The sequence below is a fragment of the Microcaecilia unicolor genome, chromosome 7 (assembly GCF_901765095.1).
Source record: "Microcaecilia unicolor chromosome 7, aMicUni1.1, whole genome shotgun sequence".
NCBI lineage: Eukaryota > Metazoa > Chordata > Amphibia > Gymnophiona > Siphonopidae > Microcaecilia > Microcaecilia unicolor.
The window spans coordinates 224,644,382-224,788,560 of NC_044037.1; the positions used below are offsets into that span (position 1 = coordinate 224,644,382).

Below are 144,179 nucleotides of genomic sequence, written 5' to 3' on the forward strand. Positions count from 1 at the left end.
TCCGCTTGGCTGTGGATTCTTCTGAACTTCTAGGCATCTATTGTCCCAGTCTAGAAGAAATTGGTTTGAGTCTGTTTGTGCTGTCCATTCGTTGTTATAGAATTGTTGCCAGAATGTAGAGGGGTCGATTTGGACTCTCGTGGTGTAGGTTATGCATTGTTGCTTATGGAGTGGGTCTTTTTTCCTCCATTGTAGGGAAAAGTTTAATTTGAAACGGTCAGACCATGGTGTAGCTGTCCATTTAGTGAGTGTTAATCGAAGGTTAAGATCTAGGGAGAATTTGTATGCAATGATGTCTAATGTGTGTCCTTTAATATGGGTTGGTTGCGGATTTGGCCATTGGAGGTCCCATAGTTGGAAGAAATCTTTGCAATCACTCACATTGATTGAATTATGATCTTCAAGGTGAAGATTAATATCCCCTATTATAATAGTGTTGGAGGAAGAAACGCATGTGTTCGATATGAAGTCCATAAAGTGTGTTTGGCATTCCTGCCAGTTGTCTGGTGGTCTGTAAAACAATACTACGTTGAGATGGTCAATCAAATTTATATGGTTGATTCTAACTGAGGCAATTTCAAGTTGGGGAAGTATGGATTCAGCTAACGTTGTAACAATGAAATGGGATTTATGAATAATAGCTATGCCTCCTCCTTTTTTTCCATCCCTTGTCTGGTGGGTAATTTTATATCCTGAGGGGCATAGATCTAAGATTATGGGGTCTTTAAGATCATGAATCCAAGTTTCACTAACGAATAAATTATCGTTAAATGTATCTCAAGATCTCTCAATTGCTTTGCTACTCTTAAATGTATCTCAGGATCTCTCAATTGTTTTTGCCCTAGTGCTTTGCTTTTCAATGTCCCATATGCCTTGCACTATTAATGATTGCCACACCTAATTAATCAATGCTTTAAATGCTAGCACAAACGTATTAATTGCCTTATTACTCTAAACATGTGCTAAAGCCTCCCAAATCACTCTGTCCCTAATGTTCTTAAATGCCTACCTTTTTAAAGTTTTAAAAGTTTTTATAAACGACTGATCAGATATCCAAAATTACCATAAAGAGACACACACTGCGACCTGCTACATAATCTTAAACACATATTACAGACCTCTATACAACAGCAAACATGAATACCAACAAACTAATTATGACAATATACTTCCTCTCCCTAATACTCCACGCATGGACTATTCCCAACACAAACACCAATCTACCCACAATACACGCACCCTACAGACAACTTATGCACAACCCACCAGGAAAAAAGAATAACAATCAACTAACAGGAAAAATAAATATATACGGAAACAACGAACAGAAAGGGAAGAAAGGACACAACAAAATTAGATACCAGGACAACAGGCAACTAATAAAGATCAAGACATCAACACCTCAAGCTGAACCCTACCACACAATCCAAATGGGATACGTAAACACTAGATCAATAGTAAACAAAGCAGAAACCTTAACTGACTGGATTACTGATGACAACCTTGACTTCCTATTTATTACTGAAACCTGGATCCACAACCTCCATGACCCTATAATCTTAGAACTATGCCCACCAGGATACAAAATTACACACTGGACAAGAAACGGAAAAAGAGGAGGAGGAATAGCCATAATATACAAATCTGAGTTCATCATCACAAACATAGCTGAATCCTCATCATAATAGGAGACATTAACCTACACCTGGAAGATCTCACCACTTCAAGCACCCAAGACTGCAAAGATTTCCTACATTTATGGGATCTACAGGGACCAAATACTCAACCAACACACAAACACGGACACACACTGGACATCATAACACACAAATTTGACCACGATGCAAACTTTATACTAATGAACACTAAATGGTCACCTACATTGTGGTCAGACCATTACAAAGCACACATCACCCTCAAATGGAGAATAAAAGACTTACCAAACAAACAAACACGAAAAACTTACATCACAAGAGGAAAAATAGATCCGGTTGAATTCTGGCAACAGATTTACACTGACGAATGGACAATTAAAACAGACACAATCTAATTCCTCTCAATATGGGACAATAGATGTAAATCAATACTAGATACCATCGCCCCGATCCAAACCAGAACCTCGCACAGAAAGAACTCAACACCATGGTTCAACGAAGAACTGAAAACACTCAAAACACAAATTAGGAAACTAGAACGTGCGTGGAACAAAAAGAAAGACGATACCAATCTCAACGCCTGGAAACAACTCCGAAGGAAATATAAATATACCATAAAACAAACCAGAAGACAATACTACAAAACTGAAATCGGACCAAATTATAAGGACACACACAAACTCTTCCAACTCGTGAATAAACTATTAGACACAACCCCAGTCACCAAAAACAGCACAGACACACCAGGAGCCGACGATTTGGCGAAATACTTCAAGGAGAAAATCATACAACTGCGACTCAAAATACCTGTCAGTTCAGCCGATTACACTACACTCCTGGAGTGCCTAGACCTGGACCCTGGAGTCTACCCAGCAGACAGGATCTGGACTGAATTCACTATACTACCGGAAGATCTTATTTCACAAACACTTAAAAGATTCGCCAAATCTCACTGCAAACTAGATATATGCCCAAACAACCTCATGAAGTCGGCCCCCAAACAATTCATAACAGACTTAACAAACCACGTGAACTTCATGCTACAAAATGGACTCTTCCCTAAGGAAAAGGGTAACATTTTACTCACCCCCATACCCAAGGATGCGAAGAAAAATGCTAGCGAACTAACGAATTACAGACCAGTAGCATCTATTCCCTTGTTCACCAAAATAACAGAAGGAATGGTGACCAAACAACTCACGGAGTATCTAAACAAATTCTCAATACTACACGATTCCCAGTCAGGATTCCATTCTAATCACAGTACAGAAACCATACTAGTTACACTCATGACCAGATTCAAACAACTGATAGCAAACGGCAACAAAATACTACTGCTACAATTCGACCTGTCAAGCGCATTTGACATGGTTGACCATGAAATTCTATTACACATCCTCGAATACTTTGGAATCGGAGGCAACGTTCTCAACTGGTTTAGGGGGTTCCTAACTAAACGCTCATATCAAGTGACATCAAATTCGACTACATCAGCTACATGGACACCTGAATGCGGAGTCCCACAGGGATCCCCCCTCTCACCGACCATATTCAACCTAATGATGACACCATTGGCCAAACTACTATCGAATCAGAATCTAAACCCTTACATATATGCGGATGATGTAACGATCTTTATCCCATTCAAACAAAACCTAAGGGAAATCTCTAATGAAATCAACCAAAGCCTACACATCATGAATTCATGGGCAGATGCATTCCAGCTGAAACTAAATGCAGAAAAAACCCAATGCCTAATACTCACCTCGCAATACAATAAGAATAAATTTACCACCATCAACACACCCAAACTAAGTCTACCAGTTACGGATACCCTAAAAATTCTTGGAGTTACCATTGACCGACACCTAACGCTTGAGAATCATGCGAACAACATAACCAAAAAGATGTTCCATTCAATGTGGAAACTAAAAAGAATCAGACCATTTTTTCCAAGGAACACCTTCCGCAACCTGGTACAATCATTGGTACTCAGTCACTTGGACTACTGTAATTCACTCTACGCCGGCTGTAAAGAGCAAATACTCAAAAAACTCCAGACAGCTCAAAACACGGCAGCCAGACTAATATTCGGCAAACCAAAATACGAAAGTGCAAAACCCTTACGAGAAAAACTACACTGGCTCCCACTCAAAGAACGCATCACGTTTAAACTCTGTACTTTAGTCCATAAAATCATCCATGGTGATGCCCCAGCCTACATGTCAGACCTAATAGAACTTCCACCCAGGAACGCAAAAAAATCTTCTCGCACTTTCCTCAACCTTCACCCACCAAATTGCAAAGGCCTGAAATACAAGTTAATGCACGCATCTACCTTCTCCTATATGAGCACGCAGCTCTGGAACGCGTTGCCACGCAACTTGAGAACTGTCTATGAACTGACAAACTTCCGCAAACAACTGAAAACCTATCTCTTCGACAAGATATACAACAAAGAGCAACACATGTAACTGTATAACCTCTGACTATTCAGAAATGTTCTATACTATCTTTTGCTTTATTACTATCATTTAAACCTAAACTCTCTGTTATAACAAATGTATGCTCCCCTCTATTTCCCATATCCACGATGAATTGTAAGCCACATTGAGCCCGCAAAAAGTTGGGATAATGTGGGATACAAATGCAATAAATAAATAAATAAATAAATAAAAGGTCAAGCTTGTCTGTTGTGATCCAGTCTGTTATTGTTGTTGTTTTGTTGACTACCGATCTGGCATTTATGTATCCCATTTGGATTGACTGGTAGGATTCGTTAAGAGTTGAGGTTGTATTAACTTTTGTAAGTTGTCTGTCCTCTTTGAGTCTGGGTTTGTTATTTCCTTTCTTTCTATTATGTTGGTTGTGGCCGAATGTAGTAGGTTTTTCTTTTAGTTGGTTGTTATTCTTATGGTGAGGGGTAATGTTATTGGGTGGTCTGCAGGGTTTATGTAGTGTGGGTATGCTGTTGTCAGTGTGGGGGGTGGTCAGTGCATGATAGATTAGGGATATAGAGTATATTATTAAGAGTAATTTGTTAGTATTCATTTTAGCGTTGGTTTTGAAAGATACAGTAGGAGCTGATGAAATATCGTGGTTTGTTGTGGATAGCAGTAGTGTATGATGGGAGTTTATGGTCAGTAGTGAGTTTGGTATGGTGCAGTGTAGTGCAGTAGGGCAGACGTATTTGGCAGATAAATCTCTCTTATCTGCCCCCTTCTCCTCCACTGCTAATTCCAGGCTCCGTTCCTTTTGTCCCGCTGCACCTCACGCCTGGAATAGACCTCCTGAGCCTGTGCGTCTAGCCCTGTCTTTAGTTGTTTTCAAGTCCAAACTTAAAGCCCACCTCTTTACCACTTTTTTTTTGCCTCCTAACCACTACTCACTTGCCCTGTCCTTTACCTCACCTATTTATTCCCTTACCCTTAATTATTTTGTCTGTGTACCTGTCTTAACTAGATTGTAGGCTCTGTGAGCAGGGACTGTCTTATTTGTGTATGGTGTACAGCGCTGCATATGCCCTGTAGCGCTATAGAAATGATAAATAGCAGTAGTGGTAAATTATGTTAGTGTGTTGAGTAGATGGGAAGGGGGAGTCATTTTGGGATAAGGTTCTGCTTTGGTTTACTCAGTCACTGTTTGGAAGTATTGTCTCGGGCACTGGGAGTCATTAAATCTGAGAACTGTATTGGAGGTTGGTTGGGATCTCCGGTGAGTCGGCTATCGTGCAGGGTAAGAAGATGGTCGAGGCAGGTCGGAGCAGGAGCATCGGCTTCCTTTGGGATGGATGTGGGTCTCTCCCTCCGTGGCTGCCACGTTATCAAAGTCAGTTTGTCGGTTTCGGTTGTCTTTGCCGTTGTAGGCTGCTCTCGTTCGGCGGCGGCGTGGGTGAGACGGGCAATGTCGGCCAGCCACGTGTTTCACTGGGCCTTGCAAAGTCCACCTTGTGCTTCGACGATCAATGCCGGTATCTGCCCATATATTCCTATGGGTGTCTCTAGCATTTAGCGCACACTAAAAACACTGACGCGCCTTTGTAAAATACCCTCAAAGTGATTTACTGGATTAGAAACTGGTTGAGTAGGATGCAGGAGAGATAGTAGTGGTAAATGGTGCTTACTGTGAGTAAAGGCTGACTGAATTTCGGTTTTGGATAAGGCACTGAAATGGGCCCAAAGTCCTTTATCTGCCCAGTTTTGGCTGAAAGGTTGTTTTAATTTTCAGCTATGTTTTCGGTTGTGGCCAAAAAATGACAAGTGTTTTTGGTAGAAGCAGAAAATTTGTGCTTTGTCCTATTTGTCTCCACCCATACCCCCTGAGTGCCTCCTCTGGGCCTATCTTACAATCCCTGGTGGTCCAGAGGTGTAGTTGGGGCAGGGCTCTACTCTCAAAGTTGCTCCTGCCTTGACTACAACACTAGACCACAAGGGATTTTAAGGCAGTCCTGGGGAAGGGGCTACTCTCTATTTTTTTGTACTGCAATTGCAAGTAATGCAGTTATGATCTTGCACAATAGTTCATACGGTGTGAGGGAATCTATAGGATGCAGGCAGCCACTCACTTCCCCATAAGGACACTCCCTGATAGAGTCAGCACCAAGGAGGTTTAATGAGAGGAGATGGCATGATGCAACAAGGCTGAAGCAGGTCGCCACCCACTCCACTGAAGAAAGTTTTCTCACCAATGCAACTGCTGCCATCTTGGTACACCCAAAACAATGAAATTGATAGGGTGACAAGCGCCACCTCCTTGCTTCAGTCAACATAATGGGCCAGATAGGCTCATGCTGTCTCCTGTTTTCAAACCTCCTTGGTCAGCACCACCTTAAAACTCACAGTTCTGCTCACAAGGGAAGTGACATGGGAGAGGTGGAGCCAGGAGGGCATGGTTCAGGAAGTATAAAAGCTCAGTGCACAGCTAGGTTAAGGAGCCCCAGAGGGAAGCAGCAAAGGCCCACTGTGTATGCCTCCACCCTGTGTCTATGAACTGCAACCACAATGGTCAAGTTTAACTTGGATACTTGACAAACAGTATTCTTGACCCAGCCAGGGGAAGGCTGGAGAATATTGTTGATAAGAGACCATAATGTAGGACCACGGGAGGACTTTGCTACATAGAGCTAGTTTATGTTATTTTCTCCCTTGCCTGTGATGCTAACAAGACCCTTCATACCTGGCACTTTTAATAAAATATTTGTTTTCTGTTCCTCTGAACCTGCTATAGGCCTTATTCAATAAAGGTTATGCTCCTAAATTAATACTTCTAAAATGTATGTTAATTTATAAGCATAACTTTTGCTCCTAAATTGTGAGCATAATCTATTTTGGAGCATAGAGTATGCTCATAATTTAACAGCATAAACTTTATAGAATAAGGCCCTATGTGGCTCTGCTTTGTCTGGGCTGTGGGCCTGGCCTCACTCATGTTACTACATATGGTTAATAAGAGTGTTCCAAATAAATGCTCTTTGATATACTATAGATATAAATCAAGGTAAGGTATACACAAAAAGTAGCACATATGAGTTTATCTTGTTGGGCAGACTGGATGGACCGTGCAGGTCTTTCCTGCCGTCATCTACTATGTTACTATGTAAATGCCGGCACCTAAATTAGGCATGGATTGGCTGTATTCTATTAAAAAAAATGCATGTAACTCATAGGAACACTCCCCTCCCTAAAAAAATACATGTTCTAAGATTTACACACAGATTGTTATAGCATACATTCCATGCGTAAATCCCAATTAAGGCCAATCAGCACCAATAATTAATCAATTATTGGCACTGATTGGCTCATTAATCAATTAAGTTGCATGTGCAAATCAGCAATGCACAACTTTAGTCACCATGTATAGAATCCAGGGGTTAGTGTGAACTAATTCCTTTAGCATATGCTAATACCTATCTCCTATTAATCTATCATGTCTATATGTTCCATCTTCGCTTCACCCAAGGCTACTAAGATATATTAATGTGTATTGTGTTGACATTGAGAATACTATGCCATAATATTATTTGCATATGTTTACTGCTGTAATTGTCTATTGCCTACATTCAGCTTATTCTTCCTGTACACAATCTTGGATGAATTTCTTAAGGACACAACAGTATACCCCCCTCACCTTCGTTTCAACGAAACTTAAGAGGGCTGTTGCTCTATAATTTAGAAAAAAATTGGGATTTTAACTATTGGGGGTAGAAAGCAAATAAAAAGTAGGAGCTGAGGGCATACTCTCATCTACTGAAGACTACTACTACTTAACATTTCTAGAGCGCTACTAGGGTTACGCAGCGCTGTACAAATTAATGAATAAGGACGGTCCCTGCTCAGAAGAGCTTACAATCTAAAGGACAAAATGTCAAGTTGGGGTAGTTGAGATTTCCTGAGAAGAGGTGTAGTGATTAGGTGCCGAAGGCGACATTGAAGAGGTGGGCTTTGAGCAATGATTTGAAGATGGGTAGGGAGGGGGCCCGGCGTATGGATTCAGGGAGTTTGTTCCAAGCATGGGGTGAGGTGAAGACACACTACTCAGTTGCCCTCCCCTTGTCCCTTCCTTCCTTCTCACTCATTACTTCCCTGTCTTGTCTGTCTGTATTATTTAAACTGTAAGCTCTTTTGAGCAGGGACTGTCTCTTTGTAGCAGATGTTCAGTGCTGCGTGATTCTGGTAGCGCTATGCTAATAATAATAATAATGAATAGTCCCAAAATAAATGGGAAAGGAGTCAGGAAGATGAGCAAATTAAGTTATTTATTGTAACCTAGGTCAAAAATTGTAAACAATATTTTCTAACGAATTTAATGTTCAACAGCTGCAACAGAACATGGCTTCAACGAGTTCTATATCAGATATATGCAGATATAGCAGTAGTCCTTAAAAATTATTCTGATTTCTAGTTAATGTAAACATTAACATCTGCTCACAGCAGGCTTCCAGAAATCGGATTCATAAATCCAGCAACAGAAGCCCTACTCTTGCTATACTAGAGTGAGCAAGACAGCTATGTTCCAAAGATCATACTGCATTTTCAGGGGTTAGGAATGTAGGCAGGGGGTTAGGGCCACGGTTAACACCACTACCGAAACACTAAGCCAACCATTCTTTTCCCAAAAGAGCGCGAAAATGTTTATTTTGACAAAACTAATTTTGTGCTGCACTCTGCAAGAAACCGTGGGCCGTCCTCGCAACGGGGATTTCCTGTCCGCTCGTGCAACTTCTGCACGTTACTACAACACGGAAGCCCAGTTCTTATATTTTGATCCTTAACAGAGCAGGAAAGAATTTGATCGACCTCTATCAACAAATACGAATCCAACCCAGCCCGCGAAGAGATCCCCGTAGTTAAACCACTGTCACTCAATTCCCGCTCATTGTCTCGCGGACCAGCGGCAGCAGTAGAAAAACACACACAAGGGCCAACAGGAAGTAGTAACCCTTACACCAGAGTGACACATCTCTCTCCTATCAGAAGCCCCAGACTCTGGAGGCCCAACCAATGAAGACACAGAAGAGGGGTAGGCCTTCCTGTTCGTGATGTCAGCCTTCCCCCTTCTGGCTGGAAGCCCCACCTTTTGTGTTTCCCGCACCGTCAATCAAAAATAAGAAAAAAAATCGCCTGCTTTCGCCGTCCGCAGCCCGTTTTTGAATACAAATAATCATGTTAAGCGTCTAAATAACCCGAGGCTTTCCTGATCGTTCCCATACATACTATGACCGGTACGTAAAAAAACAAACAGAAAAAAAAAGAGAAATCAACCCTGGCGTCCTGCGCCCGCTCTAGTCACAGGATCGGCAACGAGCCGCGGGGCCAAGCGCTGCTGAGTCGCGGCTGCTGTTAGAGCGAGGCCGTAGGACGGAGCCTGTCAGCGCTGGATCACCGCAGGGGAGCGGCCAGAGCGGTGGTGGCTCCGCAGGCGTAACCGTCGAAGGGGGAGGGGAGCGAGACTGTACGGGTTCAGCAGCGGCGCTTTTTTTTGCGGCGGTTATTTTGCTACAATGGCGCAGGGGAAGATGGCTTGGTAGCGCTCGTATTTGCTAACCCTCCTTGCCCTGCCGTCTCTCACTCTCTTCTGTCTGCCTCTCGCTTCCCCCCATCTGTCTCTGCAGCTCCTGAGAAGCCTGTGAAACAAGAGGAAATGGCTGCCTTGGACGTGGATAGCAGTCAGAGCGAGTATCTGCAGCACGGCAACGGCGCACAGGTAAGAGCCTGGGGCCTGCCGCCGCTGCCCCCCTGGGAGCCTCTCTCCCGGCCCTCTTTTTAAGGGTGCTTAGAAAATGCATGCTTTTGTGAAAGTTCACACGTTTAAAATTTCATGTTGTGAAAAAAAAAAAGCGAGTCGTACTTCCTGTGTAAGCTCCGGACTAACGGCCACCCACTTTCTCTCTTTGTACCCGCCCATTGTGGGTAGGACACGCAGCCGTCACCGCTCGCTCTGCTGGCAGCGACCTGCAGCAAGATCGGCTCGCCGGTACCGGAGGAGGACGGTGGGGCCGTTACTCCCGGAGCGGTAAGTGCCCATCAACCGCAGCAGGCTGCCGGCGAGCACACAGAAAGCGGGGTCCCGCCTAAACCTGTCCCCCTGCCCCCGATCCCTCAGGGGGGGCTCCCCCCTGGCCTTGCGTGGGATCCGACCAGGTCCTGCCCCCAGGGAGGGAACAACCTTCCCACAACAGTCACTGTGGAAAAATTGAGCGCCAAGGGAGCGAGGATGGCCCTTTAAATACAGTGTGAAGTGAAGCGAGGAGGTGAACCCAGAAACACACGGACCCCCCCCCCCAAAAGTATTTGGCGAGGAACGGATCACAGTGAGGGCTGTGTGTGACGTCATAGAGGACAAAGGGAAGTTTCGGTGAGGCTTAAGGCGCGCGCCGTGGGCCACTGAACTTGGGACCTCTTCTGTGTGCTGGTCAGGCAGGCTTAGAGAGAGAGCACGCTCTTTGCTATGTACTTGTTAATTCCAAAAATAAGACCTGTATCCCTTTTTGTCTCTTTCTTTTACGCATATTTGTTCGTTGCCTTTTCACTGGCATTTTAGTCATAAGTAAGAAGTTAGTCTTGAACTGAACTGCTGGATGTCCAGCATATTGTACTTTGCCACTGCTGTCCTGTGCAAATAATGACATTAATGTGCACCCTTTGTGTTTCTATTGAGGAAGGTGCTGAAGGTTCTTACTTTGCCTTCATTTATCGGTACGGCTTTTCTAAACTACATTTGATCTTTTAAGGCCACCTTCTAAAGTTTGCAAGTCGAGAAATCAAACACAAATGGAGATAATGTATTTCCTACCAAATAAATTATTTTCTTTGAGTGCTGTAGTGGTATAAATGTTATACTGATTATTATTGTTGGAAATAACTATATCCCCTGTTTAGGAAGAAATATGTACCATAGACTTTATTGCTAAAACTTTCATTAAAAGTAGTGTTCTTTCACTGCTGTAAGTTTGTTAGAACTGTATTCATAGTTGAGAAAACTTAATGTGTGTCTTCCAGCTATTCAGTCATATTTCAAGTTGAGACTTGGATAGCAGAATATTAATTCATATTTGACATTTTATGTTTTTTCAGTTACCAATGGCGTTCAGATAGTAATTGATATTCTTGCCCTTTCTGGGATGTGTCCTGAAGTTTATTTTGAAGGGCTGGCCCCTATCAGTTATAATCATGTTTTTCTTCCTTATTGACTTGATATTTTAAATGTTTTCTCTAAGTGTTTTTATCCTTTTTCTTGATTTGGATTGTACAGCTGTTATATTTTGAAGTATTTAGAGGCCTATTTGTAGGTCTTTGAAAATGAGCTCCATAGTAACTCAAGGGTTTTTTTTGGCAAGTCTGTGGCTTAATTGCATACACTTGAATGTAGTTGTATATAACTTTAGAAATTAAAATGAGTGCTTTCAGACTGTGTGCATCTGATTTTTTTTTCATTTTTTTTCTCCTCTGCTTTCTACTACCACCTTTTCACTTTATGAATCATCTCTTTGCCATTATCTGCATTCCTTTTCTCTCCTTCCTCTTAAACTTCTATTCTTTCGCTTGCTCTTCTTGTTTTGTCGCCTTTCAGTTTTTCATGGTGTTACACCCTTTCCTGTCAAATCCCAGCTGGCTGCTAGCACATGCTGTTAACAAAATTGTAAGTTCTGTGTCAAGCTGTACCTGCTGTACACTGCCTTGGGTTTATCTCTTCATAAAGGCTATTAATAAATTCCAGTAAATACATAAATATTTGGCTTCTCTCCCCATCCGAATTGGCTGCTGCCTCTCCACAGTAAGAGTCAGCACCACTTACTACTACTACTGTCAGCTGCTGTTGCTTTTTATGAATTCCAAGGTGCCTGTAGTAGTACCGCTATTCTCATGAGCGTAGAAGTATCACTGGCTTTGCAGACTCACAGAAAGCAGTCATGATCAGCAGCCACAAAACTGCGATAGTAATTTTGATGGTACTAATTTCCCTAAAGAGTGACGACAACAGTAGCAGCAGCAGCAGTTGATTAGGGTGGTGGAAGGGAAGATGTAAGTTGCAGGAGTCAGGGTTGCTATAGTGGGAATGGGTTGGAGAGAACTGAGGTAGCAGGGAAGGGGCTGGAACCTATCAGTGAAGGAAGCAGTAGGAATGATGACCAGCAATGGAAGGCTGGGCAATTAGTTTGCTTCAAACCCATAGCAGTGAAGAAAATCTACCACAGTTGGTCTAGATTTGTATTAAACCAGCAATTTTGGTGTAATGCTGCATTTGTTTTTGTAGTTCTCCTTTGTGCACTCTAGTTATTTTTTTCCTGTCGTGGTGACTAAAAGTATTCTGGACACTCATGATAAATAGGTGGGTGTATAGGATGAATACATAAATGTAATATATAAAATCATGATTTGCCTTGTGGTATTATCAATGTAAACTGTAAAACTGGGACATAACATTTCTGATTACCAGTGATTCCATACTTGTGAATCTGCACTAGAGGTTGCCTGGTTTGGTAGAGAGGAAGTGCTCCTGTTGCCTTGTTCTCTTGCTGATCATCAGCAGGTGTGCTGATAATCTGTGGGCCACAGGAGAATGTAGGAGCAGCAGTGCTGGAGAAAAACTTTTCTGATTGCCCTCTACATTCCAGTGCTTTGCCAAATAGCATGAGAAGGATGGAGTAAGATAAACCTTGTGCAGGATCAAGGACCAGAACGGAGAGCATTGCTTCAGCAATTGAGGGAGAGGGGGGAAGTTTCATGGAAGACACAACAGAAAAGTAGGCCAGATCTAGAAGAAGAGCACACAATGGCATGAAAAGAGAGTGCTAAGGGCCTCTTTTACTAAACCACTTTAGCAATTCTCGGCGTGGCAAATGAGAAGAAGCCCATAGGAATTGAATGGGCTTCCTCTAATTTGCTGCGCAGGAATCACTAGTGCAGTTTTGTTTAAAAAAAAAAAAAAAAGCCATAAGTGAGGAGGAGGAGGGGGAACTGTTCATTTTTGAGAATTTGGGGCAGCAGGGAGGGGCGGAGAGTTTGGGAGTAGGGAATAATAAACTCAGTTTCTGGTATATATGATGGTTCCAGAAATTGTTGTATAGGTACCAACATCCTATATAATAATTCTCACCTCCAACAGGATGTGCTTGGGACCGTGCCTGCCGGAAGTGGTCTGCTAGGCAGGCATGCACTGACCTCAGTGACATCAGTGACAGACAATTTGGCAAAGCAAAACAATCTGAGTGCTGGCCATTAGGACACAGGGTTGATAGGAGAGTTTTAAAAGACTGAAGGAAACGAAAGTGTTAAACTGGAGAAGGGGGGGGGGGGGGGAGTTGTGAATGACTGAAAGACATGCAGATTTTGGACAGGAAAACAATCTCAATGCTTGCCATTAGCACACAGGGTACATAGGAGAGTTTTAAAAGACTGAAGGAACCAAAAGTGTTCAGGGGGGCGGGGCAAGTTCTGAAGGAATGAAAGAAATGAAAATTTACGAGAGGAACACAATCTGAATGCCGGGCATTTGTACACAGGGTAGATAGGACACTTTTTTAAAAAAATGAAGGACGTGAAAGTATTACATCTTGGGGGAGGGGTGAGGAGGAAAGCGGTGGGGTATCCGGATACTGGGCGTTAGGGCCACAGGGGTACATAGACTTTTGAAAGCCTTAAGGAACCCAAAGTGTGGGAAGGAGGAGGAAAAGGAGGGGAGGGAACGGGGTGAGGGGCATTAGGAACAGGGGAGGGGGCCCTGTCACGCACTTTCATTCTCACACACACACACTGTCACACAGACAGTCTCACTCTGTCACACACCTGCACATTCACTATGGCTCTCTCAAACATACACACTCCCAGGAAAGCCTTGCTAGCGCCTGTTTCATTCGTTCCAGAAACGGGCCTTTTTTTTACTAGTAACTTTATAAAAGGTAGGTCTTACCAGCAGAGTACCAAGAAAGAAACAGAAAGATCTACATTGACACTAGTTTCTGAAAGGATGCATATGTCTACCAATAATAGATTACTGGACTTCTACAGTCTGTGGTCCAGAAATGCAGAAAGATCATGATGACGTATTTTATATCACAGTCGTTGGTTTAATCATGAATTGATAAGTATGACTGTTGGGTAGACTGGATGGACCATTCAGGTCTTTATCTTCCGTCATTTACTATGTTACTATCCACCTTATAATTGAAAGAGAAAAACGCCTAGATTTCGACCCAAATCGGGAGATAGACGTTTATCTCACAAAAACGAATAAATCGGTATAATGGAAAGCCGATTTTGGACGTTTTCAACTGCACTCCATCGCGGAAGCGTACAAAGTTGACGGGCGTGTCGGAGGCGTGGCGAAGGTGGAACTGGGGCGTGGTTATCGGCTGAGGAGAGATGGGCGCCTTTCGCCGATAATGGAAAAAAAGTATGCGTTTGTAGCTAGAATTTAGGGCACTTTTCCTGGACCCTGTTTTTTTCACGAATAAGGCCCCAAAAAGTGCCCTAAATGACCAGATTACCCCCAGAGGGAATCGGGGATGACCTCCCCTGACTCCCCCAGTGGTCACTAACCCCCTCCCACCACAAAAAATGATGTTTCACAACTTTTTATTTTCACCCTCAAATGTCATACCCACCTCCCTGGCAGCAGTATGCAGGTCCCTGGAGCAGTTGTTAGGGGGTGCAGTGGACTTCAGGCAGGTGGACCCAGGCCCATCTCCCCCACCTGTTACAATTGTGCTGCTTAATGCTTAGTCGTCCAACCCCCCCCAAACCCACTGTACCCACATGTAGGTGCCCCCCTTCACCCCTTAGGGCTATAGTAATGGTGTAGACTTGAGGGCAGTGGGTTTTGAGGGGGATTTGGGGGGCTCAACACACAAGGGAAGGGTGCTATGCACCTGGGAGCTCTTTTACCTTTTTTTTTGTTTTTGTAAAAGTGCCCCCTAGGGTGCCCGGTTGGTGTCCTGGCATGTGAGGGGGACCAGTGCACTACGACTCCTGGCCCCTCCCAAGAACAAATGCCTTGGATTTATTCGTTTTTGAGCTGGGCGCTTTCATTTTCCATTATCACTGAAAAACAAAAACGCCCTTCTCACAAATTGTCGAATAAAACATGGACGTCTATTTTTTTCAAAAATACGTTTCAGTCCGCCCCTTCACGGACCCGTTCTCGGAGATAAACGCCCATGGAGATAGACGTTTTCGTTCAATTATGCCCCTCCACGTCTTTGTAGTCTTTTTCCTAGCATTTCACATCACAAAATAAACTGATCTGTGGTTTAGGAAGTCCAGCTATTCAAATATTTTTTTTGTCTCATGCACTTAGACTCAAATTTTTATCATACTAAGGTACTCATTTTCAAAGCACATAGATTTAGAAGGTTACATAAAGGTGCATTTTCAAAGCACTTAGATTTACAGAGTTCCATAGTAACCTATGGAACTTTGTAAGCCTATGTGCTTTGAAAATGAGCCTCTTTCGCTACAGTATTTTAGCATGTAGTCATTTGTGTTGAAACTGTTTTATAGATGCATTTTGACATTTATGATTTCATATGGTACAATTTTCAAAGAAGAATCTTAAACTGGATTAAGTGTAGTATAGCTGTCACTAGTAAAGGTAATGTGCACATTTAAAAACACTTATTATACTGAAGGAAATGTGAATTATAAGAGCAAACAGTTTTGATTTGTGGGCTCTGCTGAAGATATAGTGATGTTTTATAATGAAGATGTGAAATTATTCAGTATGGATTCTAAGATCTGTTTTTATTTTCTTAGCGAGCTGATCAACTAATAAAACTGATAGTTGTAGACCTGGAAATGGTTAAGCAGTTTCTGAGGATCTGACAGAGGAATTGTGGAGTTGAGACTGAAAGAGATAGAAGTGTTTCAAGATGATGAGGTTCTTGGTTTTATTGATCAACAGAGGGGGCAATGTTCTGGATTTGTAGTTTATTCAGGATAGGAATAGTTGATTTCCCATAGGGGTTGAAGAGACTAATGTTTTGAAAAATTGCTTTGAAATCTTGTTGGTTGAATTTGGAGATAATGTAAGAAAAGGAAGTAAAATAATGGAATTACGTAAAGAAGATGAAATACTTAGATGTAAGAGAAGAAGAAAGCATTGCAGTATTATGATTTGAATGTGTTTTTGGAAATCTTGAGTTGAACAGTTGAGGTTAAAGGTGGGGAGACAAGTTCATGGGCTTGTAAATTGCTTTATTACATGGAAGGTAAGAAATACAAGGACACAATATTAAATGAAAATAGTAAAGAACTATGGGGTCCTTGCTAAAAAATGACCTTAGCGTGCCCTTATGCTGGTTTTTCCAGTGCGTTAAAGGCCACTTTTACTTCAGCCGGAAAGTGGCTAATTTTCCATTTTCCCTTTTAATAGCTATGTGCTAATATTGCCATTAGTGGTAATGTAGCTGCGCTGATTAGTGCAGAAATACTCACTTTCCACCCTCCCCCCAGACATGTCCCTTCCGAAGAAAAATTAAAAATATTTTTTAGCATGTGGTTTGTCCGTGTAGATTAGGAATTTACCGCAGGATGCCTGAGTGTGACAAACCCTTTTAAGTTATACTAAGCGCACGCCAGCACTTACTGTAGCTTAGTAAAAGGAGCCTATGAGACCTGAAAAGTTATCCCACATGAACAGGCTCTTAAGAGGGAGAGTCATGAGTGAGCTACTGACATAATGGCCAGATCTGTCAGGGGTTATATTGACAGCAGGGTGACAACATTAATTGTGAGTTGTCTTCCAGGAAGAGGCTTTAGATTTGTTTGTGTTGCAGTCTTGATAGATTCACTGAGTAAAGAAAGGTGATTGTGCACTCTGTGAATGACCTGCTGGTTCATGAGTAGTCAGCAATTTCCAGTGCGGTGTTTCCATAGAACTAATATTTGGAAGGGTTCTTTTCCCACTTTTCCTATTCGGTTACGCATCCACTCCTTATGGTTAGAGCAATAGGTAAGAACCAGAAAATGAGACTTTTTAAACTAATGATGTTCATTGAAGTGAGAGCACATTTTAGTAAATGTAGCCTTTAAACTGTAAGCCCTCTGGGAACAGGGAAATAAATGCTGAATGATTGTTCAAATGTTTCAAAGAAGTTCAAACCCTTCAATGAATACCTATGAATTCAAAAAAGCATGAGAAAAACACAGATAATCTTTGAGAGAGGAATTATAGAGCTTAGTAATTTTTTTTAATGGATGGGCAGAGAGGATAGGCCACATGACCTTTAGCCTAGTGGTTAGTGCAGTGGAGTTTGATCCTGGGGAACTGAGTTCAATTCCCACTGCAGCTCCTTGTGTCTCTGGGCAAGTCACTTAACCCTCCAATGCCCCTGGTACAAAATAAGTACCTGAATATATGTAAACCACTTTGAATGTAGTTGCAAAAACCTCAGAAAGGCGGTATATCAAGTCCCATTTCCCTTTCCCCTTTATCTGACAACATTTCCAGTGTCACTATGTTTCTATGAATGCATCTATCAGTGTCAATGAAGAGGCACAAGTTAAATTTAAACAACGTATCAGCTTTAGGGTGTTTCATTGCACTGAGGAGAGGATGTTAGGAATTATTTGTAAAGCAGTGGTGACCCCCATCTTAAAAAAAGATATAGTCAAACCAGAAAAACTAGGCAACCAAACCAACTAAAAGGATAGAATAGTTCTTTTATAAAGAAAAATCAAACAGTTTAGGGTTCTTCAGCTTGGAGGTGATTGAGAGAGGATATAATAAAGTTCTATAAAATCATGAATAGGGTAGAGCAGATAAATGAGGAATAGTTAATTACCTTTTCAATAATATTAAGATACGTTATTTTTTTCCTCTTTATTTCATTTATTTAGATTTTGCTCACACCTTTTTCAGTAGTAGCTCAAGGTCAGTTACATTCGGGTACACTGGATATTTCTCTGTCCCAGGAGGGCTCACAATCTAAGTTTGTACCTGAGGCAATGGAGGGTTAAGTGACTTGTCCAAGATCACAAGGAGCAGCAGTGGGATTTGAATTGGCCACCTCTGGATTGCAAGACTGGTGCTCTAACCACTAGGCCACTCCTCCACTCAATTATGTATAATTGAGCTGAAAGATGTGGTCAAAGCATAGCTGAATTTAAAAGGGTTAAGTTCTGGTGAAAATGTTTATAAACCATCGTTGGCATAGTAGACTTATTGCTGGGAGAGAGCAAAAAGAAAGGATCTGTTTTTTGGTTCTTGCTGGGTACTTGCGACACAGATTTGTCTGCTGGACTTGATGAACCTTTGATTTGATCCAGCATCTTATGTTCCCATAATGCTGTTATTAGGACACCTCATCATGAGATCCAAGACAAGTTACCCCTTTTGCTTCTTCTAATAACCTTCCATAGGCCTGATTTGTCTTCTATGAATATAAATATGAGTCATGAATAATCAGGTGGTTTGGTAGAGAAAACAAAGGCGTATGGATACATACTTGCTGGGCTTTGTGGTTAGTAGAATTTTATCTCTGAGAGGTTGAAGTCTGATCATCAAAGTATTTATACTGAGAAGTTGACCATTTCTTTCTCTGTGATGCCACAAAATATTATGCCATAACAGGGCTTGGCAGATCTCAGGCATCAGGTCACCATGGTGCTGAAAAATTGAACCTTGGAACTTGTGGTTTTATTCTGTCACACGAATAAACAAGTGCTCCATATACATTGACACCCACAGCTTGTACTAAGTTTTAAGCTGTGCAGTGTAGAAATCTCAATTGGCTTATTAACTAAGGGGGCAGTTATCTTTTCATATGGGTGATAATGGGTGTTGGATAACTTTATTTCGTAAACAAATGACAATGGTTTAAAAACTGTGTTGTGTTTTACTCAAGTTCTCTTTGCCTAATATTACATTTAGTTTAAAGATCATAAATCATTCAGTGTGACATATAGACAAACTAGGGGAAATCCAGGATTGGGGCAAAACTTTTTCACATAACTGTACATGTTATTGGCTATTGACTTAAAAGATGATAGTGATTATAAACAAGCGTAAATGATACAAGATGTGATCTGGCTGAAGATACATTTGTTTCATTCATCTTTCATTGAGAAATTTTGAATAGTCTTGACATGGTTTTGCATAACTCACCACTTGGAGTGTTGCATATATAAAGCATTTTCATTTATTTCTTTGTGTGTACTTATTTATTTGTATTTTGTGTGTTTGTGTGTGCCATGTAATGATTCAGAGTTGAAATGTCATCCCCCTTAGCCAAGGAGTATTCATGTCATATTTTGGACTGTTGGTTTCCTGGATGGAACCTCTCCTGCTGAGGATGTTGTACTTACTATAAGTCGTCTTGATCTTCTGGGTTTCTCACTGTATTTTTAATTCCATCTTCTGCCTTGCTCAGCCACTACAGTATTCAGCTATGAAACCTAGCATGTGTGCACTCTGAATACGATATGCGATGTCATGTTGGACATTGGCTTTCTCTTGACCCCTGGCTTGGGAATTGAAACTTGATCTCCTGCATGGCAGCACTGCCTCTAAACTATTATGCCAGCAATTATTTGAGAATTGAAAATTGTAGTAGAAATGCTGTTAGCCGTTAAGTTTAACTACTATGAGATAAAGATATTGTTCCTCGATTGCTCTGAATAGCAGTTAGAACTCTGACTGGAGAAGAGAGAGAACAGGTTTCTGGTTCCTGTTGTTGCCTGACAGACTGGATAGACAATATTGGTCTTTATCTGTATCTTTTGCTATGTCACTCAGCCAGGACAGGTTTTTTTTTTTTTTTTTTTTTTTGTCTTCCTTATTTGTAGTTTACCATTTTAGGTACTGTATTTACTTGAATATAAACTGAGAAAATATCCAAAGTCAGAGGAAAACCATATACCTACCTGGGTTGACTTAATTTGAGTCAGACCATTATTTTTTCTATCTAATAATTTATTTATTTATTTTTTACTCTTTAATAGTTTTGTATAAAATTTATTCGTGTGCATTTTTATAAAAACCTTAGCCCATCCTGCAAAGGTGGATATCCCCAGACCCACCTGCGTATTGGCAGTGGAGGAACCAGGTACATGAGCTGGCCACATGGGAAGCTAGGGAGGCGAAGGGGGCCCCGAAGCGGAAAAAGTGTTTCTTGTTAGTCTGGAGCCAATATATACAGGGGCTCAGTCCACGTGGGCAAAGCCTGCTTCTAAATTTGTTATAAATCTGTCCCGGGAACTAATAAAGTTTTAATGCCTTTTTCCCAGCAATGGTTGGTACATGGGGGGAGGGAGGGTCAGCCTGGAACATTGGAGTTCAAGTTCAGGGGGACCGGAAGGACAAAGGATTATCGAAGGGAGGGAGGGGGGCCTGAGAGGGAAGGGGAGGGGGGGGGAAAGGGAGGAGGGATCAATTGCTAAATGATATGTGGAAGGTGGTAACGTTAGCTATAAGAGTGTGGGGGGAGAGGGGGGGGATAAAAGCTAAAAGATTGATGACAGTACGTTTTATTGTGTAATTGATGAGGACAACCTTTTGTAAATGAATGTTAATGCACCATATCAATGATTGTACGTATTCTGAGTTGCCATTAATAAACATTGTTGAAAGTTAAAACACCTTATCCCTGCTAGACAATTAGGGCCCTGTTTACTAAGGTGTGTTAGTGTTTTTAACACGTGCTAAAAATTAGCATGTGCTAACGTTGAGCAGGAACTGTCTTTCTTCTATGGTTGTGCAGCGCTGCGTACGCCTTGTAGCGCTATAGAAATGCTAAATAGTAGTAGTAGTATATTCTATGGGTGTCTCTAGTGTTACCATGTGCAAATTTTTAGCGTGCGCTAAGAACTCTAGCACACCTTAGTAAACAGGGCCTTATTATGGAATCCATTCTAGTGTGCTATGCCCTCTATTCTTCAGAGAACTGAATACAATTCTCAACATATAAAACTGGAAAACCAGTCTCTGAAGTTGTTAATATTTCCAACCCTTCACTTTGATGGCCAGAACGCATCTCAGATGGCAAATAAAAAGCCCTTGGGACATGAGATTTGGATATTTCCAGATCTGGCAAGAATAACAGGAGAGAAGAACATTATTTCTTGCTATGTTTACTGAGACTCATAGTCTTGGTTTTTCTTTTTCTTAGGTATCCCTGTAAATGTTAAGTATAACAATTATGTCTTGTTTACCTGATCAGCTGAGGAGTTTTCTCAATGTTAAAAAGTCTTTAATTCTAGTTGTTTTCACTGGTGTGAACTCAGCGGGCTGATATTTAGATATGACTTGTACCAGTGATAGGATCATTTCTCTTTGATGTAATGTGCCTTTTTAACTCCCTTTATATCATTACTCTGCCCTTCCAATTATAATGGAGTTATTTCCTTAATTTACTAGGAAGGTTTCTCCTTTCTTTTTTTTTCCCTTGTTTATACATTTTCTTTATTACAGCTCATTCTGCTTATCAAACAAGAGTGTTTATGCTTGTTTATATTATTCTAAATTTTCAATAAAGGAAGTGGAATAAAATCCATTAAAATCTGGATCTCAGACCATACAGTTGGCAGTCTAAACATGGCCATTTCATAAGCATATATACGATTCTAATTCTGCTTTAATATTTCTATTTCAGCATGTGTGAACCAAGGTTTAATGCTAACCACTGCCACTATGCCCCTGCCTGCACTTTGGATATCCCAGGACTTAACATGGTATCCATCATTTTGCCTCTTCTTCCCTCTGTTCCCACCCCCCTGCTCCCTTCCTTGCCTCCATCTCCCAGGTCAGCCACTTTGCAGCATCACAGTTGGCCAGCATGGAGACTTAAGTTTATGCAGATACCCAGGGGCCCATGCCGGCCGACTGCGATGCATCTGGTGTTCTGCAAATTACAATGTTGCTGATTCAGGAGAGGTAGGTAAGGGGGGGGGGGGGGTGGTGGAAAGAGGAAGAAAGATGCTGGAGACCGGTGGGGGATGGGGGAACGGGGCAGGACCGGAAGAGAAATGCTGGACTTCAAGTGGGGGGAGGGGTTTGAGCACCCAAATTTCTATTCTTGGTTTGTATTCGTGTTAACTGCTTCTCCTCTTTTTTTTTTTTTTTTTAAGTGAAAAATGTTATTTCAGTTTATATTCAAGTATATACAGTAGGTGAACATATAGGATTTGCACTGATAAACACTTTTCTTATTTCTAGCCCAACAGTTCCTGAATAATCTAATTAGCCAAAAGTACAAGCATGATTGTTGCTCAGAATTCCAGTTTCTTAGTTTCCCTGCATAACCAGTTGGGCAGGCCCTGTGTTTGATCTAGATCTTATGGTTAGTTCTGTACTTACAGCCTCCAGCTGCTAGTTTTATTCTATTATCACAGTATCACGTAAATAGCTGTCCTTACTAATGAGGTTCCTACCTGATTATGAATGCCTGTGTTTTCAATAAGATGTCTAATTACTTCTGTGTTACAGTTGTCAGACTGATCCAGCTGTTAGGTTGTGATAGTGAAATCAAACTGACAGACTAATCCAGTTGTATAGTTGCCTGCATTTCTGCTAAGAATTTTCATATTCCTCCACCCCACAGACCAGTCAAGACCAACGGATTGAGTCCCCCTACCAGCGGATGGAGGTGAATGAGCTATTCCGTTGACATCAGTGGTATAAGGGCTGCTGCACCCTGGAATTCTCCAGTAGTATTCTACCTCCAGCAGATGGTGTGGGTTTGGGCTAGTTTTAGTAAATCTTGGTAGGCCTCACTCCCCAGAATGCAGTCCATGATCTGCGTTCCTAGTGATTGAGTTTGTGGGCCTGTGCCACTTATGGGGTTCAGACCATGACCCTTACGCTAGTTCTGCTTGTAAGCAGATTGCTCCGCAGCCCCAAGGTTTAGTCTACAGACTTAAGCATGTTGAGGCTTCTGGCTTGAGTTCCTGCTGACCCTTGCTGGGGAAGAGGGGGGTTGTTCCTCTCCCGTTGGTTCCCGTGCAGCATTACCATAAAAAAAGGGCTTGAGGATTTGGCTCTGGCATTTATTCCCCTGTTTGTTAGGGGATTAAAGATGGTTTAAAAAAAAAAAAGGGGGGGGGGGGCAAAAGAGAAGAAGTACAGAGGTCCACACATACTCAACATACCCTGGCTTAGAAGTAAGGCTAATTCCTGTCATATGTGCAAAATTAACCTATTTGGAGAAATTCTCATTGAGATATCCCTATTGTTGGGAGGTGGTGGGTAAGCCAGGGGTGGTAGTTTCTTGAGTGTGGTCGGCCAGTCCAGGATTATGTGTGGGGGAGGGTAGCAGCAGGCCACTTGTAAACATGTCTGCCCGCTGGCTTTGTAATGTATATGGGAGCTGGCAGCACAGTACTTCTTTGGGATCCCTCTGCCTGGTCTCTGATGGCTTGACCATGATGTCAGCAAAGCTTGTCACTGTCATCATCAGGCTCTGGTTGGGAAGGGGCTTTCATCAACCTTTGTGAGCAGGCCCTGTCAGTGCCAGATCCCTGCTTCAAGGGGCCCACTGCTTGGGACCAAAAGGCAGAGGAGCTTGAGTAAGGTGAGGGATCCGGGGCTGTACTATCCACCTGTTGCGTCCCTGTCTGAAGATCACTGGGAGCTGTCCAAGGAAGACAGAGAGGGCTTCCCACTAGCCAAGTGACTCCCAGAGCTGTGGTGTCCATCCTGGTAGAGGAGGACACCTCGGTGGTCCACCTCTTTTGTAAGGAGGAGATCAGTTAGATGGTTGGCACTATGATAGAGGACCTGAGTATTTCGGGCCCATTCTTGAGGTTCTCAGAAGACCTCCCAAGACCTTCCTGCTGCATAGGGTCCTCTTCCAGATGGTACTGTTGCAGTGGGAGGCCCCTGAGTATTTTGTCAGGGGTGCCAGCTCCTGAGTCTGTCCCTTGCCTTGGGAGGATTTGTACAGTTAGATACCCTGATCACGGCGGTGACCAAAAAGACTACAATTGTGGTAAAGGTGGGCTCGTTGCTGAAGGACACCCACGACAGGAAGGTGAAGCAGCTCCTCAAGCATGCCTTTGCTGCCTCAGTTATTGGGGTGCAGGCATCAACGTATGGTAGCTGTGTAATCTGCACCTTGATGTGTTGGGTGCAGCAGCTTCAAGAGTTCTCTGGCGATGTGCTAGCCTCGCCTCCAGTTGGCGGTGGCCTTCCTGTCAGATATCTTTTATAACTTAGTCCATATCTCCTCCTAGTCATGGCCTGGAGGTGGTTGCGGGTGACTACTGATGCAGGTCTCCAAAGATGGGGATCCCACTTGTCATGTGGGGTTAGTTGTCTTGGATGGAGGCTGAATGGCCCATAAATCTCATGGAGGCAAGGGGTATCCACTTGATGCTTCAGGATTTCTCTCTGGTGGAGGAGAAAGTGGTTCATATGATGTCACAGTGCCACTGCTGTGGCGTATGCAACAGGCAAGGAGGGACACAGAGTGCAGTAATAGCCTTGGAGGTAGCTTGCATCTGCAGCTGGGTTTGGACTCACCTGTCAGTGATCTGGATGTGGTCCATATTAACAGGATGGAGAATGTCCGGGTGGATTTTCTCATTCAGAATATACTGAACCCAGGGGAATGGGAGTTGGGCCCAGACACATTTCAGCTCCTGGTGAATCGCCTATTGTGCTTCAAACTAATAGTGATGCGCCAGAATTCCAAATGTTTTTTGCTCTTTAGTCTCAGGAGCGAAAGTGGGTTTGATGTGTTAGTACAGTCCTGGCCTCAGCAGGATCCCCCCCCCCCCCCCCCCGGTGGCCATTAATTTGCAGGGTCCTTTGATAGCTCAAAATCCAATCCTCATCTTCTGGTTGCTGTGGATTGGCCTTCCTGTCCTTGGTACTCATTCCTGGTTCATCTGCTGGTGGCGCCCCCTCTTCCCTTACCACAGGAGCTGGGCAATCCCAATCCCTTCTGGTTCTTCTCAGTGTGCAGTGGCAGGTAAGAAAGCAAATAGAATGTTAGGAATTATTAGGAAAGAAATGGAAAACAAAAACGAGAATGTTATGATGCCTTTGTATTGCTCCATGGTGCAACTGCACCTCGAATACTGTGGGTAATTCTGGTCACCGTATCTCAAAAAAGATATAGTGGAATTAGAAAAGGTACAGAGAAGGGCGACAAAAATGATAAAGGGGATGGGACAACTTTCCCTTGAGGAAAAGCTAAAGCAGCTAGGGCTCTTCAGCTTGGAGAAGAGATAGCTGAGGGGAGATATGATAAAGGTTTATAAAATACTGAGTGGGGTGGAACAGGTAGACATGAATAGCTTGTTTACACTTTCCAAAAACACTAGAACTTGGGAGCATGCAGTGAAGCTACTAAGTAGTAAATTTAAAACAAATCAGAGAAAATATTTTTTCTTCAGCATGTAATTAAACTCTGAGGCGTGCAGGATATCTTTCCGACTTAGCCTGCTCTCTTTTAGTGATTTGTGTATGGTTAGAAGTTGTGATTTCATAATTTAATCTGCAGTGATTTAGAGGGTATTTAAAATAGTGTGTGATACATTGGACGTCCTCCAGGTTTACCGTGAAGTCAGTAAGTTTCTCCGACTCGTCCGCTTGAAATACCATTTCCGACACCGGTATCCCACCCAAATCTTCCTAGGTGAAGACCGAAGCAAAGAATTCATTCAATCTCTCCGCTACGTCTTTATCTTCCTTGATCGCCCCTTTTACCCCTCGGTCATCCAGCGGCCCAACCAATTCTTTTGCCGGCTTCCAAAAATTTTTTGCTGTTTTTTTTTTGCCTCTAATGCTATCTTTTTTTCATAATCCCTCTTGGCCTTCGTTATCTGCGCCTTGCATTTGCTTTGACACTCCTATTCTGCTGCTTCTTGTTATTTTCAGACGGTTCCTTCTTCCATTTTCTGAAGGCGTTTCTTTTAGCCCTAATAGCTTCCTTCACCTCACTTTTCAACCACGCCGGCTGTCTTTTGGACTTCCGTCTGCCTTTTGGACTTATACACACATCTCAATACTTCCAGCTCACAGGAAATATCTTCGATTTTGGCTGGGAATACAGCACTTTCAGTACCGTGTACTGCCTTTTGGCCTGTTGTCTGCACCCATAGTATTTACCAAATGCCTAGCTGTAGTCACAGCATCGCTACACAGACTGGGAGTGCATGTGTTTCCTTATCTTGACAATTGGCTGGTGAAGAGCACCTCGAAGGAGGGTGCTCTGGAGTCCATGCGAATGACTATTCGGGTGCTAGAGTTACTGGGGTTCATCATAAATTATCCTAAGTCCCATCTCACCCCAGTCCAAAAATTGAATTCATTGGAGCCATGTTGAACACTCAGACAGCTCAAGCTTATCTTCCCGAGGCAAGGGCGGACAACCTTGTGTACCTGGTGTTCTTGGTTTGAGCGTCTCAGCAGGTGGCGGCTCGGCAGATGTTGAGACTTCTGGGGCACATGGCCTCCACAGTTCATGTCACGCCCATGGCACGTCTTCATATGAGATCAGCTCAATGGACCCTAGCTTCCCAGTGGTTTCAAGCTGCGGGGGATCTAGAGGATGTAATCCAACTGTCCACTGAATTCTCTTCAGTGGTGGACGATTCGGTCCAATTTGACCATGGGACGACCATTCCAAATTCCTCAACCGCGAAAAGTGCTGACGACGGATGCATCTCTCCTGGGGTGGGGAGTTATGTAAATGGGCTCCACACTCAGGGAGCCTGGTCTTTTCAGGAAAAAGGTCTGCAGATTAACCTCCTGGAATTAAGAGCAATCTGGAATTCTCTAAAGGCTTTCAGAGATCGGCTGTCCAACCAAGTAATCTTAATTCAGACAGACAATCATGTTGCCATGTATTACACCAACAAGTAGGAGGGCACCGGATCTTGCCCTCTGTGTCGGGAAGCAGTCCAGATGTGGCTTTGGGCTCGCCATCACGGCATGTTTCTCCAAGCGACTTATCTGGCAGGTTTAAACAACAGTCTGGCCGACAGGTTGAGCTGGATAATGTAGTCCGCAAGATCTTCCGCGCGTGGGGCACCCCTTTGGTGGATCGTTTTGCCACTCAGATCAATCACAAGGTCCCTCAGTTCTGTTCCAGACTTCAGGCCCACGACAGGCTAGCGTCAGATGCCTTTCTCCTACATTGGGGGACAGGCCTTCTGTATGCGTATCTTCCCATACCTCTACCTTCTGGCCGCGTCAGATTTGGTTTCCTCTTCTTCTGGAGTTGTCCTCCGAAGAACCATGGAGGTTTTCCAACCCTCATCACTCAGAATGAGGGGTCGCTTCTACATCCCAACCTTCAGTCTCTGGATCTCATGGCCTGGATGTTGAGAGCTTAGAATTCGCCTCCTTGGGTGTTTCAGAGGGTGTGTCCTGAGTCTTTCTTGCTTCCAGGAAAGACTCCATGAAGAGGTGTTACTCTTTTAAATGGAGGAGGTTTGCTGTCTGGTGTGACAGCAAGGCCTTAGATCCTCTTTCTTGTCCTACGCAGACCGTGCTTGAATACCTTCTACACTTGTCAGAGTCTTGTCTCAAGACTAACTCCGTAAGGGTTCACCTTAGTGCGATTAGTGCTTATCACCGCTGTGTAGAGGGTAAGCCTCTCTGGACAGCTGTTAGTTCGCTTCATGAGAGGTTTGCTTTTGTCAAAGCCCCCGATCAAACCTCCACCAGTGTCGTGGGATCTCAACGTTGTTCTTACTCAGCTGATGAAAGCTCCTTTTGAGCCACTGAATTCCTGCCATCTGAAGTACTTGACCTGGAAGGTCGTTTTCTTGGTGGCTGTTACTTCAGCTCGTGGAATCAGTGAGCTTCAGGCCTTGGTAGTGCATGCACCTTATATCAAGTTTCATCACAACAGAGTAGTCCTCCGCACTCACCCTAAGTTCCTGCCAAAGGTGGTGTCGGAGTTCCATCTTAACCAGTCAGTTGTCTTGCCAACATTCTTTCCCTGTCCTCATACCCGCCCTGGTGAAAGCAGTTTGCACACTTTGGACTGCAAGAGAGCATTGGCCTTTTACGTGGAGCGGACAAAGCCCTTTAGACAGTCCGCCCAATTGTTTTTCCCAATAGGAGGGGAGATGCCATCGGAAAACGCACAATCTCCAGTTGGCTAGCAGATTGCATTTCCTTCACTTATGCCCAAGCTGGGTTGACTTTGGAGGGCCATGTCACGGCTCACAATGTTAGAGCCATGGCTGCATCAGTGGCTCACTTAAAATCAGCCTCCATTGAGGAGATTTGCAAGGCTGCAACGTGGTCTTCAGTCCACACAGTCACATCTCATTACTACCTTCAGCAGGATACCCGACGCGGCAGTCGGTTTGGGCAGTCGGTGCTGCAGAATCTGTTCGGGGTTTAGAATCCAACTCCACCCCCCTAGACCCATTTTTCTTCTGTTCCAGGCTGCACTCTCAGTTAGTTGTTTATGGTTTCAGGTCAATCTATGTTATGTCCTCTGTTTGCGAGGCCCAATCGACCATTGTTTTGAGTGAGCCTGGTTGCTAGGGGTACCCCACATGTGAGAACAAGCAGCCTGCTTGTCCTCGGAGAAAGCGAAGATATTTACCTGTAGCAGGTATTCTCTGAGGACAGCAGGCTGATTGTTTTCACAAACCTGCCCCCCTCCCCTTTGGAGTTGTTTATTTGCTTTTTGATTAAACTGAGCGGGACCGCTCACACGACGGGTGGTAAGCTGTCCGCGCATGCGCGATGCATGCGGTTTGTGCGCTAGAAGGCTCTGGCAAAACTTTTTTATTTTTGCTCTAAAAAAAATGTGCCATTTCCAGGGCCGACGCAGACGTCAACCCACATGTGAGAACAATCAGCCTGCTTTCCTCAGAGAATACCTGCTACAGGTATGTATCTTCGTTTCATCCACCGTCTTTTCTGTGAAAAAATATTTCCTGAAGTTGCTCCTTGGTGTACCTTCTGGAAGCATCATGTCATAACCCCTTGTTCGAAACCTTTCTTTATCTTGAAACATGTTTGCTTCTAGTGCATTAATATAGCTTCTTCAGATATTTGATTGTCTTTAGGTTTCTTTCTCCCTAGTACAAAAAAAATGCCTTTTGCTTCTTTTCAATAATTTTGGCATTTTACATGGCATTTTAAATCTAGAGGGTAAGCAAAGAGCCTGCAAAAAGTTGGAACAGAGAGGTAAGCTACAAAAACATTGCTGATGTAGTTTAAGATATGTCCAGTTGAGTATCGCCTATAGACTATCTTTAAAAAGAAAAAAAAACAAATAAACCTGGTATTGCAGACTCAGTGCCCTCTCAATATTTAAACACTGTAATCAGTGTTGGACTTAGAGTGGCTATGGCATTTAAATCTGTACCTGAATATTGGTACCGAGTATCTGGGTATGGGCGAACAGTTATCCAGGTACTGGTGCTGAATGTTGGTAGTACCTGGATAATTTATGATGCTGACCTAGGACCACTCTTGCCCTACCCGGATAGTGCTGAGGTAGTTCTTTTAATTTGTACTTAGATATGGGGAGGAGTCAAGATGGCACAGGGCGCTGACACTTTGCTCTGGCTTTCATTTTTGATTTCCCCTCTACCTTATGCTGCATACTAAGAGAAAAGGGGTAGTTAGGACTCTACATTCATCAGGTCCTACCGTGCCCCTGACCCAGTTAAGGATCGACCAGTTTGCTGTTAGGACCCCAAGGGCAGATGTCAGGAGTGTGAGTTCTGTGTTTGGGAAGGTGGAGGAGCGTCTCTCTCCCACAGGAACACAATATCTCTTTCTCCTCCGGTGGCAGGCTCCCTGTGTGCACTGAGTCCCGGAGATGGGTTGGTGGTTTCAGTAGGTAGGGCTGGAATGCTGAGTGTAGAATTGCTGGTTGCAGAGTCAACTGGTGGCTGTTCTGAAGCCCCCACGGCAGTGACTTTGGAATCCATTTGGAGAGCATTACAAACTATGAATTCTAAGACATCGACTGAAGTAACAACTTTGGAAATTTGACTGCTTGAATAAGACGGTGGAAACTTTAAAAATTGACTTTTTGGCTCAAGTTGAGCAAATTCATTCAGAGGTTAAGAGCTTGCAAGTATTTAAGAATGCAGCGATTTTGGATAGACTGGTTGTGCATAGGAGATTGAGTTCTTGGAAAAATAATAGGAGACAATTTGTATGTTTTGAACTTTCCTAAGACTCTGTTAATTCCCCCCTTGGATAGCTTGAAAAAATATCTTGTTGAAGTTTTTAAAGTTTTTCTCCGATGTTTTGCTTCCTGTGAATAAGATTTATCATCATCCTGATTCTTTCATAAATGTCCAAGGAGGTACAGTGGGCTCAGAGCCTGAACCATAGATGGTTCTTAAAAGTATATTGGCTATGTTGGAAGAGTCTCTTACTGAAACAGAAAGAACAACATTATTAGTGTCTATAGTACTTGAGCAAGATGTTAATGCCATAATGAAATAATAATTTAGATACTCTCAAGACCTTTTTTTATGGTCAGAAGGTAAGGATTTATCTGGATGTTGCTAAAGTTGCCGAAGAAAGAAGAAAGACTTTCCTCTCTGAGACAAGAGGTTGAGGAGTGGGGGGGGGGGGGGGGGACCTTTTTGTTAATATCTCCCTTTAAATATAGGGTCAGATATGCTCAATCTAAGTATATGTTTGTACCAGAGCAGCTGCACTCCTTTTTGGATTTGAAGAAGTTACAGGGTTTGTAATAACTACACCTGTGTATTGAATATGACGGCCTTGTGGCTGTACCTGTTAAGCCTTCCGTTAGTATTTTTGTTACGTGTAATTAACTCTCCTAATATTTTATATCTTCTCCCCTCTTCAGAATTTGATTGTATGGTACTTTATTTTCTGTATTATTTGTCTGTATTTCTATGTTCGAGTTACCTTGAAAATATTTTTTATAAATATTTATACCTGATATACTGTTTTATCTGATACACAGGTCAAAGAAGTTTACAATTTTAAATTTTAAGATGAAAGGAATGCCAGCCAAATGATAGGATGAGATTCACACAATGAACCAGAAAGGTATTCAAGAGACTATAAAATGTGAACAGACTCATGAGTGGAGGAGTGGCCTAGTGGTTAGAGTGGTGGACTTTGGTCCTGGGGAACTGGGTTCGATTCCCACTGCAGGCACAGGCAGCTCCTTGTGACTCTGGGCAAGTCACTTAACCCTCCATTGCCCCAGGTACAAATAAGTACCTAAGCCACATTGAGCCTGCCATGAGTGGGAAAGCGTGGGGTTATAAACCTGAATTAGCAGACTCCTGAATTATAGTCCACAGAATGCTAATTAGAGTAGTGAGTCTTTAGATGAGATTTGAGCTTTCTAATAAATAGTTTGGTACAGTGGAAAGGAGGGAGGCCATTCCACAGTTTGGGGGCAAAGAAGAAAATGCTGAATTCCTGGTGGATTTATAATGTGCCTTTTGGGGAGCTAGGAAAACATGGTGATGTGCATTAAGGAATCTAAGTGAGCAGGAGGAGGGGTATATGCCAGGGAGGATACATTTTGTGGAATTCCCAAGTAGTATGCCTTGTGTACAAGACAGAGAACTTTGAACCAAATACGGTTCTGAACAGGTAACCAGTATAGCCTAAGGTGTATCAGGATTATATGATCATATCTATGAATGCCGCGCAGTAGTAGGTGGGCAACAGAGTTTTGTAGTGTTTGGAGACATCTTAGTTGATACTTAGTAATAGCAGCATACCAAGAATTACCAAGAAATGAAGAAGGCAAGGGTAAAAGTGTGCAAGGTAGAGAAATCCAGAAGGTTGAGTAAAGAGCAGATCTTATGCAGACACAAAACCTAATTCCTTGTCATCAAGCAGATGAAGCCATTACGTATGGGTTGTGTCCATCAACCAGCAGGGGGAGATAGAGAGCACTCAACTTTTCACAGTGCCTCATGGCCAGCTAGCGCCACTGCCTCTTCAGTATTCTCTATCTCCCCAAGCAGGGTGGCTGCAGCTTCTTCGAGCTCCATCAAAAATCTGCCTGGGTGTGGCTCCTGGCTTGCCAGTTGTTAGCTGGGGTGTTAGAGGCTATAGCAGCTTCACTTTGAAGGCACATAGGTCAGCCCTTTCCCTGCCTTATCCATGCCCCCGTGGATGTGGACATATTAGCTTGCTTTTCCCTGTCCTTTCCCACTCAGTGGATGCAGGCATATTGGTTCGCCTTTCCCTGCCTTTCCCACTTACCTGAGCCTAGGGAGTGAATTTATTTACCTCTTTTGCCTCTGCTTTCCTCACAGCGTTAAAAAAAAAAAAAAGTAGCGTCGCGCTTTAGCGCAGCGGTCTTGGAAAAGAGGTTTTTCTTGAGATTCTTCTGCAGGACCGGAGCTGTGATACTCGGTCTAGTGAGGTAAGAGTGTTTTCTGACTCCTCCGGGGTGGGCCCGCGATCGGGACGTTTTTGGCGCGAACCGCCATTTTGAATTTTACCGCCAATTTCGGCAATGGCTGCAGAGACTGTAAAGCGCTGTTCTAAATGTGTCAAGCGCAAATCAGCAGCCGGGGCTCTGTAAATCGTGCTGTACAGACGGTAGAGCCGGCCCGAGCATGGCGAGCGGCGATTTTCGCGCTCTGAGCTGGCAGCGGACGCCATTTTGGATTTTCCACATGGCGCGGCCTCCGTTGCGACGGAGAGCCCTGAATCCAGGGGGGGGGGGGGGGTTTCCTCTGAGTGAGGCTTATAATAGAGCTGATAGCCCTGGGCAGGATCCGGGCGGTCATGGAGCGGTTTTCTCCCCTGATTTTGTTTTAATGCTGCATAAGGCATACATGCTTAAAAGAGCTTTTCCACAGGGATCTTCGGAACCTCTGTCTACCCCCCCCCCCCCCCCATGGATCCTGGCCTTTTGGAGTTGGCTTTGCCTGTTTTTTATCCTCTTGATAAACGCAGAAGGGCTAATTCCCCTTCTGAGTGTGGCGCTCCCCCCTTTTCCCTCCCGTGGTTGGGCTATGAGGATTCTGAGGGGTCTGGCAGAGCTTCTTGGTCTGAGGAGCCAGAGTCGGGTGCAGAATTGCAACAGGATCTTGATGATCCGTCTGCGGTGAGGATTTTCCACCGCGAGGAGCTGCCAGCGCTTATTTCAGATGCCTTACAAGCCCTCTCGATTGAAGATCCAGGGAGTGGCACAGCCTCCTCTGTTAATCCAAGGATGGCTAGTACCAGAAAGCCTGCTCGAGCGTTTCCTTTGCATGACTCCATCCAAGAGCTTATTTCGGCTCAATGGGCTGACCCCGAGGGCCTTTGAAGGTTGCCAGGGCTATGGGGCAATTATACCCTCTGAGTGAGGAACATTTGGCTCGCTTTGCAATGCCTAAAGTGGATGCCCTGGTTATGGCTGTGACAAAGAGAACGACCCTCCCTGTTGAAGGAGGTGTTGCCCTGAAGGATATTCAAGACCGCAGGCTTGATTCAGCTCTGAAGCGGTCCTTTGATTTGGCATGTCTCACTGTTCGGATGTCTGCATGCAGTTGTTATGCTGCTAGAGCCTGCCTGGCTTGGTTACAGCAGGCAGTGGAACAGCCCGGTGATGGAGTGGAGACCTTATCAGAAGTGGCTCCGCGGATGGAGTCGGCCTTGTCCTTTTTGGCTGACGCCCTTTATGATATGGTCAGAGCTTCGGCTAAACAAATGGCTGTAGCAGTGGCGGCTCGCCGCACTCTTTGGCTATGACATTGGGCGGCGGACATGGCCTCTAAGCAAAGGTTGGTGAAGTTGCCCTTTCAAGGCCTTCTCCTGTTTGGTGAGGAGCTGGAAAACATTGTTAAAGGCCTGGGGGATTCCAAAACTCAGTGCTTGCCCGAAGATAGGCCGATGCCTTCCTCTAAGGGTCAGGCGGTCCGCTCCTCTTACAGACCTCGCTTCCGTGAAGCTAGAAGGTACCGCCCGGGGCGTGCTGCTGGGTTCACTTCTCGTGCCCGCTTTCAGCAGAGAAACTCCTTTCGCTGGGACAAACGTTCCGCAGCTGCCGGTTCTAGGCCTGGAGTGCAGGGGCGACCCTCTCAATGATGGTGCGCCGGCCACTTCCTCGTTTCCTGTCATCGGTGGAAGACTTTCCCCCTTTTTCGAGGAGTGGGCCAAAATCTCTGCAGATCAGTGGGTCTTGGACCTGATCAGAGACGGATACCGAATAGAATTCGATGCCCCGGTGAGAGACGTGTTTGTGGAGTCCCGATGCGGTTCTGCTGCCAAACGGGCGGCGGTAGAGGAGACTTTGCACAGTCTGTGCCAGATAGGGGCTGTGACCCCGGTGCCTCCCGCCGAACAAGGTCTAGGCCGCTACTCCATTTACTTTGTGGTGCCACGAAAAGGTGGGTCTTTTCGCCCGATCCTGGACTTAAAAGAGCTGAACAAGTCCTTAAGAGTGTGGCATTTTCACATGGAAACCCTGCGCTCCGTCATTGCGGCGGTGCAGCCAGGAGAGTTTCTCACGTCTCTGGACCTGAAAGAAGCTTACTTGCACATACCAGTTTGGCCCCCGCACCAGAAGTTTCTGCGGTTTGCGGTGTTGGGAAAACATTTCCAGTTTCGGGCCTTGCCTTTTGGCCTCGCCACAGCTCCCTGAACCTTCTCCAAGGTAATGGTGGTAGTAGTTGCTTTTCTCAGGCGAGAGGGTATCCGGGTTCTCCCATACCTAGATGACTGGCTCATCAGAGCAGACTCGGAAAAAGAGAGTCATCTAGCTACAGCCAGAGTGGTTTCAGTCCTTCAATCTCTGGGCTGGGTCGTCAATATGGCCAAAAGTTACCTGACCCCCTCGCAATCTCTGGAATATTTGGGGGCCAGGTTCGACACAGCCTCGGGCTATGTGTTTCTTCCCGAGCAAAGGCGGTGCAAGCTTCAGAATCAGGTCCGTCTGCTCCTGAGGATGCCCCGCCCGCGAGCTTGGGACATTGTCCAGCTGTTGGGATCGATGACGGCCACCTTGAAAGTGGTGCCATGGGCGAGAGCACACCCGAGACCTCTACAGTATTCTCTACTTCTACGATGGTCTCCAGTATCTCAGGATTATCAGTGCAGACTTTCTTGGCTCCCTGCGGCCCGCCTCAGTATGGAGTGGTGGCTCTCGGACAGCATGTTGCGGCAGGGAATGCCGCTGGCGCTCCCCGATTGGTGCCTGGTGGTGACAGATGCCAGCCTGAAGGGCTGGGGCGCACATTGCCAGGGGAAGCATGCCCAGGGTCTGTGGACGCCCAAGGAGTCGGAGTGGTCTATCAACCGCCTGGAGTTGAAAGCGGTGTTTCTGGCTCTTCTGGCCTTTCAAGTGACCCTGGAAGGATTGGCTGTCCGAGTGATGTCGGACAACACGACAGCAGTGGCCTACATAAATCGACAAGGCGGCACTCAGTGCAGAGCTCTAGCCGCACAGGCCGAACAAATTTGCCACTGGGCCGAGCTGCATCTACAGTCCCTGTCAGAAGCTTACATTGCAGGTCAGAGCAACGTGCAAGCCGACTATCTAAGCAGGCATCAGATCGATCCAGCGGAGTGGGAACTAGCAGACGATGTATTCCTGCAGATATGTGCCAAATGGGGCAAGCCAGTGATGGATCTTATGGCGACCAGTTCCAATGCCAAAGTCCCGTGCTTCTTCAGCAGACGGAGGGATCCTTGCTCTGCCGGGTTGGATGCCTTGGCTCAACCCTGGCCCCTGGGCTTGCTGTATGTCTTCCCTCCGTGGCCCTTGATAGGGCGAGTGCTCCTGCGGATTCGGCTGCATCCAGGAGAAGTGGTTCTCATCGCCCCGGATTGGCCCAGGAGGCCTTGGTATGCGGACCTCCGACAGATGCTGTTGGAGGCTCCCTTTCCGTTACCTGTGGTTCCGCACTTGTTGTCACAGGGTCCGGTGGCCATGGAGGACGCCTGCCGCTTTGGTCTTGTGGCATGGCGATTGAGAGGGCGCAATTGAGAGATAGAGTCTACTCAAATAATGTAATTTCCACTCTCCTGCAGGCCCGTAAGCGCTCCACTTCCGTGGCTTATGCCAGGATTTGGCACCAGTTTGAAGTCTGGTGTGTTTCAAGAGCGCTTTCTCCGTTGCAGGCTCCTGTCTCGCCGATTCTGGACTTTTTGCAGGATGGTGTACACAAAGGCTTGGCCTATAATTCCCTGCGGGTGCAAGTGGCAGCATTGGCCTCCCTGTGTGGCAAGATTGAAGGCGTGTCCTTAGCTGCTCATCCAGATGTGGCACGGTTTCTTAGAGGGGTGCTTCGGCTCCGTCCTCCCGTGCGGGCACCTTGTCCAGCTTGGAACCTGGGGTTAGTATTGAAGGCCCTTCAGGGGGCTTCCTTTGAACCGCTTCGGCCTGCTTCAGAGAAAGATTTGACACTGAAGGCCGTCTTTTTAGTGGCCATTACCTCGGCGAGACAGGTGTCAGAGCTCCAGGCGCTGTCCTGTAGAGACCCTTTTCTGCAATTCTCAGAGTCAGGGGTCACGGTTCGGACCGTGCCTTCCTTCATGCCTAAGGTGGTTTCAGCGTTTCACCTAAACCAGCCTGTTTTTCTTCCCTCCTTTGTTGAGGAGGAGTTTCCAGATTCATTTGGGCAGTTGCACCTTTTGGATGTGCGCAGGACTCTGTTGCAGTATCTGCGAATTACAAATGCTTTCAGGACCTCTGATCATCTTTTTGTGCTGTTTGCAGGTCCTCGCAGAGGGTCTTCAGCGTCTAAAGCCACTATTGCTCGTTGGCTCAAAGAAGCTATCTTTTCAGCATATCTACTGTCATGCCGGGCTCCGCCTGAAGCCTTTAAGGCACATTCCACAAGAGCGATTTCCTCTTCCTGGGCGGAAACTGGAGCACTATCTCTTCATGAGATTTGCAGTGCTGCAACATGGGCTTTTAAGCTCTCTTTCGCCCGACATTACAGGCTGGATGTGGCTGCCAGGAGGGATGAGTGTTTTGGAGCACAGGTGCTAGCGCGTGGTGTGGCTTGTTCCCACCCTATTTAGGGATTGCTTTGTTACATCCCATACGTAATGGCTTCATCTGCTTGATGACAAGGAAGGGAAAATTAGGTTCTTACCTTGGTAATTTTCTTTCCTTTAGTCATAGCAGATGAAGCCATGAGCCCTCCCTGTATGATTGTCTGTATTGCAGTGATTCTGATTTCAGGTGCTGTTCTTGTTTCCTGAAGTTATATTCCTTCCTTGGGGAGTCGGAAAACAGTCTTCAGGATTCTTGTTACAGTTATAGGAGGATGAGTTCATTCCCTCCAGTTCATGTTTTGGGAGGATGAGTTTATTCCCTCCAGGAGGATGCAAGTATTCTCTCCGTTTATACAAAGTGGAGGATGAGTTTATTCCCTCCAGGAGGATGAGTTCATTCCCTCCTTTTTTTGAGTTCATGCCCTTGTTAAGGGGCCATCGTTCGCTGTGAGGAAAGTTCATGTTATTCCCATTGCGGTTTGCCATACTGCTTTGGAAGCTTCAAATACTGAAGAAGCAGTGGAGCTAGCTGGCCTGAGGCACTGTGAAAAGTTGAGTGCTCTCTATCTCCCCCTGCTGGTTGATGGACACGACCCATACGTAATGGCTTCATCTGCTATTACTAAAGGAAAGAAAATTACCAAGGTAAGAACCTAATTTTCCCATCTAAACCTGGCCATCAGATGCCACCATTAACAATGAATGTGACTCCTTTCCTTCTCCCTTCTCTGCCTTCAAGGGGCTGTGAGCATTGAATCTGCAGCATTCCCAGGGACCAGAAAATATGATCCGAGAATCAAACCAGGGACCCTCCACCAGGCAGCATTCACCATTATCACTGGGAAGGCCCATCAAATTCTGTATGAGCTAGGACCCAATGTGCTATGCATTTGTCCCATAGAAAGAAAGTGGGAGACAACCTTTTGCACATAGACCCCTATGCGGAACTTAGTACAAATTCATGTGTTCTGTCTAAGGTGCTATAATTCTACCTTGAACACTCAGTCATATTTCTGCTGTTCTTCCTGTGCTTTTATGCCCATTTGAGAGAAGTTACTTTCCACTCTTGAGCACTTTATAGGTGTTTGGGTAGCAGATTGCATTTTTCACTTTTACGTTGATGGGACACATTAAAATCCTGTGCTTGTTAAGGTAATGACAGTGGTGGTAGTGAATGTCATGTTAACATCCTTAATGAGTATTTCAAGGCTGCAGAGTAGAGCTCAAGCCATATATTTGTTAACCACTGCTGTCTGTACTATCTTGTCCAGAATCTAGGTTTGCCTTGATGGTGTCACAGTGCTTGTTGTCAGTATAATAACTAATTCCCATTCCCTATGGGTCTGTTTTGTTGGGTTTTCATCAGTGTTAACTGTCAGTATTTGTCTTATAAAAAGCTGTATAGAGAGAGGTGTGACCAGCATAAGAAAAGAGGTTTTAATGCCCCTGTATAAGTCGTTGGTGAGGCCCCACCTGGAATATTGTGTTCAGTTTTGGAGGCCATATCTTGCTAAGGATGTAAAAAGAATTGAAACGGTGCAAAGAAAAGCTACTAGAATGGTATGGGATTTGCGTTACAAGACGAATGAGGAGAGACTTGCTGACCTGAACATGTATACCCTGGAGGAAAGGAGAAACAGGTGATATGATACAGACATTCAAATATTTGAAACGTATTAATCCACAAACGAACCTTTTCCGTAGATGGGAAGGCGGTAGAACTAGAGGACATGAAATGAGATTGACGGGGGGCAGACTCAAGAAAAATGTCAGGAAGTATTTTTTCACGGAGAGAGTGGTGAATACTTGGAATGCCCTCCTACGAGAGGTGGTTGAGATGAAAACGGTAACGGAATTCAAACATGCGTGGGATAAACATAAAGCAATCATGTTCATCAGGAATGGATCCTCAGAAGCTTAGTGGAGATTGGGTGGCAGAGCCGGAGGGGGGAGGCGGGGCTAGTGCGGGGCAAGACTTCTACAGTCTGTGCCCTAAAAATGGCAGATACAAATCAAGGTAAGGTATACACACAGTGGTGTGCTGGAGCAGGCTCTCACAGGCTCTCACAGGCTCTCGAGAGCTGTTTGTTAAGTTTTTAAGAACTTTGGGAGCCGGTTCTCCATGGCTATTTTAACAAATGGATCCCAAAATGTGGGCTTGGGCCCCTCCTGAATTCTCTTTTACTTTGCTGGCGAGAGAGAGCCCCCTGTTAACAATTTACCAGCACACCCCTGTATACACAAAAAGTAGCACATATGAGTTTATCTTGTTGGGCAGACGAGATGAACCGTGCCGGTCTTTTTCTGCCGTCATCTACTATGTTACTATTCAGCTCATTTTCGAAAGTGATCGCCGGCCATTTTCCGACATAAATCGGGAGATGGTCGGCGATCTCGGAAAAGCGGCCAAATCAGTATAATCGAAAGCCGCTTTTTTGCTAACATCGCCACTTTCCCGTCGTGTCGCCGGCCAAAGTTCAAAGGGGTATGTTGGCGGCGAAGCGAAGGCGGTACATGGGAATGGAAAAAAAAAACCCGGCGATAAGCACTATATCTCCGGGTTTACTTGGTCCTTTTATGTTCACGACCAAGCCTCAAAAACGTGCCCCAAATGACCAGATGACCACTGGAGGGAATGGGGGATGACCTCCTCATACTCCCCCAGTGGTCACCAACCCCCTTCCCTTACTAAAAAATTAAAACTAAAAACTTTTTTTGCCAGCCTGTATGCCAGCCTCAAATGCCGTACCCACCTCCATGACAGCAGAATGTGTTGTATCCTCCGACAGCCCTTCCCTGGTTGCGATGTGGCTCTCGGGTGAGTGTGACACCTTTTCTGTTAGGTGCCCTGCAGAGTCACATCAGCAATGCATTGTGGTGGGTGTAGGGTACTGGGCTCTACTCCCATGGTGCTTTCCCCCCCTGCTAACTGGGTTCAGAGTGTGCCCTGTTTTGTTTCCGGTAGTCCATGAGGTAGTGGCCATTTTTGTAAGCCAGTTTTAGATCCCTTTCATGTGTCACCCATGTTAGAGAACGTTATTACCTTGAATGTGGCTGAAAGAGGGCATTGTACACCATTCTGCCAGCTCTGACCTACTGCTAATCTCAGTACCAGGGAGACTCTTTGCCAGTGGGGCACAACCTCTGATCTGCAGTCAACTGTGAGTAAACGTGCTTATTCAAATAAAGGACTTTTTCAAAGAGATTAGTCTTCAGGTGTGAACTGGTGTGCCAAGGTTATACAGCAGCAACAAGTCCTAGAGGCCTGAATGTGTGCAGGTCCCTGGAGCATTTTTAGTGGGTACCGCAGTGCACTTAAGGCAGGCGGACCCAGGCCCATCCCCCCCTACCTGTAACACTTGTGCTGATAATGGAAGCCCTCCAAAACCCACTGTACCCACATGTAGTTTCCCCCTTCACCCCTAAGAGCTTTGGTAGTGTTGTACATTTGTGGGTAGTGGGTTTTGGGGGGGGGGGTGTGGGGGGGCTCAGCACCCAAAGTAAGGGAGCTATGCATGTGGGAGGTTTTTCTGAAGTCCACCGCACTGACCCCTAGGGTGCCCAGCTGGTGTTCTGGCATGTCAGGGGGGACCAGTGCGCTACAAATGCTGGCTCCTCCCACGACCAAATGCCTTGGATTTCGCCGGGTTGGAGATGGCCGGCATTTTTTTTTCCATTATCGCTGAAAAACAAACCCGTCCATCTCAAACCCGGTGAACTCCAAGGCATTTGGCTGGGCTAAACCGTATTATCGAAAAAAAAGATGGCCAGCCATCTTTTTCGATAATACGGTTCCAGCCAGCTGTAGCACCGCCGCCATCATAGATCGCCGGCGACGTTCGATTATGCCCCTCCACGTTACTATGAATCCTACTTTACATAGTTTTCTTGGTTTGCAGACTATCCTTACATAGTCTGTTCAGTATGATTCATTGCTGTAATTTTATTTTTAAAAAATGTGTAATTACTAATTCATAATAGTAGTTCTCTTAAGATAGCAGTTCAATAAAAACATTAACTTTTTTTTCTCTTTTGGAGGTTGTCTGTCCTTTCTGTCACTGTGAAAAAGGAACAGGAAATGTTTATTTCATCATCTTTAATAGCATCTAGTGATACTTCAGTTTTGAGAAACTTTCTGAGTTTGATGGGAGCAACTAGGCCACATGGTCCATCAGGTTGAATGTTGGAATGCTGTGTGAAGAAAAGCTATAAGAAAGTGATTATTTTTACTTTGACAATTTGCAATAAGGGATTGAGGTGACACACACAAAAATGGACATAGTATGTGTACTGGTACATTTTATCCTGCTGATTTCAGTTTGTGCGTAATCTTACGGATAGGCTTGTAGGTATGCAGACTGTAACAGCGAGAGAAATTTCTTGATGTTTAGTAGTCATGACTCTTTGGTGTAGAACTAGAAGGCAAAGCTACCAGTAAAGGGTTTGTCCTTATACTGAGAATTAATTGCACATTATGATTATGTAGGTTGCTAGCCGAGACAAAACAGACATTTGTTCAAAAACTGTTTTAATATTGCTGTAACGCGTAAAGTACTTCAACTGAGTTATTAACATTAACTTGTAAGAAATAAGATTTTTTAGTATTAACATCATATATACTAAACATATTGTGATGAGCATTTTATTTTTAATATTTTCAGACAGAAGATTTGACGTCTGTACAGTTAACAGGGACTCCAAATAGATGGGAAGTGTTGACCACAGCTCCTACTACCATTAAAGATGAAGCTGGTAATATAGTACAGATTCCAGGTGGTGCTACAGTAACTTCAGGTGGGCAGTATGTCCTTCCTCTTCAGAGTTTGCAGAATCAGCAGATATTTTCTGTTGCATCAGGATCTGATTCATCCAATGGTGCATTGTCCAACGTACAATATGAAGTAATTCCTCAGATTCAAACAGCAGATGGACAGCAGGTTCAGCTTGGCTTCACGACATCTTCAGATAATGGGACAATAAATCAAGAATCTGGACAAATTCAGATTATTCCTGGCACTAACCAAACCATCATTGCGTCTGGATCACCTTCGACTAATCTTTTAGCCTCTTCTCCAAATCTTTTATCGCAGACTGGCCAGGTTCAGCAGCAGTCTGGTCCAGTACAGATTCAAGGAGTTACTATAGGTGGATCGTCCTATCCTGGCCAAGCACAAGTAGTCACTAATGTTCCCCTTGGGCTGCCAGGAAATATCACTTTTGTACCTATCAACAGTGTTGATTTAGACTCTCTGGGACTCACAAGTAGTTCTCAAAACATGACTGCAGGCATTCATACAGATGGACATATGATAAATGCGGGACAACCTATGGATAGTTCAGATACTTCTGAAAGGACTGGTGAGCATGTTTCTCCTGATGCTAGTGAAACCAACCCTGATATAGATTTATTTGTGCCAACAACGTCTTCATCCCAATTGCCTGTTACTATAGATGGTACAGGTATCTTGCAACAAAGCCCAAACAGTTTGAATGCCAGCACTGGTGGACAGGTACAATCTTCTGATCTTCAGGGAAATTACATTCATGCTCCTATTTCTGATGAGACACAGGATATTCAAGTCTCTACACCACAGCCTATTGTACAGCAGATACACCTTCAAGAGACTCAGCAACAGCCTACCAGTCAAGCTCAAATTGTGCAAAATTTTGCACAACAGACAATCCATGGTGTCCAGGCCTGTGGTCAAAGTATTTCTCAACAGGCTCTGCAAAACCTTCAGCTGCAGTTGAATCCTGGAACATTTTTAATTCAGGCCCAAACAGTGACCCCTTCTGGTCAAATTACATGGCAGACGTTTCAAGTGCAAGGTGTCCAGAACTTACAAAACTTACAGATACAAAATGCTCCAAATCAACAAATTACATTAACACCCGTGCAGACTCTTACTCTTGGTCAAGTTGCAGCTGGTGGGGCTCTGTCATCATCTCCAGTCAGCCTGAGCACTGCTCAGATGCCAAATCTACAGACTGTTACAGTAAACTCAATAGAGTCTGCAGGCATACATTTGCAACACGGAGAAAATTCAGACAGCCCCGCAGGTATCTTTTTATTACTTCCATTTAAATTTGTAATGTGATGCTTGATTTAGTTTTCTAGAGCTATTAGACATTGTGGAGGACTGTACAGCTTTAAAATGTTGTTGTTGGTTTTTTTTTCCTTTTTTTGTTCATATGTCCATCTGGTTTCCTAACCTTTTAATATGCGTGTGGGGTGGGGTGGGGGGGAGAGGCTGAACTGAAATCTGGGGAAGGAAGAAGTTGGAAGGAGTTTAGAGTACAGAAAAATATCAAGAAAAAGAAACAAAGGGGACAGGTCTATAATTTGGCATCAAGAAGACAATGAGATGCGAATAGCGCCAGTTCTTTAACAGCTTTTAGGCGCACCTAAGTCTTCATAAAATAGTGCAAACTTGCTTTGGCGTGCCAGTAGTTAGGAGTGATCACTTAAGTCAGGTCAGTGACTGGTATAAGTGGACGTGCCTAGGTGCACCATTCAACCTGTTCAACTGATAGTAGCGTATAAGTTGTGCATGTTATTTTGTGCCCACGTGTAAGCTCCCCTTTACAATTATTGTGTGCTATAATACTTAGGCAGTTTTTTGTGGAATAGCCCAAGTGGCATGTACTTCTAGATACCCTTTCATAAAGTAAAATACAAAATATGTACCAAGCACAAAATAAACTTAAACATTTTGGTTGGATCCTGAGATTTCTAAATATATTTCCACTTCATGTATGTATCTCTTTGCATAGGTAATATATTCATATGTACACATGACATAAAAATCAAATGTAAAAGTTTCTTGATAATTTGCACCTTTTCTGTGTTGTTTTTATTATATTTAATATGAAATGTGTGTGTGGCTTTAGAACTACATTTCTACAGAACCAATGTTGTACACAAATGAGAAAAAATACCACTATGACAGCTTTGGGGTGTTTTTGACAGCTATTGCAAATAAATTAGTAGGGCAGAGGAAATTTGTTGTTAAATACTGGCTGAAATTTGTATTTAACATGGGACTTGTTCCTTAGCGTCCCTCCGGACCGGACCAGGATTGGACTGATGGGTTGTGCTCGCCTACCAGCAGGTGGAGACTGAGAAAAACTCTGACTCTAGAGAGCCAATAGGAGCCCTGGCCATGTGACCTTAGCCTCAGTATTTTCTCAGTCTCCCAGCAGGTAGGAAGCGAGCCCATTAGTCTCTCTCTTTCTCTTTTAGAGGTTTACAATAAGAACAACATTGCTACCTCTTCTTCTGTGCCTAGGAATTCTCTGTTAGACGCTGGTCAGGTAGGGACTTCTTTTCCTTTCTTTTACAGCCTCTGGGGGTGTCAAACTCGGATGTCTCCGGGTCCCTCCCCCCTTCCTCCCCATCTCCCATACATAGCTGGGAAGGACTACCCTTTGTTTAGAAAGGTGTATGTCTTTGGGAGAGGCAGCCACTATAGAAAGTTAAATCTTATAAGCATTTTAAGGAGCAAGCTACATCCCCCGGCTTCTAACGAGCAGACAGTTATGTGTTGTTCTATTACTCTTCAGCAGAGTTTTCCCCATTACTTTAACAAGCAGGCAGCTCTGGTTGCTGTTTTAGGTGTCTATATATTATCTAGCTGGTTAAAAAAAAAAAAAAAAAGAGGCAGCAGTAATTTGGAGGAGTTTAGGTGTTAAAAAAAAAAAAAAAAAAAAATTAGACAACTTGTCCCCACTGACTGAATGAGCAGACAGCTCCGTTTGATTGCATGGGAATGCTGTGAGTCAGCTGTGTAAAAAAATAAAAAAAAAGAGTAAGCGGCAGCATTTTGTTTTCAGCCCTCTGAGTTGAGCTGTATTTTATTTAGCACTGCCGTTTGTGTTCTTCCCTTAGCGGTTTGTTCGGCGGAGCAGGGCTTAAAAAAAAAAAAAAAAAAGAGATTTTGGCGCGAATCGGGTACGCGCGTTCACGCGCATGCACGCGTACGCACGTTACCGTCATGTCTGAGAAGCTGAGACGCGCTGTATGCCAGCGTCGGGGATCTCCTCTTCCGGCTCCTGTAAATATTGTGCGCCGCTGGGGGGTGCGTCGGGACTTTCTCGTTCGCCGTCTTCGGGCCGTTTGGGGCTGATCTTTCTCAGGAGTCGCCTATGTTCTTTAGGGGGGTCATTTCTTTGCTTTTTATGTTTTTAATGTTGAGTAGTTGGTTGCTGTAGCCTAATAGTCAGCACTACAGTCTCTGAAGCTGCTACGACTACTATTTATCATTTCTAAAGCGCTACTAGAAAAACGCAGCGCTGTACACTTGAATATGAAGAGACAGTCCCTGCTCCTCAGATCTTACAATCTCATTAGGTCAGACAGAACAAACAAGAGATAAGGAGATTTTAAAGTGAGCAGGTTTAAAATAAGGGTCCTGAACAGAGTGAATAAGGGTTAGGAGTTAAAAGCAGCATCAAAAGGTGGGCTACAGAACTGGGTGCAGGTCCCAGTTTTAGTAATTTATTTCTCTTTCTGGGACTCCTGTATGTCTGTGTCCCACTATATATACATTACTTGGCCAGCCTGTTTGATGTTTGTTTCTTTATAATCTCGGGTGGCGTTTGTCTGTGGGCTAGGAGCCAACTTTTCAAAATTATTGGGGGTGCTAAGTCCAATGAAAATGACCCCTCCCTGGACATATACATGAGTTTTTCTCAATATCGGGGGTGCTCAAGCACCCACAGAGTCGGCTCCAATGTGACTGTGGGAAGGTAGTTCACAGTTGTGTTTTTTTTTGTTATAGGTAGCATTTTTCGAAAGGTTGCTTTCCATACCAGGATATTTCCTATATGTTAGCTATACGTTTGTTCTTCCACAGGCATGGGGGCAGTAAGGATGTTATCATAGGTACATGCCACTCTCACCTGTTTAACTTTGTGTCATGAAATCATAGTTGCAGGCTACTCTTACATGACAGTCATCTTCTTATTTCCTCTGTCCAGGAGTTCTTGCGGTTTTATTTTTAGATGGTTATGCTTTTCATTTCGCCTCCTTTCTCTATCGCTCTCACGGCAAGGCATGTGAAGTAGGGGTCTCCCTACATAGACTCTTGGATCTTAGACCATTTTCTCTCTTGATTCTTCCGAATGCAATTTTAATTTCTAGTTCCTAAGAATGGATCTCCCTTCCTCCTATTTGGAATCTCACTGCCGTCATGCGCACTCTCAATGTCTCAAATCTTTATCACAAGAACCTAGTTCCTAAGAAGGAATTTTCCTTCCTCCTATTTCAATTCTAAGTGCTGTCAAGAGCGCTCTCAAAGTCTCAAGTCTTTTTCATGAAAGCCTTCGATCCATAGTGAAGCTTCGGGCAGCACATTTTTTGATACAAACTTTTCTGCATATTTCTCTTAGGAGAGTTTCTGAGAAGGATAGAGCCCGGTGTGAAGGAAGCTAAGCAGGGTCCGCCCGGGCTGGGTCCTGGAAGGGTGACCAGCTCACAATGCGCAATAATGTCCCTTCACAACACTGTTTTCCAGTCTCTAAAAGTTCATCATAGTTATGCTACCCCTCAGAAAAGGGGAGATTCTTCTTCACTCATGGCGAGTCAGCTAGCTATTTAAAAAAAACAAAACAACAAAAAAAAAACCTCTTGTCGACAAGTCAGCAAGTCGCAGACCGAGAAGTGCAATTTTTATGGTTCTCAGGATGCCTAGTACTGGTGGTCAAGAGTCGTCTAAATATTTTGCAGTCTCCACAATATTTTGGGGTTACATGCGACATAGTTGCAAGGTTTTTTCCCTGGGCAATTGCCTTTTGCAGTCTCATGAGCTGCACTCCCGTGCTCTTTATCTTTTTGAGTGTTCTGAAGCATTTGCAGCTTCCCTTTTGTTTTTTTCCCCGAGACTGCTGCTCTTCTTGTCAGCATTAGTTGAGTAGGACATTCCTCCTGGCATTTGGTTGTTACTTCCAGGACTACCATGTGGTCTCTTTACTTTGCAACTAGGGGACTGTCAGTCGCTCTCGGAGCAAGGAGGTATCCCTGAGGGCTAGCATTTTATTCTGAGCACTCTGTCTTTGGTCAGCATTGTTGCCATGTTATGTTAGTCTGGAATGCTCTTTCTGTACTCTCATAGGACTGTTATCATCTTAGGTTACTTCAAAGACTCAATCCTGCTCTCTGGCAGGACTGTTTCTAGCTTATGTTCTTTCAGAATGGTCTTCGGTCTCCTGGTAGGTCTGTTGCCTTCTTAGGCTACATATTGAGGCCCCTGGTAGGTCTCTGGTCTTCTTGTGTATTGAAGGTACATCCTTTCCTCGGACAGTTCTACTATCTGGTCATTCTGTTTCTTTACAGGGCTTGCATGTGCCCCCCTTTACATGATTGACATGTATGTCATTTTATTTTTGCATGTTTTCACTTTTCTCTGTAAGCTGCCTAAGGGGTAATCTAGCGAACAGTGCAGTGAGATGTCATCGGGGAGGCCCAGCTTCGGTTCTCACTCTGACTCTAATCGTCCTGCCTCCTAGGTGGGTTCACATCCGCACTGACGTTTGGTTTATTTCATGGCTGATGTCTGTTTTATTCAAGGGGAGTCATTTGTATGGATCTACCATCTGACCAGCCCTGTAGCATGCCATCCCCTTCTGGCATGGTGGCCTTCTCTTCAGGTCGGCCATTTCGCTTAGATATTTGGATCTCAGGGGCGTAACCCTTATGTTTTTTTTTTATTTTTTTCCTTGCAGATATACCAGGCTGCCTTTTAGGTTGTCATCTTGACTTTTTATGGAGCCGAGGGGGTTTTCTCTAGAGGACCTTCTCTCTTCCCCAGTCCGGCCTCTTTGTTTCTCTCTTGCTCAGGCTGGTGCATGCTCTCAGTCTGGGACAGGCATTCAGCCTTGCTAAGCAGGATGGCATCTTTTGTAGTTGCAGTATTCTCTTCTCAGCTTTTAGCCTCTGTGCCTTAGTGACATTGTCAGAGGGACAGGGTGTTATTCTTCTTCGCACGATAATTCAAAATCATCTTGTTTCCTTTAAGGTTTCTTTCTCCTTTCAGACACTGTTGTTAGTAGCCATGGCTTCAGCTAGCAGGGTCAGGACTGCAAGTTTCTCTCATACAGGTTTTCTTTTTTTCCAATCAGCTAGTACGTCTAGGTAAGAGGTACTTCTTCACCTGGGTATTTCTTTTTCACTCTACCTTAGTTTCCCATTTTTCATCTTTTCCAATCACTTTTTTCTTACTGGTCTGGACTCTTGTACTGGCGTTCAAGATCACAGGAAATTATATGCTTTATATATGCTTTACATATTAAAACAGATCTTATATATTTAGAGAGCTGTTACAAGCTATTTGGTCCTTCCTTTTGGTACTTCTAGTCAAGGTAAGGTTGCCGTTGTTTCGGCCTCACTATATCTCGACGTATTAAGGAATTCATACCTTCTATTTGTCTACTCACTGGGGGACCATTTCCTGAGAGTGTTATAACATATGCTCCATCTTGAGAAGCGGGGTTCTTTCCTTCGCACAGCGATTTTTGGTGCACTAGGTGCACATTTTGTACGGTGCCATTTTGAGCTTATCTTCATTCTCTTTTGATTGATATACACTCTACATGTTCATTGTCGCCAGGAGATGATCTATGCAACTCGGAGATGCTTAGGGGTTTGAAAGGGTCCCTCCCTTAAGGTTACTGCTTTGGTACTTCCCATCAGTCCAATCCTGGTCCGGTCCGGAGGGACGCTAAGGAAGGAGAAATTAGATCTTACCTGCTAATTTGCTTTCCTTTAGTCCCTCCGGACCGGACCAGGCCCCTCCCATATTTTGTCACTTTTTCAACGGGGTATTAAAAAAAAAAAAAAAAAAAAAAGTAGCTTGTACATAGATAGAACTTTAAGTGGACCATGCCACGTCTCTGGTCGGAGTTGCTGGTAGGTTCAGTTGCTGGAATATATGTGTATGTATGTATTTATATATCTATCTATATATGTATGTATATATTTATATATCTATATATGTATAGAACTTTGAGGTCCTTAGCACTTCTGTGCTGAGAGTTGCTGGTGAGTTCTAATTCAAGTGAGCCATACCACTTCTCTGGTAGGAGTTGCTGGTGAGCTTTCCTACAAAAGGGACATACCACTTCTCTGGTGAGAGTTGCTGGGGTACCCAATTGCTGGTATATATATATGTGAACCTTTAAGTAAGCCATGCTAGTATATATATGTGAAACTTTAAGTGAGCCATACCACTTCTCTGGTGAGAGTTGCTGGTGAGCTATAAGACAAGTGAGCCATACCACTTCTCTGGTGAGAGTTGCTGGTGAGCTATAAGACAAGTGAGCCATACCACTTCTCTGGTGAGAGTTGCTGGTGAGCTATAATACAAGGGAGCCATACCACTTCTCTGGTGAGAGTTGCTGGTGAGCTGTAGTACAGATCGGGCCATACCACTTCTCTGGTAAGAGTTGTTGGTGAGCTCTGATACTTGGCATTGCCGAGTGCTTTGTGGCTGCTAGGATTCCATACGGCACAGATGGTCTTTCTTTCTTTCTTTCCTGCTTTGTTATTCAAATACTGAGGCTAAGGTCACATGGCCAGGGCTCCTATTGGCTCTCTAGAGTCAGAGTTTTTCTCAGTCTCCACCTGCTGGTAGGCGAGCACAACCCATCAGTCCAATCCTGGTCCGGTCCGGAGGGACTAAAGGAAAGCAAATTAGCAGGTAAGATCTAATTTCTCCTTTGTCTCCTACTTGCTAGTTTTTTAGATTTCTTTTATAGAGAGCATCCACTGTACCAAATAAAGCTAGCTGACTCAATAGAGAGAGAATGAATGATTAGGAAAGCCTGTGTATTGTAGATAAGGGCATCCCTTGCCCAAAGATCTTGTCTGAGTAGAAGGAAAGGATAATGTGAGACTGGAGGCCTTTGCTGTCAGTTTTAGAGGTAGGTTAGAGCTGAGGCTGTAATGTTTCCTGGAGATTGATACTCTCTGGAAAAGTGCATTTTTCAGATGCAACTTGACAGTGGAAAGAAATGAAAGGTGTATTGCAGAAGGACGGAATTTGAAAAGAGATAGTAGCAAGAGAATAAACCTGGAATGACTAGAACTGAGGAGAACAAAGTCAGGAGAGATGCCAGTGCTGCAAGAAGGGTCTAATGAGAAATGAGGGATAATATTCTGAGAGAGGATAATGTTGAATATACATCAGAAGTACTAACTAGATCGGAGATGAGTAACCTTTTTAAATGGCATGTGCCAAAAGCTGAGCTAACTTTGAGGTGCCAAAGGAGTTTGTTTACTTGCATTCAATCTGAGTTCCCACCATTTCATGTTCTTCTCCCTGACTTCTCCTCTTCCTTTACTCCGTTTCTGTCCCCCATAATATCTCTACCTTATTTTTATTTCCCTCCTGCTGCAATTTTACCTGATGCCTCTCTCCCTTTCAGGGTACTCTCCTTTTTCTCCACTGCCTTTCCTGTTTTTCTATCGACCTTTTTATTCCTTCTCTCCATCTTGTTTCTTTTGGATTTGGGTTTTAGATTCATTTACTTAACCCTTCCAAACCTAAGCTCATGGTAGGTTGTCAAATGAGCCAAGACATTATGGTTTCTTCACATCATTGTACATTTTTCACGTTTCTGCTGTCTGGAAAAAAAAAATTTCAGAGTGCGTTAATTCTCCGAGGACAAGCAGGCTGCTTGTTCTCACGGCTGGGTGACGTCCACGGCAGCCCCCTCCAACCCAGAAGAGTTTGAAGCAAACTCACAAAAAGTCTTGCGGGAGGTCCTGCACGCGGGGCACGCCCACTGCGCGCGACCACTCCCGCTCAGTTTTTCGTTTTCCGCGCTTGGAGAGAGACTGCGTTGCGTCCTTCTCCGTGTCAGCCCTCGGAAACCGTTCTAGCGCTTAGTCCGCCTTTTCTTTGTTTTGTGGCGCCGTCCACGCCTTCTTTTCTATCTTCCTCTTAAAGAAAAAAAAAAAGAGAATCCTGTTTTTTCCCTAGTTTTTGCCGCCTTAAGTTCTTTTCGCCACCGTCGCGGCCTCATGGCTGCGCGCTCGCAATTTTCCCTTTTTGTGGCCCTTTTTGCCGCCACTATCGACGATTTTGACCTCGCCGCCGCGATTTTTCCGTCAATGACATCGAAGATCCCCAGCAGCTTCAAAAAGTGTGGTCGGTGCGGCCGGCAGATCTCGCTTTCCGACACCCATGCTTGGTGCCTTCAGTGCCTCGGGCCTGAGCATAATCCCAAAGCGTGCAACTTGTGTCTCGGCTTAAAGAAGCGGTCACAGGTAGCGAGGCAAGCTCAACAGGATCGTATTTTTGGAGCTTGTGCTGGCCGTTCGGCGTTGACGTCGGTAGCATCGGCACCGGCGGCGTCCCTTTGGCACCGGACATGGCATTGACCTCAGAAGTACAGGTACCACATGACCACCTCTTGCTGGGAGCAATGAGCAGTCGAGTGGGCCTCCACCTGCCTTGGCAGTTCCTGCTGTGCAGGCCCATCGGGACCGACCCCTTTCGGACCTGACCCCGAGGAGGCATGGGGATTCCACGTCCTCCTCGTTGGTACCGCGGCGCGCCGATGACATGCATCGAAAGAAGTTAGCTAAGAAGCATCGTCATCGGTCGCCCCCTTCACACGGTACCGGGAGCTCCGGGGCGTCGAGAGATTAGGCACCCGAGAAGCGTCGACGCCAGGAGGACCGTTCCCCCTCCATCCAAGAGGTGTCGGTCATCGGGCAGTCTGGTACCGTCTCCTGGCCCCGTGCAGATTCGAGCGCCGACTCCTGCACCGGCCCCTCAGCCTTTCCCGACAGAGACTTTGGACGAGGGCCTCCGAGCCATTCTTCCGGGTCTCCTGGAAGGGCTGCTGTGCCACTCTCTCATGGTACCGGGGGGTGCTTGCGCCCTCTGCACCGTTGACGGAAGCACCGGCTGGCTCTGGCCCTGTGATGGTGGCCATCGACATCGGTACCGCTTGCGGCATCGGTCTCGGCTGCCACTCAGGTGGAATCCCCGTCGACGTCAATGGAGGGAGCTTCGTCCCCGCTGGTGCGGGAGTCCACCTCTCGACGCCATCATCGAGGACGTGGTTCCTCTGAGTCGAGACAGGCCCGGTTTCGGACGGAGGTCAGGGAGCTCATGTCCGACACCGAGGAGGAGGCCTCGTGGGGGGAGGAGGATCCCAGGTATTTCTCTTCCGAGGAGTCCAGTGGTCTTCCCTCTGACCCCACTCCTTCACCGGAAAAGAAGCTCTCGCCACCTGAGAGCCTTTCCTTTTCCTCTTTTGTTAGGGACATGTCTGTGAGCATTCCCTTTCCCATGGTTACTGTGGATGAGCTGAGGGCTGAGATGCTCGAGGTCCTCGACTATCCATCACCACCTAGAGAGTCTTCCACGGTCCCGTTGCACAATGTCCTCAAGGAGACACTGCTTCGGAACTGGCTGAAGCTCCTATCTAATCCCACCATCCTGAAGAAAGTGGAGTCCCAGTATAGGGTCCACACTGACCCGGAATTGATGAGGACTCAGTTGCCACACGACTCCGCGGTCGTGGATTCTGCTCTCAAGAGAGCCAAGAGTTCGCGGGATACCGCCTCGGCGCCCCGGGGCGTGAGTCTCACACTCTGGACTCTTTTGGGAGGAAGGCCTATTATTCCTCCATGCTCGTGACCAAGATCTAGTCTTACCAGCTCTACATGAGCATTCATATGCGGAATAATGTGCGGCAACTGGCGGACCTGGTCGATAAGCTCCCGCTGGAGCAGGCCAGGCCTTTTCAGGAGGTGGTCAGGCAGCTGAAGGCATGTCGCAAATTCCTGTCCAGGGGTATTTATGACACTTGTGATGTTGCATCCAGAGCCGCTGCCCAAGGTATAGTCATGCGCAGACTCTCATGGCTGCGCGCCTCTGACCTGGACAACCGGACCCAGCATCAGCTGGCGGATGTCCCTTGCCGGGGGGATAACATTTTTGGCAAGAAAGTCGAGCAGTTGGTCAAACAGCTCCACCAGCGGGAAACCACCCTCGACAATCTCTCCCACCGGGCGCCTTCAGCACCTACCTCTTCAGGTAGGTGATTTTTCAGGGGAAAGAAGACTGCTTCTTACGCTTACACCAAGCGTAGGTACAATCCTCCTTCCTGGCAGCCTTCCCAGGCTCAGCCCCAGCACGCTCGTTCGCGTCAACAGCGTGCGACCAAGCAGGCCCCTGCGGCTCCCCAGCAAAAGCAGGGGACGGGCTTTTGACTGGATCCAAGGGAGCATAGCCGCCATACCAGTGCCCGTGCTGGACGATCTACCGGTCGGGGGGGAGGTGACTCCCAGTCTTCGTCTTGTAAGGTCCTCTTGTAATTTTTCACAATCAGCTTTTGATTTAACAACTTTGAATAATTTTGTGACGTCAGCAAATGTAATTACCTCACCAGTTAGTCCCATCTCTAGATTCTTTGTAAATATGTTAAAAAGCAGTGGCCCCAACACGGAACCCTGGGGAATCCCACTATCTACCCTTCTCCATTGAGAACACTGACCATTTAACCTTACTCTCTGTTTTTTTATCTTTTAACCAGTTTTTAATCCACAGTAGGACACTACCTTCTATCCTATGACTCTCCAACTTCCTTTGGAGTCTTTCATGAGGTACTTTGTCAAATGCCTTTTGAAAATTCAGATACACAAGATCAACCGGCGCACTTTTATCCACATGTTTATTTACCCCTTCAAAGAAATGTAATAGATTGGTGAGGTACCTTCGCTAAATCCACATTGACTTTGTCTCATTAATCCATGCTTTTGAAAGTGCTCTGTAATTTTGTTCTCTATAATAATCTGTACCATTTTGCCCGGCACAGACGGCAGGCTCTCACCAGTCTATATTTTCCTGGATTGCCTGTGGAACCTTTTTTAAAAATTGATGTTACATTGGCCACCCTCCAATCTTCTGGTACCATGCTTGATTTTAAAGATAAATTGCATATTATTAACTATAGTTTTGCAATTTTCATTTTTTCAATTCTATCAGTCCTCCGTGACGAATACCATCCGGTCCAGGCGACTTGCTACTCTTCAGTTTGTCAAATTGTGCCATTACATCTTCCAGGTTTATAGAGATTTCATTTAGTTTCTCTGACTCTTCAGCTTTGAATACCATTTCTTCATACTGACATCTCTCCCAAATCATCTTCTGTGAAGACCGAGGCAAAGAATTAATGTAATCTTACTCCTTCATTGGGAGACCAGCCTTCTGTATGTGTATCGTCCCATTCCTTTTGTGGGAAGACTTTGCTGAAACTCAAGCAAGACCAAGGAACCGTGATCCTGTTCATTCCTTACTGGTCCAGGCAGATCTGGTTTCGTCCACAAGGAGTTGTCCTCTGAAGAACCTTGGATATGGGAGTGCTTTCTTATTATTCCAAATATTTTATTAATTTCCAAGAATACAAATAACAGGAAAACAATGATGGAAAAACATAGGAAGCAAGAAACACAACAGGTGGGAAAGGAAAGAAGAGAAAAAAGGAGGGGAAAGCATCCAGGTGTTTAACAAATAAGTCCTTTGTACTGGTTTAAGGTGTGTCCTGAATAGTTTGGAGGTAGTTGTCCAAAATAGACCAAATTTTTTTCTTAGATACTATCATCTGACTTTTTGCAACCATGGCGAGCTCAAACTTCTGATGCTGCAGGACTGTATTCCACCAGAAATGAATATTCAGCAACTGTGCGTTTTTCCAGTTTTGCAAAATATGCCGTTGAGCAATAGTGAGGAGAATGTCCAATAGTTTTGATTGCGGGGAGGCCAAATCAAAAGTTGCATGAACGGACTTAAAAATTACAATTGAATAAGTCAGGTCATCAGTTATGGGCAAAAGTTTTTGTATAATATTCCAAACAGCCTTCCAGAATTGAAAGATCGGCGGACACTCATATAACATATGAGAGAAAGTACCCACTTGCAGCGAACAGCGCCAACATTTGTCTGATGAGCTCAGGCCAGCAGTAGCAAGTTTTCGAGGAGTCCAATTGGTTTTATGATTAAAAAAAAAAACATAGCCTGTAAAACCGCTGCAGAGGAAAGAGGTTTCATAACTTTAGACCAGAAACAGAACCACATATTTTCATCTACCACAGACTCTGTATCAAGCTGCCAATTATGTTGAAGGGCAGTATTGAAGTTGTGTGTTGCGTTAATAAAAATTTTATAAATAGATGAAGCTGTGTGCCCAGCTAATACTAGTGTCTGGGCGTTGGCAAATAAAGAAGGCAGCCGAGATGACAATGATGCCAGCTCAACAGATGCCTTCACACTATGAGTAAGTTACATCCATTGAAAGAACATAGTAGGAGGTAGAGAAAATTTGGATACCACCTCAGAAAAGGACCAAAAACTATTATCAGCATTAACAATATCAGACAGATAGAAGACTCCCTTATCTAGCCACTCTTTCCAAAAGAATGGAGCCTTATTTATTAAGATATGCGGATTATACCAAAGTGACCGATGTGATGACTTACTGAAAGGTATTGCTTGAAATTTGTTGAGGTCCAATAGACATTTGACCGTGGAGGCTATAATCTGATTAACTCTATGTGATGGAAATGAAGAAGCAGTAAGAAGAAGCGGTAAAGTGAGAGGAGCTACCATGGCCTCCTCCAATTGCAGCCACATGGGCTTGTATTCAGAAGTGCGGAAGAACCATCTGCACCCCTGCTGTGAAATGTAAGATTTATGATAAGTGAGGAAGTCGGGAAATAAAACTCCGCCTTTTTCCCTGGTACATTTAAGTTTCCTCAAAGCAATTTTTGGAGGCTTATTTGACCATAGAAAGGAAGATAATAATTTGTCAACTTGTGAGTAGAATGGAAGGGGGAAGAGGATCGGAAGCATACTGAGGATATAATTAATCTTTGGAGATATTTTAATAGTTTCAAGCCGGCCCCACCAGGAATGCAGCAAAGCTTTAAGGGTTTTCAGGTTTAAGTCGGAGTTATGATGGGAGTGCTTTCTGACCCTCATCATGCCTCTAGTCTCTGGCCCTCAGCCTGGATATTGAGAGCTGCCATCTTCCTGTGGGTGTCTCCAGGGTCTTGCTGGCTTCCAATAAAGATTCTACTAAGAGGTGTTCCTCTTTCTAGTGGAGGAGGTTTGCTGTCTGCTGTGAGGGCAAGGCCCTAGATCCCCTTTCTTGCCCTACACAGACCCTGCTTGAGTGCCTTCTAGACCTCTCATCATAGTGTAGAGGGTAAGCTCATCTCTGGACAGCCTCTAGTTGTTTGCTTCATGAGAGGTTTGCTTTTCACAAAGCCCTCTGTTAAAACTCCGCCTGTGTCATGGGACCTAAATGTTGTCCTCATCCTGCTGATGAAAGCTCCTTTTGAGCCACTAGATTCCTGTCATCTGAAGTACTTGACCTGGAAGGTCTTGTTTTTGGTAGCTGTTTCAGTGCGCAGGATCAGTGAGCTTCAGGCCCTAGTAGCGGATCCACGTTACACACGATTTCATCATAACAGAGTAGTTCTCTGCATGTACCCTAAATTCTCTGAGGACAAGCAGGCTGCTTGTTCTCACGACTGGGTGATGTCCACGGCAGCCCCGATGATCAGAAATCTTCCTAGCAAGAAAAGTTTGCTAGAGCATTCGAGCGCGAGTGGGCGGCCATCAGCTTCCCGCCTGTCGCACAAGAGTCCTGTTAATTCTAGTTTTTTTCTCTTTCCGTGGTAGGGAGCGGTTGTTTTCCGTCTCTCTCTGTGCCCTTGAGAAAAACCCTTCGTTTTTTCGTGAGTGTTTCGCTGTTTTTCATTTTCTTTCTTTGTGCTCTGTTGAGCTCTTTATATTAAAAAAAAAAAAAAAAAAATCAACTCCACCTCTCTATGCCCATTTTGTTCTGTTCCAGGCTGCACTCTCACACAGTTGTATATAGTTTCAGGTTAATTACTTTTTTGCCCTCGCCGTTGCGAAGTCCAGTTGGCCAATGGTGGCTGTTTTTGTTGAGCCTGTTAACTAGGGATTCCCACATGTGAGAAAATGGTCTGCTTGTCATCGGAGAAAGTGAAGATACTTACCTATAGCAGGTATTCTCTGTGGACAGTAGGCCGATCATTCTCACACACCCTCCCACCTCCCCTTAGTGTTGTCTCCTTTTTTCATATGCTATACTATTGTACTGATGGTCCTGTGCTCTCTCGTCAGGCAGGAAGGGCACTCATGTATGCACGGTGAGGACTCTGTGCGTGCTTAAAAAAAAAAAAAAAAGAAGACGCAGCAGTAGCTATTTTTAGCTGTATAAGCTCAGCACCTGGTGATGTGGATTACGTCACCCATATGTGAGAATGAATGGCCTGCTCTCCTTGGAGAATACCTGATACAGGTATCTTTGCTTTTTCTGCAATCACATGAACACCTCCTGCATCATATGAAATTCCCCATAATTAATTTAACTTCTAATAAGGTGAGGAAAAAAAACCTAATAGTGTGGGAATCATGATATCTTAAATATTTGACTGTTATGTTAAAGGGCTACAGAAGGACAAAGGGACGGTACCTATTTTTGAAGGTTGAAACCAAACACCAGTTTTATACCCTTGTAAATATTTGTGCCTCAAATTCAGATAATAAATATTTTTACTTGAAAATCAATCAGCTACTCTGTGATCTAGTGAAAGGACATGTCATTTTAAGAGAGGATTTTAATTTAACAACCTCCTGTTAGATAATACTAGTTAAGCTTGTGGCTATTCAACAGCAGCTAGAGTACAGTTGAAGCTACTTATCCAACATTGTGATCTTTGTTATATGTGGAGACATCCTTACCTCACACACAGGAACTTTATGCACTACTCAGCAGCTCACTTTTCCTACTGTAGGACAGATATGTGGATGATAAATCGAGGGCTCTTGCAAGCATGGGATGATATGACCATAGAAACACAGGTTTATTCAGATCACTCCCTGGTGGTTCTTAAATGATCCGTGTTGCCACCAGAGGATAAACCACGCTCTTGGCATATGAATGCCAATCTGCTTTCGGATCCCAGCTACAAAACGATATAAAAGAGTATATACAGTTTATGTTTCAACGGTTTTTATTGATAAGTCAAAAAGTACAGATCCACCTCAGCACAATGATTTCAGTACAATATTGCAACACTCACGGTAGTAACACAACAAAGATACACCACTGCTTACAGTCATCAAACTTTTAACATTTTTACCCCCCCCCCCCCCCCAACTATGCTTTATATTTATGTTTCAACAGTTTTTATTGATGATATTATACAGATAACGGTACCCAAAAAACATAATGTAGCTCTGATAATGAACACATTCATACCTCAAAAAAAACAAAAAACAAACAAACCCTCACATAGAGCATTATCATCAATGTTTTAGTATAGAACCCCCCTCCCCCCCTGTCAGCATTCTAAAACAGTCTACTTTGAACTCATATGTTCCCCCAACCCATATCAAACTTCCACCACTCTCGAAATTTAGTAAGGAACAGAATGTTACCAAAAATTAGAACAGTAAAACAAACAGTGAAATCCTTCCCTCCCCCCCCACCTACCTCCCTCCCCTTGTTGAGAGATATCCAGACTTCCAACTTCTTACCCCAAAGGATGGTCCCACCTCAATATATATCTAAAGCGAGTTCACCACTAAACTCCGCCCCTTGGGAGACAGGCTGTGAATATATGGCCCCCAAATATCTAAAAACCGCCTCAGCCGCCCAGGGGAGCTGCCCACACCTCTCCTCTCAAACAACATAAACTCATGTAGTTTGTTGCGCCAATGCCAGAAGTCCGGAGGGGTCTCCGCCACCCACTGGCTCATTATTAGCCTCTTACCAATCAAAAAGGCCTTCTGAACCAATTGACGGGCCGAGCCCCCCTGCAAAAGAAAAGCTTCATATTTGTCTAACAAAATTCCCATCGGAGAGCACATGATTCTCGAGTCCAACAGATCCGCCAGATATTGAGCAATGGAGTCCCAAAAATGTCTCACTTTATAGCAGCTCCACAAACAATGAAAAAGAGATCCCGGAGCCCTCCCACATTTCCCACATAAGGGCATAGAAATACCCCCCATCTTGAATATCTGAGCCTTCGTTAAATAGGCCCTATGAAGAATGCGATATTGGCACTCTCTAAGCCCTGCACTACCCGCCAAACTCCGTATCCTGGCCGTCAAAACATCAAAGTCTAAAGTGATATGTGGTCTCTCCAAATCCCCTGCCCACTTCTGTCGAATATACTCCCGATCCTTGGGCGCCAGAAACTTCCCTAACACTTTGTGTAACCCAGAAATAGAAAGACGTTCACTTTGTACCGAATGGAAAAACTGCCTCAAAAGACCACAGTGCCCAGAGCCCAGGGCCTCTGTCTTCAATGAATCCACATAGTGTTTTAAAAGAGTATATACAGTTTAATGATACTGAAGACATTAGCTTGCTTTCTTTTTGGGAATGTCTAAAACAGTCCTTAGGGGAAAACTCGTGTCTTCAGTAGCTTACAGAGCAAAGCAAAGAAGGCAGAAAGAACAGGACACTAGATGCCAACTGCATCATCTAGAATAGTTTCATAAGGTTGAACAGGGCCGCAGAATATCCTATCCCATATTGACCATTTGCGAATGGAATTAAAAGAGCTAGAATTAGAAAATATCAGTAGCAAATTACAACTATTGCAACAAAAATGATTTGAATCTGGAAACGGGGTGGAGAGGCTCTTAGCTCAGAAGTTTAAAAAAAAACCTCATTTATGGAATTATCAATTCACATGGGAGAGTGCAACAGGATAATGACACATTCAAAATACTTTTCTGCAATTTTACAAAGACCTTTACTGAGCAGAGTCTCAGGCTATTCCAGAGGAGATCTCGTATCTGGAGGAGCTTAATTTACCACAGTTTACTCGGGGAGGGACAGTGGTTATCACTACCAGTCACATTAGAGGAGACTGTATAGGCCATAAATGATTTGCTGCACGGTAAAGCTCTTGACCTGGATGGCTTTACCAATTCATTGTATAAATGTCATTAAATATATTGCACCTATATTAACCAGTGTGCTTTTAATTTGCTGGAAATGGCCCCAGATTTGCCTTTTTCCAGGCGATTGGTGGGAGTTACGATTCTTCCCAAACCTGGTAAACATACAGTGTGGCTCATATTGGCCCATATCATTGCTGAGAACTGACTACAAAAATTCTATCAACACTTTCAATGGGTCCTTCCCCAATTGATTAAGGATGATCAGGTGGGTTCCATCATTGGCAGACAAACTTTTGATAATACTGTACAATGCAACAATCTCTCAAAAATAGTGGCAATAAGTAACATAGTAACATACATAGTATTCTCCGAGGACAAGCAGGCTGCTTGTTCTCACTGATGGGTGACGTCCATGGCAGCCCCTCCAATCGGAAACTTCACTAGCAAAGGCCTTTGCTAGTCCTCGCGCGCCCATGCGCATCGCGCATGCGCGGCCGTCTTCCCACTCGAACCGGCTCGTGTTCGTCAGTCTTCTTTTGTCCGCGCTCGGGACGGTCGTGTTTTGTGCCGTTTCGCGCCCCTCAAAGTTGACCCTCGCGCGTCTTCGCGATTTCGCTAGAAAAGAAAAAGACCTTGGTCTTTGTCGCTTCCCGTGTGTCCAGTTTGTTTCCCCGACGTAAGTTTCCTTTCGCTTTCGGGGTAGGCCTTTTTTGGGGCCTCGGTACGGATTTTTTCTCTCTCCCTTATTTTTGGTGCCCTTCGTCGCCATCGCGAATTTTGATTTCGCCAGCATGATTTTTCCGCCCATGTCATTGAAGTCTTCCAGCGGCTTCAAGAAGTGCACCAGTGCGCCCGGGTAATCTCGCTCACTGATAGGCACGCTTCGTGTCTTCAGTGTCTGGGGGCTGGGCACCGCCCGCAGGCCTGCAGTCTTTGTGCTCTTTTACAGGAGAGGACTCAGGTTGCGAGATTGGCTCAGTGGAACGTGTTGTTCTCGGGCTCTTCGTCGACAACAGCACCGAAGGCATCGAGTGCATCGACGTTGGCAGCATCAAGACCTTCGACCTCGGCATCAACTGCATCGAGGTATCGACCCTCTGCATCGGAAGGCTGCGTCGGCGTCGGTGGTACCGAGACCTCCGCTGTTGCTGATGTCGTCGGACGGTGGTGCTTCGACTGGAGTGCAGGTGAGGGCTGTCAATCAAAGAACGTATTACCTTCAATATCTGCACCTTGGTCCACAAAATTATCTACGGCGAAGTCTCAGGCTACATGACAGCCCTCATAGATCTACCAACCAGAAACACAACCAGATCATCACGAACATACCTAAACCTCTGCTACCCAAAAACGGCAAAGGACTCAAATACAAAGCAACCTACTACTACTACTATTTAACATTTCTAGAGCGCTACAAAGTGTACGCAGCGCTGTACAAACACAGAAGAAAGACAGTCCCTGCTCAAAGAGCTTACAATCTAATAGACAAAAAGTAAAGCATTTAAATTTAAATTTAAATTTAAAACCTACGCATCCAGCTTCTCCTATATAAGCCCAGAACTATGGAACTCACTGCCAAAAGCTGTGAAAACAACCTACGACCATCTAAACTTCAGGAAATCACTAAAAACCAAACTGTTCAAAAAGGCATACCCTACCCACCCAACATAAATGCCTACACTCTGCAACACAGCAAAACCAAAGCTCGTAATGGACACTATATAACCTCTCCTCTCTTCAATCCCCATTGTGCCTGAACTTTAATCGACCACATCACCACCATGTATTTGTTTCTCTACCGGTCTTGGCGAACGCCTTTACGGTACTATGTAAGCCACATTGAGCCTGCAAATAGGTGGGAAAATGTGGGATACATAAAAGATGAGGTAGTGTCTAGGGGGGTAGGATGCATCATTTTCAGTGGTAAAATTACTATATATGGTACGGTTGAACGAGTTGGTTACCACAAGAAATTTAATTTTATCTCTATTTAACTTAAATTTAAATTCAGAAGCCCAAGATTCCAAGAAATCAAGACCAGGCCTAATCATAGGGACACTTTCTGGAAGACCAGCATCTGCATAAATAAAAGTACAGAACCCCACTGCCTCCAGTCTTTCACCTAATGGAGCCATCATAACATTAAAGAGGACTGGAGGTAGCGGCGAGCTCTGTGGCACCCTGCAGTCATGAGACCAAGATGGTGAGAGAGAACCTAATAACTTCATCTGATATGATCTAGATTTTAGGAAGCCTCGGAACCATTTGTGAATCTTCTCACACAGTCCAAATTGGTCCAACAGGCTTAAAAGCAACGCATGATCAAGAAGGTCAAAGGCACTTGACATATCGAATTTCATCACTAAAATCTTAAAGCCTAAACTGATTGTTTTCCTAAAATCAAGGTGGTCAAGTCTGTCTTGGTACTATAATGAGACCTAAAGCATGACTGGGATTTATACAAGATAGTGAAAGAGGAAAGGTGATTCATAAGCTGAGTATCAACTATTCCCCCCGTTACCTTAGTCAACAGTGGGATAGAAGTGACAGGGCTGTAATTAGTAACGTCTCCCAATGAAGCCGAGGTGCTCTTAGGGATCAGGGTAAGTATTATGGAACATTTCCACAGAGCATAGTACCCTCAGTTGGCATAAACGAGATATGAGCTTGAAGAATGTCAATGAATCCTGTCGGTGCAGTTTTTAATAAATAACTCTGACAAGTATCCAGAAGACAATGTGAGGACGAATATTTTTTGAGGGAGGATTTGACAGTCTTATGAGTAGGTAACAGCTTGGAGAAGAGACGGCTGAGGGGAGATATGATAGAAGTGTATAAAATAATGAATGGAATGGATCGGGTGGATGTGAAGCGACTGTTCATGCTATCCAAAAATACTAGGACTAGAGGGCATGAGTTGAAGCTACAGTGTGGTAAATTTAAAACGAATCGGAGAAAATTTTTCTTCACCCAACGTGTAATTAGACTCTGGAATTCGTTGCCGGAGAACGTGGTACGGGCGGTTAGCTTGACGGAGTTTAAAAAGGGGTTAGATAGATTCCTAAAGGACAAGTCCATAGACCGCTATTAAATGGACTTGGAAAAATTCCGCATTTTTAGGTATAACTTGTCTGGAATGTTTTTACGTTTGGGGAGCGTGCCAGGTGCCCTTGACCTGGATTGGCCACTGTCGGTGACAGGATGCTGGGCTAGATGGACCTTTGGTCTTTCCCAGTATGGCACTACTTTTGTACTTATGTACTTATGCACAGTCAGTCAGCTGCAATACCAGCATCCAGACTAGGCTGCTTGATGCAAGATTGAACACTAGTAGCCTTAAGTTGCAGTACTGCCCCCCCCCCCCCCCTAATTTTAGTATGTGTCTAATTGATTAGCAGAGGGAGGGCTACAGTTAATGATAAGTTTTCGGTCAGCAGAAGCCTATTAAGGCTAAAGAGCTTATGGGTATTTGAGTGGTTACAACCAATTTGCTCTTTATAGTAGAGGGTTTTAGCTTCTACAGTCTTTTTCTTACAATTCCTGATGTTCTTTCTCCAAAGCATTTTGTTCGCATCAGACTTATGTCTGGACCACTTTCTCTCTAATTTTCTACACTGCTTCTTCAGATGGAGAATATCTTGAATTGTACCAGGGTGACACCCTGTGGGTGAGTTTGGGCAAAACTTTGATGGGACCCATACTATCTAGGGTAGAATTACATAACTCATCCCACTTGCACAGGAAATCCTCAATGTCTGCGTCTGGAGGCTGTGGCATATCAAAGATTTCAGACTACAATTACTTAAGCAACTCTGGGAGGATCTAGAATGCTGGGAGGGTTTAACTGTCTCTTGGTGGGGTAGGGTTAATGCGATAAAAATGATTATTCTACCCAAGTTGCTATACTTATTTGCAGCACTACCAATTTCCCTATCAAAACAGTTTTTTTTGAATCATGAATCAAAAGGCCTTCCATTACATTTGGTAGCTTAAACCCTCAAGAGTAAGCAGGGAGAGGTACGTTATAGGCCCCATGCTAAGGGAGGGTATGTCTGCCCAATTTTCAAAAGTATTATGCAGCTGCTCAACTTAGCGCCCTAGCTTATTGGGAACAGGGAGCCAGTAAAAGTTGGGTAAGATTGGAGCAAATCTAGTGGGTGAGACTCCGCTTTGGGTAGTTTCCTGTAGAGCTGTACTGAATAACATGTTTCTTCGGCCGAATATGAATAATGAAAAATTTGGCTGAATCTGAATACCGAATATGAATAATGGGCATTGAGCTTTAACATGAATAAAAGAAGCAACGTGAATCAGAGATCAAGAGTTTATTTCTGTAGGATTTAGCACAGTATATGTATTCAAATTTAAATCGCTATTTGGCCGAATACGAATAATGTATTTGGGGCACTATTCGGGGCCAATATAGTGGAATTAGAAAAGGCTCAAAGATTCCAGATTTCAAAATGTATCATGTGGCATTTCAAGCTTCCCAAACAATAAAGTGGTTTGATATATCACTTTCTTCTGAGCAACCAAGATGGTTCTTATTTGAAAGAGATCTAACCCACCCTCTTTGCCTCCCACTCCTCTTGACAAATTCTCACATTCTTCCTCGTCCTTTATCATCAAATCCTCCATCAAAATACTAAAAGATCTCCTTCACCTGAGATGGGAGGACACCTACCCAAATTAAATTTCACTCTGGTATAACAGTACTCTCCACAGCTCCAAGTTCTTCTTTCTCAATTGGCAAATATGGAAACAAGCAGGTTTGTGGTTACTTTCTCAAATCTCTTCCAAATCTTTCAAATCTCTCTCATGAACATTCATTGTGGATATCCCAAAAACCTGACTGGCTGGGGTGCCTCCAGGATCAGGTTTGGCAATCACTTCACTAAAAGGAAGAGGTTTGCTGTCTGATGTGAGGGCAAGGCCCTATATCCTTTTTCTTGCCCTACACAAAAAACTGCTTGAATACTTTCTTCACCTCTCTGAGTCTGGCTTAAAAAACAACTCCATAAGGGCCTCAGTGCAATTAGCGTTTACCATCACCATGTAGGGGGTAAGCACATCTCTGTACAGCCTTAGTTTGCTGTATGTGAGGTTTGCTTCTGACAAAGCCTCCCATTGTATCATGGGACCTCAACGTCATCTTCACCCAGCTGATGAAAGCTACTTTTGAGCCACCTGACTCATGATATCTGAAGTACCTGACCTGGAAGGTCTTATTTTTGGTGGCAGTCACTTCAGCTCGCAGGGTATGTGAGCTTCAGGCCCTAGTAGCAGATCCATCTTACACTATTTCATCATAATAGAGTAGTTCTCCACAGACATTTTAAGTTCTTAAGGTAGTGTCGGAGTTCCATCTTAACCAGTTAATTGTTCAGCCAACAATCCTCCTGAAATCTCATGCTCATCCTGGCAGGAGCGCCCTGCACACCTTGGACTGCAAGCAAGCCATAATCTTTTAACTGGAGTGGGCTAAAGCCATAGACAGTCCACCTAGCTTTTTGTTTCATTTGACCCAAACTGGATGGGGACAGCCATCAGTAAACACACCTTATCCAATTGGTTAGCAGACTGCATCTCCTTCAGTTACGCCCAGGCTGGACTGACTCTGCAGGTTCATGCCACAGCTTGCAATGTTAGAGTCATGGCAGTGTCGGTTGCCCACCTGAGATCAACCTCCATTGAGTAGATTTGCAGTGCTGCATTGTGGTCTTCAGTTCACACATTCATATTTCTCTACTGACTTGAACAGAATACCTGACGTGATAGCCAGTTTGATCAGACAGTGCTGCAAAATTTGTTTGGAGTCTAGAATCCAACTTCAGCATCCTAGTCCCCATTCTTTTCTGTTCCAGACTGCACCTTCACAACAGCATCTTTTTTGTTAGTAGTTGTGATGAAACCGGGGTTTTTCCAAGCCTGTGAACCGTATTAATCTTTTCATACCGTGTATTTTTCTTGTTTAGCCAGGAGGTGGTGTTTGTTTTCTGTTTTAAATTTGTTGCAGAAAAGACTTTTCTTTTTCAGTTTAAGACCTGTGGGAAGGTAACCTGCTGTGCCATTGGACAGATACTTTCAAAGTTAGTGTTCTGGGCTCTGATTGGCCTTGGAGTTCAAATCCAGCCAGGAGATACTGGATTGTCCCCAATCTCAGAGAGTGCAGAGGGTAAACATCTCTGCCCTGAGGCCCTGTTCAAGAACTGTGAGCAGTTATTTTCCTGAAACTCTCCAGGTGCTACCCAGGGAGTGACAGTGTTTAGATAGTTTTAATATTGATCCTTACTTAGTTACCTATTATTTCTTGTTGTTTTCCCACCTGTTTTATATTGTCCACTGTTCTATTTCTGTGATAATAAACCCATTAGTTTATTAGCTCTAATGTCTTGTACCGACTAAGAATCCTGATGGTTTGTGTTTTGGGTCTTTGAGTGCTTTCTAGGAACTGTGGGACCCCTGGGAGTGTGGCACCAGTATCCTAGAAATCACCGGGGAATAACTTGAGAGTGGGGAGACTTGCTGAGAGGCAAGAGAAACCCAGTGGAGTGGAAGGTTGGTTAGTGTTGACCATGGGCACAGATGTAGGTAGGCCTGAGCAGTGCTGTGGACAGACCCTCTAGGTGGCTGCGGGGTTAACCCCAGGTGGGTGTTGTTCCGTGATAGTAGTGTTTTTGATTCTAATTGGCTTTGCCATTGTAAGTTCCTATTGACTGTTCTTTGTTTTCAGTGAGTCTGGTAGCTAGGGATTGCCCATGTAAGAACTATAGTCTTGTCCTCAGAGAAAGCGAAGTTACTCACCTGCATCAGGTGTTCTCCTGGGCAGCAGAACGTAAGTTCTCACATACCTTCTCACCTCCTCGAGTTGCATTCTTTATGCTTTTTTTATTTGTGAGGGGCGGATAGCCATGCTTGCATATGCGGGAGGGCGGGCATGCATGCATGCATGTGTGGTTGGGCCTGCCAAAGGCTTCCAGAAGCTGAAGGTACACTGGGCAGCATCTGCATTGGGGCTCCGTCGTTGACATTGTCCACATGCGTGAGCTTATATCCTGCTGTCTTCAGAGAACACTTACTGCAGGTGAGTGACTTCGCTGTTGTAGCTAGGGATTTCCAGTTGTGAGAGATATAGTTTTGCTTGTCGTCAGAGAAAGAAATGTTGTTTACCTGTAATAAATGTTCTCCAAGGAGATCAAGATATTAGTCATCATAAAGGCCACTTATCCCTCCTAGAAGTTGTCTTCTCCTAATGCTTAATATTTGGAACTGAAGTAGCCCTGCTTGATGATGCTAGCAGGCGAGAACCCTGCATATATGAGGTTCACCATGCTTGAAATCTTTGCGGACCTCTAGAGATTTTCTGTACCTTTTCTGTGCCAGACTCCATCAGATGACATAACCTACTCATGAAGACTGATATCCCATTGTCCTCTGAGTACACTGTGTATAGATAAACAGTTTTGCTTTACCAACAGAGCATTTGACTTTAGTAAGTGTGTTCTCTCCAAAATGATTATGCTTATGCTTCTTATTCCATAAAAATATTTAATGCATAGCTATCAGGAAATAGAAGAAAAATTAATTTATTGTAAGTAAATGCAGATCAGCAGATAATCAGAAAAATATAACATTATTAATCTGAATACTTGAACTTAAAATATCACTAGGATGCAATAAAATATAATCAATAAAAGTATATAATATGCACATGATTTGTTATTGTATCTTGGGGATGCTTATATTTTTCACTCTCAAATATAGGATTTACTCTCTGCTGCAGCTGTGTTTCTTCACTTCTTACCTTCTTTGTGGCTTATGGGTGTGTGTATGTTTTCTTCCTAGATATTCGGATTAAAGAAGAAGAACCTGACCCAGAAGAGTGGCAGCTCGGTGGTGACTCTACTTTGAACACCAATGATTTGACACATTTGAGAGTGCAAGTGATAGATGAAGAAGGAGACCAACCAAATCAGGAGGGAAAAAGGCTACGACGAGTAGCTTGCACCTGTCCCAACTGTAAGGAAGGCGGTGGGAGGTATGCATCTATTACTTACTCTCCATGGAGAATAAGAGAGTGTTGTTTTAGAATCCTAAAGCAAATTAACATTCACGGGTCAAAAATGCATCACAGCTGTATGATGGTTTAAAAGAATGCAGATAGCATTTACGTTGCTGTGGAATTTGCGAGGCCATAAACATTCTCAGTTAATATTCGTATACTCCTCTTCGGTTTCACGCTTGACAATGTTTCATTACTCTGAGAGTGCAGTTTTATTCTTCTATAATTCCTGTTAGCATTTTCAGTGTTTATTTAAAAAAAAAAAAAAAATGTACCTATATATATTCTGTTGTAAATAGTTGTTGGTAACTTTAATGTAAACATGACCTGTTTGTATTGTAAAAACATTTCAGGATATTTTTTCTGTTAAACTCTTTTGTGGCAAACGAAAAAAAAAAAAAAGAAGGGCTGTAGACCAATTTGATACCAGCATGTGGAGTTTATTAAACGTCAACTGACAAATGACTCGATGCAGTCCTGCATTTCGGCGCAACATGCGCCTGCTTCAGGAGTCAAGCAGTGTTTTCTGGAAAATAATCCAACATATATATATATCAATGAAAGCATAATATAAAAAATGTGTTTAAATTCATAGATATAAAACAGTTGTTACAGACATATATACTAATAGTATGACATACCCATTAAAACATCAATGATAATGTAATTGTCAACGGAAAAGCTTAGGAACTTAATTGAAAAAAACTATGGATATGGATAAAAATAATAGATATCCAATGGTAACCCTATATGAAGTTAAAATATACTTACTGACCAGAGCGGATGGGTGACAGTTGATGCAGAAAAAACACCCAGGGGTCTTTTTACCAAGCAGGGTAAAAGGGGCCCTGTTTGCCGCTTGCTGTAGCCCTTTTTACTGCAGCGGGTAAAAAGGCTGAAAAAAAGAAATGGCCATGCGGGGGGTGGGAAGCACTTACCACCACCCATTGAGTTGACAGTAAGAGCTCCCACACTATTCCGGTGGTAACCAGGTAGCTCGTGGTGCTATCTGCTGCTGGTGGGTTAGTGCTGGATATTTTTGCTAGTGACAGAAAATGCTGCACGCTGGGGGTGGAATTACTGCCGGCGCCCGCGTTGGGCCAGTGGCAGCTCCATATTGGCGTGTGGTAAGCCCACAGTAGGCTTACCACTGCTCAGTAAAAGGGCCCCCCAATGAGACAATACATCCAAATATCTAAAGCCAAAAATATGCAGATAAACATAAGAAAATAGGTTGAAATGATAAAATCATGGAAAAAGACTCATAAGACCACCAGAACTTTTATAAAATAGGACCTATGGGGGGAGAGGGACTGGTTTTCTGTTTTGGGGGAGCCTTTTCTTGTTGGGGGGGGATACTGGCTCGAGAGGATGGACTTGGGATGAAACCATGTTTTCGGCTTCAATTCTGGCCGAAACTGAGTGTTGAATTTTGGCTGCAAATTTGGTTTTGGCTGGAACCAAAACCACCAGTTTGTGATCCTCTGATTTGACCTACATGTAAAGAAGTGCGCAGAGAGGTCAGAAGGCTGATCTCCGGGTTCCTTAATGTTGTGTGTATAGGGCATGTGGTTCCAGGTAGACAGTAAATGATAGGAGCTGCTGTGTTGAGTATCAAAGGTGCTAGAAACGGAAATGTTTGTTTTTTTTTTTTTTACAGGTATGAGCTACCTGCAATTTCTTTTTTTATGGTTTAACATTTTATTGATGACTCAGCAAGGAATATACAGCCTTTAAAATTAATACACTAATAGAGAACCATACATTCGTGACATCCACAGTGATGCCGTTTGTCATCCAAATTTTCTATTTCAATCCCCCCTCCCACACCCCCCCCCCCCTCTATTGTAAAGTTCAGGCTAATGATATTTCCAACAAGGTAATGAAACAAACAGCATTTTATAACGAACAACTCTTAGTACAGACAAGCGGTGGTCAAGCCTTCCGCTAACAGATCTAACTTTTAATACCCCCCCCCCCCCCAATCCCTTCCCTTCCCCCCGCTCTCCCTCCCTCCTACCTCCCTCTAATAATAACAATGCCAATTATGGACTGCAATTTCTTTTTAAAAAAAAATTATGTATGAATTTAACAGTGTTAAGCAAAAAAAACCCCACTTGTATGGAAAAGCTTTGCAATATAGAAACAAAATAAGGCTTTAAAAGGGAAAAATATAAATTAGGCAAAAAAAAAAAATGTTGTCAAAGATCAAATCCACAATGATTTGGGGGGGGGGGGGGGGGAAAGAAGGGTGGTAGCCCAAAGATAAAGGGGAAAGAAAATAAAGGGAAGTCACAGATTAGAAGCTAAGAATAGCAGTATTACGTTTTAAAACCCCTATTTGAGATTCCCTTGAGCAAGTCGAAAGTAGTCCTCTCCTGGAAACTTAGAAAAGAAAGGCAGACAAATGAGAAGTGTGTATGTGTGTGTGTATATATATATATATATATATATGTGTGTGTGTGTGTGTGTGTGTATATATATATATATATATATATATATTTTTTTTTTTTTAGAAGACTGACAGAATACATAAGAGAATTTCAAAAAGAAGGAGCACCCAATTGTAAAATCCTTGGACAAAGTAACAAAAACTTCTAATGATGTTTGAGCTAGACAATGATGTGGGGACAGAATTTGTCCCTGCCCCATCCCCATGAGCTCTGTCCCCACCCCATCCCCGCAAGCTCTGTCTGATCCCATCTGCCGAAGCCTCAAACAAGAGTTTATATTTAAATCATTTTATTAAAGTATAAAAAGAAACAATATCCTGTACAGCTGTACAATATTTTTGACCCATTTTTTTAGCCAGAGAGAGTTCTGAGTCAGAAGGTTCTCTGACTAAAAGAATGGTTCAGGAATATTGTTGAATCATTAAAGAAGTTCTTTACAGGGGGAGATCAGGGGAGGAAAACTTCAGTGCTGCTGTTAATGATAGTAAATTTTCATGTTTTATAAACAAAACAACTTTGAAAGTATTAAATGACATGATTGAGTTCAGGAAGAGAGGGGGAACAGGTGGTGAATAAAAGCTCTATATTACGTTGTAGATTTAATGGGATTATTTTTTTTGGTTCCATGTGATATATTTGTATTTTTCACAATGAAAACAAATCCTTTATGAAAGTGGTGCAGAAAATAGATTTCTACTTTAGTAATTTTACAGCTTAACCTCTACAACCAACATTTACCCTTTTCCAGAGGGTGCTATTACCCACATTCCATTTCCTAAATGGCAGAAAGAATCTCACAATTGTTCTCCTTCACAGCTAAGCCTGTTATGCTCACCCAAGCTCTGCTTCCGTTCTTCTTAGGCATCTTCTGTTGCAAACAGAATACTCTTGACTTTTGGAAAGAGAAAAAGAAGAGCCTATATTCTGTTATTGCGCCTTCCTTTGTTCTTCCCTCCCTTACCTTCCTCCCTGTCACGACGCAAAGGAGATTCGCCATAGACTTGCTCCGTGGCTTTCGTGAAAAAGTTTTGCTCCTGCACCTGTGGTAAACCTTGGCAAAGAAAATGTACTGCAGATTTACTGTGGGTCCCTGTCCCTATGTCATTCTCTAATATACAGCACCTTGAGCAAGAGATGAATCCTGAATTTTTCAGTGTCGCTAGTATGCCAGATGTTACTCTTCCACCTCCATCTGATAGAGAAATAACATTCTGCAACAGAAAGCACATCTACTCACTTAAAATCCAGATTGCATATGATGCATGAATGAAGATACTGAACATTGTTTCAGAGTTTCCAGGGAGCTGCCAGGTTACTTGGGCGCAATTTCGCAAAGAGAAAATGTGATGAAGGCTGGCTCCAAGGTAAGTGTAACAGTGCAACAGATTTGTTTTTTGGCCAGGGTCAGGGAAAGCACACGTCTCTTAGTGAAATTTTGTTCTTCTAAAGCACAGGGGAGAGAATTGCATGGGGGTGGGGGTAAGAAGAAAAGCACAATGGTTAGTTTGTTGGTAAAAATGGTTCATAAACTTTTTGGGGAAGTTGCAAAGCGGAGGGAGTTGGCTACTTTTCACATTGCTTGGCATACATATACAAACCCAAGCATAATAAAAACTATTTCTAATGATTATACTTTATTAATAGGAAATGCAGCATAGAGGTGCAAGCCATTGTTGCTGACCAGCCTGCAGTGCCATGTACACCTGTGGAGAGGTAGTATAATGAGACACACATCATGACTAAGATGCTTATAGAGCATACCTTTGGTGTTCTAAAGAGCCATTTCCACAGCTTGGATCATTACAGTATGCATGTAGGACATACTACACCCGGAAAAGCTGTGGACATCATCTTGGTGTATTTGCTTCACAACATTGCACTATATTGTGGGATGCAGAATGGTTATAGATCTGGATCTGCTACCTGAACCTCCCATACCCATTTGTCCCCCAGCTACTGCACCAGATGCTGTGAGGGCAAATGAGCTCCTTCAGGTTATAGAGGATTTGTATGTAATTTAGGTAACATTGAAACTGTTTGAACCCACTATTGAAAAGCACATATATGAAATCTCATGGCTTTATTAATTTTCTGACCAATGTGTTTGCAGGGTCTCACTATGGTGGGATTAAAATATAGGCAGAATTATGTGCCATGGATTGCATTATGCAATAATGTTTGGGTTGTAGGGGTCTGTAGGTGGCTTAATCTTCAGTCTGTAGAATTGCATAATGTAGAGATTGTTGGGTCATTGAGGTCTCTAAGGGGGTTAATTTTATTGCTTCATTGATATCAATTTCAATTTTTAGTCTCCTTAGAGAACTTCATAAAGTGGAATAAAGAGAGGGATAAGTTTCCTGAGGCAGTCAATTGTGGCATATCTGCACAACAGCTGGCAAAAAAAGGCTCTGCCAAGATGAAAGCCCAGTTGCATGACTGAAGACACTGAGTATCTCACAGAGCTATTTTTCTCCAACGAAAAATGTACCTACCCTGGCAATAGGAGAAGCATCAGGAGGATGAAGGAAGCTACAATTCTGCCAAATGAAAAAAAGGTGCCTCCAACCCTTCCATGGCCCATAATCACTAATGTGCAAGACTCCTCTCCCAGGTTCTGCATTAGCAGACATCTTGGCTGTATCCATACACTATGGTATGCTGCCAATTACATCTGGCTGGATTGAGAACAGGACCATCTTTTCAGAGTTGTCAGCTTCATGGACCTTGCTGGTCCGCCATTTGTTTGCTGCTGTTTTGTCTTCCTCCTCCTTAACATCCCCTGTGTGTATCACACAGACTATGACTCAATTGCCTGACAGTGCATTTATTTACTCCAAGGGAGCTTACCTCTGGCATTCTGCTCCCATTTTTATTTTCTGTCCTGCTGGTGTCCTCAGCACAAACAATTTATAATGTTTGATGCAGACATGCTAGAGCATACAGTATGGACGTGGTTCTGCATGTTGGCTTGTTGCCATCCTCCAAACTTGTGCTTCAGTTTTCTCACTGATTCCCTCTTGTTCTGAAGGCATTGAGCTCTTAGTCCCTTGTGTTGTTACCCTTCTCCCCCTACACCCACTTGCTATTGAGACATATTAACTACACTGTCTCCTGCATTTCATTCTCACTCACAGGCACTGTGCTATAGTGCTGTCCAATTCATGATTCAAATTGATTCACTGATTCGTTTTGGGTGAATCAATTTGAATCAATTTTTGTTTTCACAAAAAATCAGGAGTCCTGATTTGGGACTTCCCCACCTCCCTCCCTCCTGCCTACTGTCACCCATTGCTGCTTCTCTAAATAAGATAAACACAGAGGGGCCAGATTGACTCCGTATTGGAACAAGCTGCCGGCTCTGCCCCATGGGACGTGACACCAAAGTGGTGGGACCAGCAACCGTGCCAATGGAAAGTCCGGCCCCGCGGAGCTTCTTTTGCTGCTGCTGCTGCTCTACAGAAGCAACAGTGAGCAGCAGGAGTATAGGGGTAGGAGGGGGAACAGGAAGTAGATGCTGGATGGGGGGGAGGGGGGAGAGCAGAGATGTGGAACAGTGGCTGGACAGAAGAGGTGAGGAGAGAGAGAGATGACAGAGGCTGGATGGAAAGGGGGCAGAGAGAGGACAGAGGCTGGATTGAAGTAGAGAAAAGGAGAGTAGACCATGGATGTAAGGAGGAGAGAGGAGGAGGGCAGAGGCTGGATGGAAGGGGGACTAGAAAGAAGACACTCCCTGGTTACATATAGGTGCATCTACAAGTGTATTGAGAAGTGCAAATTTGCAGTTCAGTATTATAAGCTGATTCTAGTTTGATATATAGGCACATCTACACTTGCTTGTTCAAGAAGTTCAAGATTATGCACAGGTCCCAGTTCAGTATTATTAATTAAGATTTATTTACCACTTGTATACCCAAGGTGGTATACAGAAAGAATGGGCAATTACAGCAATAAGTATATTCAAATAACAATACACTAGGGTAATTATATAACTGGGAGCCTTTTGTTATGTTCAGGTTCCTCTTCAGTATTGTGTGTCCTTGCGCAGCTCAAAGCACCGCATGACTATGTCAATAATTTTTTAAGGTATTCAAAAGTTTCTCCAGGTCAGATGTTTTAAAGACTAACGGTTAGGTCTGGCATATCGTTCTTGACCTGTCAAGCATTCCTCCTTCAGTATTAAACATTTTTTCTTTGTGAGAGCACCAAATTTGTCATCCTTGGGTTAATGTTTTAACATTTTTAATGATATTACAGCAGCAAGTGACCAAGTACTTCCAAAAGGATCCAGTGATGTGCATGGGGTTATAATAACATTTGAAGATTTCCTTGTCCCAGACCTGGCTGGAGCAATGGTGCGATGATACAAATGGCCTTCTTTGTGTGATTACCCTTGCTGCAAGCTGAGCATGTGCTTCCAAAGGATCTGAAAGTGTGCAATGAATTTCTTGGGACAATGATGGTGTGTAAAGATTTTCTTGTCCCAGTCCCTGATTCAAATGACCTCCCTTGAGCAATTATCATTGCTGCTCAGCAGGTGTGGTCCTGCCAGACAAAAGCCTAGAGCAAGAGCCGAGCCAGGAATGCCCAGGGAAGACAGTAACAGCCCTCCAGTGTACACTTTCACAGAAGTCTGGCTAAAGGTAGGAAAAAGTTTTCAGTAGAATTCTGAGATTCCTGATCTTTGTGCCTTTTGTTTAATACTAACTTCAGGCTGGTGCACACTGTGAATCGTGGGCCTTGTGGAGGTTGTAACTGACTTGGAAGAGACAAGACTTTATTCTTACTATTAAGTTACCATGCCTGTGAAGAGAGCAGGCTTCAGTCTATATTTGTATGAACACATCAATAAAGAGTTTTGTTTTACTTTTATACTGTGGTTTGGCTGTGTCTGTGGAGGCTCTGCATCCCATTCCTGCTCACACTTTCATGGCCTAATTTCCTAAACTTTCTTTAACCCTAAAGGAGCTGTGGTGGACCTCAGAAGAGACCTCTCCCCTCCTCTTTGCTTCAGTGGAAACAGTGGGGGTTGGGGGTAAAAGTCTCAGCCACTTTGGGCTGGCTCCTAAATACAAAGAAAATTTGTCAAGGTCTGGATTACAGCAGTATATCAGGTAAACCTGAGTAAAATGGTGTGGTAGCTGTGTTAGTCCACTTTTAAAGGTAATAGAAATAAAACAAAACATAAAAAAGAAAATAAGATGATACTTTTTATTGGACTAACTTATCTTGTTTTCTTTTTTTATGTTTTGTTTTGTTTTGTTTCTGTATATTATCAGATAAACCTGAAACTTGCAAACCTTCCTGTGTAGCAGTGGGAAGGAAGATAAGCGCACAACTATGGAATGGACTCCCAAATGCTGTGAGAACAATCCGTGACTACTTAAACTTCAGGAAATCACTCAAAACTCACCTCTTCAAAAAGGCCTATCCCACCGATCCAACATAAATCCCTGCACCCAGCAACATAGCATAACTAATGATCGTACAGGACAATTTATAATCTTCACTTCCTTCGACCCCATGACGCCTGATCCACACCTACCTCATCTGACCACAATATAACTTTGTATCCGCTATCAACCGAATTGGCAAATGCCTCTATGGTACTATGTAAGCCACATTGAGCCTGCAAATAGGTGGGAAAATGTGTGGTACAAATGTAACGAAGAAATAAATAAAGATGGAGTTCATACTATATGCTAGTTAAGTACACAGAACAAGGGCTTCCTCCTTTAGAGTAATTTGAAAGTTCTAGTTCTCACAGTGTGAACATTGAGCAGTGCTAGTCTCTACGCTAGAGCTTCCAGTACCTATTCAATATATTTTAATTGTTGCAAGGAAACCATTTACCAGATGTGCCTCTGCCCCCAGTTAGAAAAGGTTTTGCTGTCTGGGACCTCAGGAATGGCCACAAATCCGTTTTCATTATAGTCCTTATGTTCTAAGGGGCCCTTTTATTAAAAGGTTGACGCGTGGCAATAGGCTTGCCGTGTGCCAATCTAAAACTACTACAGCAGCCTGGTTGTAATTCCACCCCCAACGTGTGCCATTTCCGGTGTTATGTAAATTTATTTCCATATTTTTACCACCGGGTTAGTGCAGGAGCCCTTAGCATCCTCAGTGGGTGATGGAAAGTGCTCCCCCCCCCCCCCCCCCGAAATGGCTATGCGGCAAGTGCGAACTTACCGCATGGCCATTTCTCTTTACGGCATTTTTACCCTCTGGTAAAAGGGGCCTTGGCAGGCAACAAAAGCACGCACCGCTTCTAGCGCAGGGCCCCTTTTACTGCAACTTCGTAAAAGGGCCGTTAAGTGTCCTCAGCTTGTCGTGCTCACATTGATGGGCTACTGGCTTCCTAATATCCACTGATTTCTCAAGTCATGAAAGGGCTTTTCAATAGTGGGTTCAAACAGTTAAAACACCATTACAGAAACTACTTACACTTTATTGTTTATTTTGACTTGCTAGACCATTGTAGCTGCTGAAGCAGAGCGGTTTACAAAACTAAAATACATATAGAAGTAAGGACACACCAATTAGAATAGTAATGATAAAACATTCACACAAAGGATTGGGGAGAGACAGGGAAGTGGTACAGGGTATATTCTTATGCTGGAAAACCCATCATCCTGAGTTCCCGAAAGCCTGCTCAAAAAGGAAAGCTTTCAGGTTAGCTTTAAAGGATTTCAAAAGAAAGTTTGCTGCAGAGTGAAATCGAGAGAGAGTTTCCAGATAAAAGGGGAAAGGAAAAAGAAGGCACAGTGTTTGGTGGATTCATAATGGGCTGATTTAGGGCTAGGAAGGACAAGGTGGTGGTCACTAATGGATTATGGGATAGTAAGGGATAGTAAAACGTGTGAGGTAGTCTGGAAGTCCTATTCTGAGAGCCTTAAATGTTTAAAAGTGCTATCTTGTAAGTAATGCGTTTTTCAAGGAGCAACCAATGGTGTAGCTTTAGTAATGGTGCGGTAAGGTCCGAACGGTGGGCATGGCAGAGCATTTTAATAGCAACATTTTGGAGGGTTTAGAGCTGTTTTAGAGAGGAGTGAGGCAGACCTGCATAAACAACGTTGCAATAAACCAGATGGGATGTAAAGAATGAGAGGATAAGGACTTGAGAAAGATTATGATAAAAAAGATGGTGGGTGTACAGTCCACAACTGTTTAAACAGGAGAAAGGAAATCTTGGGTAGATGAGAGATTAAGGAAGGAAGGAGAGAGAGGAGTCCCAAATGATCTCAAGATAACAAAAGCTGAAGACTGGGGTGAGTTGGGCTCCAAAAAGGGTAATAGTGGCAGAAGGGATCTTAGCATCATTCTCATCCAGCTGATGAAATCTCCTTTCGAGCCAGTGAGTTCCTGCCATCTGAATTACTTGACCTGGAAGGTCATTTTCTTGGTGACTGTTACTTCAGCTCGTAGATTCAGTGAACTTCAGGCCTTAGTGGTGGATGCACCTTGCACTAAGTTTCATCACAACAGAGTAGTCCTCTGCACTCACTAGTTACTGCCGAAAGTACTGTTGGAGTTCCATCCGAACTTGTTGATTGTCTTGCCAACATTCTTTCCCCGACCTCATGCCCATCCTGGCGAAAGCACCTTGCACACCTTGGATTGCAAGAAAGCATTAGCCTGTTACATAGAGCAGACCAGGCTCCACAGCAGACAGTCTGCCTAACATTTTGTTTCTTTTGATCCCAACAGGATGGGGGTCGCCATTGGGAAACACAACATTTCTAATTGGCCGGCAGACTGCATTTCCTTCACTTGTGCCCAGGCTGGGCTGGCCCTAGAGGGTCGTGTCGCAGCTCATATTGTCAGAGCCATGGCCGTGTCGGTAGCCCACTTGAGGTCAGCTTCCATTGAAGAAATTTGCAAGGCTGCAACGTGGTCTTCAGTCCACACATTTACATCACACTACTGCCTTGAGCAGTTTACCGACGCAACAGCGGTTTGGGCAGACAGTGTTGCAGAATGTGTTTGGGGTCTAGAATTCAACTCCACCCTCCTAGGCCCATTTTATTCTGTTCCAGGCTGCACTCTCATTTCAGATTGTATATAGTTTCAGGTTAATCTGTGTTATGTCCTTGCCGTTGCGAGGCCCAATTGTCCAGTGTTGTTTTTGGTGAGCCCGGATGCTGGGGATTTTCCATTTGTGAGAATAAATAAGCTTGCTTGTCCTTGGAGAAAGCGAAGATACTTACCTGTAGCAGGTATTCTCCGAGGACAGCAGGCTTTTATATTCTCACAATCCATCCCACCTCAGCTTGGAATTGCTGGTGCAGTGTTTAAAAGATATTTTAATGGAATTCTGTGTATTCTCATGGAAGGTGTACCTCCGGTGAGTAATGTGAACTGTCTGTGCGGTGAAGAGTTGTGGGTACAGTTGGTGGGGAGGGGGGGGGGGAGTTCTGTTGGCCATCTGTGGGATACCATTGATCTAGCGGGCTTTCCTGGAGAGAGCTGTTTCTGAAAAGGTAAAGCTAACCGCACTTCTGATATTTCTAAAAGAGAACTATTTCCCTTCTGAGCTTGTCTTTTTGCCGTTGGGGTTTAAAGTACTAAATATATGTGCTTGGACCTTCAGGTATTTGGATTGTAAGAAGGACTGGACTTGAGGAGGAGGTGGGCGGTATGACATGATCCTGTGTTAGCTTCAGATAGGAGGTGCATGCATATTCTGTTCCTGTTGCTTCTAAATTCACTTGGCTCTCTTTGTGGATCTTTATAAAGTTTAACATTACAGCAATTTTGAATTTTCTTGAATAACTGTCTTTGCAGGCTTAATATGTATTTCTTTATGATCTTATTGATATAAAAAAAGTTTTAAAAAAATTCTTCCCCTTGCCAAGTAGTATATGGATATGTACAAGAGAGTAAAATTAAAAAGTGTTCAGTGTGGGAACATTTTGGATTTAAAGCCATCTAGCAATTACAGTGCTCTGTTATACTATAGAATACCTTGTGGTCCTGGCCGTGGAGTTAATGGAAATGAAATTGACTGTGTAAATCCCTGAACCTGTTCTGTCTACAAGTCCCCTTCCCTTGGATGAGATAGAGGGACAATCTTCTTAAAATAACTACTGTTCTGTGTTCTTTATTACCAGGGACTTGTAATTTACAGCAAATATTTACGGAAGGAAAGACAAGGTAGTGGATAAAGAGAGCTGAGAGTTTTCTTGGTTATTCCACATTATGTAGGGATAAATTGCCAATTTGCTTATCTTCTTATTTGAAGATTCCAACTGGTATAATCATCTTGCAGTTATTCAGTGACATTTTCTAAGTGCCTAGACATGTACTCAGCTCCATTTTAGGAAGAACATAGAAGTCGGAATTGAGATGTCCTGATTAGGATGTCTCAAGTTTTACTAATATTTTAGAACAGAATTTGCTGACAATAAAGGCTGTTCTAATATACAGGAGAAATGGATGTTTGTGTCAGCGTGTGCAGCATTAAACATCCATTTTAGAAAGCAAAACCATCAAAAATTTCAGTGGTTTCAAAACTAGCACATAAATGTGCATGTGCTAGTATATGCCCACTGATGTTGTAGAATGGCAAGATAAATGTGTATGTTATGGCACATATATGTTTGTCTTTGCTATTTCAGAAATATAAAGATTTCCAGCACTGCTGCAGAAAATGTTATCCCTTGCCAGTTTGGCCCTTTTTTTTGTGTGTGTGTGGGGGGAGGGGGCTGCTCAATAGGAACAGTTTACTAAAACATACTTTGCCAGAGCATGCTTGATATTAATCTGTTAGGACATCCTCATTTTTTCACTTTTTAAAATGGGAAATAAATTTGTATTTTCTAGGCACACTCTAGCTCTCTCCAAAACATGCCCAGACCACGATCCCTTGCTGTTAGCCTACACTGATTTTCTGATGTGCATATCCTGGCTTCTTAAAATGGGAACTTAGACGTTTATGTAAGATGAATGTTTAAGCACAGGCTTATTTACATCTCAAATGTAAATAGCTCTTTTAAAATGACTGCCACTATGTGCTAAGAAAAAAGTACCCGAGGACAGGGCAATTCCCAGTCTACCTGCTCGAAACTTGCCTCAGCACCTACTGAAACGTTTTATGCAAAAGCCAAATAAAAATACAATAAAATACTTGTACACATCTGTACCACATTTTTTACTTAGATACTTTTTCTGAGTAAATGAGCATTTATTTTAAAAAATTTTTAAAGTGCATCTGTATTTCCAAATCCCACCTCCAGGAATGCTGTGCTGCAGATAAAATTATATGCAAAATTTTACCCACATATAAGGTGGGCAATTTTTAAAAGTTTATTCTCCACCAAGAGGCACACCACATCCTCCTCCTGTGACTTATTTGTCTGACAACTGACACAAACTTGTGGCGACATGAGTGAATTCTTATTCCACTAATGTGAACAGATGTCCATCATAGGTTGGCATTCCATCTGCACTTTTAGGGACCCAATCTTGATGTCCCAAACTGCTCCCATTGTGCCAGAATGCCACTGAGAGGTGCCATAGGACCATTGAAGTGTCCAAAGTGTATCACCTCCAACTGAAGGCATTCACAAAGCAAGTGAGAGGCCAGAGTCAGCTATAGAACAGCATAGAAAATCTGTCCGGGGCCAAGGAATGGATCCTTCTCACAGGAGACAGAGCAAGAGCCGTGCCATAAGAAGCACCATGTCAGAAAGGACACCCTTAGAAGGAGGAGGCTTAACAAGGATTCATCTGATTCTAGAAAGATTGTAGGATTTGGCTTACTGTTGTTGCTTGACAGTACAAGAAAAAGGATGTTTAAAGAAAAGATGTCTAGATCCTGCTGTTCAATAGTGTTCAGGGCATGTTGTCAGTGCTTGTTTAAAAGTTTATATCAACTGCTTCCTCAAGACTACTTTGTTTAAAATGATATACATATATTTAAGGACTGATAAAAAACAAAATACAAAAAGAACAAACAGAGTAGATCTATTGCCAACAGCCATTCAATTGTAACAAAAATATACTGTTAATTGTCAGCAAACACTTATCTTCAATTGCGCGATTGAAGATGTGTTTGTTGATGATTAACAGTATATTATATTTAAGAACTGAAGATTATTTTTGCTATAGAATGGCTTTTTGTTACAGTTGAATGTTACAGGAGGTTTTTTGACCAGTGATGACTTTTTTTTTTTTTTTACAGTGTGCATGCTGATCCGCTTATTTTGCGATCCAGTTTCACTTACAGTTGCGTGCCTCAGTTTTGATGAGGTCTTTTTCCTCCTTATACAATAAGTAGGCGTGCTAGTACCTTGATTCACTGTTATTCTTTGTGGTTTTTCACATAAATTTTGGATTAGTGAATTGGATCTGTATATTTTTTATCGTGTGTATCTCAAAAGATAGACATGTCACCAGTGACTTATTCTTCCTTTGTGTTAAAGCACTAAAGTTGCACAGAGTCTGCTCTCCGGTGTTCATTCCAGGGGAAGACTTCCTTTTTCCTCTAGTCCAGTGAAAACACAAGTGCATCAGTTTCCAGAGATGAATACTGTTTTGAACAATTTCTGAAAAACATTCATCAACATATCCCAGTGAATCCACTAATGGAAACAAATCTCTTTTCTGACTATTGCATGAATTATTTGTCTCAGCACCTAAATCCTTGGAATCATTACAAATCATTGCTTATGTCACGATTTCCATCTAGGCTGCTTTCAAAGAAGCAGCAACAAAGAAAGCATTTCTTGAGTGCAGTTGGCCTGACCAGATAAAAAGCAGAAGCTCTTCTTGTTGGAAGCTCTAGTGTACTCCAGATCTTATAAGCTAAACTTATCTGTATTAGAATCATGATACTCAACCCATTCATGGAGACCTTCACCATAATAGTCATAGGTAGGCCTCTATTCAGGCTCCTCTTGAGCCGTGACTCAAGTATCTCTTTGTGAAGACGGCACCTGTCCAGCATTCATTTGAAGAATATCTGTACTAGTTCATTTCAACAAGAAGAAAAGCAACCCATATCCAGTATGTTTTGTTACAGTGTGTCGGTGCTCCAAAAGAATCAGTGATGGTCTTCATTCATAGGCATCTTCAAAAATGCTGCTTTTAGGTGTAGCAGACTCCCCTGTACTTAGGTGGCAAAGCAGCTAGAACTCAAATATAAATAAATTCAAACTTCTCCAGGGATTAGAAGAGTGCAGCACCACACTAATTGTAATAGTGGAAAAACAGCATTAGAAAAAGTGAAGCACTCCATAGAATACTCCAGTTCCCCACTGGGTAAGAGGCCAAAGCTGTTAGCATCAGTAAAATGATGTTCCAGGGAATTATGCTCGGTTCTAGGATTGCAGCTCACCAGCTGTATGTTATGCAGTACATAAGTGGCTTCATATTCTGCATTCACTATGTATAGAGGTCCTCCCACAGGATAGAAGAGAATATTGCATGAGCAAATACACAATATTTTGGAATGTAGTAAACAATAACCTATGAAGCATGACACTTCCTCCAGGACATCATCCGCGGCAGTATGTGCGAAAAAACTGGCATGGTTCAGAATTTCAGGTATAAGGAAAGGATATCAGATCGTCAAGATCCTACCTAAACCTACACTACCCAAATTGCAAAGGACTGAAATACAAAACAACTTACGCAGCCGGCTTCTCTTACATAAGCGCACAACTATGGAATGGGCTCCCAAAAGCTGTGAAAACAATCCACGACTACTTGAACTTCAGGAAATCACTAAAAAACCAACCTCTTGAAAAAGGCCTACCCCAGCGACCCCACGTAACCCTCTTCACCTACCAACACAGCATGACTATGATCGAACAGGACATCACGCAATCTTTATCCATTCCGACCCTCCACTTATACCTCATACGATCACTATACAACTTTGTATTTGTTATCCACCGACTGGGCAAACGCCTTTGGTACTATGTAAGCCACATTGAGCCTGCAAATAGGTGGGAAAATGTGGGGTACAAATGCAACAAATAAATAAATATACATGACAGGTTAGCACGTGCACCATGCACAAGGGGAAACTTGTTTCAAAGTAAGGAAAAAGTGGTGGATTTAATAAAAGATCACTATTCCCCTTTCCAAATACTGCCTTCAGCTTTGAAGAATCACCGAGACTATTTTTCTGTCAGATGTTCCTATCATCAGTATACTAGGCAAAGGCAGTAGCAGCAGCTCCAAGGATTAGGCAAAGAGAAAGATGGTGACATAAACAGGTGTTCAGTAAACCTTTCACCCAGTTTTTGAGTGGGAGCATCATAACAGGTTTCTTGATGAAGTTTTGTCTGTTTTACTATACTGCTTTTTCTTTCACATCAAGGCAGTTTACAAAGCAATAATAATTGAAGGACAATAAAAACAAAAGGGCAACATTATAGAAGTTTCCAATTCAAAAACTGAGTCTAGATAGCAACAACAAAAAAGAATTCTGAGAGAAGACAGTCTTCACTTATGACACAAGATTAAGCATAATAGTACAAGCTGGAAATAAACACATAACCCAGTCTGCTCAGTTATAATCCAGTTATACTTGAAGCCAAAGTAACCCAACCCAAGGAAACATAGAAGTAGTGATTAGTTGTTTATTGGATAAACATTGGAAAAATGTCACACCAATTTATCACTTATATACCACATATACTGTTTCCAGTTCATTGCGGTTTATAAAAAAGAAAACTAGGAATACAGCGCATATAAAAATAAAAAATTCACATCTTAGGGAGGAAGAGGGAGTAGTATGGAGGAGCCTGGATAGTGACCTGAGGCACCTGGAGATGTTTACTACCATCTGGCAACATGCACCCCTGATTCCAGCATCAGCCTGCTGATGTCATCAATGCGGGCTGACAGGGTATAAAATGCTTCAGTCTCCTTGCGGTGTGGCCGCAGGTTGTGGCCCCATGCCCTAAGAGGCATGCCAGGCCCCTTTGGAGCTACGGTGGGCCAGGACACTGGAGGCTTTCTTAACATCCAGCAGTGAACATGTCGTCTGCCCCTGGGCTGATAGAGAGAGACTTGCAGCTGCTGAGTAAGGATGCTTCCTCCTCTCTAATAGCAGGCTTAGATTTTGGTGGCTCATTAAGTTCAGGAGAACGATGGCAGTGGTCTCCAACCCTTTTTAAGAGCTGCAAAGTGGACACGAGAAAGCTTCGGAGGCCACTAAAAGATTTTAGGTTTATAAATGTAATTTTAAATGCTAATTTTGATTCTACAAGGATTTTTTTTTAATTTGCTTTATTTTGGCTTAACTGTTACAAAAAAACATAAATGACACTGTTTCTGTGTTACTATTAAATCCACCCCATCCCATATGAGCCCAAAGGAAAGAAATTATTTTTATCCTTAATAGCGCTCTGCAAATAAAAGAAATAGTATACTGCGGGAGAGGAGGGGGTGTGTTACAAATGTAATATCTTGCATTTTGAGTGGAAAAATTCAATATAATAGTCAAGGACATTGCTCACCTCTTTTCAAAGGAATTATAGGCTAGATTCTGTATATTGCCCCTCAATTTCCGCACAGAAACCAAGTGGATTCTGTAAAGTATGCTTTAATTTAGGTGTACGTTATAGAATATGCCGAATGTTGCTCCACATGACTAAATTTGGTCACGGTCAATTACGTCAACTAAACCTGGTGTAAATCCCTACGCTTAAATTGGGTGCGGAGCAGGTATATTCTATAGCAATGCGCATAGATTTTAGAAACGCCCATGACCCGCCAATTCCACTCCCATTACTAAGCCCACTTTTCAACTGTGACTTAGAATTCATGCGCACCAAGTTTCAGAATATGCTTAGCAAGTTGTGTGTATAAAACTTAATGCCAATTAGTGAGGATAATTGGTTGCTGACATCCACTTAATAGTGCTGATTAGCTAGTTAAACAATTAAGTTGCACGCATCATTATAAATTACGTGGAAATTGAGCCGCCATTTATAGAATCCCAAGGTATGTGGATAAAACATCTGAAAGTTGGCTACCATGACATGAAAACTTGTATTCAAGTTGATAGGAGGTGCTCTCAGGGGCACATTTATGTTTTCTGATGATGGCATTTTCAAATTGGGGCTGAGCTGGAGTAGAGGTGCACCACTGGGATGTTTTGCCACTATTGCAGGTAGAGAAAAGGCCCTACAAAACTCCGCTGGTTTGTGTATGCCTGTGTGGTCACATTGACATGCATGCATGAGGAGAAGCGAGTTGACTTGCATTTGTGTGCATGCATGTGCATGCATGCACATCAATGTGACTACGTAGGCACATGCAACCCAGCGGAGCATCACAGGGCCTTTTCTCTACCTGCAGTAGTGGCAGAGGTCGCTGAATTTGAGGACCGAAAAAATAGACTGTGGGGGACATGTGTTGGAGACCTCTGACCTACTACTTCCCTTCTTCCCCCCCCCCCCCCCCTCTGTGGGTTTATCCTAAGGTGGTTTCTCCGCAGAAGGAGAAAAGTTTGCTGGGCATCAGTCTACTTTACATCCAGAAACATCTGCTGGTCAGCTGCAACCTGTTGCATTTCCTAAAAAGGCTCCAGTTGATGAAGCTGAAGCCTCACAAATTTCATTGTTTGATGTCTGGAAAGTTGTGAAGAGGACTGATGCTATACTCCAAGGTCCAGCACAGTAGCTCTGTGATTTTTTTCAGAGTGGTCTCCAAGGTAGAAAAAATGGATCAGAATTTTCAACAATTAAATGATTTTTCTAAGAAGGCAGACTCTCATTGACTTCTCTCCATCAAGTGGGGTCTTCTGGGATTAGAGGGAGTTTATTTCTTCATAGACAAATTGAAAAGTTGGAAAATCAGTTTAGATCTTCCAACTAGTGGGGCATAACTGGGAAACCTGCAGAAGTGAATAACATAACTTCTTTCCATGTCATCGAAGACACCCAGCGGCTTCAAACGTTGTACTCGGTGCAACCGGACCATCTCAGGTACCGATACCCACACCTTGTGTATCCAGTGCCTTGGGCCCAACCATAGCCCAGCCACTTGCAGTTTGTGTCTTCGTATGAGGAAATGGATCCAAGCATCTCGAAGCTCAACATGAAAAGCTTTTTGAGGCTCGGTCCGGTCCTTCGACATCAGTACCGAGGTCGGCGGCGTCGACATCAAGGGAAGCATCGACATGAACGGAGGTAATGGCTGCTGAAAGACCAGTTTGCGCTAGAAGCAGTGAGGCATCGAGTGGGTCTCCACCTGCCTCGAGGTCTCCTGTTATGCAGGCCCCCCGGGACCGACCTTTGTTGGACCCGGCCCCGAGGAGGCATGAGGATTCCGCGTTCTCATTGGTACTGAGGTGTCTCGATGATGGGCTTCTCAGCAGCCTACCCAGGCTGTTCCAGCACGCTCGTTCTCGTCAACAGCGTGCGCCTAAGGCCACTGCGGCTCCCCAGCAAAAGCAAGGGACGGGCTTTTGACTGGCTCCAGTTCAGCATAGCCTCAGTAAACGTGTCTGTACCGGACTACTTGCCATTTGGGGGGAGGTTAATGTTATTTTCACCAAAGGTGGCCTCTTATAACCTCCGACCAGTGGGTTCTTCAAATTGTCCTGTTAGGATACACACTCAATCTGGAATCCAAGCCTCCAAATTGCCTACCGGGAGCTCAGTCCTTGCAGGTACTTGTAGAGGAACTCTCCGTCCTTCTACAGGCCCAAGCGGTCAAACCCGTTCCACCAGGGGAAGAAGGGCTGGGATTCTATTCCAGATACTTCCTTGTGCAAAAGAAAACGGGGGATGCGTCCCATCCTAGACCTAAGGGCCCTGAACAAATTTCTTATCCAAGAAAAGTTCAGGATGGTTTCCCTAGGCACACTTCTTCCCATGATTCAGGAAAACAATTGTCTACGCTCTCTGGACTTAAAGGATGCTTACACACTCATCTCGATACTTCTAGCTCCCAGGAAGTATCTTCGATTTTGGCTGGGAACGCAGCACTTTCAATACTGTGTACTGCCTTTTGGCCTGGCGCCTGCACCCAGAGTGTTTACCAAATGCCTAGCTATAGTTGCAGAGTCGCTATGCAGACTGGGAGTGCATGTGTTTCCTTATCTCGACGATTGGCTGGTGAAGAGCACCTCGAAGGAGGATGCTCTGGAGTCTATGCGAATGACTATTCAGGTGCTGGAGCTACTGGGGATCATCATAAATTATCCCAAGTCCCATCTCACCCCAGTCCCAAAATTGGAAATCATTGGAGCTCTGCTGAACACTCAGACAGTTTGAGCTTATCTTCCCGAGGCAAGGGCGGACAGCCTTCTGTCCCTGGTGTCCTTGGTTCGAGCGTCTCAGCAGGTGACGGCTCGGCAGATGTTGAGACTTCTGGGGCACATGGCCTCCACAGTTCATGTCATGCCCATGGCACGTCTCTACATATGAGATCAACTTAATGGACCCTAGCTTCCCAGTGGTTTCAAGCTGCGGGGGATCTAGAGGATGTAATCCACCTGAATGTAATCCAACTGTCCACCGACTTTCGGAATTCTCTTCAGTGGTGGATGATTCGATCCAATTTGACCATGGGGTGAACATTCCAAGTTCCTCAGCCATGAAAAGTGCTGACGACGGATGCATCTCTCCTGGGATGGGGAGCTCATGTAGATGGGCTCCACACTCAGGGAGCCTGGTCCTTTCAGGAAAAAGGTCTTTAGATCAATCTCCTGGAATTGCGAGCGATATGTTAACGCTCTAAAGGCTTTCAGAGATTGGCTGTCCAACCGAGTAATCTTAATTCAGACAGACAATCAGGTTGCCATGTTTTACACCAACAAGCAGGGGGGCACTGGATCTCGCCCTCTGTGTCAGGAAGCCGTCCAGATGTGGCTTTGGGCTCGCCGTCACGGCATGTTTCTCCAAGCCACTTATCTGGAAGGCGTAAACAACAGTCTGGCCGACAGGTTGAGTAGGATAATGCAACCTCACGAGTGGTCACTGAACATGGGTGTAGTCCTCAAGATATGCCGAGCGTGGGGCACCCCCTCGGTGGATCTTTTTGCCACTCAGATCAATCACAAGGTCCCTCAGTTCTGTTCCAGGCTTCAGGCCCACGACAGACTAGCGTCAGATGCCTTTCTCCTACACTGGGGGACAGGCCTTCTGTATGCATATCCTCCCATACCTCTAGTGGGGAAGACTTTGCTGAAACTCAAACAAGACTGCGGAACCATGATCTTGATTGCACCCTTCTGACAGTGTCAGATTTGGTTCCCTCTTCTTCTGGAGTTGTCCTCTGAAGAACTGTGGAGATTGGAGTGTTTTCCATCACTCAGAACGAGGGGTCGCTTCTACATCCCAACCTCCAGTCTCTGGCTCTCACGGCCTGGATGTTGAGAGCTAAGAATTTGCCTCCTCGGGTCTTTCAGAGAGTGCCTCCTGAGTCTTGCTTGCTTCCAGAAAAGATTCCACAAAGAGGTGTTAATGGAGGAGGTTTACTGTCTGGTGTGACAGCAAGGCCCTAGATCCTCTTTCTTGCCCTACACAGACCCTGCTTGAATACCTTCTACATTTGTCAGAGTCTGGTCTCAAGACCAACTCCGTAAGAGTTCCCCTTAGTGCGATTAGGCTTTTCATAGCCGTATAGAGGACAGCCTTTAGTTGTTCGCTTCATGAAAGGTTTGCTTTTGTCAAATCCCCCTTTCAAACCTCCACCAGTGTCATGGGATCTCAACGTCATTCTCACCCAGCTGATGAAAGCTCCTTTTGAGCCACTGAATACCTGCCATCTGAAGTACTTTACCTGGAAGGTCATTTTCTTGTTACTTCAGCTCGTAGGGTCAGTGAGCTTCAGGCCTTGGTAGTACATGCGCCTTATATCAGATTTCATCACAACAGATTAGTCCTCTGCACGCTCCCTAAGTTCCTGCCAGAGGTGGTGTCGGAGTTCCATTTGAACCAGTCAGTTGTCTTGCCAACATTCTTTCCCCGTCCTCATACCTGCACTGGCGAAAACAGTTTGCATACCTTGGACTGCAAGGGAGCATTGGCCTTTTACGTGGAGCGGACAAAGCCCTTCAGACAGTCCGCCCAGTTGTTTGTTTCTTTCGATCCCAACAGGAGGGGTGTCGCCATCCGAGAACGCACAATCTCAAATTGGCTAGCGGATTGCATTTCCTTCACTTATGCCCAAGCTGGGCTGACTCTGGAGGGCCATGTCACGGCTCATAATGTTAGAGCCATGGCTGCGTCAGTGGCTCAGTTGAAGTTAGCCTCCATTGAAGAGATTTGCAAGGCTGGAACGTGGTCATCAGTTCACACATTCACATCTCACTACTGCCTTCAGCAGGATACCCAATGTGTCAGTCGGTTTAGGTAGTCAGTGCTGCAGAATCTGTTCAGGGTTTAGAATCCAACTCCACCCCTCTAGACCCATTTTTGTTCTGTTCCAGGCTGCACTCTCAGTTGTTTATGGCTTCAGGTCAATCTAAGTTATGTCCTCACCATTGTGAGGCCCAATTGACCAATGTTCGTTGTTTTGAGTGAGCCTGGTTGCTGGGGATACCCCACATGTGAGAACAAGCAGCCTGCTTGTCCTCTGAGAAAGCGAAGATATTTACCTGTAGCAGGTATTCTCCGAGGACAGCAGGCTGATTGTTCTCACAAACCCGCCCACCTCCCCTTTGGAGTTGTTAGTTGTTTCTTTTTATGCTTTTTGATTTAACTGAGGGACGGGTGGGAAATCAGTCCGCGTATGCGCACCAGAAGACTCTGGCAAAACTTTTTTTTATATTTTACTTGCAAAATGCCGATTCCTGGGCAGATGCAGACATCGACCCACATGTGAGAACAATCAACCTGCTGTCCTCGGAGAATACCTGCTACAGGTAAGTATCTTCGCTATAGTAACATAGTAAATGATGGCAGATAAAGCCCTGTACGGTCTATCCAGTCTGCCTAACAAAATTAACTCACTTTACTTGGTATGTGATACTTTGTGTATACCCAAGTTTGATTTGTACATGCATAAATGTGAACTTATTTGAGTGTTTGATGTATCTTACTTTTCTATCATGATTGGCGTTTTTTCTTAATGTGATCATTATTTTCTTTTATAAACCACTGTGGTTTGTATTAGAAGAGTGGTATATCAAGTATTTTAAACTATTAAACTTGAGATTTTTGAATTTCCTAATGTACTCTTTGCTATCTGAGGAGATTCTCTTGAGAAAATATTTCAAAGAAGTATTAGCTTTAACTAATGCTGATGATATTGTGGTTACAAAATGCTATATTTGCCTTTTAAGTTTTGAGGGTAGGTCAGGAGGCATTAAGGCTGAGGTTTATTATCTGTTAAGGGTAAAGATATATTTTAGATTTAACTGCTCTTTTTTTGAAACTATTCAGGATGATTCTTCTGAGCATTCAACCCTTTTAGTCTCTCTTTCCTCAGAAATTGATAAAACGTTGGTATTGAAAAATTATTTTACGAAAGAGTGTCTTTTCTGTGGAGGAAAAATCCAGATTTTTTTACAGATGTTTCCGGAGTTACACCAGCTTAATTTTAAGCCTAGGGTTTTGGCTCTGGGAGCTGCATTCTTTTTGAAATTTCCTTCTAAGTGTATTATTAGTTTTTTAGATTCTAACTGTTTTCTTTGAACCAGATCAGCTATAAAGACTATTAACAGATAATGAATTCAAATGATGTGATCATAGATGGAGAAATATTATATTGTCTTTGTGTTTAGACCAGGTTATATTGTGACAGATGTCTTGATTTCGTAGGTTATTTTCTTGTTTCATGCTTTGTCACCTTCCATGATGTGGGCTGTAATTGACTGCTTGATACAGGGCTTATTGTACTGACTATGAAAAATTGAAAGAAAAAAACCACATCTTACATTTACCCAAGACATAATTTTGAAATAGAAAGAAAGGCTTGAAGCTGCTTACAAAACATCCAGTAATTTGTCTCCTTTCTTAATTTACAAGGAAAACTTTTTCCATAATTTTGCTGTCTGGTAAGTAAGTCAGTTAAAACATCCGTGTGTGTACCGCACCTCCTTTCTACTTGGAAAATGAAGTCTAAGTTGATCCCTCACTTGTAAATTACTAAAAATTGGAGGAAAGATTAGCAACTCGTTTGTATAAAACGAAGCTTCTCCATAAAAAATTTAAAAATTCATTGTACATCTATTAAAAATACCTCTTGCCTTACATGGTAACCAATGTAATTTTCCAAATAAAGGCGTAACATTATCAAACTTCTTTGCAGAATATAACCTTGCTGTTATGTTCTGTAATGTGTGCAGCTTTCTATGCATTTTATCCAAACATCCTACATATAAAAATATTACGATAATCAAATTGTGTCAGAACCAAAGCTTGAACAATCGACTTAAATTGATCAAATCCTGAATTAGTTCTTAACATGCTGTAACCATCTTAATAAAAAGAAAACCTTTTTAATCAGATTAACATTGGTTTAAAAAGATAGAGTGCAATCTAGTTAACCCCCTAAATTTTTATTGATGATTTGTGTGGAATACGCAAACCTCCAATATCAGATGAATATTGGAGATCACTTGACTAGGTCTTATTACAAGAAATGTAGTGTTTTCTTTATTCAATTTAAAGCGATGCAGAGATACTCCGTTTTCCACCATTGCAATATAGGAATAGAAGATTCTGGGGAAAATGGTTTCTAAGGTTTGGGAGAATTCAACTAATAAGAAAATGTTCCACTCCATGTGAAAACTCAAAAGAGTAAAACCTTTCTTTCCAAGAGCCATCTTTCGGAACCTAGTACAGTCAGTGGTACTAAGTCACCTGGACTATTGTAATGCACTGTACGCTGGCTGTAAAGAACAAGTCATCAAGAAACTGCAAACAGCCCAGAACACCGCAGCCAGACTCATATTTGGTAAAACAAAATATGAAAGCGCAAAACCCCTAAGAAAGAAACTACACTGGCTCCCTCTGAAAGAACGTTTCGCGTTCAAGATATGCATGATTGTTCATAAAATCATTTACAGAGATGCGCCAACCTACATGCTAGACCTCGTGGACCTACCACCCAGAAATTCTAAAAGATCTTCCTGCACCTTTCTCAACCTGCACTTCCCCAGCTGTAAGGGATTAAAATACAAATTAGCACATGCGACCAGTTTTTCTTACATAAGTACGCAGCTGTGGAATACACTTCCAACCCACTTGAGAACGATCACCGAATTGTCATTTCTGCAAATCTCTGAAAACTCACAGAGCCTACCACGAAAACCCATAACCAACTATTATGTCAACATCTACTCACTCAGAATGTATCTTTCTATAACTATCTAACCAAATCCTCCTGTGTCCTTGATTTCTTTGTAACACCAATTGTATTCTCTACCCTGGGATGGCAATGCCATAACAGGTCTTTGTAAGCCACATTGAGCCTGCAAATAGGTGGGAAAATGTGGGATACAAGTGCAATAAAAAAAAAAAAAGGTAATATCTGCATAAATAACTTGTATTCCAAGTTGATGTAATTTATTTTCCCAGAAAACAAAGTAAAGCATTAAGGGGGTCTTTTACTAAAGCTCAGTTCGAGTTATCTGCATCAGGGCCCATAGGAATAAAATGGGCCCTTCTGCAGATAGCTCAAGCTAAGCTTTAGAAAAAGACCCCCTAAATAATATGGGAGATGGTGGTGAGCCCTGAGGCACTCTACGTATAACCTTCCAAGAGTTAGATAACTTCCCCTCAGTCTTAACCCTGTAAGATCTGTTGGCTAAGGAACCATGAAGCCAAGTCAATACCTTTCTTGAAGTCCCAATTTTATTAAGTTTCACGAACAACAATTTATGGTCTACCGTGTCAAAGGCAATAGCCAGGTCAAATTGATTATTAGAACTTGTTTTCCCTTGCTTAAAAGTTCTTACCCTAGTACTCTGCCACCCTTCCCCCCCTCGCTTATTTTATATCCTCCAGGTTTTTATGGATCTTGTTTATTAAGCTGCGCTACTAATGCTAGAGACACCCATAGGAATATATGGGTGTGTCTAGCATTAGCGCATGATAAAAATGTTAGCACACCTTAGTAAACAGGGCCCTTTATCTTTTATGGGCCAACACACATCAAATTTATATCCTTGATTCCACCAGAAAAGATACTCACACTTTCCGTGTAATATATTTCAAATATTTAAAGGTCTGTATTATATAACTTCTGTCTCTACTCTCCTCTGGGGTATACATATTTATATTTAGGACCTCCAGTCTCTTGTCATGTCTTCTGTAGAAACCTGTCATCACTTTGGTTGCTTTCCTCGGTACTTTAGTTCCTTCATATTCTTGGTGAGATAAGGCTTCCAAAACTGAACATGAATATTCCAGATGAAGCCTCACCAGTGTCCTGTACGGGGGGCATTATGATTTTTCTCCTTTCTTTTGGTTATGCCCCTCTTTGTGCAGCACAGCATCCTTATGGCTTTGGCCATCGCCTTCCGACATTGTTTTACCACCATGGAGTTATAAAAGGCCTATTTAATTGAGTTACCTATCTTATAAAGATTTCTATTTGTAGGCTCACCCATTTACACCTGCCGTTGACATGGCATAAATGGTCACATTTAAACTTAGGTCTGTCCCTGCCACTTATGCTAGTATTCTATAACATTATCTTGGTGCAGAGATGCTGTTATAGAATTGACACCCAGTGCTTAGCATTGCACCTAATGGCAGTGCCAGTTTATAAAATTGAGCGGTTGAGTTGGTCTGTAGACAGACGGTGTGAAAGAATCAGAATATGTACCTGCTAATGGTTCAGCCACAAAATGATGTTATGGGGGCCTAAAAACATGAATACTATAACACAGCAGCATATAAAATATAACATATACCACAATTACACAAATTATTAGCAGGTACATATTCTGATTCTTTCACACCGTCTGTCTACATTTTTGTAATTCACTTTGGTTTGTACTAGAGGAACGGTGTATCTAGTATTACAAATAAGTAAATACATTTACATTCCTAATTTGTTATATTCTATAAATTAAGCATTCAAATGTTGCCCCTGCCCTGTCCATGCTCCTCCCCTGTGAGCACCTGTATTCCAATTACATGCTAAGCCATTTTAGCATGTAATTGTAGAATAGTGGTTGGTTGCAATACTGCTATTTACACATGTAAGTGCATGCTTTGGGCCAGATTCTATATATGGCACTAAAAAAAACATCTGTGCTGAAAAAAACACACTTAGCAGTATTCTAGCTCGCCTAAAGTTAGGCACAGTTTATAGAATGTGTGTAGTGGCCGTCCTGCAACTATAATTTATGCGCAGCCTTTTATGCCACAGAAAACCTGGTGTAAATGCCCACGTCTTATTTAGGCACAGATTGGGCATTTTCTGTTACAGTGCTCGTAATTTTCAGGAACACCCATACCCCTCCCTCCCTTGGTCACAGTAATGTGTGAAAATCGACTACGTGTACAGATTTGCATGTGCAACTTTAGTAGCTATTTATAGAATCTTGGGGTTTGTGCATAAATGCTAGTTATTCTATAAATTTAAGTATGCAACTACTGCTTAAATTTAGGTGACCTGTTATAAAATGAGGGATTTGTCATTGCAGGCAACTTCTTACAAATAAGTGAAGAAATGTCATTCTAAAGAACATGATTAGATAATATTTGCCAGAACTTGTAAAACATTTTCTGAGTAACCTTTTCACTTGTATTTTAGAGGAGCCAATTTGGGAAAAAAGAAACAGCATGTCTGTCACATTCCAGGATGTGGTAAGGTCTATGGAAAGACTTCACATCTGAGAGCCCATCTTCGCTGGCATTCAGGAGAACGTCCTTTTGTATGCAATTGGATGTTCTGTGGCAAAAGGTTTACGCGCAGTGATGAGTTACAGCGACACAGAAGAACACACACAGGTTATTACTTTTTTTTTTTCCTCTTCTCAGTACTATAAGCTTTTAGGAAGGAAATCTTCAGATCTAGAATTTCCTCTCACAGTTGTGGAGTGTCTGTAGTGTGTATTCAAGAAATTATAGTGAATTTTGTAAAAACATTTGATTAATCACTTTTTGTCAGCACTGTAGTAAACAAAAGCTTTTAATAGTTATCAAGTTTTGCAAGTTTGTTTTTATAAGATTTAAGGACCTGATTTACTAAGGCTCTTCTGTGCTTTGAGGAAGAATTATAAAATATAAAGGATTATCTGTGATGCAAAACTTTAATTGCCAAATTACTCTTCTCCCTCTAAAAATAAATGCAGATACATAAGCTTGGTCTGGGGGCACTTTGGTTCATTTCTTTTCTCCAAGCAGCCCTTTTCTCTTGAAGTTGTTTTGACTTTTTTTTTCTTATGTATCTTTGTCCTTTGGCCTCTGCTTTTCTTGAGGAACATAGTGTATATTGGAGCACATCGACCTAGAACGGATAGTCCTGGGACATAGGATCGTATTGGCAGTGTGGGTGTGTAGGGTGAAAATAAGTAATTAGGGCAATAATTATTCCCTGATAAAACTTATCAGCTTAGGCTAGATCACAGGGAAATACCCCTACAGGTGGACAAGTTACTTTATCTAGCTTAGACACAATTTACTGAACTGTAAATGTGTGCCAAAAGTAATGGTGTGCTTTTCTCATTTTGGAAGCTTCCATGTAGTATGGGTACTAGATTTGTACTGCCAACTAGGCCATCTGTTTATGAAAGATGCATGCTTTTACAAACTATACAGACCTGGGCTGTAATACAATGTGGAATAGAAATCCAAATAATTGAAAATGATTTCCAGTTCTTGTGTCCTTTTTTTTTTTTTTTTGCTTCTTCACTGTTATTTTTCTCCCTTTATTAGTCAGTTCTGGAGATGTATTGCATGCATTTGGTTTAAGAATCGAGAGTAAATTGCTTATTTTGTTAAAATACAAAGGTTATAAAAACAGACTTTGATATTACCCTTCAGGTTTGAGTTGTGCACTCCAGATATAGTATATTTTCAATAATACCTGTTTAAATTTATCATTTGTCACATTTATGCTTCAGTGTTTGGTAGTTAGTATTAATTTTGAGAAATGAAAACAGATGTTGTGAAAATAAAATAGGCTATAGATTTTAATAGACTTGTTTTCTGATATTGACATCAGTTTTGCATGCACTTGGAATTCCATTCCTTGATACTAGCTAAAATTATTCAAGGTAATTTTCAAATGGAGTTTTGTGGGTAAACATCATATGGAGGTTGGGGGAGGGTTAGAAACATGCTAAAAACCTTCCCATGTGCAAGAAAATTGGTGGCATTAAGGTGGACCTATGACAGAACAGAAGATATGCCATACAGGGGTAGACCAAAGATCTATCAGGTCCAGCATCCTCTCTCGATCGGAGGCTAGTTTGGGCCTCCACAAGACCCATCTCTTGAACAAGGCATACCACAAAAATCAACCAATGTGAACATACATAACTCATACACATATATTCAGAACTGCCTTACAAAATCTGCTTGTTATACTACTATGGTGTTTCTTCTTTATCATGTTGCCCAAGATCCTACTGTAACACTAAATGTGTATTTTCTGATACATTTCCTGATAAATTTCCACTATTCATGATTATTGTAAGCCACATTGAGCCTGCAAAGAGGTGGGAAAATGTGGGATACAAATACAATAAATAAATGAAAGATTTCCAGATTATCCCTGTCAACTCCTAGGCAGGTTGTAAACATACACAAAGAAAACATTGGCATGTATATAAGCGAATACTAGAAGCCTAAAACCAACATGGGAGAGTTAGAACATATGGCACTGAATAAAGAGGTAGATATAATTGACATTGCAGAAATCTAGTTGAAGCAAGATAACCAGTATTACACTATTACCTGAGTACAAATTATATTGGTTATCTTGGGTGGATCAAATTGGTTGAGGGGTAATGGCATATGTTAAGAAGAGCATTAAGTCAAATAGAAAAAAAATATTAACAGGAAAATAAATATACTGTTCTTCTTTATTGATAGAAATTACACATGTAAAAGGGAAGAGAATACCTAAATTAGGGGTATTCAACTATTTCTCTGAGGGCGAGCAGGCTTCTTGTTCTCACATATGGGTCGACGTCCGCGGCGGCCCAGGAATCGGCAAAACATTTTGCAAGCAAAATAAAATCAAAGTCTTTAGAGAGAGTTGCGCGGGCAGGGAAACAACTTCCCCCTGCCGTGCGAGCGTGCCTATTCAGTTCTTTTTTTCTCCGCAGTGAGGTGTGGTTCATTTTTTCTGATCGCTCCTCTCTCAGGCCCAGGAAGAACTTCTCAGTGCTTTTCGAGATCGGCTTGTTTTTTGTTTGATCTTTTAAAAAAAAAAAAAAAAGTATAAGTAGTTTCCCGTACTTACTTTTACTTTTTCCCTTGTTAAACTTTCCTTTCTTTTTCGACGTGGCTGGCCTTTTGGCCGCGCGGTCGGGTTTTTCCCATTTTTGTGCTTTTTCTTTTTTGGCACAATCGTGTCGTTTGATTTTGCCGAAGCCGTTTTTCCTTCCATGTCATCGAAGACACCCAGCGGCTTCAAACGTTGTACTCTGTGCAGCCGGACCATCTCAGGTACCGATACCCATGCCTGGTGTATCCAGTGCCTTGGGCCCAACCATAGCCCAGCCGCTTGCAGTTTGTGTCTTCGTATGAGGAAACGGACACAAGTGTGTCGAAGCCCAACAAGAAAAGCTTTTTGGGGCCTGGTCTGGTCCTTCGACGTCGACATTGACATCGATACCGAGGTTGGCGGCATCGACAGGAGCATAGATGTTGAGGAGAGAGGTAATGGCTGCTGAGAGACCAACTCGCGCTGGGAGCAGTGAGACATCGAGTGGGTCTCCACCTGCCTCGAGGCCTCCTTTTATGCAGGCCCCCCCCGGGACCGACCTTCGTCGGACCCAGCCCCGAGGAGATGTGAGGATTCCACGTCCTCCTCTTCGGTCTTGATGACGGGCGTCGAGCAAAGGCTAAGAAGCACCGTCATGGTTCTCCGTCAATACACGATACAGGAGCTCTGGGGTGTCGAGAGAGTCGGCGCCCCAGAAGCATCGGCGCCGAGAGGACCGCTCCCCCTCGATACAGGAGGTGCCAATGTGTTTGTCTCCTGGCAGCCCGGTACGTGCTCCCGAGCCTCCACGGATTCTCATACCGCCTGTTCCACCGGCCCCACAGCCTTCTCCGATGGCGGCTCTCGACGAGCGTATCCAGGCCTTGTTTCCAGAACTTCTGGAAGGCTTACTGCGACAATCAGTTTCGGTGTTGGGGGTGCTTGCGCCTACTGTACCATCTGCTGCAGCGGTGTCTGGCCCTTCTCCTATGGTGAGGTCTCTGACTGCGGTGCTGCCTCCTGCATCAGCGTCGGCTGCCACCCAAGTCGACTCTTCTTCGACGTCGGTGGAGGAAGCTTCGCCGCAGTTGGATAGGGCATCAAGTTCTCGACATCGCCACAGAGGACATGTTCCGTGGCATCTAGGCAGGTCCAGTGTCTGAGTACCTTGACACAGGTTGTATCCGACACTGAGCAGGAGCGCTCGTGAGAATCAGAGGAAGATCCCAGGTACTTCTCTTCTGATGAGTCATTTGGGATTCCCTCTGACCCTTCCCCTCTGCTGGAAAGAAGACTATCTCCGCCCCTCTGTCTGGCCCAGTGGTTCACAAGAAAGCTGAATCCCAATATTGGATCCACGGTGAACCTGGATTGATGAGGTCCCAATTACCCCACAATTCCATGGTAGTGGATTCCGCTCTCAAGAGAGCTAGGAGTACTAGAGACTATGCTTTGGCGCCCCCAGACAGAGAAGACTCTTGATTCTTTTGGGAGAAAGACGTATCAGGCTGCTATGCTCGCCGCCAAAATCCAGTCTTACCAGCTCTTCACGAGCGTGCACTTGCGGAACTCGATACAGCAACTGTCGAGCTTGGTGGATGCACTCCCTATGGAGCTGGCCGTGCTTTTTCGCCAGGTGGTCAGGCAGCAGAAGGCGTGTTGAAAGTTCCTGGCCAGAGGTACATTTGACACTTTTGATGTAGCATCCAGGATCGATGTGCAGACTCTCATGGCTGCGTGTCTCTGACGTGGATCATTCTGTCCAGCAGCGAATGGCGGATGTTCCTTGCCGGGGGGGGGGGGGGATAATCTCGTTGATCAGATCAAGAAGCATAATGATGCTATGGATTCTGTCTCCCACCAGACGTCTTCTGCTACTACTTCCTCATCTAGGAGGTATTTTGGAGGGAAGAGAAGTGCTCCCTATTCCTACTCTAGGCGTAGGTACACTCCTGCTTCTCTGCAGCCTACCCAGGCTCAGCCCCAGCGCGCTTGTTCTCGTCAACAGCATGCGTCTAAGGCCCACTCTGCTCCCCAGCAAAAGCAAGGGACGGGCTTTTGACTGGTTCAAGTTCAGCATAGCCTCTGTAAAAGTGTCCGTACCGGACAACTAGCTGGTAGAGGGGAGGTTGATGTTTTTTCACCAAAGGTGGCCTCTCATAACCTACACCCGGTGGGTTCTTCAAATAGTCTGGTTAGGATACACCCTCAATCTGGAATCCAAACCTCCAAACTGCCAACCAGGGGCTCATTCTTACAGCTCCCAGCACAGGCAGGTACTTGCAGAGGAACTCTCCGCCCTTCTAAAGGCCAGTGCGGTCGAACCCGTTCCACCAGGAGGGGAAGGGCTGGGATTCTATTCCAGGTACTTCCTTGTGCAAAAGAAAACAGAGGGGATGCGTCCCATCCTAGACGTAAGGGGCCTGAACAAATAAGTTCAGGATGGTTTCCCTGCGCACCCTTCTTCCCATGATTCAAGATAACGATTGGCTATGCTGTCTGGACTTGGATGCTTACACACACATCTCGATACTTCCAGGTCACAGGAGATATCTTCGATTTCGGCTAGGAACACAGCACTTTCAGTACTGTGTACTGCCCTTTGGTCTGGTGTCTGCGCCCAGGGTGTTCACAAAGTGTCTGGCTGTAGTCGCAGCGTCGCTACGCAGACTGGGAGTGCATGTGTTCCCTTATCTCTACGATTGCTAGTGAAGAGCACCTCGGAGGCAGGCGCTCTACAGTCCACGCGAATGACTATTCAGGTGCTAGAACTGCTGGGGTTCGTGATCAATTACTCCCAAGTCCCATCTCACCCCAGTTCAAAAATTGGAATTCATTGGAGCACTGTTGAACACAAAGACAGCTCGAGCTTATCTTCCCGAGGTGAGGGCAGACAACCTCCTGTCCCTAGTGTCCATGGTTCGAGTGTCTCAACAAATCACGGCTCGGCAGATGTTGGGACTTCTGGGACACATGGCCTCCACGGTTCATGTGACTCCCATGGCACGCCTACACATGAGATCAGCTCAATGGACCCTAGCTTCCCAGTGGTATCAAGCTGTGGGGAGTCTAGAGGATGTGATCAAACTGTCCACCTTCGGAATTCCTTGCAGTGGTGGATGATTCAATCCAATCTGTCCTTGGGATGACTGATGCATCCCTCCTGGGATGGGGAGCTCATGTAGATGGACTTCACACTCAAGGAGCTTGGTCCTTTCAGGAAAAAGTTCTTCAGATCAATCTCCTGGAATTGCGAGCGATCCACGCTCTAAAGGCTTTCAGAGACCGGCTGTCCAACCAAGTCATATTGATTCAGACAGACAATCAGGTTGCCATATATTACACCAACAAGCAGGGGGGCACCAGATCTCGCTGTCTGTGTCAGGAAGCCGTCCAGATGTGGCTTTGGGCACGCAGTCACGGCATGTTTCTCCAAGCCACTTATCTGGCAGGCGTAAACAACAGTCTGGCCGACAGACTGAGCAGGGTAATGCAACCTCACGAGTGGTCACTGAACATGGGTGTAGTCCGTAAGATCTTCCAAGCATGGGGCACCCCCTCGGTGGATCTTTTTGCCACTCAGATCAATCACAAGGTCCCTCAGTTCTGTTCCAGGCTTCAGGCCCACGGCTGACTAGCGTCAGATGCCTTTCTCCTGCATTGGGGAACAGGCCTTCTGTATGCATGTCCTCCCATACCTCTAATAGGGAAGACTTTGCTGAAACTCAAACAAGACTGCGGAACCATGATTCTGATAGCTCCCTTCTGACCGTGTCAGATTTGTTTCCCTCTTCTTCTGGAGTTATCCTCCGAGGAACCATGGAGATTGGAATGTTTTCCAACCCTCATCACCCAGAACGAGGGGTCACTTTTACATCCCAACCTCCAGTCTCTGGCTCTCACGGCCTGGATGTTGAGAGCTTAGATTTTGCCGCCTTGGGTCTTTCAGAGGGTGTCTCCCGAGTCTTGCTTGCTTCCAGGAAAGATTCCATGAAGAAGTGTTACTCTTTCAAATGGAGGAGGTTTGCCGTCTGGTGTGACAGCAATGCCCTAGATCCTCTTTCTTGTCCTACACAAAACCCTGCTTGAATACCTTCTGGGCCTTGGGATGTTGAGGCTGAGCAGGTAGAGGTCTTGCGGGGGTGAGTAGCCATTTGTCTGCTTTGTCTTCTCCCCCACCCCCAACAAACTCTGGAAGGATGTTAAAAAAAAACAAAAGGATGGTACAATAAAGTAAAACAAAGGACAGCAAAGTGAAACTGAGAACTCTGAAGGCATGGCGGAGGTGGTGGAAGAATACCTGGGCTGCATCAGTAAGCTGATCAGATGAGCCAGTTAGTGGTGGGTGGCTTCGGCAGCATGATGTCAAATGGGCAGCACTGGTGGGGTGTGCTGAATCCAGCACATCAGAGCATGGCCGACTCCTGTTGCCTCAGTTGTGATGGGAGTTCATTCATGACTCAACAAATCACCAGACAGTTGGCTTCTTTCAGGGCAGGAATTAGGATGCTGCAGGTCCGATGCTTGCTGTTGAAGAGTCTGTGTCTTTGATGGAAGTGCCTGCTGTCTTTGGTGCAGAGTACATGGTTTCTGTGATTCCAACCTCTGCATAGCCTCTTCTGAAGGATTGAGTTCAGTTTCATTCCACTTCCTTGTCCTTTGGAAGCCCATGGTGGTGGGAGGCCTTCGGCACAAGGTCCTCAATTTATGCTGACTGCTTTATTGCCTGCAACAAACCGTCAGGCCTGCAGGGCCCAAGTTTGTATTCTGTGAATGTTGAGGCAGAAGGAGAGCCCTTGTTAGGTTAAGTAACCAGCTGTCCGAGTTCCAGGGTGGGCAGTAGGTATTCTGTGGAGAAACAGGTTCCCATTGGTAGAGCAGTATTGGGAAGCTGGAGAGGCTGAGAAGGAGGCATCCTCCTTATTTAGCCTCTCTAGAGTTAGGAGACGGTTTCTCATAAGGAAGGAGTAGTCTCCCTTTAGGCTTATGATGGCACTCATGACAAGATCATTGTGGTGGCAGCCTTCCTGTACGAAGAAGACTTCTTTGATGATTGGCTGATCTAGACATACTTGGAAAAGGATTCACAGGTAGTCATGTCCAGAATGATTTGGGCTCCTTGAGCTTCTTGGTTGGATTGTCAGTTATTCCAAGAGTCATCTGGTTCTTTCTCGGATGCTCAGGTATTTGGCGGTCAGCTTCCACCAGATTGGGGGTGCTTTTTAATCACTCAGGAGATGGTGGACAAACTTGTAGCTCAGAGAAGAGCATTGTGAACCTGATAGGACACCAAGGGTCCAGGACTAATTATAGCTCTTGGGCTCCATGACCAGCAGTGTTGGAAGTGGTTCCTTGGGAAAGGTCACACGTGAGGCTACTCTAGGTGTCACTTCTATCTCTCTATTCCCCAGAATAGCATTTCAAGGTTTGGCTTCCACTGACGAGTGCTAAGGAACTAGTTGTCATGGTTGGAGTCTTTGCATCACCTCAGGGGGGCCCCCCTAGACTGCCGGTACCAGTCTGGGGGGTGGGGGAGCCTACTGCTTGGGTCAGGTTGCAGAGAGGTGTTTAATCTTGAAAGTGTTGCAGTCCATAAATTGTCTGGAGGTGAGGGCCATCTGATTGGTGCTAGTACATTTCCCTTCCCTGTTGAAGGAAAATGCTGTGTGAGTGACACAGCAGTAGCGTATGTGAGCAGGCAGGGGGCACCCAAGGTGTAGCACAGATATTGGCATATCTGTGCTACACCTTGGGTGCATAGCTGCACAGATATCGGCTATCTGTGTAGCTATGCAGAGATCAATTTTTTTGGCATTCTTGATGGTTTATGTCACAGGTGTGGAGAATATTCAGGTAGATTATATCAGTTGCCAGGTTCTCGATCCGGTAGAGTGAGAACTGAGGCTTTTGGCTTGGCAGTGGAGCATTAGGGCTCCAATCTGCGGTCTGATGGTGCTGTGCAGAGGAGCATCAGGGATCAACACTTTCTTGCAGACTGGCTAAAGAAGGAACCCCTGTATGTCTCCCTTCCATGGTCGCTGATCAACCTAGTGTTGAGGAGGATCAAGAAGCATCCATTTCTGGTTATTCTGGGAGCCCTGGACTTGCCCCATCAGCTAGGGTATGTGCATCTAGTTAGTTTATTGGTGGGTCCCTGTTGCAGTTGCCCAAGGGGCCAGTTTTGCTAAGTCAAGGGCCAATTTTCAAGGATTGCTTATGGCCTGGTCCTTGAAAGTGCTGGTTGGGCGGAGCATAAATTGTCACTGTGGCAGGTAGACTTGCTTTCATTCTAGCCTTCTTACAGGGAGGCCTTGACCAGGGGTTGGCTCTTAATTCACTCAAATTCAGGTTGTGGCCCTTTTCTGCTTCAGAGGCAGTGTGAAGTTTGTTCACTGGTGGTCCTGGCAGATGATTTTTTTTTTTTTAATGGGGTGTCAGTCACATCCATTTGCTGGTTCATTCAGTTGTTCTGTGGTAGGATTGAGGTCTGGTTCTCAGTGCCTTTATGAGCCCTTCCTTTGTGCCTACATGGGCTTCTCTGAAAGATTTGTCTTTGAAGGTGGTGTTTCTGGTGGCCATTTGTTCAGCTAGACAACCCTCAGAATTACAAGCCCTCTCATGTAGGGATCCCTGCTTGTCATTTTCGGCAGATTCAGTATCTATGGTACCGTCCTTCTTGCCTAAGGTGGTTTTGCCCTTTCACTTAAACCAGTTGGTCTCTTTCCCAGCTTTTCCAAGAGTCAGGTGGAGGGTTGGGTGAAGTCACTTCATAAGCTGTTATATTCACAGGATTCTGATTTGCTATTTGGAGGTCATAAATTCTTTTCAAAAGTCTGATCAGCTTTTTGTGCTGTTCAGTGGGCTACATAGGGGGAATGTGCCATCCCAAGGTCACACTGGTGCAATGGATAAAGTCTACAATCAAGTTGGTATATATTCTCAGTTGAAATATGGTGTTCGCAGATCTCAGAGTGCATTTGACAAGGTATCAGATGATCTGTCAGGCAGAGGCTTAGGCTGTTACACTGGAGAGTATATTTGTAAAGAAGTGATATGGTCTTCGTTAAACTATTTTAAGGACTAAATGATTTAAGTCAAGGTAGAGAGCAGTTAGAGCGAGCCTAGTCTTTTGCCCTGAGGGATAGAGCTTTCATATATCCCATCAGTCTGGACTGGTTTAACAGTATGAAAAGGAAAGTGAAATTTCTTAACAGCAAATTTCCTTTCCTTGATTCCTGCTAGACTAGTAAGATCAATCCAGGAAGACTGCTGTCTCTGGGGGATCTCTCATGGCATCTGCCTTGTACTCTGTTGCCTCTCTAGCTTTCTCTGTTCCATTGCAGGGGTTTCCTTGGTGGAGGGGGGACTGTATATATGTGTGTGGGTCTTTTTCTGTGATTCTGCTTGGACATTACCATAGTGACAATTCCAGGCTGCACCACTCTTTGCACTAGTGATATCGCTGGAAAGTTCAGTTTCTGTGATTCCATTAGCTGGTAGGGGTGGCATAAACCTGTCAGTCTGTTTTGGTGTAGCCGGAATCAAGGAAAAGAAATTAGCAGGTAAGAACAAATTTCACCTTCTGAGACTGACACTTATAGTGGTCTTGGGCAGGTCACTTTCTCCTATTGCCTCAGCTACCCACTTAAATTGTAGACTTACAGAACATGTTGTACCTGAATACTTACCACTACTGTATAGTGCTGCATATTTTCTGTAGCACTATAAAAGTAAGTAATATTAATAATGGGTGATTTTAATTATTCAAGTATTGACTGGGTAAATTCACATTAGAATTTATTTTATTTATTTAAAACATTTATATCCCATCTGAAACCAAGCGGCTTAAAATAAAACATACAAAATAATATCAAATAAAAGACAAAAATGCTCACACAATCTTATCTGTAGCAAAACTTTTTCCCAGAGGTTATACTGTTAGTAATCTGTCAAAGCCTAAAGATTACACATCATAGAATGCCTGTACAAAAAAATAAGTCTTTAGTGCCTTCTTAAGTTGTTGCAATGAAGTGCAAAAACGGACAGCAATAGAGAATGAACTTGCTGATGTCTATGTATAATGTATTTTATTCAAATCTGGCACAAGTACCTTCCTTTCTATATCTGATCTCAATTGTCATGGTGATTTATAAAACTGACATACCAAAAAAAGGAGAAACAAAACCTACGATAAAAGCAGCAAATATCATGAGTAGGGGTGGACCAAGGGCTTTTCCACAGCTTATAAAACCAAATCATCTGTTTCAGATGCCAAGATACTGATAAAAAAAATAAACATTGGTATACAGTAGAATGCCAATTATCCGAACGCCGATTACCAGATGTCTAATTATCTGGACCAATTATCCGCCCGATAGTAATGTACCTTCCCAGCCAATCTTCACGGTCTGCCCATTCTGCTGTAGGAAATGATGTGAACGGGAGTGGGGATGCTACAGAGAAAAGCCCTGCCCTTTCCTGACTCATACACAGCAGAAAAATGCCCTTTCAGCCTAGATGCAGCAGAGGAAAAAAGCTTTGCTATTTCAGCTTGCGGGGATACAGCAGAGAAAAAAGCCTTGCTCTTTCAGCTTGCGGGGATGCGGCAGAGTAAACAGCCTTGCCCTTTCATAACTCATATGCATGCAGCAGAAAAAAAGCCCTTTAAGCAAATGGAAACAAAGCGAAAAGGCACATTTTGTCATTAAAAGAGGTTATCAATAGAAATCAAACAAAATAAAACATGGAAAAGAAAATAAGATGATACCTTTTTTATTGGACATAACTTAATACATTTCTTGATTAGCTTTCGAAGGTTGCCCTTCGAAAGCTAATCAAGAAATGTATTAAGTTATGTCAAATAAAAAAGGTATCATCTTATTTTCTTTTCCATGTTTTATTTTTTTAGATTTCCATTGATAACCTTAAGAGTGGACTAACACGGCTACCACACTCCTCTCATTAAAAGAGAAAATTGATATAGTGGAGAAATTAATAAAGGGATTGTCGGTGAATAATTTGGCAGAAGAATGTAGTGTAGGAAAATCAACAATATCTGACTTAAAAAGACAGTGATGCTTTTATAAATTACGTCTCAATTTTTGAAAAAGAGGAAGGGAGTTGTTCCAGAAAAAACATGAAAATGTCACCTATTGAAAATGTAGATAAAGTTCTACATCTTTGGTTCCTGCAAAAAAGATCATTGAGCCACCCAATTTCTGGGCTGCTATGCTATTAGCCGAAAAGGCGATTGTTTTTCAATAAGCAGCTTCAGAGGAATTCAGACTTTAAAACCAGCACTGGATGGCTTCGAAATTTCAAGCATCACCATGGAATAAGGCAAATTGAAATCCATGGTGAAAAGCTTTCCACAAATTTGCCAGCAGCTAATGACTTTCTTGGTCAATTTAATGACCTTATAACTGTGACCCTGATTGTGTTTATAATGCAGATGAAACGGGTCTGAATTGGAAATTGCTCCCCAGTAAATCACTGGTTAGTCATAGGGAAGTAAATCACTGGTTAGTCATAGGGAGCAATCTGCTTCTGGATTCAAGTCATCTAAAGAACGTGTCACACTGTTGGTTGGGAGTAATGCAACCGGTCGTCATAAGTTGGAGTTATTGCTGATTGGTAAATCTAAAAATCCTCGTTCATTCAAAAACATACATAATCTTCCGCTGTTGTACAGAAGCCAAAAAAAAAAGCCTGGATGGAGTTGAGGTTTTCCTTGACTGGTATGACACTTGCTTTGTATCGGAGGTGAAAAGATTTCAGCTTCATACAGGAAAAGATGGAGATGTTATTTTACTGTTGGACAATGCACCTTCACATCCAACAGCAGAAAACCTAGAGCGAGAGGAAGGTAGATTCAAAGTGCTTTTTTTGCCACCAAATGTGACATCTGTAATGCAGCCAATGTATCAAGGAATAATTGTTTCATTGGAACGACATTACAGGAAACAACTAAAAAAACCTTATTTTGGCAGACAGAGAAACTGAATATGGCATGATCCAGTTCATAGGAGAATTGAACATAAAAGATTGCTCCTACATGGTTGCTGACACTTGGAATCAGGTTAAAAATCAAACCTGAAAAACGTGTGGAACATAATTCTAAACAAATCGGAAAGACACAGAGAGGGAGAAGAAGATGATGTCCTTGAAAACATTGCCAAAGATCTTCTACAGGTTCCTGGTTGCTCTGATTGTAACATTGAGAATGTCAGCAAATGGATATGCAGTGATGAAAATGATCCAGGGTATCAGATGATGAAATTGTGGAATCAGTACAGGACAAGGAACACAAGGAATCAGAAACTGATGATGATCACCAGGTTGATGCTGATGCGGGACCGACACATGCAGAAGCCTTTGAATATTTAAATACAGCAACGACTTGGCTGGAAAAGCAGGAAGAAAGCAATGCAATCCAGCTCCTTTGTCTGAAAAGACTACGTAATCTTGCAGCAGAGAAATGAAAATCGGACATGAAGCAATTAAGAATTACTTCCTTTTTTAGTGTACAGTAGTGTATATATGTACAAGCAATACAGCACTGTACTTTACTTTTGAATACAGTAATGTACAATATTTTCTTTTTTAATTATAAATTTACAGTATTGTACTGCAATTATAGAACTGTATTGTACGTTGTATTTTTTTCTGCCAACTTATTGATGAAAATAAAACTAATGTTCAATATGCCATGCTCTAATTACATTTTCCTTAGAAAAATGTGATATGTCTATCCGCATTTATGATTATCCAGACCACCCTCTGCAGAGGATAGTCCAGCTAATTGGTGTTCTACTGTACTTGCATCAAAACTTTATATAGTATCCGAAACACAACTGATAACCAGTGTAGTTATCTTAACTTTGCTGTCACATGATCGTGTCTACAATCACCAGTTATCCGTGCTGCTGAATTCTGAATAATGTGTGTGCTTTAAGTCCTGTCTTCACAACACCCAAATACAGCATATAGCAGTAGTCAAGCCTGCTGAAGACCAAAGATTGCACTACTATCTGAAAATCATAAGCAGGAATCGTTGATCTTAATTTTCCTACCATACATGGGGCAAGTTGTGGAGACTTAAAAAAAAAATCTATCTGTGTAGAAAAGGACAGGTGGGAATCAAGAATCACTCCTAAACTTTTCACTGTTTGCAGTATAGAGAGTACAACCCCATCTAACTTGGCTGTAGAGTTTCTATCTAGAAATGGTAATGAGCAGGCTTAACTTTCTCCTGCAGGAGGACTTGGAAGGTATGTTTTGGATACCCAAGGTTATTGCCTTGGTTGTAGTTGCCACAAAGTGGACCATTATTCTGGTAGAGGGTAGTGCAGCCATTAAGTTCATGCAGGATAAGAAGGTGGAAGTCCTCTTTTGTGTTGGGTGCCCTGGGCACTCACGTGGTATCTATGTAGGATAACTTGGCCTGGGTACTTCTGCACTGGGTGCAACTGCCTGAATCCTGATAGGTACAATGTACAGCCTAATGAGGATCACTTTGAGGATGGTCACTTTGCTGATTGTGGCGAGTTACTGGTTATGGCAGTGCTGTTACAACATATTGTAGTTCAAAGTTTTCTTTTACCAAGTTCCCGTTCAAGGGGAGGCTGTTGTTTGGCAGTGACCTAGAAAATCTTGTTAAGGTCCTTAATAAGATGAAATCTCAGAGATTTGCCTGGTCAATTGGCCTAGGGTCATACCCAGCTGAAGAATTTCTGTTGTTACAGGTGTAGATTCTGACTGATTAGATTTAACACTTCACAGCAGGTTGGTCGTACAGAGTTCCTTTATTCAGAATAAAATGTATTGCTAGCAATGAAGATGCTTCATAGAAAAAGACCACTAGCACCTGAGTTCAGTTGTCTTTCATTATCTTCTTGTCTTCCAGAGAGAACAATATAGTTTATATTAGTAGTCTTTATACAAACAACTTACATCAGAAGGTCTGCTAATAATCAGCCTTAATTAAAGGATTCAATAGATTAACAAGAATACATAGAAATACAATATAAATTGATAGGTGGGATACAGATAAACAGTTTGCTTTCTTAACCATAAGTCATTTTGGAACTTGGGAGTTAAAAAGAAACATCCTTGTTAGGCACGCTTAATCTTTAGAGATGTGTCTGGCACCTGGGGTCTTTCAAACCCTCAAGAGCAATCAGTCTACATAGATTGGGTCCTTCCTGAGGTCAGGGTGAAAGCTGAACAGAGTAAGTTAGTCTCAACATTTTCTGCTGTTAATTGAGGACCATTTTTCCTTTAGTTTTTAGGCTTAAATATTAACCCTTCACTCACCAAATCCACAAGGGTCAAGTAGGTGGTTCCTTATCAATCTGCTGCTTAGCCTAGCCAATTTAGAGGAAAGAATTGGCCTTTTCCTGGTGCAAAAAAGCCCAGGTGCAATGGATCCTTGGCCTCTGGAGGAGCCTGGACATGCCGGTGAGATGAAGCCTGTCCACACCAAAGTGTTTGTTTTAGGAGGGGCACCTTCATTTTTTTGGTCCAGAACGGTTCCAGATAACCTCAGTCCACTGGGTCCTCAAAGTAGTCAACACAGACTATGCCTTAAGAGTTGCCCCTCCCTTTACAATGTCTTTATGGAGTCCCCTTGCTGCTCGGTAGTAAAGTAGCATGTGGTGGAAGAAATACTTGTACACCTAGTCTAGCTAAAGGCAGACCACCCATTCAACAAGTCAATTCTCCAACCAATCTGTTATGCAAGACACTTTTGCTCTTATGACCTTTTGTGCCATTTAACATGTACAAAACCATATTCCCTCGCTCCTCCCTTTTCAACCCACCTCCCACTCTCTTCCCAATTACCCTATCTTTCTTTTCTTTTCTTTCCTCTCTTCACATCCAACAAGCTCATCTGGATCTACAGAACTCACTCTAGCTAAATGTTGTCCATTGGCCTTAAAATTTAGTTCTTTAGAATGAGATGACAGTCATAGGGTTATATACTACTTTATTATTAGGATTTCCGTCTGTTAAAAAGTCTGTTATAAAAAAAGGTTTTGATCATTTATTTGTAAACATTTCACAAAGCATTAAAAACTTATCTTTTTGGAAAATGTCTAGATAAATGATGTAGGGACATTTTTGATTTCTGATCTTGTGTTTTTATCTTATTGTAACCTGCTTAGATGCTTCATTGATGGAATTGGGATATAAATTACAAGGAAAAGAATAGAAGTCATATTGTTTAATGTCTGGCTTCAGGCTCAGAGTGATAGAGAAGGAACATAATCCTCCCCCCTCTTCCCATGTTAACATACCTTTTTTTTTTTTTTAACCATTTAGGGGACAGCCCCACCTATTGTTTCTTTACATCAATTCATGTAATCTGGCATAGCTGAGTTTAAAAATGGTTTGGACAAAATCCTGGCGGAAAAAGCCCATAAATATTACATGAATCACAATCAGGATTTTGCCCCCTCCATAGCACTGAAACAGTACTAATTACCCTCCTAGCCAAATTCAAGCAGGAAATAGCAACAGGCAAAAGCATACTTCTCCTCCAATTCGACATGTCCAGTGTGTTGGACATGGTAAACCATAAAATACTACTAAGACTCCTAGATTACTTCGGGATTGGCGGACACATACTTAGTTGGATCAAGGGTTTCCTAACCACTAGAACATATCAAATGAAATCAAGCTCAAACATATCACCACCGTGGAAAGTAGAATGCGGAGTACCTCAAGGATCACCACTATCACCAATCCTTTTCAATCTAATGATGACCCCACTAGCCAAATCCTTATCCAACCAAGGCCTTAACCCTTTCATCTATGCAGATGATGTCACAATATACATTCCTTACAAACGTGATCTGACAGAAATCAGCAACGAAATCAAGCTCAGCTTGAATATCATGGACTGATGGGCAAACGCATTTCAACTAAAACTCGACACAGAGAAAACACACTGTCTCATCCTCTCATCTCAATACAATACGAACAAACTCACAAACATAAATACCCCAGATTATACCCTTCCTATCTCAGACAGCCTGAAAATTTTCGGTGTTACAATCGACCGTAACCTCACACTAGAGAACCAAGTGAAATCTACAACAAAGAAAATGTTACACTCAATGTGGAGACTCAAACGTGAGAAACCATTCTTCCTGAGGGAAACATTTCGCAGCTTGCTACAATCAATGGTACTAAGCCATTTAGACTACTGCAACGGAATTTATGTGGGATGCAAAGAACAAATTATAAAGAAACTTTAGACCACTCAAAACATGGCAGCCAGGCTTATATTTGGAAAAACATGATTCGAAAGCGCCAAACCCCTCCGAGAAAAACTGCACTGGCTCCCAATCAAAGAACGTATTGCTTTCAAAATTTGCACCCTGGTTCATAAAATTATCTGCGGCGAAGCCCCGGGATACATGACAGACCTCATAAACCTACTATCCAGAAACACAACAGGATCAACACGAACATACATAAATCTCCACTACTCAGCTGCAAAGGACTCAAATACAAATCAACCTATGCATCCAGCTTTTCTTACATAATCACACAACTATGGAACGCATTACCAGAAGCCGTGAAAACAACTTATGATAACCTAAACTTCCGGAAATCATTAAAAACTAACCTGTTCAAAAAGGCATACCCTACTGACCCAACTTAAATGCCTGTACCCTGCAACACAACGAAACCAAAGATCGTAATGGACATATAATAACTCTTCCTCTCTACAATTCTCTTCCTCTCTACGATTCCCTAATGTGTCTGTACACATGAACCTTATTCTACCACAACATTACTGTATTTGTTCATACCGGAATTGGCGAACGCCTTTATGGTACTATGTAAGCCACATTGAGCCTGCAGATAGGTGGGAAAATGTGGGCTACAAATGTAGCAAATAAATAAAATAAATACAAATAAACCATTACATTATTAAGGCAGACTTAGGGAAAGCCACTGTGTTTCTCTGGAGTATGGAACCTAGCTACTTTTTGGGATCTTGTTAGGTACTTGTAACCTGATTGGTCACCTTTGGAAACAGGATATAGGGCTTGATGGATCTTTGAGCTGATCCAGTATGGCAGTTCTTATGTTCTCTTGAGTATTCATTCTGAAACACCTGCATGTCCTTTATCTTACACAATTTGCACCCATAAGTTGCAGGCCAAAAGATCTTCACTGGTGAGATTTTCCTAGAGTGACTCTACAGGCAGTTTTCCTTTGAAATTTTACTTGCAGACCTGCAGATACAAAATACCCATGGGGCTCTGAGCCCCATGGCCAAAATTGTCCTTTTGCATAATGGTTGGTCAAAGCCAGCTATTTTGAAGTGATTAGAACAGATACATTTGCATTTAGTAATAGAGGGCACCAAGAGGAAAGATCATGTGTGTTAAGATAGGACCAAGCAGGCTGGCCTTGTTAGGTTATGTTGTACCAAATGTAGATGATGCAATAGCAGAGCTAATTTTGACAGACCAAGGTTCAGCTGCCTCCCCACAAGAGAAAGCAATAAAACACCCTTTGCAGTTGCAATCTCACCTACCCAATCCCAGTACTTTAGATGATTTTCTTTCTGCCTATTTCCTCTATTTCCGTGATGTTGAGGGCTCCACTTCCATTGCTGTCCCTCCCAAACCAAATCCACAACCCTTCCCACTCCAGATTCACTCTCTCTGAGCTTACAGCCAAGTTGGCAGAAGGACTTACTCTTCCTTCATGCTGACTTAGCATCCAGCATTGCTAATCTGCAGGACAGAAGAGCAAATTCTCCTATCAGCATGGGATGAATTTGGAATGTTTGGAACGAGTGTGCTAGCAAATGTCTGTGTGTGGAGGGTGGAGCCATTGGAGATGGAATTTGGGGAATTGCATCTTTAGTGGGTTTGTGTAAAAACTTATTTGTGCTGGAAGGGTCATGGGGCAAATGGTTTTATGGATGGGATGAGTATTTTAATAGAATCTTTTTCATTTGTGCCACAAAAGAAGGGGTCAGATGAGATCCTTGTCAGGCATAATTTTTAAAAATGCTTTTTTGTGCCAGAAGGGTTATTGTCCACTTGGGAGGTTGAGGGTGTTATTTTTTATTTGTTTATGTTTTATTGCATTTTTAAGACTTTTCTTAGCCAGTCAGTACTAACTGAATAAATTAGAGGAGTGGCCTAGTGGTTAGAGCACAGGTTTTGACATCCAGATGGTGCCCGGTTCAAATCCCACTACTGTTCCTTGTTATCTTAGGCAAGTCACTTAACCCTCCATTGCCTCAGGTACAAAATTAAATTGTGAGCCCTCGAGGGACAGAGAAATTTGCAATGTAACTGAATATAACTCACCTTGAGCTACTACTGAAAAGGTCTGAGAAAAATCTAAAATATAAATAAATAAAGTCTGAGCTTACTGCTTTCTTAAATCTAACCTGTTAAATTTTAACCAATACAAATCTAGATATTCAGTTCAGCTGAATATTTTCCTAAATATAACAAGACTAAATTATTTGTTTACCTTGGCCACTCAGCAGATGTTGGATATGTGCTTCCTTGTTCACTGGCTTCCGATCAGGTACCGCATACAGTTCAAGCTTCTCCTACTAACCTACAAATGCACTCGATCTGCAGCCCCTCCTTACCTCTCTACCCTCATCTCCCCTTACGTTCCTACCTGTAACCTCCGCTCTCAAGACAAATCCCTCCTCTCAGTACCCTTCTCCACCACCGCCAACTCCAGGCTCCGCCCTTTCTGCCTTGCCTCACCCCATGCTTGGAATAAACTCCCTGAGCCCATACGCCAGGCCCCCTCCCTGCCCATCTTCAAATCCTTGCTCAAAGCCCACCTCTTCAATGTCGCCTTCGGCACCTAACCACTACACCTCTTCATGAAATCTTGCCTGCCCCAACTTGTCATTTCGTCCTTTAGATTGTAAACTCCTTCGAGCAGGGACTGTCCTTCTTTGTTAAACTGTACAGCGCTGCGTAACCCTAGTAGCACTCTAGAAATGTTAAGTAGTAGTAATATATTGATTCCTTTTTGCATTCAGTACATTGTTATGAAGTGTTTGCTCTAAATAATTGGTTTAAGTTGTGGTGTAAAAATTGAATGCATTTGTTCCCACTCCATTTTTTCACCTGTTCTGTTCATCACCTTCTTTTCTGATGTTTTCCTTCGCACGTATAGTTTTTTTTTCTCCTCTCATTAGTGCTTTTAAAGATACCTCAACTACCCTTACCATTTTTTCAGCTCTTTTCATAGTTTCATTATAGGGATTTAAAAATAATATTATTGGATATTTATCTCCTATGATAAAGTTTTTGTTGGTATGTATATTTTTGAAATAGTAATTTGGACAGGTAATAACTATTTGTGTTATCTCTTCAAACAGGTGAAAAGAAATTTGTTTGTCCAGAGTGCTCCAAACGTTTTATGCGAAGTGATCATCTTGCCAAACATATTAAAACCCATCAAAATAAAAAAGGTATTCATTCCAGCAGTGCAGTACTGGCCTCAATAGAAGCAAAGCCTGATGATACGTTGATTACAGCAGGAGGAACAACCCTTATTCTTGCAAACATTCAGCAAGGCTCCGTTTCAGGGATTGGAACTATTAATGCCTCTGGCACCAACAATCAAGATCTCCTTTCCAACTCTGAAGTACCTTTACAGCTTGTTACGGTTTCTGGAAATGAGACAATTGAGTAAATATTATACAGGATACCTATTAATTGTGGTTATTTTTATACATTAGTGAGAAGAATATTGTTCCTAAGTTCTTAGATATCTTTTTATTGATGTGCAAAAATCTTTTGGATTGACAGTAACTTGGTTATACACGACACTGAAATGCCTTACTTTGTATGATATTCCATAGTATAATAAAATGGTAAAATTGCATGCTTTTTGTAGGTACTTTTGGAATCTAGAAGAGATGAAATTTTACCAAGTTATATAAAGAGATAAATGAACTTAAAGAGATGGGAATGGTAGTCTAACCAAATGCATCAATCCTCTGTGGTTTAGTGTAAAAATGAGAACATGTTGGTATTTATCTATTGTAAGATAAAGAAGTTGAAGGGTGAAAAAAAATCATGTTATGATAACTGAAATTTTGTAATTTTCTTGAGGACTGGAATTTTTATTATGCATAACTGACAAATCAAGTTTCCAAGCAAATGTTACATAGTGTAGACTTTACTTAGCTCACCAATTTGTCATTTTGAAGCTAATTATTTTAATTAGGTTAAATTATATACAATATTTTAAGTGTTAATCTTGTAAGATTTTGAGAACTATGTTTTAACATGGAACTCTAGGGATAGTCACCTTCTAGATCCTGATGAAAAGCCATGTTTAAGATTTAATTTGCCAAAACATATTGTTTAATTTTTGTTCAGTCCGTAAGTTGGGCAATATAACCAATGTGGTACCATTTTCTATGTTGAGGCATTTGGGTCGTAAAGCAAATATTAATTAAGTATCCTTTCCAAGAGCACTGGAGGACCAAAAATAAGATATATTGTGTCTCAGTCATGATCTTATCCAATCTTGTCTACAAATCCATCTGTCTTTTTGGCCTTAACAGCTATCACATAAATTACCAGTAAAGTATACCACATACAAATATGAAAAGAAATAATGTCCATATTATCCATAATCCAACCATGCAGGTAGTATTACTAGAAACTAGGGACTTTAGAAGGGTTTCACTTTTTTCTTTTTGGTTAGATAATCATTCTGCATTTAGATATCGATCCTTTTTGCTTTTTTGCTTCCCTTAAAAATTGTATGTATCGAATACATTTAACTGATAAATATGTATATGTTTTTTATGTTGCTGTAATTTCTTTTTTTAACTTTATATTTTCAGTTATAGAAAAGTGTAAAAAAAAAAGTTGCATTGCAGTTATGTAAGTGCTACGCCATTTTCATGAAATGTAGTAAAACTGCAGTACCAACATCAGTTTAGCTACCAGCAGACATTGTTTGGAATTCAGTTCATTTGTTAATCTCAAGACCACCTCACATTTAAAAGCTACCTTATTGTACGTTTCAAGTGTATTATAACAGTGTGGTAGTTAATAAAACACTATTTTTTCTTTTGACTTTGCTGTACTCCTGTATAGAGATTAATATGAGATATTTGTGTGGGAAGCAAAGATGTGGAAAATGTGGGGGGTTTTGTTTATTTTGGGATTTAATATTTGGGTTAGAAAAAATTATACATGATAAACCAATTCTTGATCATTAAAAAAACTACCTACAAAGTGATTCATCAGTGCTCTATTCCTTGACTCGAAGTCTTCAAAAGCGCTGATTATTTTAAAGCCAGTTATTAGGCACTCAGTGAAATTATCAAAGCGATTTTGGGGGGTAAATTGGCCTATCTGAAAATTGCCCTATCTGAAAATTGCGGTCAGCCTGGTTAGAATAAGTGTGGGCTTTCACAATTAGCATAGTTGTAGCTGGATTGCAAGGAAGTGTTCCCATAGGCATGTTTAGTCTGGGGAGGGGATGGAGAGTGGAAAGTTGCGTGCATACATAGAATTTTCAAACATAGTGTTCTATTTTAACTCTTCTGGCCACCCACACAGATAGGAAATTCAAAAAACACAGGTGCTTTTAGTACTGAAGTGGTAGCTAATTTTTAAAGAAAAACAATCCTATAGTTTCTTTGAAAATTAGCTAAAAAGTACATGCAGTAGAAAGTACATTTTTGAAAATTGCTCCATTTATATAAAATGAATTAAAATTGGCAGTTTTAATTGCTGGGTACCTTAATAAACATGTTGCATTAGTGGCATTCTAAATTTGCACTGTGCATATCTCATATGCACAGTGCTTATATGTAAAGGTGTTTAGATGATATTGAATTATTATTAAAGGGAATATCATGTGTTTGTCACAAAGAAGAATAATTTGCTACTGCTGCATTATTTTAAAGAACATACCAAAGAAAGATTTACAGTGCATTGTTATAGCTTCAGAGTAACTCTGATTCATATATGCTAAGGCAGTGAGGGTCTGTATTGGTGACCAGCAGGGTGTGAATCTGTGTGCTAGCATGGTCCTCAGCCTTCTCCCATGCACAGATGGCATAGAGATGCAAATTTAGTGATAAGCACTGTCGCCTAACCTGCAAACAGAGCCACTGACAGCGGTTACTGTCTATACTCCCTGTCAGACATCATCAGAGCTTGAGGGAAAGAGTGCTTGGGTTGGGCCAAGTCAAGGACAGACTGCTGCATTCAGGCTCAGGGGAGAGACGAAGGGTGGCACGGCAAAGCAGGAGAGTTCTGGGTCTGAGTTGGTCAGATAAGGCAAATAGTGTTCGTTTAAAGCACTAAAGATATATATTTTATGCTATGTTGCAGACGTTTTGGCAGATTTCTGTAAGCATCAGTCAGTTTTCAGTGTATTTTAAATGCCAAGGTAAAATTGAAATTAGCACAAAATTCTAGTTTCTGATTTCTCTAGAAGCCATAAATATAACTAGAGCGATAAGCTCAACAAACTTGAATGCATCTTTTTACTTTTTGTTAGATATGATATGTTGAGATGTCATTCCTGATAAAAGTACCTAAGCATGTTCGTAATGCAGCTGTTCCTTTTTTTATGTTCTTATGCATGGCTTGTATTTTGTAACAATATCTTATACACTTGTATAAAAAAAGCTTTAAACCTCTACGAAGTTGCTGGTTAGTAATTATAATGCTTATAAACGTTATGGGATTAATAGACACATTTTCAATCACTTCAGTATACTTTGGGGTCCTCTTAGTGTGCCTAACAGTGCGTGCTAAATGCAATGCAGTCCATAGGAATATAACGGGCTGCATGGCATTTAGTGCATGCTAATTGTTAGTGCTTGCCAAATCCATTGGCACACTGTAGTAAAAGGGAGCCCTTTGGTTTTTTTTGTTGAGTTGTGCCATAATCAATTTTTTTTTTATATAGTATTTTATTACTGGTTGTGGAAAAGCACAATACAAAGAAACCAAACAGGGAACACAGTTTGCATAGCATTGCTGATACAAACTGGCATAAAGCATAAGTATAGTAAATCTGATCTGTGAACAAAAACAATATGACCCTACCGTAACATTCCATGTGTAATTAACAACATCCCCAAAGTTTAGTTCAATAAATTCACAACTGTTAAGCTCTGTGAAACACAGTGCACCACAGACTCTTTTCTCTTTTATTAACCTGTCACATACCTCATCCAACAGTCATACCATCAGTCTCACCCGCACAATCATTCATGCCTTCACCATATATCCACACCCACATTGTCCCCCACCCCAGTCAGTACCTCAAATTAGTTGTCTAAAGGGGAATAGGAATAGGGGAAGAAGAATAAATTGATCATAGAGGTGATCTTTGGCAAAAAGCTGAGTAAATCATTGTCAAAGCTGTTTATAACAAAGCCAACCCAATTTGCTCTTAGATTTATGTGACTGCAATTCATACACTTGACATAACATTCATCCTATGTATCCATCCTTTCATGGGGGTCTTCATTTGACACCCAGAATTGCAGGATCATCCTTTTCACCAATAGGAGAGCGGCATAAATAAATCATTGTTTGGCTATAGACACTCCTTGAGACTTAAGTGGAGTATTAAGTAACGATACACTATAATGCCATTCAAGGGCTGTTTGCACAGTTTCTTCAATGGCCACAATTACTCTCACACATACAGCTTGGTCCCATCTGCTCTCAAACATTGCTTACCTCCTCCCTCACACATAAACCTGTATTCCTTCCTTTCACTCAATTCTCCCTCATCTCTATCTTTTACTACTCCTTTTCTCAGGTGTCCCTCTTCTCTATTTGTTTCTTGTATTTTACATCTGCCATCCATGTGTCTTCCCTCCATCCTTCCCCCTCTCCCTTCCCTCATCCCTTCTTCCTTCACCTCCCTTCTCATTCATTTATCCTCCCACTTTCCCATCTATCCTTCCCTTATCCCTTTCTCTATCAAGCCACCATTCCTTTCAAACTGTTGTGAACAGTTGCCAGCCATGGGATCATAGAAGTATCAGTAGCTGTTTCTGCTGGTCGCCTCAATCCCTGCATGCTTACAGCAACACATTGTAGAAGAGGAGGCACCAGTCTCTGAAGCTTTTCTCCTTGATTTGTTCCTGCCTCCCAGCTCTGTTCAGACTTGCATAGAACAGTGGAAGCAACTTGCTTCACAGCTGTCCAAGGATTTTCTCCTCAATTAGAGCCTTCATGCCTGTAGACAACCCGGCCTGCCAGAGCTACTTAAACTAGCACAGTACAGCAGGACCTCTGCGCACTTTACGTTTTTCTACTCGGAACAAACTGTTTTTTCTTGCACTTGCACATACTAGACTTCAGGCTACCTGTCATTCTGCTTTTTTTCCCCTTTAAATCCATCTGTATGGAATTCTTTGCCGTGTGCACTGAACAATCCCATCAGTGTTTTAAAATAGCCTTGAAGACTTATTTAATATAGCTTTTTCTGATAGCCTCAGAGGTGGTGGGCTGGCCGGTCAGCGGGTGGTTGCAGGTTCCGTATTTATTCTTTCCTCTACTGGCTTTCTTTTTAATTTCTTAATCTTTTGAGTTATAGTTCTTTTCCATTGTTTTATGTTTCTTAATTGATTGTAAACCGCTTTGATTTTATGAAAGTCGGCATATTAAATTACAATGAACTAAAATAAGTGCAAATGGGAGAAATCAGGCCTTCGAAGAGAGGTGCTATGGAGCACATTGTTTCCACTGTTCTGTGCTAGTTTAAGTAGCGCTGGCAGGCTGAGCTTTCCTCAAGTAGGAAGGTACAAATGAGGGAGAAAAGTCCCCAGGCAGTTACCAACAGAAAAAAAGAGCCCTGAGTTTGGGGTGGGAAAGGGGGGTGTAGCAATTGGATGGACTGTGTGATGAGTTTGACCATTGCACAGATAGGATGGACTGTTCAGATCTTTATCTGCCCTCATCTACTACGTTACTAGGGGGCTCATTTTCAAAAGAGAAAAACATCTATAAAATGACATAGAGCACCATTTGGACATTTTTCTTCACCAAATTGGTATTTTTGAAACCCATTTTCCAGATGTTTCTCTATGCAGTTCATCTGCAATGTATGAAGATCTCAATGGGGCATGTCGGGCGTGTTTAAGGGTGGAATTTGGGCATTGCTAAAACCTGGATGTTTTTCAGCAAAAATGGAACAAAACGAAAATGTCCAGGACAAAAACTAAGATGTTTTGAGCTAGACCTGTTTTAATAATGACTGAGCCACAAAGCATTGCCCTAAATGGCTAGATGACCACTAGAGGAATAAAGGAATGATCCCATCCCACCCCCCAAAGAAACAGTACATACCAGCCTCTATGACAGCTTCAGTTGTAATGCCCAGTCCTATTAGAGCAGCAAGCAGGTTCCTGGAGTAGCCTAGTGAATGGCACAGTGCAGTATGGAGAAGGGGACCCAGACCCAAATTCACTGTAAACTGTTGTGGTGGAAAGAGTAAGCCCTCCAAAAAAACCTACTGTACCCACATATAGGTGACACCTGCAGCCATAAGGTCTATTGTGGTGTACAGGTGGGCACAATAGGTTTTTTGATGGGATTTGGAGAGCTTACTATAAAAGAGAGCAACGGTGAGATGTGAACCTGGGAGCTTTTAGGTGAAGTCAACAGCAGTGCCCCACTGCTCTGCTGTGATGGCTGTGTGGCTAATCTGCTAAGAATGCTGGCTCCTTCTACATCCCAATGGCTCAATTTTGTGTGTTTTTCACTAGGGCAGTGTCTTTTTTTTTTTTTTTTTTAATAGGCCACAAAGATAAATGCACAGAGCCATTTAAAAAAAAAAAAAAAGACTTTTTCTTTTTGAAAATGGCTATATTTGCTATTCGGATTCTGGACTTTTTGAGCAAAACATCCATAGTCAGACTTGGACATCATATTAAAAATGCCCCCTATGTAACATTAGTACATGACCTGCAAATTAAAAGGAAAAAAAAAGCTTTTAAAAAGTGCTACTTTTAAGTCTGGGCTTAGTGCACAGAAATGTTCTACATTAAAATGGGTTAAGCCCAAATTTTACTGTATTTTAGTAAAAAGACCCCATAATTTTTATATACTGCTGTGGAAGTGGAGGGGTTGGCTACTGTTAATGGGGAATTAGTACCTTGGTCTGATCATTTATTAATTACTGGTCAATTGTTATGGACATGTTCATTTAGTGATAAAAGATTAATGGAGCAGAGTGACTTGGAGGGTGGTGACTGATTTGAAGAAGAAAGCTTAACGAGATATAGGGATGCAGAGTTTGGTAGAATTGTGTAATGGCCACAGTTCTACCAGCTGGCCCTCAAAAAGGTGGTAAAAATTAATATGGGGAAACTAGACTATCATGATTTCATCCTTGTTTACTATGTTTTCAAATGCAGACTAGAGAGAAAGAAAATTGAAAAAATGTCAAACTACATAAACCTTGAGAAATGTAAAGAACATTTATACATCTTTAGAGAAGAAATTTAGAAGGCTAAAAAAATGTGTGTCAGGCCAGAGTGGTAGATCTAGATATCTGTTTGGAATTCATAAGAAATGTATTAATGCTTCAAGAATTAGACATCTGTTTGGAATGCATAATAAAGCTACTAATTCTTTAGGAATTAATTTGATGGGAGGTTCCGGTCTTACAGCTAACCAATTTAGCCACTTCATGAAAAAGGTCTTTGACATTAAGGGGCCCTTTTTCTAAGCCGCATAAGCGTCTACGCGCAGCCAATGCGTGTCAAAATGGAGTTACCGCCCAGCTACTGCGTGGCTCTTGCAGTAATTTCATTTTTGGCGCACGTCCAATATGTGCAGGCAAAAAATTATTTTTGTATGTGCATATTGGATGCTTGCTAAGTGACATTTGAAGCTTGTAGGTCATTACCGCCCGGTTACTGTGTGAGACTTTACTGCTAGGTCCATGGGTGATGGTAAGATTGCAGACCCAAAATGGACACATGGCAATTTTGATTTTTCCGCATGTCCATTTTTGGCAAAAATTTTAGAAAGGCCTTTTTTACAGGTTCGCAGAAAAATGGATCAGCCGCATGCCCAAACAAGCAATATTTCAGCGCACCTTAGTAAAAGGACCCTTAAGAGAACAATGGGTTAGAATAGGACTTCAGACTTGGAAAAAGGTAGTCGATCTTGTAAGTCTGTGCAAGAATTGGATTCTTCAATTGTTTGGAATTGGAAAATATGCAGGTTGATTTAAATACAGTACACTCAATGAACAATGGCCTAGATCAGCAAGTAGATCATTTTTAATTGGTAACTGATGAAGAAGTTAAGAAAATGTTGAATGATATTAAAGCCTAAAGGCTAGTGCAGTGGACTGAGAACCAGGGCCGCTAGAGTTGATTCCCATTGCAGCCCCTTCTGACTTGGTAAGTGATTTAACCCGCTATTGCCCCAGGTACAAAATAAGTACCTGCTATAATAAGTAAACTGCTTTGAATGCAGCTACAGAAAGGCAGTATTATCAAATCCCATCCCTTTTCCTTTGTTAGATCCTCTTACCACAGATCTACTTAGTAACATAGGGGTCCATTTACAGAAAGGCGGGCTTACCGCTCGCTCTTCTGGGACTATCGCCAGCCCAGTGCGGCAACCAGCAGTAGTCCCACCCTGAGCACGCACCATTTCCTGGGGAGAACCCTGGAAATGGTTTGCGTGGCAGTAACCCGGTGGTAATCAGGCATCACCACCCGCTGCCTGGTTACTGCTGGGTTTGTGTGGGAGCCCTTATCGCCACCTCAGTGGGTGGCGTTAAGGGCTCTCTGCTGCATGGCCATGTGTGCTGGGGGCTTTTTTTTTTCCTGCAGTAGTAAAAATGGCCCTGGCATGCGGGAAAGACAGCCCCCATCACTAGCGCAGGGCCCTTTTAACTGCAGCTTGGTAAAAGGACCCCATAATAGCTATTACTACTACTTATCATTTCTATAGCGCTACTAGATGTTGGCAAATAAAGACCTGCATGATCTATCCAGTCTGCCCTACAAGGTGGTCAGAATTGAATCTGGCACTCTGCACAGGTTCCATGTCTTCGTGATTCAACACTGGTATACTTGGAGGGGTGTTTTGGAAAGAACATCCAAGTCAGAATTGATGTCCTCATAACGTCCAAAAAAGTCATCCATCTGACTGCAATTTTCAAACATGTCCAGAATTCCTATTTGAAAATAAGTGAGGATGTCTTCACACTGGAGATGTTCATCCTGAATAACCATTAATAAACTGAAACATTTAAATTATAAATGTGGGACTGTACCAGGCACAGGGACATTTGGCAGCATTCTTATGAAAATGGCTACAGAGATGTTCTTGCAGAACAGAAGAGTAGCCTAGTGTAACCAGGTGGATAGTAAACCAAAGGGGACAGGTTCAAATCTCACTGTAACACTTTTTTGTTGATAAATGTTGATCCCTCCAGGAACAGAAAAATGCCTACTGTACCTGGATGTGCACCACTTTAATAGTCGTTGGGCTTGCAGATGTTTTAAATATTTTTAGGTACAGTAAGTACTTTTCTGTTCCTGGAGGGAGCCCCAGAAAAAAAAAACTGAGTTACAGCAGGATTTGAATCTGTGTCCCTTGGTTTACAGTCCACTAATCACTAGGCCATTTCTCTGACCTGCTTGATGCTTTGTTCAGGACGGCCATAATACCTGCAACTGACATAGAACCTGGTTTTCCATTTGGGTCAGCTGCTCAATCAGATCAGTTATTGTAACTTTAGACGTGATTGAAACAGGTCTAGATAAAAGCGACCTCCTTCCCGTTGGAAAATCACTGTTGGATGTCCTACTTTTGGGCCCTCCGTAGTCCCTTCCATAACACGTCCCTTTGTTACTTGGGAGAACTGCAGTGTGAAACATCCAAATTCTGACTTTCCAAAATTGGGATTTGGACATTTTTAGTAGATGAAATTTATTTTAGACATTTTGCTTTGAAAATGAGCGCCCTAATCTCTATCTCACCCTGCCAATTTTTGGGCACAGACTGTAAAAGTCTGCTTGGTACCGGTCCTACTTCCCAACTACTGGAGTTGCCATTGAAGCACACTCCAGCACTGATCCTGATCTGTTTTTTTTGCCATTTATGGGACCCAGACCATAGAAGTTTGTCCAGCATTGGTCTTACTTCCCAACCTCTGAAGTTGCTGTCAAAATTCACTCCAGCGATGAGGTCATTTAATTTTTGCTTTAATCGGATTCTATCTTTTTTTCTGTAACCTCGGGGAAGGAAAGGATTGGGCTACCTCTCTATTGATGCATTCAGATGGAGGGTGCATTACCAAAGTCCTTAAAACTTGCTATTATTCAACTGATTATTAAAAGGGATAACCTAGATCAGGGTAATTTATTCTCATACCAACCTACTTCACAACTTCCCTTTGTAGACAAATGTATTAATGCTAGGATCAATCTAGACAAAAGGGAATGTTGTCCACCTCATCCTATTATTTTTATTTTATTTTTATTCATTTATTGCATTTGTATCCCACATTTTCCCACCTATTTGCAGGCTCAATGTGGCTTACATAGTTTTGTTAACATTGTCATTACAGGATAACAGATACATTTAGTATAGTGCAGAGATTAAGTAAGGGAAGAAAAAAGAAAGAAAGAAGGAAGGGAGTGATTAGGGTAATTATAGAAGGTGGGTTTTCTTAACTGAGTGGATTGTGAGGTGGATTAGTGTGGCTATCTGTTCTCGTTGTAGGCCTTGTTGAAGAGATATGTCTTCAGAGATTTGCGAAAGAGAGTTGTTTCCAGGGCCGTGCTGATGCAGTAAGCGAGGTAAGCGCCGCAGGGGGGCGCCACTGCCATCCGTCTGCTCACTTGCAAAATCTTTCACCTGAACTTGTGATTCTCCTAGCTCCGCTGCCCTCCCTTTTTCATGCAAAGGAGCAGTATTAATTGAGGCAGGCATGCTCTTCAAGTTAGGTGAGAATACAACCAGATTCCTATTTATGCTTCAGTTTGGGGCTAGCTCCTCAGTCAGGGTGAGTTTCAGAGCTTGAAACAGCATTCAAATTAAAGAGAACCTGAAATTTTAAAAGTGCTAAAAATAAGTTTTAAAAGTATTTGCCTTAAATCTAATTGCAGAATTCAGGTGCTGGGAGTCTGTACTTGGTTGTCATATGCTCAGATTTGTTTAAATCATATGCAAATTAGTCCGGTGTTTTTCATTAAACATCCCATGAGTGTCTGTATGTTAATCTGCATTCAAATAGAGCTCTCTGATTGGATGATCAGCTTCTGTTAAGAAATCTGCCCGGAAGTGAACAGAGTGAGAGCTGTCCTTTGCCAAGAGAGACATCCAGCTGTGACTTCCTGTGTTTGTTGACTGAAGTTATAAAAGAGTGCCTGATTGTGGTAAATGAGAAAATATACGTGAAAAGAGATTGGTGGCGATTGAAGTTTCTCTAGTGAGAAAAGGATCTGAATATTTCAGGATTACTTGAAGTTTATGAAGAATAGAAAAGGGTGAATTTCAGTTTAAGAGTGTTTAAATCCTATAAGCTATATAAAGGCTAGGTAGATTTAAGTGACTGTAAGCAAGGAAACCTTAATATTTGATCTGAAATAAATATTTGATCTGAGATAGTTGATCAGAGATAAATGTTTGATCTGAATTATATCCTTTGATGCAAAGGAGATTAGAATGCAATAGAGTATTTCTTTCTGTTTACCAGTACAGTCAAATAATTCTATTCTACTTAAATAATTTTTTGTTATTTATATGAGGGAGTAGTATCTGGATTTATTGTAAATCAAATTGATTCCATTCACAGGAATTCATATTCACCTTCATGCATTCATCCGATATTATCTTTTAAGGATGAAGTTTTATTTTATGTTCACTCTGTCTCTTGTGAGCTGAGCACAGTTAGTTTCCTCGGCTGGCACGACTACATATTAGAGGTATTTTGATACTGTGTGAAGTTTTACCACAGACAGGTGACATATATAAAACATTCTCCTTGGATAGGATGTGATATGTGAAAATACATTTTGCTTTAATGAAATTGCTAAACTTTAGAGTCAGAGACTTATCAATGAGGGATACATACAGTGCTATTTTTTCCTGAGGTCCGGCTTACTTGCCTGCTCCCTTCTGTTCCTGCTCTGCTGGACGGGGGGGGGGGGGGGGGGGGGGGGGCGCCAACCGATAGTCTGCAGGGGGGCACCAGAGACCCTAGGCACGGCCCTGGTTGTTTCGTAGATTGTTCTCAGGTCTGTAGGTAGTGCATTCCATAATTGCGTGCTTATGAAAGAGAAGGTAGTAGTATGCATCTGTTTGTACTTTAGTCCTTTACAACTGGGGAAGTGTAGGTTGAGAAATTTGCGGGATGATCTTGTGGCGTTTCTTGGAGGTAGGTCCACGAGGTTTAGCATGTAGATTGGGGCGTCTGCGTGAATAATTTTGTGTACAATCGTGCAGATCTTGAACGTAATGCGTTCCCTAAGTGGGAGCCAGTGGAGCTTCTCTCTTATTGGTTTTGCACTTTCATATTTAGTTTTTCCAAATATGAGTCTGGCGGCAGTATTCTGGACAGTTTGGAGTTTTTTGATAGTCTGTTCTTTGCAGCCCGCGTATAGTGCGTTGCAGTAGTCCAGGTGACTTATTGCCATTGACTGTACCAGGGTACGGAAGGTGTATCTCGGGAAGAAAGGTTTTACTCTTTTAAGTTTCCACATGGAGTGGAACATCTTTTTCGTCGTGTTTTTCACGTGGGCATCGAGAGTGAGGTTTCGATCAATGGTGACTCCAAGAATTTTCAAGTTTTGTGAGACAGGAAGAGAGCAGTATGGTGTGATTATGGTGGAGAAGTGTTGTGTGTTATGTTGTGAGGTGAGTACAAGACATTGTGTTTTTTCTGCGTTAAGTTTTAGTTGGAATGCATCTGCCCAGGTGTGGATTATTTGAGGCTTTGGTTGATCTCGTTGGTGATTTCATTTAGATCATGTTTGAACGGGATGTAAATTGTGACGTCATCTGCATATATGTAGGGGTTGAGGTTTTGATTCGCTAGCAGTTTGGCTAAGGTATCATCATCAGGTTGAATAAGGTTGGTGAGAGGGGGGAATCCTTGGGGGACTCCACATTCAGGTATCCATGGGGGTGATCTATCCGCGTTCGTTGTTACTTGGTATGATCTTGTGGTCAGGAATCCTTTGAACCATTTGAGAACTGTGCCTCCTATTCCGAAGTATTCTAGTATTTGTTATAGTATTAGAGTTAACAGTGACATTTGACATGATCAGTCATCTATTATTACAGAGGTTAGCTTCCTTCCGATTTACTGGGTCAGGTTTAGCCTGAGTGGCTTCATTTTGACAGATGGATGCCAGTCGGTTCATGGGGAAGAACAAAACTCAGATGCTGTATTGTGAATCTGTGGACTTGCAAAGTGATCAGTTTTGTCTGCATTGTTTTTTAACCTGGACCTTAGCCTGACTGCGCAGATTGTAAAATGAAACTTTGGACTTTCCTGCCATTTATTTGTTGACAATGTTCAGTTAAGGATAGAGATAAAATGTCCCACTATCATCTTTACATATGTGTTTACAGGAAATATTGTTATATTTTAGGGAGGCTGAACTTGGAAAAATCTCATGGATTTCTCAGAGTCAGTGAACTTTGTGTCTCATAGAAACAGAGAAAAATGTAGGCAGATAAAGACCATATGGCCTATCCAGTCTGCCCATCCATGCCATCTATTCTCCCTTTCACTCCCATAGAGATCCTGTGTACTTGTCCCAAGAATTCAGATACAGTGTTCATCTCCACCACCTTTGCCAGGAGGTCATTCCACAAATTCACCACCCTTTCTGTGAAGTACTATTTCCTCAGGTTGGTTCTGAGTCAATCCCCTTTTACGTTCATCCTATGCCCCCTCGTTCCAGAGCTTCCTTTCAATTGAAAGAGACTTGCCTACTGAACATTTATGTCATGTAGATATTTAAATGTCTCTATCATATCTCCCCTCTCTTGCCTTTCTTCCAGAGTATACATATTGAGATCTTTAAGTTAATTTTGATTTAAATTAACTTAATATACTACTAAAGACTAAAAAGTGTTATAGTAGTTTACAACTATTAAACAAAACATATGTTTTATGATGAAGACAATTATCTGTTGTTGGGGAATATGGAGTTTGTGATTCAGAACGGGAGGTGCAGAGTTTTATTTTGTGAGTCTGACCAGTCCTATAAAGAATCTAGACGTCACTCCAAACAGAAGAATTTGTTGAATTAGGCTATCAATTATAATGATGGTTTTACCTTGGAATGGAAACTAGCTGGAGGGGAAGGTTTCTTTATGCATTGAAAGTCATAGTGTCTTCTACTGCTAATTTTAAAAAGGGGGTTGGGGGGAGGGGTGTGTGATGTGGTGGTGGGCATAATGTATGGAAATGTCATTTTGGCTTGCCCCCAGTTGCTATCCCAAATATTTGTCTAGAAATGCCACTGCTCCAACCTTGGCTTAAATTCATTGTTTTGTAGTTGAATCTACTTTAAGAGCCATTATAAGCTGCTTTGTTTAATTTTTTGTTCTCTAAATTTGGAGGGTCCTATATATTTCCGGAGCTTGTGTAAATATAATCCCTTAAGGAGGTTGCATTCCTCGCAGCAAGCTCTGCTCTTGATATCCAACAAGGCGAGATTGCAATCCTCTTACTTATAAACTTTTATGGTAGTAAGTCCCAAATCAAACTCTTTACTGTTAGAACTGCACTCCAAGAATTATTAACCAATTTTTTAAAAGAAATTGAAAATATGACTCTTTGGAAAGGCTTAAAAAAAAAATATATATATATATAATGGGTCTTAGGAGTTCTATTTTCTAAGCGAGTCTTGTACTAAGGTGTGATAGCGTTTTTAGCTCATGCTAAAAATCAGCAGGTGCTAAACACTGAGATGTCCATTATATTCCTTATGGGTGTCTCAGCATTTAGCACCAGCTGAATTTTAGTGTGAGCTAAAAATGCTAGTGCATCTTAGTAAAGACCCCCTAGATATTTAAATAATGGAATCTGGTAGTGATTTTATTGGTGGAGGGAGGAGAGGGAGGTTCTTTTATGGATATGATCTTTTCTATGTGAGACACTTGGATAATGGGGCATTTTTTATTTGCTTTACCATTAAAAAAAAAAAATTTGTAGCACACTTTAGGCCAGATTCAGTAAATGATGCCCAAAGGGGTCCTTTTACCAAGCTGTGGTTAAAAGGGCCCTGTGCGAGTGGCGGGGGCCATTTTGGCCACACATCAAGGCCCTTTTTACTGCAGCGGGTGTAAAAACGCCTGAAAATAGGCATGGCCATGGGGTAAGATTGCTGTTACCATGTGACCATGCAAGGAGAGGCACTTACCGCCCCCCCCCCATTGAGGTGTGGTAAGGGCTCCTGCACTAACCCTGCGGTAACCACCATGCTAGAAAATCATGGCTGAATTTCTGTAGCATGGCAATTTGCGCGAGCTGGGGCTGGAACTACCGTCGGTGCCTGCATTGGGCCATTGGTAGTTCCAGGTTAGCGTTAGGTAAGCCCGCATTGGGCTTACCGCTGCTTTGTAAAAGGGCCCCCCAAGTTAGGAGCCATTAAGATCCACACTAAGTGCCAATTCTATAAAGGCTAGTTAGTGCTAAGCAGCCTTTATAGAACCAGTGCTTAGCGTGGATTCCTGTGCCCAACTTTGGGCATGAGGACATAATGCCTGCTGAAGCCTGGTGTAAATTCTGGCACACAACTAATAGCAGTTGGGCGCTTAAATGACCCTATTCTATAACACTGGGCCTAAATTTTGGGAACACCCATGCCCCTCCCCCTGACCACACCCCCTTTTGATTGGTGTGTGAGACAATGTAGGCGCATGGTGTTACAGAATAGCAAATAGGCAGATCTACATGTAAGTCCTAATTAGTGCCAGTTAATGTCAATAATTGTTAATGGCTCCTTAACTAGTTTGCGTGCTGATCCGGAATCTGTGCCCAAACTTGGGTGACCTTTACAGAATCCGGGGGTTTAGGCTTTTTCTTGAGATGTGATATCAAAGTAATTGTGTTATAGAAACAAGAGCACATTTTTTATTCCAATAGAAGAAAGGTTCAGAGGTATTTATTCCATTTATTTTATAGTCCTCCCCCTGAAATAGCTGCTCAGGAAGTGCAAGCTTACCGCACGGCCATTTCTTTTTTTGGCCTTTTTACCTTCTGTGGTAAAAGGGGTCTCGGTTCATGGCAAAACATGTGCTACTGCTAGCACAGGACCCCTTACCGCAGCTTGATAAAAGGGCCCCTAAATCCTTGAATATAAAGTATAAAAAGCGACCACTTATGTGCTCAAATAGAGCAAGTGCTGTGACAACCTGAAACACCTGACGCAAGTGTTCAGCTGAAACCATGACATCATGATGCTAGCGTTGGGTGCTTTAAATTTACTTTCATTTTAGTGCATCCTCACCCTGAGTCTAGCCTTGCAAGATGGCGTGATGCCAGTTAACACAGTAAATATAACTTGCATCATTGATTGTATGTGAGATATTTATTTTTTAGTTCTTATAAATGATTTATTGATTGTTTTGTAGTTATTGTGCGACTTTTCAACTACCTCGGAATCAGGTCTGTCTGACTGAAACTCTATTGAATTACAGTGTGGGTGTTGGGTGTTTCAGGTTGTCACAGCGCTGGCTCTATTTGAGCAGATAAGTGGTCACTTTTTACACTTTATATCTGAGTCAAGGATTTAGTATAGAACTGAGAAGAAAATTGAAAATAAAAACATAAAATTGTAAATAAAAGGTAATGGTTTGTTTAACCAGGTACAGTGGAGGCAAGTGATTGACACACACAACAAAGGTAGAGGTAGAGGTAGACCCAATGATAAACCAACGTAGGAAGTGTTGCTTAGGAAACTTTATTGAAGGCACCAGACACTTGACCCGACACGGGTGCTAATGTAATGCAGAACAGAATTTCACAAAATTGAGGTTGAGTTTCTGTTCTACTTTCTGTTGGCACCTAATAGATACTTTTCACAGAAGAAAATCCTGGAGAAGGACCGCGATTGACTGGCAAAAGTACATATGAGAATGGAGTGGATATAGCACCATTCACTGAAGAGAGTGTGTATGAACAACTTGAAAATCTAAAGGTGGACAAAGCTATGGGACCGGACGGGATCCACCCCAGGATATTGAGGGAGCTCAGAGAGGTTCTGGCGGGTCCTCTTAAAGATTTGTTTAATAAATCCTTGGAGACGGGAGAGGTTCCGTGGGATTGGAGAACGGCGGATGTGGTCCCTCTTCACAAAAGTGATGATAGAGAAGAAGCTGGAAACTACAGGCCGGTAAGCCTCACTTCGGTTATTGGAAAAGTAATGGAAGCGATGCTGAAGGAAAGGATAGTGAATTTCCTGGAAGCCAATAAGTTACAAGATCCGAGACAACATGGTTTTACCAAAGGTAAATCGTGCCAAACGAATCTCATTGAATTCTTTGACTGGGTGACCGGAGAATTGAATCATGGACGTGCTATAGATGTAATCTACTTAGATTTCAGCAAAGCTTTTAACACAGTTCCCTACAGGAGGCTCTTGAATAAACTTGACAGGCTGAAGATAGGACCCAACGTGGTGAAGTGGATTAGGAACTGGTTGACAGACGCCAGAGGTTGGTGGTTAATGGCATTCGCTCGGATGAGGGAAAGGTGAGTAGTAGAGTGCCTCAGAGATCGGTGCTGGGGCCAATTCTGTTCAATATATTTGTGAGTGACATTGCCGAAGGGTTAGAAGGTAAAGTTTGCCTTTTTACGGATGACACTAAGATTTGTAACAGAGTGGACACCCAGGAGGGAGTGGAAAACATGAAAAAGGATGCAGAAGGTAGAAGAATGGTCTAAGGTTTGGCAATTAAAATTCAATGTGAAGAAATGCAAAGTGATGCACTTAGGGAGTAGAAATCCACGGGAGACGTATGTGTTAGGCGGTGAGAGTCTGATATGTACAGACGGGGAGAGGGATCTTGGGGTGACAGTATGTGAGGATCTGAAGGCGACGAAACAGTGTGACAAGGCGGTGACCGTAGCTAGAGGGTTGGTAGGCTGTTTAGAGAGAGGTGTGACCAGCAGAAGAAAGGTGTTGATGCCCCTGTATAAGTTGTTGGTGAGGCCCCACCTGGAGTATTGTGTTCAGTTTTGGAGGCCATATCTTGCTAAGGATGTAAAAAGAATTGAAGCGGTGCAAAGAAAAGATACAAGAATGGTATGGGATTTGCGTTACAAGATGTATGAGGAGAGACTTGCTGACCTGAACATATATACCCTGGAGGAAAGGAGAAACAGGAGTAATATGATACAGACGTTCAAGTATTTGAAAGGTATTAATCCGCAAACAAACCTTTTCCGTAGATGGGAAGGCGGTAGAACTAGAGGACATAAAATGAGATCGAAGGGGGGCAGACTCAAGAAAAATGTCAGGAAGTATTTTTTCACTGAGGGAGTGGTGGATACTTGGAATGCCCTCCCGCGGGAGGTGGTGGAGATGAAAACGGTACCGGAATTCAAAAATGCGTGGGATAAACATAAAGGAATCCTGTTCAGAAGGAGGGGATCCTCAGAAGCTTAGCGGAGATTGGGTGGCAGAGCCGGTGGTGGGAGGCGGGGCTAGTGGTTGGGAGGAGGGGGTAGTGCTGGGCAGACTTCTACGGTCTGTGCTCTGAAAATGACAGATACAAATCAAGGTCAGGTATACACATAAAGTAGCACATATGAGTTTATCTTGTTGGGCAGACTGGATGGACTGTGTGGGTCTTTCTCTGACGTCACCTACTGTGTTACTATGTTATTGCTCTGATTTTGTTGCTGTGTTTACCCATCCTTTTTTGTATCAGCCATAAGAGCAATCTTGGCTTACAAAGAACTTTGGTGACCCCTGAGGTTGGTGATTTGTGTCTGCCGAAACATGGCCCATGTCGGATCGTCTGGTGCCTTCAATAAAGCTTCCTAAGCAACACTTCCTATGTTTGTCATAGGGTCAACCTCTACTTTTACTTTGTTCTGACTGACTTTTTTGTAGAGGTCTTTTCCCTGTTGCTTTTCCAAGTGATTGACACATGACATAAGGCTGGGATTTGAAACAGCTGGGGCTGTAAGAGGTCCAATGGCCTGTCCTTTATATATGTCTGATGCCTCCCTGTCACCCTTACCCTTTCATGATTATGTGCACATTATTTACTGGACACTTTTTAAAAAGTAATTTAGATCATAAATAATTATTATTTTTGTCATGGTGGCTTTCCCTCCTTTTGCTATTTTTGACTTTATATGTTGGAGTGGGGTTTTTTTCCCCTTCTCATTTTTTAACATAGTAGATGATGGCAGATAAAGACCTGCATGGTCCATGCAGTCTGCTCAACAGTTACATTTATTATCAATTCATTATTAAACCAATAATGAATTTGGTATAAAGTACATATACTTAATCCTAATCTTTCTTTGCCCTTGAGACACAGACCATAGAAATCTGCCTAACAACTACTGGAGTTGTCATCTTATCCCACTCCAGCCCATCCTGATCTTAACATATTTAGGACACAGACCATAGAAGTCTGCCCAGCACTGGCCTTTGTTCCCCACAGCTGAAGTTGCTGTCAAAGTCCACTCCAGCTCATCCTGACTTTACCAAAAATGGGGCACAGACTGTAGAATAAAGAGCTGCATGAGAATGGGGATTGTGGGAACCTTGCGGAACACCGTGGAACCCATGGGATTCCCACAGGGATGAAAAAGTTGCTGTGGGATTCCCATAGGAGTGTAGCCAAAATCTCTGGTGACTCCAGGATGAGGCTTGGAACGTACACAAAGAGGCAGCTGGAATACCAGAATGAGGCTTGGAACACTCATTTGTTGAATGCCATCATAAAAACCACAGAAGGCTGTTGGGGTTGGGCGGAAACAGAGGGCTGCAAGCAAGTAATAGCATTGACTCCTGCAGGTACGGGTGGGGATGGAGGAGATTAATTGTGGGGATGGAATGGGTCTTAGTGTGTACGGGTGGAATGGGTTAGATATCATTTGGGATGGGCAGGGATGGGTGAAATTTCTGTCCCTTTGTAGCTCTCTACTAAAGAAGTCTGCCTGGCACTGACCTTAGTTTCCCACAGCTGAAGTTCCCATCAAAGCACTTCTCCTGCTTTTCACAACATATCAACCTCCGTGAGGTTATTTAAGTTTTGTTTTGATACTATCCTCTTTCTATTTGTGGATCCTCTGTGTTTATCCCACACCTTTTTGAATTCCATCACTGTTCATTTGGTGATCAGTAAACCTACTTGGCTCTCCTCCAGAAGTTACAGATCCAGTTTATTTTCACATTTCACCAGCTTGTGATATGAGGTTTAGAAACATTAGAACAATATGTTCCTCCCAAATATTACAAGGTATCCAAAGAGTAGAAGCATGTGATGATGGAACTTTGTAATAACCAGTCATTAGTTATAAAACCAGCAGATAAAGGGGACACATTAGTTGTTATGAATCAAGTTGTTTATGAACAAGAGGTGCAGTGTCAATTTTTAACTTGGATTTTTATAATTTATTTGATTATGATCCTACAGAAGTTCAGTCAATAATGCAAGTATTAGAGGAAGCTCATATTGGACTATTCTTGACATCAAAGAAACATGTTTTATGAAGGTTCAACATCCAAGACTGCCTTTTGTTTCATATGTAGTTCCAAAGATTCATAAACATTTGAATAATTCACCAGGGTATCCTAATATTTCTGCTGGCTCATTATTAGAGCCATTGTCAAGATTTGTGGAAGTTTTTTTTTTTTTAATTCTTTTGTTAAAAAAAAGCTAACATGTATTTGAGATTTGGGTCATGTCATTACGATACTGGAAGGATTCACTATCACCTCTATTCAGTTATTTTTAGTAACTTTATGATATTGAATCACTATACACCAATGACCCTCAACAGCAAGTTTTGGAAATAATTTTCCAGCTACTGGAAATGTGAACTCATCCTTGTTGGATCCTCTCTTCATTTTTGCTACAGTTGACTAACATTGCTTTGGTTCAAAGATCAGTTTTATTTTCAAATTAAGGGGCCCTTCTATAAACGTTCGCTGAAATCTGGGCTTAAAACCAGGGGCGTAGCCAGACACCCAACTTTGGGTGGGCCTGGACTCAAGATGGGTGGGCAGAAGAACCTCTCCCTGTCCCACAGGTGATTTGGTCTCTCCTTGTCTCACCTGCATGCCATCTGCTATTTACAAGGTATGCAGGAGGGACAGTAGTTGGGAGTTTTCAGCTGGTGGGGCTAGGGAATCATTATAGGTGTGCTGCTACTGGGTGGGCCTGAGCACAAAGTGGGTGGGCCTGGCCCACCCAGGCCCACCCTTGGCTACGCCACTGCTTAACACATTGTAATGCTGGACTTTCCCACATGCTAAGCCGAGATTTAACAGAACTTTTGATATGGCATTTTCCTTTTATTTTATTTTTTTAATTTCAGGTCATGTGTGTTCACATTAGCACATGGCATCTGTAAAATGTTAATGCAGGAGCCTTTATCGCTTCCTATTTAGAAGGCAGTAAGTGTTCCCGCATTAATTTGTTAATTTTGCATTAGCCAGTTCGCTCACGTTAATCATGATTTGGTAGGGGGTGAATGGGCACACTGGATAGGTCATATAGGTGCTCATTTTCAAAGCACATAGACTTACAAAATTACATAGGGGCTCATTTTCAAATGAGAAAAACATCTTAACAAGTGGCATAAAGAAGCATTTGGATGTTTTTCCTCACAAAAATGTCAAAATCGGTATTTTTGAAACCTATGTTTTAGATAGGCTTCTATGCTGTTCATCTGCAGTGTGTCCAAATCTCAATGGGGCATGTTGGGGCGGGTTAAGGGCAGGGTTTGGGCACTCCTAAGGTTAGGACATTTTTTGGAACAAAACAAAACCATCCAGGACTAAAACTAAGATGTTTTGAGTTAGACCTATTTTTAGAATGAATAAGGCACAAAAATATGCCCTAAATGACCAGATGACCACTGGAGGGTGTCAGGGATGACCCCCTTCACTCCCCCAGTGGTCACTTGCCTCCTCCCCCCCCCCAAAACAAAAAATGTGATTAAAAATATTACCAGTCTCTATGTCAGCCTTAGATGTTATATTCGGGTCCATTAGAGCAGCATGCAGGTCCCTGGAGTAATCTAGTGGTCGGTGCAGTGCACCATAGACAGGTGGGCCCAGGCCCATATCTCCTCCTACCTGTTACACTTGTGGTGGAAACTGTGAGCCCTCCAAAACTCACCAGAAACTCACTGTACCCACATATAGGTGCCCCCTATAGGTGTAAAGTTGAGGGTAGTGTGTTTTGGGGGCTCAGCAGACAAGATAAGTGAGCATGGTGAGATATGTACCTGGGCGCATTTATTTGAAGTCCACTGCAGTGCCCCCTAGGATGCCCCATTGCTCTCCCAGAATGTTTGTGTGGCCAGTCTACTAAAAATGGTGGCTCCTCCTACATCCCAATGGCTTGATTGTGTGCGTTTTTCACTTGGATGCTTTTTTTTTTTTTTTAAATGGACCAAAAAGATAAACGCACAGAGTACAAAAATATCTAGCAAATATCCATTAAAAAAAAAAATATATATATATATATTTACAAACATTTGTATCCCACGTTTTCCCACCTATTTGCAGGCTCAATATGGCTTACATATTTCCGTAATGGTGATTACCAGTTCTGGAAAAAAGAAATACACAGTTAAGGTAGAGGAGACAGAATGGAGTAAGTATTCAGGAAGGAAAGTTCATCTTATAATAAAATATGTTTTTCTGTTTTGAAAATGGCTATGTTCCCCACTTGAATTTTGGATGTTTTGAGCAAAACGTCCACAGTTGAACTTAAATATATAAAAAATGCCCCTCATAGTAGCCTACATAACTTTATAAGTCTATGTGCTTTGAAAATGAGCCTCATAGTCTTTATCAGACCTCATTTTCTATGTTTCTTTAAGGAGCTGCAGGGCAGAAAGGGGGTGTACACATGCTCTAGGTCAGAATTTGGAGAACACATGGGCACAGTTATAATTTACATATATGCCTTATAAAATATGTGTGTGTATGTCTTGACACATGAACATTTACACCTGACTCTCAGCATAAATGTATGCAACATTTAGAGATGATTTCTGCAGGGTTTGTACTGATGTTTTATGAAAACACATTGCATGTTATATAATATTTTAGAGCAGAGATGTTCAAACTTCTTTGTCTCATGGCATAATTACATAGTGCTAAAGTTGTCAAAGGCACACCCAACACATGGTCCAGCATTTTTCCTTCTACCCCACCCCTACATATGGTCCATCATTTTACCTTCTTTCCGCTTACAAATACTCCAGAATTTACCTTCTCCTCCCCCCCCCAAAAAAAATAGTCCAGCGTTTACCTTCTCTGCTGTCCCCCACCCTCACAAATAATCCAGCATCTCTTCCTTCTGTCTAGCTGTTAACCAGGCATCTCCACTTGTCTCTGTTGCCTCCCCCCCACCCCATGTACATTTTAAAAGTTTTCTTATCTCTAGCGGTCAGTGGCAGTGAGCAACGATTCATACATCCTGCTTGTGCCAACCCTGGAGTCTTCTCTCTGACACTTCCCACCTAAGAGGAAACAGGAAGTTACAACAGAGACAAGGCTCTGGGGTTGGTGCGAGTAGGCTGTATGAAGCACTGCTCACTGCCGCAAATTGCTAGAGACAAGAAAACTTTTAAAAGGTACACTCCATTCTGGCACAAATTAAGCTGGTTCTACTAATAAATGACCCTTCTTGACTGCTGTGTTGTAAAACACAGTTTTAGAGTATACATTAATTTTTTTAGAATGCGTTTCATTGCAAATGTGTCGTCTTAACTCAAAGCCTCTTATTTTGTTGTGTGTCTTGACTAGATTATAAGCTTGAGGAAGTAGGGGCTGTCCATGATATTCTAAGGAATGTATTATACAAAGTGCAACGATATATGAATAATATTTAGAGTGAGAACGAGGCATATTTTATTTTGAAAGCACATACAACTAATTTTTGTAAATATTTACAAAGACTTCCTTTTTTCCTCTCTCTCTTGTTTTCCCCTTTTATTTTTTAACAACTGTAAATACTAAACTGAGCAGTCACTGGAATACTAGGAATGGGATGTATGTCTTACACCTTAGCAATCAACCATTCTTGTTAATATGCACCTAAACACAAGGTCAAAAACAACTAACAAAAGTGTGTCAACTCCCTCTAGGGGATGATAATGATTAATGTGAATACTTGATCAACAGTGTTCTGAAAGCTGACAATAAATTATTTTCTGTCATTGTAAAATTTAATTTGCAAGAAGAGTAAGAACTTTGCTGGATGGCAAGAAGTGTAAGAGCATCAATGCTGGCTAATTTTCACACAATATAATTTTATCCTTCCCTGCAGCTTTTTACTCTTGGTATCCACAAATCCGTTAGACATATGAATTGGGGGGGGGGGGGGTGTTTAGGCGCCTACACAGTTATGTCACCTTAACTATGTAGGCGCCTACACAATTATGGCACCTTAACTATGTAGGCGCCTACAAATTAAGGCACCTTAACAATATAAGCGCCTACATTGTTAAGGCGCCTTAACAGTGTAGGCGCCTACACCGTTAAGGCGCTTTAGCTTTGTAGGCGCCTACATATTTAAGGCATCTTCAAAGTTAAGGCACCTACACCTACAGTTAAGGTGCCATAACTATGTAGGCGCCTTGACTGTGTAGGTGTCTACAAAGTTAAGGTGCCTTAACTTTGAAGATGCCTTAAATATGTAGGTGCCTACATAGCTAAGGTGCCTACATGTTTTACGTGCCTTGACATTATAGGTGCGCTAAAACATTAAGGTGTCTTCAAAGTTAAGGTGCATGAAAACATTAAAGTGCCTTGACTTTGCAGACGCCTTGACATTTGGTTTGTATTAATGTATTTTTTATTTATGTTCCATGGGGTTTTTGCCTAAGTATATATGTAGAATTTTTAAGTATACACTCTGAAATGTTAAAAAAATAATTTATATCTTTTAATCAACAGAGAGAGAGAGACTAGAACTTATAGAAATGCAGTATAAACTTGAGTTTCTGGAATAATTTTTATAACAGAGTAACAAAAGGACCTGAAAGTGGAGTATTAACCTAATGGGTAGAACTCTGGAATCGTAGGAGCCAACTTTTCAAAATTATTGGGTATGATAACCCAAATAGAAATAACCCCTTCCTGGACACATACAAGGAATTTTCTCAATATTGGGGGTGCTCAAGCACCAACAGTACCCATGGAGTCAGCTCCTATGACTGGAATATCATCAGAAAGATTATTATATTTCATCTTTAAAGGACTGTTTGGAAACATTAAGGGCGATTTCTTATAGAAGCAGTGAAGATTCTCCGGAGTAGGAAGTCCATACATCCTGGCAAGAAGCCAGGGTTCAGACCTACTGTTGTTCCTTGTGATCTTGGGCATGCCAGGTAACTCTTCACTGTCTACAAAGTTAGAAAAAGTACTTCTGAACTTGAAAACAGTTTGTCTTCACGTACTCATGAACAGGCATGAGCAAAATCCCTTCCCGCTCTTTTTATTCTTGTTTTATAGTCGCATTAAAATGACAATGAGAATAAAGCAAAAAAAAAAAACCATGACCCAAACACAAAAACTATGCATGCATATTACATTCTAACGCCTGTGTTTACAAAGGCACACCTCAACTTTATAGGCGTGCTAGCGGCTTTAAGGCGCCTATAAAGTTAAGGTGCATCAAATGCTAACGCCCATAGGAATATATTGGCACATTAGTGTTTTAATGTGCCTTAACCTTTATAGGCGCTTTAACATGCCTATAAAGTTAAGGCACCTATAGACTTAAGTTGCATTAAATGCTAATGCGCCAATATATTCCAATAGGTGTGTTAACGTTTGATGCGCCTTACTTCCATAGGCACCTTAACATTTTAATCAGCCTACAAAGTTAAGGTGTGTTAAACGCTAATGCATTTATAAGAATATATGTGCGTATTAGCATTTGACACGCCTTAATTTTGTAGGCACGTTAAAACGTTAAGGCGCTTATAGGAATATGAGATGAACTAATCTGAGTTTTTGTTTTTCTAGCTATTATAATTCAGCCATTTATGTTAACCCCACGAGATTGGTCTGCAGAGTGAAATGTAACTTGCACCAGGAACTTTCAGAAAAGAGAAGTACTCTTTAGCTTATTTGGTCTGACTGGATCTTTAAACGATATAAAAGGAGAATGAAGTTGTTTGTACTGTCTTAAGGAAATGTGATGCATCTAAGTAAAGACAATAATTTAAAGTCAGATTGGCTTTAATGAGTATTCTTTGGGGCTCTCTTCTTGAGAATTTTTCTGTAAAGTAAAGGCACCTATAGAGTTAAAGTGCATATAGAATTAAGGTGTGTTAAACGCTACAGTGCCAATATGTTTGTGTAGGTGCATTAGAGTTTAATGTGCCTTAACTTTAAAGGTGCCTTAAAATATTAAAGCACTTATAAAGTTAAGGTGCCTATAGAGTTAAGGCACATTAAACACTACAGCACCAATATATTCCTATAGGAGTATTAGCGATTAACGCACCTAAACCTTGTAGGCGCCTTAACTTTATAAGTGCCTATATAGCTAATGTGCTTTAACATTTTAACGTGCTTTTACTTTGTAGGTGCCTTAACTTCAAAAGTGCGTTAAAACGTTAAGGCGCCTACAAAGTTAAGGTGCCCATAGAGTGAAGGTGCATTAAAATGCTAATGTGCCTTTAGGAATATGAGATGACTTATGAGATGAACTAATTTGAGATTTTGTTTTTCTAGATATTGTAATCCAGCTATTTATGTTAACCCCTTGAGATAGCTCTGCAGAGTGAAATATAACTTACACCAGGGTCTGTGACTGGATTCTTTAAATAGAGAATGAAGTTTTTTGTACTGTCTTAATTGTTAAGGAAATGTGATGTTTCTAATTAAAGACAACAATTTAAAGCGAGCTAGACTTTAATGAATATTCTTTGGGTCTTTCTCCATGAGAATTTTTCTGTAAATTTCAGGTGCCTATAGAGTTAAGGCGGTTTAAACGCTACTGCACCAATATATTCCAATAGGCGCGTTAGCATTTAACATGCCTAAACTTTGTAGGCACGTTAAAGCATTAAGGTGCTTACAGTTTAAGCCACCTATAAAGTTAAGGCACCTATATAGTGAAGACACGTTAAAACGCTAACGTGCCTAAGGGACTATGAGATGAACTAATTAAAATGAAATGAACTAATTTGAGATTTTGCTTTTCTAGATATTATAATCCAGCTATTTATGTTAACCCCTTGAGATAACTCTGCTGATTGAAGTGTAACTTGCACCAGGTACTTTCAGAAAAGAGAAGTACTCTTTAGCTTATTTGGTCTGATTGGATTCTTTAAATCATATTCATAAATGGAGAATTAAGTTTTTTATACTGTTTTAATTATTAAGTAAACTAGGAAAAAAGGCCCGTTTCTGACACAAATGAAACGGGCGCTAGCAAGGTTTTCCTCGGAGTGTTTGTGTTTTACAGAGTGTGTGTGAGAGTGAGCGTATGATAGAGAGAGAGTGAATGTGTGAGTGTATGTGACAGAGTGAGACTGGGTGCGAGAGTGTGTGTGTGTGAGAATGAGAGTGTGTGCCAGGCTCCCCCTCCCTCCCAGTTCCAGGGTGGCCCCGCCCCCCTCCCTCCCAGTTCCAGGGTTTTCCCCCCTCCCAGTTTCAGGATCACCCCCCCTCCCTCCCAGTTCCTGGGTCTGCCCGCCCCCCCTCCCAGTTCCTGGGTCCGCCCGCCCCCCCCTCCCAGTTCCAGGGTCCGCCCACCCTCCATCCCAGTTCCAGGGTTGTTGCCCCCTCCCAGTTCCAGTGTCGTTGCCCCCCTCTGTCCCTCCCAGTTCCAGGGTCGTTGCCCCCCCTCCAGCCACCCTGCGATGTAACTGCAAAATTAGGGAGCTGTGTAGTGTAATAAAACGCACCTGCAACGTTGTGAAGCTGACTCTGTGGCTTCACTGAAGTGAAGGGTCCGTGAGGTTCGTCAGATTCGTCAGTCTGTCACCATCTCTCTCGGTCCTGCCCTCGCGCCTCTGATAGGTCCGCCGCCCTCGACGTCATCACGTTTTGACGCGAGGGCGGGGCCAAGAGAGATGGTGACAGACTGACGAATCTGACGAACCTTACGAACCCTTCACTTCAGTGAAGCCATGGAGTCAGCTTCAGAACGTTGGAGGTGCTTTTTATTATAGTAGAGATGTGATGCTTCTAAGTAAAGACAATAATTTAAAGTGAGCTTGGCTTTAATAAATATTCTTTGCATCTCTCTCCATGAGAATTTCTCTGTAAAGTTAAGGTGCCTCTAGAGTTAAGGGGCCTATAGAGCTAAGGCAGGTTAAACGCTATTGCGCCAATATATTTCTATAGGCATGTTAGCGTTTGAACACGTCTTAACTTTATAGGCGCCTTTACATTTTAATGCACCTATAAAGTTAAGCTGCATCAAATGCTAACGTGCGTATAGAAATATATTGACGCTTTAGTGTTTAATGTGCCTTAACTCTATATGTGCCTTAACTTTATAGGCGCCTTAACTTAATAAGCGCATTAAAATGCACCTATAGGAATATGAGATGAACTAATTAATAACAGATGAACTAAATTAAGATTTTGTGTTTCTAGATATTATATTCCAGCCATTTATGCTAACCCCTTGAGATAGCTCTGCAGAGTGACATGTAACTTCCACCAGAAACTTTCTGAAAAGAGAAGTGCTCATTAGCTTATTTGGTCTGACTAGATTCTTTAAATGATATTCATAAATGGAGAATGAAGTTTTTTTTATACTGTCTTAATTGTTAAGGAAATGTGATGCTTCTAATTAAAGACAGTAATTTAAAACAAGATTGGCTTTAATGAATATTCTTTGGGTCTCTCTCTATGAGAATTTCTCCACCAGAAGAAAGGAGAAAGTCTACGCCAGAGGACCTCTGCATTGTTGGTCTTTTCAGGGAAATGGCAGAAGCCATTCCATTTAAGTTGGAGGTTGAGGACGAGCCCATGGCTGAGATGTTGGACATTCTTGATTATGACTCTCCTCCTAATGAATCTGACAGTGCCAATTGATAACATCCTTGAGAATGCACAGAAGAAGAAGTGGAGACCTCGCTCTGTGTGCAAGTTGTGCCTAAGAAGGCGGACTCCATGTATAGAGTCCAGAAGGCTCCTGGATTCAAGAAGCTGCCG

General features: G+C 42.7%; 1 protein-coding gene across 2 annotated transcripts; it reads left to right on the forward strand.

The window, feature by feature from the left end:
• Positions 1 to 9,220: 9,220 nt before the first annotated feature.
• Positions 9,221 to 116,898, forward strand: SP3 (Sp3 transcription factor). 2 transcript variants are annotated; one of them, XM_030208842.1, is made up of 7 exons: positions 9,221 to 9,375; positions 9,766 to 9,857; positions 10,068 to 10,166; positions 41,681 to 43,079; positions 67,829 to 68,021; positions 95,174 to 95,370; positions 115,182 to 116,898. In XM_030208842.1, the coding sequence occupies exons 1-7, from the start codon at positions 9,369 to 9,371 to the stop codon at positions 115,496 to 115,498; spliced, it is 2,304 nt and encodes a 767-aa protein (XP_030064702.1). In that variant the 5' UTR covers positions 9,221 to 9,368; the 3' UTR covers positions 115,499 to 116,898. The 2 variants fall into 2 exon arrangements, with proteins under 2 accessions (XP_030064702.1, XP_030064703.1); XM_030208843.1 differs by lacking the exon at positions 10,068 to 10,166.
• The last annotated feature ends 27,281 nt before the right edge of the window (positions 116,899 to 144,179 follow it).

Coding starts and splice junctions, on each gene's coding strand:
- SP3 (XM_030208842.1), top strand. Junction 9,858..10,067: donor AGCACGGCAACGGCGCACAG/GTAAGAGCCTGG, acceptor CATTGTGGGTAG/GACACGCAGCCGTCACCGCT. Junction 68,022..95,173: donor TGTAAGGAAGGCGGTGGGAG/GTATGCATCTAT, acceptor CTTGTATTTTAG/AGGAGCCAATTTGGGAAAAA.